We start from the raw sequence: 113,116 nt of genomic DNA, 5'->3' as shown, positions 1-113,116 counted from the left end.
GGCGAGGCATTGCCTCACTTGGGAAGCGCAAGGGGTCAGGGAGTTCCCTTTCCGAGTCAAAGAAAGGGGTGACGGCCGGCACCTGGAAAATCTGGTCACTCCCACCTGAATACTGCGCTTTTCCGACGGGCTTAAAAAACGGCGCACCACGAGATTGTGTCCCGCACCTGGCTCGGAGGGTCCTATACCCACGGAGTCTCGCTGATTGCTAGCACAGCAGTCTGAGATCAAACTGCAAGGCGGCAGCGAGGCTGGGGGAGGGGTGCCCACCATTGCCCAGGCTTGCTGAGTTAAACAAAGCAGCCTGGAAGCTCCAACTGGGTGGAGCCCACCACACCTCAAGGAGGCCTGCCTGCCTTTGTAGGCTCCACCTCTGGGGGCAGGGCACAGACAAACAAAAAGACAGCAGTAACCTCTGCAGACTTAAATGTCCCTGTCTGACAGCTTTGAAGAGAGCAGTGGTTCTCCCAGCATGCAGCTGGAGATCTGAGAACTGGCAGACTGCCTCCTCAAGTGGGTCCCTGACCCCTGACCCCTGACCCCTGACCCCCGAGCAGCCTAACTGGGAGGCACCCCCCAGCAGGGGCACACTGACACCTCACACGGCAGGGTATTCCAACAGACCTGCAGCTGAGGGTCCTGTGTGTTAGAAGGAAAACTAACAAACAGAAAGGACATCCACACCAAAAACCCATCTGTACATCACCATCATCAAACACCAAAAGTAGATAAAAGCACAAAGATGGGGAAAAAACAGAACAGAAAAACTGGAAACTCTAAAAATCAGAGTGCCTCTCCTCCTCCAAAGGAACGCAGTTCCTCACCAGCAACGGAACAAAGCTGGATGGAGAATGACTTTGACGAGCTGAGAGAAGAAGGCTTCAGACGATCAAATTACTCTGAGCTACGGGAGGACATTCAAACCAAAGGCAAAGAAGTTGAAAACTTTGAAAAAAATTTAGAAGAATGTATAACTAGAAGAACCAATACAGAGAAGTGCTTAAAGGAGCTGATGGAGCTGAAAACCAAGGCTCGAGAACTACATGAAGAATGCAGAAGCCTCAGGAGCCGATGCGATCAACTGGAAGAAAGGGTATCAGCGATGGAAGATGAAATGAATGAAATGAAGTGAGAAGGGAAGTTTAGAGAAAAAAGAATAAAAAGAAATGAGCAAAGCCTCCAAGAAATATGGGACTATGTGAAAAGACCAAATCTACGTCTGATTGGTGTACATGAAAGTGATGGGGAGAATGGAACCAAGTTGGAAAACACTCTGCAGGATATTATCCAGGAGAACTTCCCCAATCTAGCAAGGCAGGCCAACGTTCAGATTCAGGAAATACAGAGAATGCCGCAAAGATACTCCTCAAGAAGAGCAACTCCAAGACACATAATTGTCAGATTCACCAAAGTTGAAATGAAGGAAAAAATGTTAAGGGCAGCCAGAGAGAAAGGTCGGGTTACCCTCAAAGGGAAGCCCATCAGACTAACAGCGGATCTCTCAGCAGAAACCCTACAAGCCAGAAGAGAGTGGGGACCAATATTCAACATTCTTAAAGAAAAGAATTTTCAACCCAGAATTTCATATCCAGCCAAACTAAGCTTCATAAGCGAAGGAGAAATAAAATACGTTACAGACAAGCAAATGCTGAGAGATTTTGTCACCATCAGGCCTGCCCTAAAAGAGCTCCTGAAGGAAGCGCTAAACATGGAAAGGAACAACCGGTACCAGCCGCTGCAAAATCATGCCAAAATGTAAAGACCATCAAGACTAGGAAGAAACTGCATCAACTAATGAGCAAAATAACCAGCTAACATCATAATGACAGGATCAAATTCACACATAACAATATTAACTTTAAATGTAAATGGACTAAATGCTCCAATTAAAAGACACAGACTGGCAAATTGGATAAAGAGTCAAGACCCATCAGTGTGCTGTATTCAGGAAACCCATCTCACGTGCAGAGACACACATAGGCTCAAAATAAAAGGATGGAGGAAGATCTACCAAGCAAATGGAAAACAAAAAAAGGCAGGGTTTGCAATCCTAGTCTCTGATAAAACAGACTTTAAACCAACAAAGATCAAAAGAGACAAAGAAGGCCATTACATAATGGTAAAGGGATCAATTCAACAAGAAGAGCTAACTATCCTAAATATCTATGTACCCAATACAGGAGCACCAAGATTCATAAAGCAAGTCCTGAGTGACCTACAAAGAGACTTAGACTCCCACACATTAATAATGGGAGACTTTAACACCCCACTGTCAACATTAGACAGATCAACGAGACAGAAAGTCAACAAGGATACCCAGAAATTGAACTCAGCTCTGCACCAAGCTGACCTAATAGACATCTACAGAACTCTCCACCCCAAATCAACAGAATATACGTTTTTTTCAGCACCACACCACACCTATTCCAAAATTGACCACATACTTGGAAGTAAAGCTCTCCTCAGCAAATGTAAAAGAACAGAAATTATAACAAACTATCTCTCAGACCACAGTGCAATCAAACTAGAACTCAGGATTAAGAATCTCACTCAAAACTGCTCAACTACATGGAAACTGAACAACCTGCTCCTGAATGACTACTGGGTACATAACGAAATGAAGGCAGAAATAAAGATGTTCTTTGAAACCAACGAGAACAAAGACACAACATACCAGAATCTCTGGGACGCATTCAAAGCAGTGTGTAGAGGGAAATTTATAGCACTAAATGCCCTCAAGAGAAAGCAGGAAAGATCCAAAATTGACACCCTAACATCACAATTAAAAGAACTAGAAAAGCAAGAGCAAACACATTCAAAAGCTAGCAGAAGGCAAGAAATAACTAAAATCAGAGCAGAACTGAAGGAAATAGACACACAAAAAACCCTTCAAAAAATTAATGAATCCAGGAGCTGGTTTTTTGAAAGGATCAACAAAATTGATAGACCGCTAGCAAGACTAATAAAGAAAAAAAGAGAGAAGAATCTAATAGATGCAATAAAAAATGATAAAGGGGATATCACCACCGATCCCACAGAAATACAAACTACCATCAGAGAATACTACAAACACCTCTACGCAAATAAACTAGAAAATCTAGAAGAAATGGATAAATTCCTCGACACATACACTCTCCCAAGACTAAACCAGGAAGAAGTTGAATCTCTGAATAGACCAATAACAGGATCTGAAATTGTGGCAATAATCAATAGCTTACCAACCAAAAAGCATCCAGGACCAGATGGATTCACAGCCGAATTCTACCACAGGTACAAGGAGGAACTGGGACCATTCCTTCTGAAACTATTCCAGTCAATAGAAAAAGAGGGAATCCTCCCTAACTCATTTTATGAGGCCAGCATCATTCTGATACCAAAGCCAGGCAGAGACACAACAAAAAAAGAGAATTTTAGACCAATATCCTTGATGAACATTGATGCAAAAATCCTCAATAAAATACTGGCAAAACGAATCCAGCAGCACATCAAAAAGCTTATCCACTATGATCAAGTGGGCTTCATCCCTGGGATTCAAGGCTGGTTCAATATACACAAATCAATAAATGTAATCCAGCATATAAACAGAGCCAAAGACAAAAACCACATGATTATCTCAATAGATGCAGAAAAAGCCTTTGACAAAATTCAACAACCCTTCATGCTAAAAACTCTCAATAAATTAGGTATTGATGGGATGTATTTCAAAATAATAAGAGCTATCTATGACAAACCCACAGCCAATATCATACTGAATGGGCAAAAACTGGAAGCATTCCCTTTGAAAACTGGCACAAGACAGGGATGCCCTCTCTCACCACTCCTATTCAACATAGTGTTGGAAGTTCTGGCCAGGGCAATTAGGCAGGAGAAGGAAATAAAGGGTATTCAATTAGGAAAAGAGGAAGTCAAATTGTCCCTGTTTGCAGACGACATGATTGTATATCTAGAAAACCCCATTGTCTCAGCCCAAAATCTCCTTAAGCTGATAAGCAACTTCAGCAAAGTCTCAGGATACAAAATCAATGTACAAAAATCACAAGCATTCTTATACACCAACAACAGATAAACAGAGAGCCAAATCATGAGTGAACTCCCATTCACAATTGCTTCAAAGAGAATAAAATACCTAGGAATCCAACTTACAAGGGATGTGAAAGACCTCTTCAAGGAGAACTACAAACCACTGCTCAAGGAAATAAAAGAGGATACAAAGAAATGGAAGAACATTCCATGCTCATGGGTAGGAAGAATCAATATCGTGAAAATGGCCATACTGCCCAAGGTAATTTACAGATTCAATGCCATCCCCATCAAGCTACCAATGCCTTTCTTCACAGAATTGGAAAAAACTACTTTAAAGTTCATATGGAACTAAAAAAGAGCCCGCATCGCCAAGCCAATCCTAAGCCAAAAGAACAAAGCTGGAGGCATCACACTACCTTACTTCAAACTATACTACAAGGCTACAGTAACCAAAACAGCATGGTACTGGTACCAAAACAGAGATATAGATCAATGGAACAGAACAGAGCCCTCAGAAATAATGCTGCATATCTACAACTATCTGATCTTTGACAAACCTGAGAAAAACGAGCAATGGGGAAAGATTCCCTATTTAATAAATGGTGCTGGGAAAACTGGCTAGCCATATGTAGAAAGCTGAAACTGGATCCCTTCCTTACACCTTATACAAAAATCAATTCAAGATGGATTAAAGACTTAAACGTTAGACCTAAAACCATAAAAACCCTAGAAGAAAACCTAGGCAATACCATTCAGGACATAGGCATGGGCAAGGACTTCATGTCTAAAACACCAAAAGCAATGGCAACAAAAGCCAAAATTGACAAATGGGATCTAATTAAACTAAAGAGCTTCTGCACAGCAAAAGAAACTACCATCAGAGTGAACAGGCAACCTACAAAATGGGAGACAATTTTCGCAACCTACTCATCTGACAAAGGGCTAATATCCAGAATCTACAATGAACTCAAACAAATTTACAAGAAACAAACAAACAACCCCATCAAAAAGTGGGTGAAGGACATGAACAGACACTTCTGAAAAGAAGACATTTATGCAGCCAAAAAACACATGAAAAAATGCTCATCATCACTGGTCATCAGAGAAATGCAAATCAAAACCACAATGAGATACCATCTCACACCAGTTAGAATGGCAATCATTAAAAAGTCAGGAAACTACAGGTGCTGGAGAGGATGTGGAGAAATAGGAACACTTTTACATTGTTGGTGGGACTGTAAACTAGTTCAACCATTGTGGAAGTCAGTGTGGCGATTCCTCAGGGATCTAGAACTGGAAATACCATTTGACCCAGCCATCCCATTACTGGGTATATACCCAAATGACTATAAATCATGCTGCTATAAAGACACATGCACACGTATGTTTATTGTGGCATTATTCACAACAGCCAAGACTTGGAACCAACCCAAATGTCCAACAATGATAGACTGGATTAAGAAAATGTGGCACATATACACATGGAATACTATGCAGCCATAAAAAATGATGAGTTCATGTCCTTTGTAGGGACATGGATGAAATTGGAAAACATCATTCTCAGTAAACTATCGCAAGAACAAAAAACCAAACACTGCATGTTCTCACTCATAGGTGGGAATTGAACAATGAGATCACATGGACACAGGAAGGGGAATATCACACTCTGGGGCCTGTTGTTGGGTGGGGGGAGGGGGGAGGGACAGCATCGGGAGTTATACCTAATGCTAGATGACGAGTTAGTGGGTGCAGTGCACCAGCATGGCACATGTATACATATGTAACTAACCCGCACAATGTGCACATGTACCCTAAAACTTAAAGTATAATAAAAAAAAAAAAAAAAGATTTACCTTCATTATGCAAACATACATTCTGAAAATTTTCCTGAGCCAGGAGTTCCTCACAATAGAATTTTTTTTAAATCCTGTGCATTTAATGTATTAAAATTTAGTTTCTTTATTTTCTGGAAACTATGAGAATATTTTATTTACTTAAGCATCATGTTATCTTTATAAATCATTGACAACAGAGCTGGTTTAAGGGATGTTACAGTTAATTTAGTAATATTTTTCAGAAGTAGAAACGCATGTTACACTAATATTAAAAGGAAAGTCCTTCTCACGTACAAATACGCAGACCCATAGACATGCAGAAATTTATATTTGCACTAAATATATACATTTATACAACAGTTATACAACATTATCCAGAGGTGAAGAGTAAACATAGAAACATAATAACTGCTCCCTCCATATCTCAAGGGTTGTCCTCCTCTCCTGCCCCAGTGAACAAGAAACTGCTAATTGATTTGAGCTGATAAATAGACAAAAAACCCACAAAGACTCACAAAACAGGTTCTCTGTCATCTTTTACCTAACAGAATTGTTCTCAATCATTTGTCCTACAGAGAGGACTGATATTCAGATCATAAAACCAAACCCCAATTATTGCTCTTATCAATATGGAATAAGTTACCAAGAGCATGTAAGTCCAAAAGAAAAGCAAAGCAGAAAAGGACTGGGGAGGGGAAAAGAGGGTGGGCAGAGAGACAAAGTTCAAGTGCTATTACTTCTGGAGATGAAAATCTGCTTGTGCTAAACAGTCTATTAGGAGTATGTTGGGAAAAAATTCTCCATGGATATCCCAAAGTCCTTCAGCAAAGGCAACAGCTTTTTGTCTAGACTAATGCTTTAGAGTATTTGTATAGTCAATAGCTTTGGCACATACAGTGTCTCCCTCACTCACAGCCAGGAAACAGACTTATTTGTTGTGGAGGATAATGAAGATAATGCCTCTCTTTAGTGCAAAGTTTGAACAGCTTTGCTAGGAGCCTAGTTAAAAGATTAGAATTACCTAAAATCATAGCTCCTCATCTGTGACACACACTTGCTGTATGTGCAAAATTCACCCAGGCTTCTCTCTGCATTGTTCCATGGACTTGGAAGATGCAAGGACAACCCATGCAAACCTGACATTTACTCTGCCTGCTATGCTGCAATGAAGTCCTTTGCTCTGACCCAGAAATCTCCTATGTTCTGCTAGCATCAATGAAATGTGACCAGCTAACAAGTTAACTTGTACGGTAAAATCTCACACCCTTCACAGTTCCTGCCAGTACACTTCTTTAACCATATAATTTCCTTATGTCTTTTAGGTATGACTACTTGGGCATGTTCATGTATGATCTCCAAAACTGTTAAAGCATAAGTTTCAAAAATTTAAAAACATACCTCTGCTACCCGTATAAAATGAACATGCGTGAAATATTATATTTGATTCATGAATTAATGAGTTAATAGGTATATTAATGTGACTCCTTCAAAGAGCATTTGAGAAGCTACATTATTTATAAAGGAATAAGATTACTGGGCTGGATACAAAACTAGTTAATATTCAATAAGAATAGAAACCATAACACTTGGGCCTCTACCAGAACAAAATGGTCACGATGAACTCTGTCACTAAAAATTTGTAAAATAGGCCAGTACATAGAAAGTCTAGTAAAGCACTGCACTGAAAGACCATCCAGTGATCTTTTGTGTATTTTTACTTTCCGATAATGTTTTTCACTTACGTTTGGCAGGATTATATAAACTAATGTATTTAACACTCTTAGAACAGTTTCTGGCACATAATTAAATGCTAAAATAGTGTTTGCTTTTATAAAAATATTTATTTCTGTGATTTTTAGAAAACCAAGTATAAAATAATTTTCTCTTCTCCTAATCAGGAAAGAGAGCTGAATTTTAGCTTAACAATGACCTACTCATAGGTCATTAAGTTTGATACTTCTACTCCACCCAAATCAACATATACATCATGTCATCAAAATCTTAGGCCACTTATCTTTTTCTGTGTCCCCTTTCTTATTTTACCATTCTAACAAAGTTAGAATGGAGCACTGTCAGGATTCTGTAACAACCGTTTTAGTCATGCAATCTCCCTCAATCATGGTCCCCCTAATTTTCCATAGTATGTTATGAATTAACTTATCTTACTTGCATTTGGAAGATAATAAAATCATTCTCAGCAGTTTTCAATTTTCTTGAGGAAACTTGATTCAGAAAGGCTAGAGCTGGATCAGCAACATCAGTAACATTTGGGAGCTTGTCAGAAATGTAAATTCTCAGGATCTACCTCACACTTACTGAGTTAGGATTGGGATTTTATCGAGATCCAAAGATAATTCATATGGATATTAAGTTTGTGAAGTACTCTCTGTAGTATCCATCTTTAGGTAGAAACTAGACTGGAGGGTAAATCTTCTTTTGGGGGGAAATTTATGTAGCAGTCAGTTGTGAGGACTTTGAAGCCTGATGACTGGTTTAAAACCTAGTTCCAACATTGAATAGTATTCTATTAGTCTATTACTTGGAGAAGTAATAGACTTCTCCAAGTAAAATAACCATTTTGTACTTTAATTTCCCTATCAGTAAAGTGGGTATAAAGATACTGCCCAATTTATAGGGTTATAGAATGAAATTCTACGTGTGTAAATGTTTTATATCAGCCCCAGCACATAGTAAGCTCTCAATAAATGAGATCTATTGTTATTTATATCAGTGTCTTCAATATAACATTTAAAAGCTGCAGAATTACATTTATGGCCAAATAAAGTAAATTTTCATTTTATAACATAGTCTTCTGTGATATTCAATTGCTATATTACATTTGTTTGAATTAATAAATTATTCACATACGCTTTAATGTATCACTCAAAACCTTGTAATAAAGGAATGAATGAGATATTTAATAATTTTATCTATGAAGGTAGAAGAATTGGGGCTTCAAAAGAACTTAGCCTAAGTTGTTTGTTTTTTAATTTTTTATTTCTGTAGGTTTTGGGGGGAACAAGTGGTATTTGGTTACATGAGGAAGTTTTTTAATGGTGATTTGTGAGATTTTGGTGCACCCATCAACTGACCAGTATACACTGAACCCAATTTGTAGCCTTTTATCCCTCACCCTCTTCCCATCTTTTCTCTCAAGTCCCCAAAGTCCATTGTATCATTCATATGCTTTTGCATCCTCATAGCTTAGCTCCCACTTATGACTGAGAACATGCAATGTTTGGTTTTCCATTCCTGAGTTACTTCACTTGGAATAATAGTCTCCTGTTCCATCCAAGTTGCTGCAAATGTCATTAATTTGTTTTGCTTTTATGGGTGACTAGTATTCCATTACATATATATATACACATATACACATATACATATATATGTATATGTATGTATACATATATATACGTATATATGTATATGTGTATATGTGTGTGTGTGTGTGTGTATATATATATATATATATATGTATATACCTCAATTTCTTTATCCACTCATTGATTGATGAGCATTTGGGCTGGTTCCATATTTTTGCAATTGTGAATTGTGCTGCCATAGACATGCATGTGCAAGTATCTTTTTTGTATGATGACTTCTCTTCCTCTGGTTAGATACCTAGTAATGGGATTGTTAGATCAAATGTTAGTTCTACTTTCAGTTCTTTAAGGAATCTCACACTGTTTTCCATAGTGGTTGTACTAGTTTACGTTCCCACAGCAGTGTAGAAGTGTTCCCTTTTCACCACATCCATGCCAAAATCTATAATTTTTTAATTTTTTTATTATGGCCATTCTTGCAGGAGTAAGGTGGTATCACATTGTGGTTTTGATTTGCATTTCCATGGTCATTACTAATGTTGAGTCTTTTTTCATGTGTTTGTTTGCCACTTGTGTATCTTCTTTTGAGAATTGTCTATTCATGTCCTAGCCCACTTTTTGATGGGATTGTTTGTTCTTTTCTGGTTAATTTATTTGAGTTCCTGGGAAATTCATCACAAAAAGATCATTGCCTAGGCACATAGTCAACAGGTTATCAAAAGTCAAGATGAAGGAAAGAATCTTAAGAACTGTGAGGCAAAAGCACCAGGTAACCTATAAAGGAAAACGCATCAAATTAACAGCAGCTTTCTCAGCAGAAACCCTGCAAGCTAGAAGGGATTGGGGCACTGTCTTTAACCTCCTATTTTGTATCTAGGGAAGCTAAACTTAATGAATGAAGGAAAGATACAGTCTTTTTCAGAGAAACAAATGCTGAGAGAATTCACCACTACCAAGCAAGGACTACAGTAACTGCTAAAAGGAGCTCTAAATCTTAAAACAAATACTGAAAACACATCAAAACGGAACCTCTTTAAACCATGAATCTCACAGGACCTATAAAACAAAAATACAGCAACAACAACAACAGAAACAACAAAGTATTCAGGCAACAAATAGCATGAAGAATGGAATAGTACCTCATATCTCAATACTAACATTGAATGTAAATGGTCTAAATGCTCCATTTAAAAGATACAGAATTGCAGAAAGGATAAGAATTCACCAACCAACTATCTGCTGACTTCAAGATACTCACCTAACACAAAAGGACTCTCATGAACTTAAGGTAAAGGGGTGGAAAAAGACATTCCATGCAAATGGACACTAGCAGCGAGCAGGAGTAGCTACTCTCATATCAGAAAAAACAAACTTTAAAACAACAGCAGTTAAAAAAAGACCAAGAGGGACATTATATAATGATAAAAAGGTCTTGTCCAACAGGAAAATATCACAATACTACATATATATGCATCTAGCATTTGAACTCCCAAATATATAAAACAATTACTACCAGACCTAAGAAATGAGATAGACACAACACTAGTGGGGGACTTCAATCCTCTACTGACAGCACTGGACACGTCATCAAGACAGAAAGTCAACAAAGGAACAATGTACCTAAACTATATCCTAGAACAAGGGACTTAACAGGTATTTACAGACCATTCTACCCCACAACCACAGAATATACATTCTATTCCTCAGAGCATGGAACTTTTTCCAAGATAGACCATATGATAGGCCACAAACAAGTCTCAATACATTTAAGAAAACTGAAATCATATTAAGTACTCTCTCAGACCACAGTGGAAAAAAATTGGAAGTCAACTCCAAAAGCAACCCTCAAAACCATGCAAATAATGGAAATTAATAACTTGCTCATGAATGATCATTGGGTCAACAATGAAATCAAGATGGAGATTAGAAATTCTTTGAACTGAATGATAATAGTGACACAACCTATCAAAACCTCTGGGATACAGCAAAGGTGATGCCAGGAGGAAAGTTCACAGCCTTAAAGGCCTACATCAAAAAATCTGAAAGAGCACAATTAGACAATCTAAGGCTGCACCTCAAGGAATTAGAGAATCAAGGATAAACCGCACTCAAACCCAGCAGAAGAAAAGAAATAACCAAGATCAGAACAGAACTAAATGAAATTGAAATAAAAAAAGTACAAAAGATAAATGAAACAGTAAGCTGGTTTTTTGAAAACATAAAATGTTTTCAAGAACGTGATAGACCATTAGCAAGATTAACCAAGAAAAAAAGACAGAAGATCCAGATAAGATCAACTAGAAATGAAATGGGAGGTATTACAACCAACACCACAAAAATAGAAAAGATCATTCAAAGTTACTATGTGCATAAACTAGAAAACCTATAGGAGATGGGTAAAAATTCCTGGAAATACATAATTCTCCTAGCTCAATATTTGTTGAGTTAATAAGTAACAAGAAACCAGATCAAAATTACTCACAGATCAATCCCTATATACTCCATCCTCCAATTTTTGATAGCAAAAGCACTATTTTATTTTTCTTATGTTTACATTTTCAATTCATATAATCTATCTAAACTAAGTGCCTTACTTCTTGAATGAGAAAACTTCTGGTCTTCTAATGATTAAATCCTTCAATTTTTTTCTGTTACCTTCTCACTACTCATAGATATTTCCTCTACAATTTCATTCATATTCATACTCTTCATTTTGATGGCTTCCAAATTTATATCCTTATTTAAAACATGACCTATGAGATACACACTGCCATACTCAACTGCCTCATTGATTATTCCACTGGGCTATCTATAAGTAAATACAAGTGTTTTAGTGTAATATTTACAGATGAGGTTTCATAGGTTAGAGTATTTGTTAAGATGATCTTTTAGACTGGCTACTTTATTTAGAAATATGTCCCTCTATTTTCCTTTCTTTATTACTCTGGCAAACACATTAATTGAGGCTGTCATTATATTTTGCCTATACTAATGCAACAGCCTACTATTTTATATATTCTATACACTGCTATCAGTTTGTCACATCAACTTTGCCAATTACTCTATGGGCTTTTAGTCATGTATGCCTAAAATATTTTCCTAATTTAATCTACCAGCATTCTCATGTACAAACCATAAAGTCAAAAATACTTGAAACTACAAGGAATTCCCCAAGCAAAACACCATGTGCTATGTCTTAATGACACTATTACTTTCAGGAATTCTGTTAGACTCCATGACAACCCAAATTAAGAAAATTCCTTCATTATCTGACATGATGAAATCCATATATTTTAAAGTTCTAGAGATTTGATTTTTACATTTAAGTTGCAATTTACTTGAAGTGATTTTTTGTATAAACAATGAGGTAGAGTTCCACTCTTTCATTTATTAAAGGATAACAATTAAGCCTGAAACTGTGGAAAGTGTGACATATTATTCTACTTGTAAGTCTATTACCTTTGGAACTTGAACAAATGGAGGAGATGAGCCTTTAAACCTCTCCTGAGCAATGCATTGTCTCTAAATTCTAAGGCATGTGTCCCATTCAATAATAAAGTCTGAACTGTGCATAAATGTGAAAATAATCACAGAGCATTGTTTCCTAAAAGTAATTTTTCTCAATATCATTTAGTGAATAGATATCCTCTCCCCAATGAACTGCAAAGCAACTTGGTTGTGTAACATATTTTCATATAGTCATGGTTCCCAGTTCTCTTTAAATGCTTTATTTCTGTTTTATATTAATATCTTAATTTCATGTTATTCACATTAATACTGTAGCATGTTATAACATTTTTGACAAATCATGTTGTGTGCCAGGAAAATTGCTCTGCTTCTTTTCCTTTAGGATTCTCTGGATTATTTTTGACCATTTGGACTTCTAAAAGAAGCTTAGAATCAGTTGGTCAAGTATCATGAATAAACTTTTTGGAATTGTACTGAAATTGAATTAAACTTATGAATCAAATTTTGTAGAATTGATGCCTTATAATATCCAGTAATTATACATGTAAGCATCATGTATCTTTAAGCTTTTAATGTTTTATTTAATATAAAATATTCAAACCATAGATAAATTAATTCACGTTAGACTCTCTATCACAAATAGAGGGTATTAAAAAATAAGGCTAATCTAGACTAAGAAACTCCATATAGGAGTGAAAAAAAGAAAAAAAAACTACAGTCACATTCCTAAGCACAGGTTAATCTCAAAAAAATGATATTGAGAAATAAAAACAATTCCTGAGGGAATATATATATATATATATACAATTTTTAACGTAAGTATATTTTATGCTATATTTCAGACGAATTTGGTAAATCTGGCAGTCCTTTTTCCAGATTATGTGTTGACATGATATCTCCCTTAATAGATATATAACTGTATACATACAAGTCATTTATACAAAATGCAAAAATGAATAGAACCAGGCAATATAATATTAGAGATACACATACATGGAGTAAATCTATAATTTTTTTTAAAAAGAGAATGTGTAGTACCAAATTCAGTGCTAGATTTGACCACCACACTATAGTAAATATTGCAATAAAGCAAGTCACATGACTTTTTTGGTTTCCCAGTGCATATGAAGTTATATTTACTCTATATTGCAGTCTATTCATTGTGGAATAGCATTATGTCTAAAAACAAGTGCACATACTTTAATTAAAAATACTTTATTGCTAAAAATACTAATGATAATCTTAGCCTGCAGTATCATATTCTTTTTGCTGGTAGACAGTTGGATCTCCATGTTGACAGCTGATTACTGATCAGGGTGGTGGTTACTGAAGGGTGAGTTTGCTACGCCAATTTCTTATAAAAAGATAATGAAGTTGGCCCCATTTACAGACTCTGCCTTTCATGAAAGACTTCTATGTAGCATGCAATGCTGTTTAATAACATTTTAGCCACAGCAAAGCTTTAAAAATTGGAGTCAATTCTGTCAAACTCCACCACTTCTTTATTAGCTATGTTTATCTAATATTCTAAATCTTTTGCTGTTATTCCAAGAGTGTTCACAGTATCTTCACCAGAAGTATATTCCATCTCAATAAACTACTTTCTTTGCTCATCCAAGAAGCAGCTTCTCATCCCTTCAAGTTTTATCATGAGAGTGCAGTAATTTAGTCAAATCTTCAGGCTCTAGAACAAGAGAATTCTAGATCTCTTGCTATTTCTACCACATCTGCAGTTACTTCCTTCATTTAAATCTTAAGTCTTGAAAGCTCTAAAGTCATCCATGAGGATCAGGATTAACTTCTTCCAACTCCTGTTAATGTTGATAGGTTGACCTCCTCCCATGAATCATGAATGCTCTTAATGACATCTACAATAGTGAAACCTTCCAAAAGGTTTTCAATTTTCTTTGCCCAGATTTATCAGTGGAATCATTATTTATGGCAGCCACAGCCTTATGAAATGTACTTTTTAAATAATAAGACTTGAAAGTCAAAATTACTCCATAACCTTCGGGCTGCAGAATTGATGTTGTGTTAGCAGGCAGGGAAACATTAATCTCCTTGCACATCTCTATCAGTGCTTGTAGCTGACCAGGCGCATTGCCATTGGACAGCAATATTTTGAAAGGAATCTTTATCTAAGCATTAAGTCACAATATTGGGCTTAAAATACCCAGTAAACCATGCTGTAAACAGATGTGTTGTCATCCAGGTTTTGTTGTTCCATTGATAGAGCAGAGAGTAGATTCAGCATAATTCTTAAGGGTCCTGGGATTTTCAGAATGGTCTAATTTTGACCATTCTAATTTGACTAAGCTTCAGCTTAGTAACTAGCTGTGTTAGCTCCTAACAGAAGAGTCAGTCTGTCCTTTGAAGCTTTGAAGCCAGGCATTGACTTTTCTTTTCTAGCTATGAAAGTCTTAGATGGCATCTTTGTCCAAAAAAATGGCTGTTTTGTCTACATTCTCTTGTTTAGGATAGGCACCTATAACAATTATGTTGACTAGATTTTCTGCATAACTTGCTGCACTTCTATACCAGCACTTGGTACTTAAATTTGCACTTTTATGTTATGGAGATGGTTTCTTTCCTTAAACCTCATGAATCAAACTCTGCTAGCTTCAAACTTTTATTCTGCAACTTCTTCGCCTTTCTCAGCCTTCATAGAATTGAAGAGTGTTAGGTCCTTGCTCTGTATTAGGCTTTGGGTTAAGGGAATGTTGTGGTTGGTTTGATCTTCTATCCAGGCAACTAAAACTTTCTTCATGTCAGCAATGAGGCTGATTTGCTTCTTTATCATTTGTGTGTTCACTGGTGTAGCATTTTTAATTTCTTTCAAGAAGTTTTTATTTGCAGTCACAACTTGGCTAACTGTTTGGCACAAGAGGCCTAGCTGTTAGCCTGTCTAAGGTTTCAACATGCCTTCCTCAATTTAATCATTGTTACTTTTTTATTTAACGTGAGAGACATGCAACTCTTCCTTGCAATTGAACAATTAGTGGTGTGTGTTGAGTTATTAAATGGCTGAATGTTATTTTATTTTAATGGGAGGCCCAAGGAGAGGGAAAGAGATAAGGAATTAGCTTGCTGGTGGAGCAGGTAAAGCTTGCAAAACACTTATTGATTAACTTTGCCATTCATAGGGCTGAAAATAATTGCAATAGTAATATTAAAGATCACCAATCACAGATCACCATAACAGAAATAATAATAATTTAAAAAGTTGAAATACTTTGAGAATGAACAAAATGGGACACTGAGACATGAAGTGAGCACATACAGTTGGGAAAATGGCACCTATAGAATTATTCAAAGCAAGGTTGTCACAAACCTTCAATTTGTAAAAATTGCAGTATCTGTGAAGCATAATGAAGGCATCACCATAAAATGAAGGTATGCCTGTAATATTTTGAAACTATGACATGTTTGTTCTACAATTAAAAATTTAAAATTTTGGGAGGCCGAGGTGGGCAGATCACAAGGTCAGGAGATTGAGACCATCCTGGCTAACATGATGAAACCCCGTCTCTACTAAAAATACAAAAAATTAGCCGGGCAAGGTGGCGGGCGCCTGTAGTCCCAGCTACTCGGGAGGCTGAGGCAGGAGAATGGCGTGGACCCCCGGGGGCGGAGCCTGCAGTGAGCCGAGATCGCGCCACTGCACTCCAGCCTGGGCGACAGAGAGACTCCATCTCAAAAATGAAAACAAAAACAAAAACAAAAAAAATTAGCCAGGTGTGGTGGTGGTGGGCGCCTGTAGTCCCAGCTACTTGGGAGGCTGAGGCAGGAAAATGGCGTGAATACGGGAAGCGGAGCTTGCAGTGAGCCGAAATCGCGCCACTGCACTCCAGCCTGGGTGACAGAGTGAGACTCTGTCTCGAAAAAAAAAATTAAAATTTTGCCAACTGTATATATAGTTTTTAGATTTTGCTGTCCTTGAGATATAAACTAGCTCATCCTGGATAGAAGGAAATGTTCCAATTTAAGTAAAATTTTCTAAGCAATTACTATTGTAGGTCAGATAATTTGGAGGGGATTTTGACTTAACTGGCTTCTTTTGAGATTGCATTATACAATTAAAAAATGTCCTCTTTAGCTATAGAACCATATTCAGGTCAAATTAGTTCTAAGTAGGTGAAAAGACCCTTAAAGAAGTTTGAGAACAAAGGCATCAAACCCCTTTTGAGTTGATCATTAGCTCTTTATTGAGGAACTTTTTATTCATAAATTCTGTTCCTTATTCAACATAATAAATATTATGATAAATAAAAAAGTACAAGAAAATTAGTGGTATTGTATTATGATAAGCCTCCAATTAGAGTCAATCTCACCTATACAATAATTATATTCAAAGTCTAAAATGAAAACTCATCTGAATTTAGTATTTCAGGTATGATTGTGTTGGGGAAGTATAATTAAAACCTGAATCTTTTTCTAACCCAGAAAAGCCTCTCCACAATGGTAGTAGAGAAAAAAGAAGCTTTAGTTATTGAATAAGCATTAAAACAGAATGTGATGTGCATTTCAGCCATCCGTTAACAGATTGCAAAGACAGAAAGAAATCTCCCCCTTTCATGTAGGCAAGCAAAAATATTCCATTATATGCATTTTTTTCAAGATAAATGATAACTAGACCTAAAATAAGAGGACTTGATAATACCATTTATAGCACATAGTTCATCCTAGAGTCGCCTAGTAATTGAGGTGACCATCTGTATTAGTTAATTGGCTTTTTCTAGAAATAAAAAAAATTATTATATCTTTATACCAGAAGGTCGCTTTGCAACTTGGAGCAAAATGTGCACTAAAGTTAGACTCCTACCCTCCCACAGAAACTGAGAGATAAGTGTGCTGTTATTGTTCTTTTACTTCTGTAGTTTGGTGAGTTCTGAGTTCTTGTTCCACCACCGAGAAGAATGATGTATGTGGACACTGGAGAGTAAGGCAGAGTGGAATTTACTGAGTGACAGAAAACCTCTTGGCAGTAAGAGGGGACCCAAAAGTGGGTTGCTGGCCATGATGCTGAGACCAGAGGTTTTTATGGGCTTGGAATGGGGAAGTGCATGCTGATTGGTTTATGGGTAGGCTGGGAAAAAGCACCATTCAGAAAGAGGCATGATAGTGTAAAAGACCAACCCAGGGAGGGTAGGTATATGTCAAATAGGTGAAGGATAAGGACCAATTGGGAGGCAGCATGCCAAATGGGAATGGGAGTTCTCAATCCAGCCCGTGGATTTTATCCAGAATTTGTAGCTTGGTTTCCAGGCTTTAGACTGTCCTTGGCTTGAAGACTGAGTTTCACTGGGGACCTGACCCTGTCTGTCTAAAGAATCTGTCTGCCTCCTATTGCTATCACCGCTCTCTCTCCTGTTGTTTGTATTCCAGAGAGGTGACTCCCAAGTTTTTAGGAAGACATTTCTGGGCCATAAAAGTCACAAAAGGCCAGCTGGAAAAGACCTATCTCATCTTTAAAACTATTTATATATATTTTAAAAAGATTGGAAAGTACTTACAAGTTTTCTAAGATAAATACTCTAGAAAATGGAAGACAGAAACCTCCCTCTTTATTTTCCCAGTGAGAATGAAGCCTCTTATTTTACATTTGTAGTTTTTTGTTTTTGTTTTTTTTTTTACATTTATCACATAGAATACAGGATGCCTAACCCTTGTCATACTTGAGAGAAATTTGGGAAATCTAGCAGTCTTTTTTCAGATCAGGTTAATTATTAATATGGTATCTAGAAGAAAATTCCTAACAGAGCAGTGCTCCATGCTCACTCAGCTGTATCAGGCAGAAGATCCCATAGCCACATCCAGAAGGTTCTGGAGATTAGACGGCAAGCACCCAGGCTCTGCTTTGCCACATATGCTTCTTTTGTGAGAGCTCTGATCCACATGAATTCATAAGAGGAGAAGGCAATTAAAGGCAGCTAGACCTGGGTATGGCTGTAAGACACTCCACACAAGAACCTCATCAAATGATAAATAAATGTAAATAATCTTTGTTGGATAAACATGTTAGTAGTGTAGTAGTGGAACTTGAACTTTACCAAAAAAAAAGTCAGTTAAATTGAGCAGATTTAACAAAATAATTTAAAACGTCCGTAGCTATTTGGTACATCGCAGTCATTCTAATACAACTAGGATACTTAAAATGAGGATCATTATCTCTGTGAGGATGAAAAGACCAATGAATAACTAACTAACTGCCCATCACAAGCTGAACACAATTTATGCTTGTTCTTTGATATGCAACTGGAGCTGCTCTTCACAGACTCTGATCACTTAAACTCACAATTATCTTAAGACTTTGCTCAATAACACTTATTTCATTTGTAATTGTAAAGCCTTACCTCACTGATCTTAGCAATTGGCATTATTTCTCTCAAATCAAAATTTCCTATGTGTGCACTTGTCTTACGAATAAAAAGCATAGGGGCTTGTGAACAGTTCTGTCTTGTACAGTCTTCTCTGTAGTTTTGCTACCTAAGTTCTTATAATTCAGTTAGAAAATGGAACAGTGATGCTTTCAAGGTTTGCATGCCTTGTATTTAAAAAAGAAATTATTGTCAACATGAAACATTTTCTGTATTGGCAAATACAAACTATGGGTTTGCTTATTCTCTTCAATTGACCCAATGAAGGGGAAATTGCGGGACCATCACTATATTTCCCAAGGGACAATCTTAAGGAATCTCAGAAATGTAGTAGTTTAATTAAACTGCCATAAAAAGAAAAAAATAGTATGTGTCATCAAATCACATTTCTTAGTTAAACTCATTACATATGCAATACGCATATAATTTAATGAGCTTAACTAAGAAATATGGAATGTATATATATATATATATATATATATCCACATCTGGCCAGGGATGCTACAGCTGGTTGGAACATTTTGACTCATGCCTCAACAAAGGTTTATATAAAGTTGAGGCTGGGTGCAGTGGCTCACTCCTGTAATCCTAGCACTTTGGGCAGCCAAGGCGGGTGAATCACTTGAGCTCAGGAGTTCGAGAACAGCCTGGATGACATGGCGGAACCCCATCTCTACTAGGAATACAAAAATTAGCCAGGTATGGTGGCACGCACTTGTAGTCCAGATACTTGGGGGACTGAAACAGGAGGATTGCTTGAACTCTGGAGATCAAGGCTGCAGAGAGCAGAGATGGCACCATTCCACTCCAGCCTGTGTGACAAAGTGAGACCCTGTCTCAAAAAAAAAAAAACCAAAACACAACAACAACAAAAAGTTGATTGATAACCTAACCTATCCCTTGCTTCCTTTGATCTCCCATCACTGCTGGAGCATCTGATGACTGACATCATCAGCAGGGGCACATCACTAGATAGAGAGCAAGCCTGGAGAATTAGGAAAAGAAACAAAACTGTCTGTCAAAGATACGAGATCAAAAAGCAATATTTTACAGGCATATTATCACTGTCAGATAAATGAATATGTAAGTGAAATAAATGTGGTCTGAAATTAAAGAAGAAAAGAGATTTTTCAACTTAAATTTTGAAAGACTGAGTAATGCTGAAGGTAAAATTATTTATGAGTGCCACATTGTTTTACAGTCCAAAGCATAGAAACAATTTTCAGATAATTTATGTATTTGCTCTTCTGTCATAGTTATGCAGTTTGGAAGCTGAGTAGATGTTTTTAATGATTTAACAACTCTTGCTTTTTTTTTTTATCTGTAAAGCAACACACAAAAGCTATCATAAGATTAGAGCATTTTAGATCAGTATATGGCTATCAATCAACCATGTTTTCTTATCAGTTACACCAATTACTTCCCACTGTATATGAAGGAAAAGAAATTATACCACCTTGATATCTTTGAGCAGTATGAACTTAAAGGTTAGTTTAAAATTGAATTTATAGTTTAATGATCTGTCTTTTATTCATTATGGATCATGGCAACGATCCGAAATAGCATCCTACTATTTTGTTGTTGTTGTTGAGACAGGGTCTCATTTTGTTGCCCAGGTTAGAGTGCAAACATGGCTCACTGCAACCTCTGTCTCCTGGGCTCAAGTAAACCTCCTGCCTCAGCCTTCCGAGTAGCTTGGACAGGGTTTGTGCCACCATGCCCTGCTAAATTCTTAAAATTTATTTTTTGTAGACACATGATCTTGCCATGTTGCCTAGGCTGGTCCTGAATTCATGCACTCAAGCAATCCTTCCCCTCGGCCTCCCAAAGTGCTGGCATGACAGAGATGAACCACTGCCCCCGACCCTTACTGCTATTTTTAGTGGCAACCCTGGCAGAAAAAGCTTACGTATCTTTATCAAAGTTAAAAAGTAAGTAAGTCTCTTTTCTGTGAGACCTTGCCTTATCCTGCCATTTACCATTCCTACTATGTGGTCCTAAAGCACTCAAACACTTGTTCAGTCACAGACTTTGTGGAAGAGTTCTGTGCCCAAATAACTCAATTTTTTTAAAAAATAAAAACAGAACATTTTACTTTTTAAAGATTTTTAAAGAAAAAGTAGTTCCATATTTTCCACATCTATGTTAAGTTATGCATTCTTATCTGTGAGAGACATTGTTTATATTTTGCACTGGAGTGACAAGCACTATGACCTAAGAGGTCTTTTGCCCTTCCAATTTCTAAGATTGAACTGAAATGTAACGACAGGTTATTTGTGCAGAAACACTTATACTAATGAAAGTAGCTTGTATTGAACTTTGGGTTTTCAGAGTGCAATTCCTAAGGGAGTCATTGCCAACCTTTCATCCCCAGAGCCTCCCTCTGACGAACTCTTCTGGCTATTCAGCTTTTTTTGTGTCAAGTGCATGAGTCTCCCCTCTTCTCTCTGCCCTTCAGGAGTCCTCATCATCTTAATTGTGGTGAGTTATTTGACTTACCCTACACAGAAAACTCTCTTTCTCTTTTCCATTGTTTGCATGCTAAATTCTAACCTGGGTTCAGAACATTTTAAAGTAATCTGATTAAAAACCAGTGAAACTAAACACAAGGGAGAGAATGGAATACAAAAGAAGCCAGATAACCTAAAGGAAATCAATTGAAATCTGTTGGTAAGCTTATTAATAATGTGGGGCTTGCCTTCTTCCTATGTTAATGCACCTTCTGGGATTTGCAGGAATAGGCCAGCAGGAATGTTTCCTTCTGACATGTTTTGTCTTTGAGCACCTCAGCCTTCCATCTGGAAAACCTCAAACTTTCTGTAGCAAACATATTACTGCCTCCAATTTTCTTCAGTTTTTCTGGCCCTCCCTGAATACTTGTTCCTTACGCCCTCTGAAAGCCCAGTGTTACCCTAGAAAATATATATTTATTTACTTATTTATTTGCAATAAACATTTATTTATTTCCATATATATATATATATATATATATATATATATATATAAAACATTGGATATATACCCACACGTCATAGCTAGTCAAATACTACTAACATTAAGATCCTACAGAGTAAGTTTTGAAGAAGCAGGATCTGTAATGTGCTTATAGAACTCTGTTCTTGTTTATTTCTTTGAAAGTAGTTCATATATACTTACTAGAAAAACTGATTAGTATACTACTTTTCTCTTTCAGATATAAATAATTTTTAAAAGTAAAGTTACATATAGGATTCTCCATATGTAGCAGGAAAAGGTGCTAGACAGTGTTTATTTTAAATGTTTAACAAGTTTAAATGAAACTTTTAAGATTATGTTTATTAATTAAGGATTGTTAGTGTACATCTTATTATACTGTTAGCTTACTTAAAAATTATTTGCATTTTAAAGGATGATAATCTACTGTAGAATTAGTCACACAGAAGATGTCAAATATAAGAACTAATGTCAATGAAATAAATAAAAAAGCATTTAAAAAATCATTGCCCACGTGCTATTAATTATTTCCAATAGGGCTTTACTCTAGATGCCTCTGTTTCATTATTTGATGATTAAAATATTCTTTGGTTTCCAGGAATATCTGTTATACTTTCTTCTAGTTTGATTTACAATCACTTTCTGCTTATATAACTTGCCAAAAAAAAAAAAAATTCTGCTGCATGTCAGTGATGGTTTTTGAGGGCAGAGCCTGTAAAAATTGAGAACAATGATTTTAGAAAGAAAAACACCACCCCTCGGGTCCACTAGAAATGCTTCTCAATTTTGCTGCTACAATGAAAATTCCAACTCACATTCAATAAAAGTTCTCCTTGAAGTAGCCCTTCATTGTAACAGATGGCACTCAATTTGGTCATTTCTAAGGGAGATATCAATTTGTCTCCCAAAATGATGAGAATGCTGACAACACAGAAAAGATACAAGGCCAAGCATTTATGAATTTACACACTGTGAAGTGGAATAAAAGTGCTCAAAGGTGCTCATTATGGAACTGCTGTAACCAGACCCAGCAGAAACATGGTTTGAGATTTTTTTTAAACTCCGTTACCATGCAATTGACATTTAGATGTGCATATGGACGCAGAATGGGACATACTTATATAATTGAAACCCAAAGGCCAGAACATGTCTAAACTTTTTGGAGATGATTACAACTATGGAATCATCTTATAATTAGCCAAAGTCTGGATTAGACATTCACTGTGAACTCTCACCCCTAGTGTGACTGACTTCCCAAAGACAGAGAAACACAGGGTAAACACTTTAAAAAGAAAAATACTTCTTAATATTTTCTTAATATTCATTAGTTCGCTCTACTAGGAGGAAAAATGAGCTGTGCACACAAATCCTATTCTTCATTTCCATTTCCCATATACACAGCTTAATTCTATCCGTGAAAAACTGGGATGAACACCTTGACCTGGCACCCTTCACAATCACCGTGTCCGTATTTTCAGAATAGACTACCACTGGCTTAGCATTTTTAAGTCTTTGTTTACCTTTTGATTTAGCCTCATCTTTCCCCTTTAACTTAAAATTCTCCCTTTATTAAGTGTAAATTTGTATACAACAGAATATGCTAAAAATAATTTGAGGTACTACGAATTGTCAGTGTACAAACACATACTGACAATGATATACAATTATGTATATGCACGATACATATTAGTCCTCTATACACATACTTATGCATTTATAGATATATAATTGTAAGATGTTTTTGCTTTCTTTGAATATCTTAACAGTCAATCAAGAAGCATATCTAAAGTAAGCTACTTTGTGGCTATCTTTGTATGCACCATTGTATTACCTTGTTCAACAAGGAAGAGCCCGGGTGACATAACAAAATAAATAGACACGATGCTGCTGCTTAATTCAAGTACTTAAAGTTCATTTTCTTCTCCTTTTTGAACATACTCTGATTAGTTTAAAAACATTTCAGAGGATTTAAGTAATACAATCATATATCAACGGAGAATACAAATCATTAAATAAAGGATAACAAAAATAAATGAAAATCAACCTATGTACATGTCCTATTTTTCAAAGATACATAATTTGAAGGCAAATGGAGTGTAAGTATAACTAATCATCCTGCACATCTGGCCCTGCTAGTGAAAAGCAGTTTTGTTTCCCATTAGGTCAATATTATAATAAAAATATGTATACAAAAATCACCCTGAAAATTATTTAACTCTCACAAAAATATTGCTTTAAATTTCTAGGAATAATAGGTAGGTTATAATTTTACCTCTGGTGGATCACATTTTGTTTAAATCATGACATTCTATTATATGAATTTAGTCCTCTAATCTGTCAGAATCATTGCCTTAAAGTTGAATATATTTATATTGATACAATAGCCTTAGGCTTTGTGCAACATTTGGTTTTTCTGTATTGGTAGTAATTTATTGAGTTGAATAAATACTATATTTATCAAAGCAGGAAATGGCATATAAAATTAATAATATATTGTTACAACAGAGTACTTCATTCACAAGGCATTATATATTATTGTTAATTTTTATGAACACAGTTATGTAAGTATGTCACTGTAGAAAGAAGCATCTTGAGATTACTTATATTTTTATCTCCTCCTTATCATCATAAATTATTATTAATTAACTGTAGTATGACTTTGTTCATGAAATGGTCATTAAAAAAATTAGTTATTCTGATCACTTAAGACAATTGGATCTTTTACGTCATTCTTCTTGCTATTATAATTAAAAATTACTTACTATTACCTGCAGTGTAATTAGTTTCATTAGTGATTTTTAAAATTAAAGATTTTCTAATCCTTCATGAGACAATTAAGTCATTTATTTATACCTTCTAAAATTAGAGATATATAAACATGAGGATGTTTATATTTATTCTGTTTTTAAGCATGACAAATAACAATAATATATATTGTATGTTGGATATGTAATCTCTAAATAGCACCAATATGTTGCCACATTCCATATGAAACAGAAATTCACTTAAGGAAATATTCTACTCTTATTCCTTCATTGGATAATCAAAGATATAACACATAATGCAATAGTGCAATTGCCAAGAGCAGGATTAATCAAGTTAAAGTTTGGGAATATTGACTGTCAATTTGTTTTAACAGTTTTATTATAGAGAAGGACTTCAATTTGGTAACTCTTCTTTAAAATGAAAACAAACTGTAGCCTTGCTAGATGTGTAAAGTAAGCATGCTATTTTGGCCTTGACACATACAAAATAAGAACATTATTCAACAGCAGCAAACTTGTCTATGTATCAGTTGGAACTACTGGTGCTTAGTGTCCTCCGTAGACATTGAACGCAATTACCCGATGAGTGGACAAGGTGATTGTTTTACACTGACTTGAAAGGGCATATGCAATAATTTAAAAATTCTTTTTTAAAAAACTGACTTTGGCCTTTTGAACTTGGCTTGGGAGAATGATGACTGAGCAGTCTTTAATGGAATTGCATTTGGACACCCTCAGTTAGACTTTAGGAAGTGTTCGTTGGCTCCTGGGTATTTGATAAGCATTTGACAATTGAAGATTCTTTCCCATTACACATAGGTATTTTCATTCACATGTTTACATAGATTATGAATGCAAAAAAGTGGTAATAAATATCACATGCTACATTTTAATTTTTTAAATTAACTGAATTTTTTTACTTATGTAGAAATGCAAATGAGAAATCAGGCTGCTTGAGATTATCCTACCACCACCACCACCACCACCACCACCATTTGTATATTAGTGAACTCAATACAGTATTTTATTTGTAGGAAGACTGACAGTGACAATGTGCAATTAAATTTCTTTGACTTATAAGTCTCTTATTAAATAATGTCTAAATAGTATGTATGAAATCTCTCTCCTTCCGTGGGGAGTATAATGGTAAGAAACAATAAATAACTGTCAATCTTTCTGGTTATCATCACTAATAACTATTGAGGTATAGTTTAGAACAAGCACTGCAGGATGCATTTCATATTATGGAAAGAGTCATAATCTATGGTCATGCAATTAGAAAGTCAGAAAGTTCTCTACATCTCTAGAAACTTAAAAAAAAAAGGAATATTTCTAAACTTGTCATATGTAGCAAAAGTCTTGTGAATGCCTAATTGGCTGATGATATTGAAAGCTCCTAAGGCTTTAAAAGTACTATTGAGGACCTGTCCTAAAACAGCAGGAAGTTGCTCATTCATGTCAGATTAAAATGTAACAGAAAAAGTACTTTGATTTTCAGATGCGGAGAAATGGTGGACTTCAAAAGCTGAAATCAGAAAGGAAACAAAGCTTATTAGAAAGGTTTATTATTGCATACCAAAGTCATCTTAGTTCTTGTTTCATCAATAAGAAGTTTTCAGGATTGTCCAAATGATGCATATGTCTTAAAAATAAAATGTAGAAACTGTGTTCATCAGTAAATGAACAGGGAAGCAGAAAAAAACATCGACTCCATTCTTTGGCATGGGTGCTCACTGATACAAAGGTGTACTGGTCATACAATTGTGCAAATGCTAAGTATAATGTGAATACAGAGATTTCCTCATGCCTAGTTACTTAGATTGTCTCTCTGCATTTGCCTGTAGTGAATCCTTCTCTGTTCCCTCTCCACATGTCTACCTCCTAAACAGCTTATCATCCTTTCCAGTTAAATATTTGTTATCAAAACATTTCCAGATGCTCCCAAGAAGATTTAAATGCTGTTTTGAATATTATTGTATTAAATAATACAAGAAGTTTTCAGGAATATTCATATAATGCTCATATTTTAAAAGTAAAATGTAGGAACTGTGTTCATCAGTAAATAAACAGGGAGTCCAAAAAAATTATCGACTCCATTCTTTGGCGTGGGTGCTATGATGATTTATTTTCATTATTAAATTATCTAGTATTAGGCATGCATACACACATGCACACACACACATACTCAACTTTGTGTTAATAAACAATATAGAAAAAATATAGGTGGGTGAATATGGAGGTGAAAGGCAATAGAAACTTTCTGTAGAAACCTTCCTCTGGCTACTCCATAGCCATGTAAATCCTTCTATCTATGTTGAAACTTTCCTACAACAATTGTCTCAACAATACCGTGCTTAGACCTCAAACTATGCAATTTTCACACTTAAAAATGAAGATGTACACATTTTCCCAAAAAGAGGTACATGAGGTCATATCAGTTACTATATTCTTCTCCAAATGAAGTAATTTCTTTTTCTGTGATAATTGTAGTCCTGCTTTAATATGCTATAAAGATCAAATACCATATTTTAACATCATTACAAGATCTCCTCATTATATGGTCATCATTAAAATGTTAACTGGCTCAGTTCTGGCTCATTTTCCAATGTGGTAACTTAGGGGTGTTCTGCTTACCAGATGTACAGTTTTTCTGATTATATATGCAAAAAATACAATAATAGACTCTCCATTGAGAACACCATAGTTAATTACCTGTTAATAATTATCCCTGCAGATAAAAATATTGTAATTGTCAGTCTCATCCTATGTCCACTCAGTCACTGCATCTGCCACCTCAGGATTAGAATTAAACCCATTGAAATAAGAAAGCTGAAGGTCAATGACAGCCACTGCCATCATCCTCCCAGGCCTATGAAGAACAGACACCAAAGAACTTTGTAAGGATGTTGAAGCCCTCCTTATCAGCACATTTTATAGACATTTAAAAAGACATTTAAAGGTAGCATTCTTTAAATCTTCACATGGGACATATCATTCATAACTCAAAATACACCAAACAGCTATCTCTAAAGATCCGGATTTCTTCTTCTGCAGTATAGCAGGGGAATTTTGTCAATCAAATCCATTTAATGTAGGCCACTGTTGAGACCAGCTTTCAGCCATCAAACCCAGAAAAGTGTTAAAGCCAGGCTGCTTGAGTTAACATTTTGAATCAAAAACTGATTGAATCAGAAATTGTTCCATGCACCTGTAGAGAAAAATTTTGCTTGATCTAATATTATGTTCTATCCTTGTTGATCTCGCACTCTTAAAAAAAATCCATCCCCACAAATAATATCTAGATTTCTTTTCACAGAAACTAGCAAAGGTTTGTAAATCCTTTAGTGCATAAGTTCTTTTCTCTCCATTCATTCTTTGTGTTGGTTCTCCAGAGTATTTGTAGATTTGCTCTAGTTATGGTTCTGAAGAATAAGGGTAAGTAGGATGTGGAAATGGAGAATGAATAAACCTTATAAGGCAACTACTTAAAATAAGATTTTTATAGAAATTTTAAGCAATAAATAGCTAGTATGTTCTGAAGGGTAGAGGATCTTCTCTTGATAAACAAACAAAAAGTGGCTTGAAGTTTGAAAGGTTCTTAGACTCATTGAAATCTATCCAAGTGTCTTCAATTTGGCAATATGAGACACCACATTTGGTATTTCAAGTAGAAAGATAATTGGCCATAACAGTGTTATCTGCAGGTGGAAATAACTAAACCAAAGGTGGAAAAAAGAAAAGAGGCAGTTACATCAAACTCAGGAAGCTGCCATATTCAAGATCCCAGTTCTTACCAAATAGTATTTCACATAAGTCACTAAATGAGGCTCTGTATTCTATCTGTGTTGCAGGATTGCATTTTTGTCTTATTTAACTAATTTGTTCTCTGATCAGGCTTTAATCTGAAAGTGTAACAACCTGACCTCATGGTATTATTTTTTAGTGAACTGTCCGGTATAGGTCAGTAGTCAACACATTCCATAATCCTTATAGCCATTACTGCCATAACAGTCAAGTGAACTGTACCCTTTCTAATAATTTCATCCTAGGCAACAGGTAGTAGTTTAAATAGCCATCTGCCTTTGCATGCCATGGATTACCTGAGTCTCATTTTCCAAATGTGATGAGATCAACATTTATAATCAGGTCAAATAACCATTCTCAGATTAACAATTGAAAGGTCTGTTTCCTGGTGCCACTTCTATTAGCACACGTATCAGTTGATGTTTGCTCAGGTCAGTATGAGACACCACTTTGGATATTTCATGCAGGAAGATAATTGGCCATATTGGTGTTATCTGCAGGGACAAACCAAAGGTGGAATAGGGAAAGTAAGCAGTTATATCAAACTCAGGAAGCTGTGATATACCCCGAACATGCCACAAGTCCTGCTTAAGTTGCTGGAGATTATATAAGGCTGTCATGGCTGCAGTTGTTTCACACCACAGCTACTGAGCGGGAATCCAGGATCCTGTTTTCCTGCTGCTGCTGCTGCTGCTGCTGCTGCTGCTGCTGCTGCTGCTGCTCCAATTACTGCTAATATTGTTGGAGTCTGCAGCCACCTGCAATCAACTTTGGTTACCCTATTCAACTGTTGCTATTGTCAAGGACACCTCCAGAGGTGGAAAAATAACCTTACATTTTCCCAAACTCTCACTTGTGCCTCCCAATGGTGGCATATTTTCTGTACATATTTTGTTTACAATATATTTCAGACTTTTTAAACAAATAAGAGATTTAAATATCTATTTTTAAATAAGTGAAGTGAAGTTTAATAATGTAAATTAAATTTTGAAAAGCAATTACAAAGATCAATCTGAGGGCTTATAAGGAAGGGGAAAATCGTCATAAACTTTGTCATAAATTCAGAGGAGAAATCATGTTTTCCATAGATATGAGCATCAGGGCATTTTGACCTCCTATAATCAGTTACTTCCTTTTTCGCAAAGTACTGCTTCTTCAAGTGATACCAGAATAGTCACCCCCATATCATCATCAAAAATGATATTCTCTGAACATTTTCTGTATTTGAAAATGATGCCTCTGTAGAAATTCTATATGTGAAGACATTTTGCAAACTGTTAAGCAGAATAGAAATGCTATGTTGTACAACTGTATATAGCACAGTACTAGAAATGTCTGAATTCTTTGGAATATTAAAATTAATTACTATTTTGAAACATAAGAGATGAAATAGTTGAAACATTTCAATTTTCTTCATGTAGAGGAGAAACATTGCTTCTGGAGAAAACTTTAAAAAACACATACACTCACATTTCACTAGAGAGGAAAAATTATATAAAATCATGCAAAAGTAATTGTTTTTGAAGTAGAATAATAGAAGAAATTAATCAAAACATCATATTTTTTCTATTATGTAAGATATTTTATTCTATAAATGTCATTGCTGACAGTATTTAGAGGTCAAAACATTTTTAAGGTCAGTAGACAGCCCTGCTTTCATAAAAACATCTAAAATTTCGAAAAAAATAATCTACATAATTCTCTGAAAAACTGAGAAATGTATCGGCACCCAAAATTTATGAAATGTTTAATGTCAGAAAGCACTGCAAACAGGTAAACATAGATTTCTCAATAATTTCAAAGCATTATGATCCACAATTTTAATTTATTCTGAAATATACCAGTAAGTTTGGCCACTATGCTTGGGGACTAATATCTGTCCAATAATCTTTTATCTGTGTAGTTGATGTTTGCCTTATTTTAATTTTATATATATGTGTATATGTTTGGTTTTATTATTCTTTAGTCAATTTTTATTTTATACTTTCCAATCTTTTTATACTCTCATTAGATTATTTTAAATTTTTAAAATACTGCTTTTAACTTATCTTATTCTTAATTATATAGATAAGGCATTTGAGAAAAATATATTAGATGGTCAATATCCGTAAGCTATCCTGTTAGATATCAGGAAAAATTTAAAGATATTTGGATTCCCACCCCCTCACCCTTTTTCTGCATAAAGACATGCATCTATGGGAGAAATGATGAGACAAGTACAAAAACTACAGGAATACAGATTAGAATACTACAATTGCCATAAAGCTAAAGAGAAAAGATATTTTGGAGATTCTGACACACCTTTCTCTTAACCAATAAAAAATCCACTGTAATATGTCCTTAATAGATTCTGAGTCTGTGTTGATATTGCATAAGCATCCCAATTTCCTGACTTGAAAACTTTATTTATTAAAAAAAATATATCTCCAGTATGAAGCTGGAGTCTACCTCCCTGTCTTAGCTCACAATGGGTAGATGCAGGTAAAGCTTCTTAGGGAGAGAATGGTCATTCCCAACCACAATTTATTGTAGAGTTTTAAATTGTACAATATATTTTACTTGTATTTAAATATATATGATTCATAAGATATTACCACTTTCAGTGACTATAAAACTTGTCATTGTACATTTTATTGAGGGTGCAATAACAAATTCTTCTTGCTTTGACTTTGATGAATGATTTCTTCATAGTTAGGAAGAAACCGGGTTCTGTACTGTGTGAGGAAGAGTGCAAAATATAAGTAATATAAAGTAATCTACCATCTATGGTTAAAATTGATCAACATTTATGAGTATATTATACAGGCCTGGGGTCCATACTACAAAAGAATTTTTTTTTAATTTTAAAGAATTTTTAAAACGCTGGAAATGTAATAAAAAACTATAAGTTCTATATTTAAAAAAACCGAGGGGCATGAATTTGTTGTCATTTTATTTACCTATTTACTTTTGTGGTGCAAAGAAAAAAATCTCAGGAGAAGTTGAATAAATCTATATAAACAGATTACAGATCACTTTATTACTACTCATGCACTATCTCTAGTACTGAAAAATACGGAGAAAATAGGTTAAAGTGTACACAAAAGTATTTAGGTGAGAATAAAAAAGATAGAGTGTAATACTCTGAAAGCAATTGGCCCTAGGTAAGAACTGGAGCGTTTATGAAAAAATCAGAAAGAGAAATTATTGGCTACAAGTTGGTTTCTAATCAACAGTATTTTAAGCTGAGGAAGGTAGAAAAGTGTATCCAGATAGAAGTGTACCCAGATAAAATCAGAAATGCAAGTGGGGAGAAATGATGATTTTGCTCAGTGATTTTGGGTGAAAATAACAGAAAAAATAAAATATTCTGTAGTTCAGATGTCTATATTTCTGTGTATAGAAATTTTAACAGCTTCATAGAAAATAAAAATATTAATATTTTATGTCATAAAAAGTAATATGGCATCCTACACACTTTACACATTTCTATAATTTATTGATATAAACATATTCACTATATATGTGGGTATGTGTATATATTTATTTAATATGTGAATATGTATATATCATATATACTTATATATGATATATACTTATTTATATATATGTAATATATATATATTTACCCACATAGTAGCTTAGAGAGGATCAGTAACTTATTTAATGCTCATAATTAGTCAAGGGTTGGTGCCAAAGCTAATGGGTCAATTCACCCTGGTGTCTTGCAAATGGTTCTAGTATATGGAATTCATAACAGAAAGATACAGACACGTGAATGTTCTCTAAAGAATAATTCATCCAGTATTTGGGTAAGGGCATAAGCACACACAAACCTGCACAAAGAGTATTAATATGAAAATTCACAAGCATAAAGCATTCTGTAAGTTATTAAAAAGGACAAAAGGAAAAAGATGTGAGCTATAGAACATTATTGTGTACTGACTGCTTGGCTAGACAAAGTGCATGCTTTTCTGCCACAGTTAAAAAATATATATGTAATTATATGTTCTTTGAACAAAATGAGAGGTTTTAAATATCTACATGTTCTGTGGTAGTTTCAACAAGCTAAAAACAAGGTTTGCCAACACTACAAAATTGAATAAATGGTAGTTGGTAACTCAAAATTTAGAAGAAGCAAAAATGAACAATCATAAATTGGACTTAATCCTGAACAAAAAGACAAAAAAAATTAGTGGTAATAAAGTAAAATAAATGCAACAAGTAATAGTCATATTATCTTAGAAGTTACAATAGTAAAGTAAAAAAGAACAATGTCCAACAGACAAAATATCCCTTGTAATTGAGTTATAGAGTTTTCTAAAGGTTCAGATAAAAGAAGTTGTGTTTTAAGTTCTGAATTTTTTAAGTTTCAAAAGGAATACGGTGTGTTAAAGAAAACAAAAACAAAAACTAATCTCCGGCAATAAATTACAAATGTTCACAAATAAATGTGAAATATGGCATGGATGACATGCTTCAAATAACACACCCATATCACTATAAAGGCACCAACTTTTAAGACAAAATCTTCAAAGACTATTTGTAAGGCAAACGAGCAACATAAAACAAAAACAAAACAGACATATAAGGTCACCTAGAATAGTACTAGAAAAAAACCTTCTGAGGCTTTTATAACATGTTACTAAATGTCATCTAATTTAGGAATGCTTCTATTTAGAGATGAATGACAAGAATTTATGACCTCCCTGTGGATGGCAACAATAGTAAAAGTTCTTTCACAGTTCCTACAGTGGATAAATATTTTCAGATTGTGTGGGGGCAAAGACAAGCTTATTCTTTTTGGAGAGTAAAATTAATTAACATTAATGATACTGATCTAACTTTAAATTAATTTGGGGGCTGTTTAACAGTATTATACAGGAGATATTTGTACATTTTCATATGCAGATGGATTTTGTTTGGGGTAGCCTTCAACAGAGAAATGACTACTGAGAACTCCTCAAAAACATTTTTAAAAATCATCTTTTAAATACCATAATCAAACAAAAAATTTAGTACCTAATAAAAGGTTGAAGTTGCCAAAAGACACACAACTTTCAGGTTAAACAGTTCATTTATCAAGATAAGCTAGCATCTGATAACAATATCTCAAATACGTAAAGGTTCAACCTAAGAGCAGTCTGCCTCTTGTGTATTTAACAATAGTGAGCCAATAAACAGGTCCACGAGGCAAGTCTTTACAGAGTAATTCAGAGACTCTCACTGCTATAGCCTCTGGCATCTGCAACATGTGACTTTCAAGGGTTCCAGCATCTTCTATATCTCACAGAACTGATTGTTATGGGTCAGAGGACAAACTCACATAAGTAAGTGGGAGCTGAAGGCAGAAATCTCTGAATACTATGAGAAGAAGATAAAACGGGCTGGAACTTCAATCCTGGCAGGAAAACAGGATGAAACAGGCCCCACATATAGTGAGAGAATGGAGGCAAAAGCCCCCTAGGGGAAGTCTAGGACTGGTACTATCTCTGGCCACATGTGAAAGCAGGCAAGAGATTTTCTGAATATCTTCATTTTGGGGGACTATGATTCAGGATTTGCCTTTGGGAATGAAAGAGAAGAAAACTAATTTATTGTGCAGAAGCCTGGTGCATGTTCTGCACTGTTGAAGATTATTATGCAGTCCTCTTGTAGGTGTCCACAAGCAATACTGCCTCTGAGTCATGATCCTTAAGAAGGAGTTGAGGTGTGAGATAACTGTAAAAATGCCTGAGAGTTGAAATGAGTGTACAGAAAGGAAAGCATAAGAAAAAAATCATATGAATTGTAGGCCCTCAGAACAAAATGACAATATATGGAAAGAAATACAGGCTATGAGAAGAACTAATAAAACTAAACAAACTTACTTGTTATCAATTAATAATGTTGAACTGGAAATATCAGAGTACACCAAAGATGTTAACATAAGTGTATTTTTAATGCTCAGAGTGAATATGAAAAAAAAAAAGCATCTATAAAACAAAACTAAGGCTGGACGTGGTGGCTCATGCTTATATTCCCAGGACTTTGGGAGGCCAATGCCGGTGGATCACGAGGTCAGGAGATCGAGACCATCCTGGCTGACACAGTGAAACCCTGTCTCTACTAAAAATACAAAAAAATTAGCCGGACGTGGTAGGATGCACCTGTAGTCCCAGCTACTCGGGAGGCTGAGGCAGGAGAATGACTTGAACCCGAAAGGTGGAGGTTGCAGTGAGCTGAAATCGCGCCACTGCACTCCAAGGTGGGCGACAGAGTGAGTCTCTGTCAAAAAAAAAAAAAAATCAGAAAAGAAGATGGAGACAAAAATAAAAAAATTGTGGAAATGGAAAAATGTAGTTAGTAAAATGAAAACAAATGTCCGCTGAAAACAGAGAAAGAGATAATTAGTGAATCAAAAGTTATAATTGAGAAAGTACATATGAAATGAAAAATCTGAAAAGCAGATTGGGTAATTCTAAATTATATTTAATGGAAGTTCTTGAAGAAGATAATAAAATAATTGGGGAAGCATCAAAATTAAAATAGAAAATGATTCAAAATTTTTGGTAATTAACCAAAAAAATTCCATATATTAGAATGAAAGTATATTCCATTGCTGAATGGTACCAACCTACAAACAAACATAGCTATATATATATATATATATATATATATATATATATATATATATACACACACACACACATACAACTCAATAGCCATACATTATATATACACACACACACACAAAACTCAATGGCTATATTATATATATATATATACACACACACACATATATATATCTCCCAATTTCAAAATGTGTAAAGAATGTGAACAAGCATTTCTTTGAAGACATAAAAATGACCAACATGTGTATGAAAAAATGCTCATCATCATGACTCATTATGAAAATGTGAATCAAAACCGCTATGAAATATTACCTCACATCTAGTAGTATGGCTCTTATGAAAAAGACAGGAGATAACAATTGTTAAGGAGGGTGTGGAGAAAAGAAAACTTTCATATGCTGTTGGTGGAAATCCAAATTGATGCAACCATTATGGAAAACAGTATGGAGGTTCCTTAAAAAATTAAAAATAGAAGTTCCTATGATGCATCAATTCCTCTTCTAGGTACATACATACCCCAAAAAGATGAAATCTGCAGTTCCTCAAGGTATCTGGCCTCGCCATGTTCACTGCGGTATTAATCACAATAGTCAGATATGAATACAACCTAAGTGTCTATTGACAGAAATTTGAATAAAGAAATTGTGATATATATACACACTGAAATATTATTCAACCTTGAAAAATAAAAAAATCCTACCTTTTGTGACATTGATGAATCAGGAAGATTATGCTAAGTGATGTAAACCAAACATAGAAAGAAAAATACTACATAATCTCACTTATATTTGAACTCTTTTTTTTTAAAAAAGTGAAAGAAACTGAAAGTAGAACTGTGATTTGGCTGGGGGATGGGCCAGGGAGTATTAGGTAATGTAAATCAAAGAGTACAAAGTTGCAGCTATATAGGTTGAGTAAGTCTAGAGATCTAATGTATAGCATGAGGATTACAGTTAATAATATAGTATTGTATACTGGAAGTTGCTAAGAGAGTTAACTTTAGGTGCTCTTACCACACACAAAAGTAACTATGTGAGATGGTATATACATTAATTTACTTGACTGTAGTAACCTTTTCATTATGTACAGTCAGCCCTCCATATCCATAGCTTCCAGGTACACAGGTTCAACCAACTTCAGATGGAAAATATTTGAAAATAATTAAAAATAACTATACAATAAAAATAATATAAATAAAAAATGAGACAGTATAGCAACTATTTACATAAGATTTATTTGAATTGAGTGTTATAAGTAATCTCAAAATGATTTAAAGTCTAAGGGAGAATGTGTGTAGGATACATGCAAATACTAAATGATTTTAAATAAGGGACTTGAACATTTGCAAGTTTTGGTATACATGAGGTCCTAGAACAAATCGCCTGCAGAGACTGAGGGATGACTATATATATATATATATATATATATATATATATATATATATATATATATATATAAAATAGAAAAATTACATTGCATACTTTAAATATATACAATTTTTGAAAAATGCTTAGAAAAAATAAATTATTAAAAAATTAAGGAAAATGGAAAAATATTAAAAAGTACAAAAGTGAAAAGATTATAATCTGACATAAGACTTCCTATCAGGAGTAATAGGTGCTATAAGTCACTATAGTGACAGAAAATAAATGCATCTTTTCTTCTACATCTTGCTAAACTACCATTACTGAGTTTAAAAAAAAAAAGAAAGAAAAAACAAAGAAAATAAAAGAAAGAAAAGAGAAGAGAAAAAAAGAAAAGAAAACCGAAACAGTTTCACCAATAGTTTACGGCTCCAGATGTTTGCTACAAACATTGAATGACAAACTTGGACAACAAGATATGTAAACACAAAAAGTGAAGAGAAAAAAACAATAATGAGCAAAAACATAAGTAAAACATGTCAATAAATCATCACGTATGAAAAGATTATAAAATAAGCTATTTTTGTTTTAAAACAAGGTAGAAATTTTACAAAATCAAAACTTCGCAGATTGTTGGAGAATATTTAGACAAATTTCATAACGTGTTTACCTCAGTAACTTGGATGGGTTAGAAATATATAAAAGAATAAGCAAGCTTGTTAAAATTGTAGGAAAACTTACTTAAAGAATATACCTAGAGTACATAGCTTTCCAACACAGCAAAAATAAAAGGAGAAAAAAACAATGTTTAATCCAAGAGGAGGCAAAAGAAAAAAAGTCATTGGTAGTGTTTTGCTGTTTTGGAAACTGAATAAAAACTGAGTGACATTTTTATCAAGTCCTTAAGGATGTCACTTTATCAATTATGAGAGACATATTGGAGGAATTTCTAATAGCATGACAATCTGAAATCAAAAACATATTTATAAGCTAAAGTGAGCATATAAAATCAATAATTTATTAGACAAAAATGATAAAGTTTAAATTCCTAGCTTTAAGTTGTAAATACTTCTGTGATAAGCAATTTGCAATATAAGTTATGCTCAAAAATGATTTATAACATTTAGTTAGCACTTACAATCCCTCAAGAGCTAGACCAAGCACTTCATATATTATACATTAGCTCATTTAATCCTCACAGCGACCCAACAAGCTATACAACTATTAAATGAAGAAACCAAGAATCACACCTAGGCAGATTCATTCTAAACTCTGCAGTCTTGACCACAACACTCCACAGCTTTAAATATTATTCTCTTGTTAGTTGTCAGGCTCCAGTATCTTCATGTGTTCACTCTCAATCACTCTTCTGTCCTTTACTGTATGATGTCATTCTGCTTTATAAAGTGTGCTGATCAAAGAGGTTGTGGTGGATTGATTTGTCACTTTTTTTGGCCTCCCTGCCACAGTGGGTGACATCTATTTCCTTCCCCTTTCTTTTTTTTCAAATTTATTTATGTATTTATTTACTATAAATTAACATATAGAATTGCATGTATTTATCACAAACAACATAATGTTGTAAATTGGATATACCTGTGGATAAGTTAAATCTAGCTAATTAACAAATGCATCCCTTCACATCATTATCATTTTGTGGTGAGAACACTTAATAGGTATACTCAACATTTTTCAAAATTACAATATGTTGTCATTAACTATAGTCACCATGCTATCCAATAAATCTATTCCCTTTCCTTTTGAATCTTGGATGGCATTCTTTAACCAATAGAATATGCCCTTTTAGAATCCCAACACTCTTATTCTGCAAATAAGCACAGTTTAGCCTCCTTGAAGATGATAAATCACATGGAGAGAGACACTGCACAGACAAAGAATGTCCAGACACTCCAGCGAAGGTCCAGACATGTAATTGAGGTCATCTAGGATCATTCCGTCTCACATAGCTGCATAAGGTACTACAGGCAAGACCTGCAAAAGAAATACCCAATTGAGAGTCCAAACTGACAACCGTTAGAAATATGAACAAATAAATGGTGGTTGTTTGAAGGTAGAAAGTTTTGGAGTGGCTTGATGTGCAGAAAATTGTCCCTGAAACTGGGGTTAATAAGCTTTCTGTTTTTTTGCTAGTCAGACACATCTTGAATATTGAGTCTATTTCTGAACTCCCTAACTTCAAAATATCTTTGACAAATATATCTTAAGATAAATAACCATAATAATGATGGTAGAGGAAAATAAAATATCTGGACCCCAAACTCACTAAGCCAAAAGGAAAAGTCAAATTTGGGAAGTGAATCAGGCTAAACAGCCTCTCATTTTTGTTCCTACAAAGATAAAAGGCCACATACTACCCTAGGAATCCACTCTCACAACTTGCTCCTGAGGAAATGTCTTGTAGGCCCCAAGATCTTTACCATAAAACAGTTCTGTTGAATTCACACTTACAATGTGAATCAACAGCTTATCTTCACAGGTACAAGACAAGACAGGCCCAGGAGTCATCCCTCTACCCACCTGAGACAAATGTATATTAATGTAGATTAACTGAGCTAACCAGAAAAATACATAATAGACTATTCTTCTACCCCATCATTTCACATGTAAAACATGTGGATTCAGTAACCGCTGATCAAAGCTTCAGAAGAATGCAAACACTTGCCCCTTTTTATCTACGCTCCCTGGTTTTTTTTTTCCTCTTTCCTCTGTTACCTGCTCTTTTGCCCTTAAATATTGAAAATATTTAAGTCCCCAAACCCTCTTTGGAAAAAACATAGATTACAAATATTCCTGTGGTTTTGTGTTTCTTTTACCTGTGTGTACCCTCAATCTTGGCCAGATAAACCTCTACGTTCACTGAGACCCGTCACAGAGACTTTTTGGTTTACAATGACGTATTCAGATACTACACGCAAATAAAAAGACAATGGATGCTCAAAACTATTAAGCTAGACTCAGAAAGTCCTGTAAATATGATCCAAGACTACTTCAAAGATAAATGTGGAATGATGCCTCATTTATGTTCTACCAAGATGAGCAACTGCATGTCATTGTCAGAATTATTTATTATGAAATTCTGACTGGTAGATTCCAGCTGCAATAGAAAGCATGTGCCTTGACATATATTGCTTGATAGGCTGCTTGACAAGCAGAGTTTAAGACAGGAAACAAATGGCAGGGATACATTTAATGAATTAAAATGGACAAAACCATCGTCAACTTTGTCTTTTATAGTGACATGGACCTGTGCAGTGAAGCCAGCAAATTGTGCTTGAGATGGAACTTTACCTCCCAAAGCAACTGCAGGTCAGTGTACTGTATTGCCTATTGTGAGTCATTCAATGGAAGTAAAATAGGTTGAAGACATAACATTTCTTGTGAATGTTGGATCAATGATTGTGTAGCAGGCAGATTAATGGCAGAAGTGGAATTGACACAATGACCTCTACTCGATATAGCAAAAGATTTATGAGGTGAGAGACAAAATAGGGAGAAAGGAACTGATAAGTATTTGATCCCTAGGTGATTGCCAATCCATCTGCGGTCTGAGATGGTGAAAATATTGCCACATGTGATCAGGGATTTGTCTTTTTAATGCAAGTTATATAATATAAGTTTGACTGCAATTGAGTAGAAAACAAATAGCGAAAATCCCCCCTCCCCAAAACTACAGTGATTGCTGTTGACTGCATTGGAAAATTGAAACCATTAACTAGGGACTGAGTAATTAATTTGATTATTTGAAAAAAAAGGATTCATTTTTACCAACATCTGGTGATGGATATATTGCTTAATTGTGGTAATAATTTCATAATGCATACGTTTTTGAATATATACAATTTTTATGTCAATTATACTACAATAAAGCTGAAAAGGTTTTCATATTGATGTTTCAGTACTCTTTGGAAGAATTTGAAAGAAAATTAAGGTTAATCTACTAGTTTGATGCTTAGGTGTTAAAGAATAAAGAAATCCATTTGGAATGAGTACCTAGTTAAAATTAGCTGTGGTTTTGGCATTCAATTCATTCATGGCAAAAATGTAGCACATCTGCCCCCCTTTAAGGTGGTAAAATCCAGAGTCAGGGGGAAAATGAGAATTGTCCTCTTCCCTTTTTATGTTAAAATGGAACAAGCCCATTGAACAATTAAAGTGCTAAAGGGAGCAACCCCATTGGGTTGGTTATACAATAATCAAAATAGAGCTATCTCCAATGATGTGCTGCTTCTTCAAACAATGATGGAAACAATAATTCAAGGAAACTTCAATCTTTCATTTCAGGGGACAAAAGAACATTATAACTCAGTAGCAGAATAGCATCCTCAATTATTTTTGATGGAGTTTAAGTAAGCACAAAAAGTTAGAGCAATTTGAAAAACAACAAAGAAAAAGGGAAACTCTGAGCCTAAGGGCAATGTTGGGGAAAAAAAGATTAAGTCATTTGGGATTGTTCTGTTGTATATTAAATAGGGCGGGGAGTGATTAAAGTGAAAAAAATAGATGGGTGCCCACAAAGCATCTACTTTACAAATCATCTCCCTTAAAGGATTTTTGACACATTAAATCTATCTTTTCTGGATGAATTTAAAATAGATAAACTGAAAGAAGAACTAAATGGGAGAGCTGAAACATGTTGCAGAATTTCATCTAATCTATGAAGTATAATTTAGTCCAGGAATTCCCAACTGAAACTTCCAGCATGAACATCAAGTCTCTGTGAAACTTTTAGGTTAAATATAAAGGAATATGGAGCAATTCTTCTTTGGCTTATTGGATAAAGGTCCCCAGTACCATAGCATCTCTGCCAGTGACAGTGAAAAGAAACTGCAGGGATTTCAGTAGAATTGGGTGGTTAGAGAGATGCTTTCTTGAACGGCATTCAGTTAAAAATGAAGTTACAGATTGAAATGCTAGAAACTACAAGGTATTCACCTCAATCCATATTAGCAATGATTGTGACATAAGTGGTAAATATTGCTGTTATCTCCTTCAGGTCAAATTTCAGCCAAGTCTGTCCTCTGCCAGAATAAATTGAACATAAAAAGTGAAACTTCCTCAGCCTTATTTAGTGATATATATAGAATTCCCTAAGGGTAGCAGAAAATTTCTACTTTGACTTAAAATGGTAGAAGTAGGGGTAATAATATCAATGCACCTATTTTATAACAGTCTGAAATTGTTAAGCAAATTTTGGAGTCTGATGGGAGACTAATGGTGAATGAATGATATAGTAAACTTTATAAGGGCTGTAGTACCTGATAAGCTATCCAAAAGATGCAGCAGACAAAGAACAGTGAAAGGTGACTGGGCTGATGCCTTGTTTTTGTACCTACGGCAAAAGAAAGTAAAGCTCAGTTCGTCTTTAGGTGGGTACAAAGTCAACATAATTTTACTATAATTGTTAGAGTAGGCAGATAGCTAGACATGAGCAGGAGAGGGAGTCCCTGAGAAAAGGAGCTCTGGAAAATTTCACACCCCAGAGACCACCCAAAACATGCATTCTAGATATGAGCAGAGAGGAAGATAAATGCCTGTGTAAAAAGGAATGACCCAAAACACCCCTTAAGAAGCTCACTCCACAGTTACCTTGTCAGAATGCATCTAGCTACACGCTGATAAGAGAGAAAGGAGGGCCAAGGAGCAATTCCTAAGAGAAACACAGGCAGAGTAAGTAAAGATCTAACCACAATACATCCTTCCTGGGGTGGCAGTAATGAGCAGGGCTGCCAGTAGGTAGAATTTGTAGCCAACCCTGGGCCCATACTTGTGCAGCCACTGACAGTAAGGGAGAATCCCACAAACCTATGGGTGGGAACTAGCTGGGGAAAATGGTGAGGATTTAAGGCACAAGTGGGAAACTAGACAAAGACAAAGTCCTTGAGACAGAGGAGGGAGCTTAAAGCAAGAGTCCCACATAATAAAAAACACAATGGAGAACTCTTGGGACTGCTGACTCCTTTTCTTTCAAGCTGCCTGCTCTGCCTTGTCTTTCAGAGTGTTCTGTCTCTTTTGCTATGTAACCCTTGCTGCTACTACTGCTATTTACCAGCCAGACCAGCCTGTTCCTCTCATGGAGTGTATGTCCTTCAATCAAATCTCTGCTCTCTATTTTCCTTCAGTAAACTCCCTTCAATTGACTTTTCTTCAATAAATTCTCTGCTCTCTTTGCTAAATTCGTCTCTTGGCCTAATTCTTTTTCCCAAGTAAGACAAGAACCAAGGACTTCCGCACTTCCCGGTAACACAATGTCAAAGGTATTTAAATTGCACCATGGGCTGCTGTAATTTTATGAGGAGAGTTTGGGGCATGATATTGGTGAAAAGCAGGCTGAATCATTGTGTTGTTGGCATTAAACAGTAGAAGAATTGGAAAAGGAAGCAAAAGAAAACTTGACAAAAAAGCCACATGAGTCTTATAGAGAATTCTTGAAGGTAAACATTTCAAAAATTCAGGAGTTTGCCAAGAATCCTGTGAAATTTTGAGAATCATTTGCCTGGTACCTCAAAAAATCTTTCCAAAAATAGAGATGAACTACTGTTTCTAAAGAATCTGAATATGAAGAAGACAGTTCAACATCTAGTAGTTGTTTTTCACTCTAGATTATACAACTTCCTAATTTTTGCAATCTCATTGCCTACTTAAAATAGGTACAGTGAAAGGAGGACTAAGTGACTAGGAAGAAGACAATTCAAATGCAGAACTGAATAGAGTTTCACAACTTGGAATATAAAAAGTGCTGCACCACTGAGGCCATAAGACCCAAATGAGCACATGCTATTAGACATTCTATAAATTTGTCCACCATACTCATCTGGCTTTTTAATAGAAGTCAGATCTTGCCTCCACAATCCTCTGCTACAGGTTACTAAGGATATACATCTGGGAGCTACCAAATGCTGCTTCTCCTTTCAATAAAAACAATTGATTTGATGTTAGGCTCTAGTGGAAACAGCAATCATCACTAATAGAATACAGGATACAGTAGGGAGTTTGCTTTTTAAATTATGTTGCATGGGATTTGAAGATGGCAAAAGGTTAGAAAATTTCAGAAAAAGGACACTCTGAGCCTATGATGAAAATAATGGCTAGTCTAAGGAAGAGGCTTCCAACAGTTAATTTATCAAGTAAAAGTGTGTGTGTGTGTGTGTGTGTGTGTGTGTGTGTGTGTGTGTGTGTGTGTGTGTGCATGTCTACTGTATACACACAGACATACTGAAGCAGTGCCTCAGGAGGAAAATCACATGATTTGGCTACCATTTACCTCATCTTCAACCAACCCAAGGACCCCTTCAATCTCCCATATCCAATTGCAGAATAACCTGACCATATAACTCTCATCTTGATGAAACAATGCTGGAAGCATGGTATATGGCAGGGTGTGTAGAACTTCTCAGAAAATTTGGGATTTTAGCAATTCATCTAGTGAAGGAAAAAAGTCATGGAAAAAGCAGAAGAGTAGTACAAGCGGCTGAATTACTTGCAGTAGTACATTTTGTTTTATGGCAAAACTGTACTGAGTGGTGTGTGGGTTTTTACAGCTTCTTGGGCAGTAGTGACAGCCACCTGTATGATTGATTAACAAGGTGATAGACACTTGGAAAATTAAAAATGCCTGAATGTGGAGTTCTCTAATTTTGGGAGGACTTCTGAAGCCTCAGAGAATAAAGACAGGATAGGATGTGTTGGATGCTCCCTAAAAAATCTAGCAGGAATTTCTAAAGAGAGTGAAGTGTGACATTTCAAACAATACTTGAAGTTGCATAGTGAGTATAAGAAATGCATTGTCATAGGGACTACCGGACTATAAAACTGGGTTGGATGAAGATATATTTCCTTATTTCTATTGTACCAATAGTTGCCTATGACTCTTCAGAATAACACAGGACTTAAGAAAAAAAAATTATCATGGAATTAATTTCACAGGGATAGAGCCCAGTCCATGATTATCAGGTGGATCAATTAGACCATTACCTATAGCCTCGAGAGGATTTTTAAGGATTTGATAGACAATGGTACATTCTCCACTTTTCTGTTGTAATTCTCATTACTGAAGCAATGGTTGAGAAAGTTTTAGAAGAATAGGGATAATGTGGACTATTTCAATTTGGGGCACCCATATATATTTTATCACCTTAGCAGACCTACTTCCCAGTGACTGAGATATGGTTATGGGCTAAAAGCACCATATTGTTTGGCTATGTTTCATTCTCACTCTCAAAGTAGTGGTTTGAGAGGAACTTGGAAGGAGCAATACAAACATTTGCTAAAAAATGAAAAAAAGGAATAGAGAACTTGCCTGCAGGATTAGACAACTGGGTTTAAGACTTGAGAGATCTAAATTAGAATCTTTGGCAGTGCAGAAGTGAGAATTAATGTGTAGGGCATTATGTCATAATAAAACTCTTTGTCTTTATCATTTGACAAGTTATTTCTGTTTTATTGTAGGATCCCATAGTACCATCACCTTGCTTCAATTGGTTAGCTACTATCAGGAAAGACATTTTGGCACAAGTCATTGTCTCTAAGCCTTTAAACCTTGTAGTACTTATTCCAAAGGAATTCATGGGTTGAAAAGACTTTCTGTTGGCCTGCATTGCTTGGTCGGAAGAATGGCTGTTGCTCAGAAATCCAAGAGTGAGAATAAACGCAAGAGAATTCCTTCTGCTAGTTTTACGATTGAGCACCGTACTTGAACCCCTCAGTGCAATCTAGGTAGAAAGAGTCAGGAGATAAGTAAAAATAGAGAACATTGTAGTTTAAAGGAAAGGAACCTGGAAATGAGTGATAATACCAGGAAAGTTGCTAATTTTTTGTTCCCTCAAGATTGTATCAGTACAAGAGAACGATCGAAGTTTGTTTGTGTTCCCTGGGGAAGATCAGCGATCTTGTTTCTTTTTGAGAAATGTCAGTTAGACTGAAGATGATGTAGGAACCTTACCAAAAATTAATTCTGGTTATTCTGGATGAAAAAAACAAAAACAAAAACAAAAAAATCCATGTCATGTAGCACTGTCCAATGGCCTTACTGAATTTCGGTCACTGGAACCTTCTTTTGGTTAAATGTTTATAGATTATGTTCACTAATCCATTTTTCATGCTTAAATCTGAAGACATTATATTTGAATTGCACAGATTTATGATTATACAATAATTGATCTCATGTACACATGTGATCTGTGCACCAGCGTGACACATTGTTGAAGCAGTTGCCTATATATGAGGGATTTTGTATTGCTGCAGCTTGCCTGATATGCCAGAGCCTGCTTTGCTGTTTCAAATGTAATAAATGTGAATGTGCATGAACTTAATAACATGATTTGAAACATAATGAGGAAGATAATGGGTTGATCATAATGACAGGGACTAATATAGGGATAATACAGAGTACACCCTCACTGCTGTTCTCTTTTAGAACTCCAAAAAAACTCTAATTATGCAGTTCTTATGGCACACATAGACTGAGTAGATTTTAGGAGTGGAATGTGCAAATTAATGATTTATTAATAAATAAAAATGGGGGATGCAAATACAATTTTTCTAGACTATACTTATACTCAATAGTAGCAATGGCAAGTGTAGTGGCAAAGTCAACACCAGCCCCAGTGATCTTGTAGGGGTTCAGGAACCATTGATTTGTAGCTATCTGTTTTGAGCCAGGCAGAAAAAACGTTTTTAGAAGTATTACACAACGTTGAAAAGTACATAATATATTACAATATAGAAATTTTAGAGGGATGACTTTGGCAAGAAACTAGTCAAACCTGGCAATACTTGGAAAGATGATAAACAATAAGTGTTTAGAGAAAATCTATCCATAAAATAATAAGGCAATTTTGCTGAGTGACACTTAGCCATTTGTGTTGCTATAAATAAATATTTGAATTTGGCAATTTATAAAGAATAGAGGATTATGTGGCTGATAATTCTGCAGGATTTCCAAGAAGAATGGCACTACTCTCATTGGTTTCTAGTGAGAGTCTCAGGCTGCTTTCACTCATGGTGGAAAGCAAAGGAGAGCTGTTATGTGCAGAGATCACATGGTGAGTAAGGAAGCAAGAGACAGAGACAAGGAAGGTGCTAGACTCTTAAACAACCAGCTCTGGCAGGAAGTAATAACTATTAGAGCAAGAACTCACTCACACTCACCCTTATGAGGTCATTAATCTATTCACTAGGAAACTGCCTCATGACTCAAACACCTCCCATTAGGCCCCACCTTCAACATTGGGGTCAAACTTCAACATGAGATTTAGAGGGGACAAACATCCAAACTACAGCATTCCGCCAAACTATAGCATTCTCATAGTGCAAAATACAATCATTCCATCCCAATAGTTCTCAAAATTGTTAACTTATTCCACCATCAACTCAAAAGCCTAAAGTCAACAGTCTCATCTCAGACTCAAAGTAAGTTCCTTAGAGTTGTGAGCTTGTAAAATAAAAACTAAGTTATTTATTTCCAAGATGCAAAGGCTTACAGGCACTTAGGTAACCATTTATATTACCAAAGGGAAAAATCAGCCAAAGGAAAGGGGTAATAGGTCCCACACTAGTATAAAACCCAGCAATGTAGGCCTTAAATCTTAAAGCCCCCAAATAATATTTGACCTCATATCCCACATTCCAGGCACACTGGTGCCAGTCGTGGGCTCTTAAAGCCTTGGGTGCCCTGCCACCATTGTCTTGCTGGGCACAGACCTCACAGCTGCTCTCATGGGTTGGAGTCAAATGCTTAACAGCTTTTTGAGGCTGATGTCACAAGCTGCCAGTGGCTTTACAATTCTGGGATCTGGAGGTTGGCAATTCTGCTCTCACGGTTCCACTAGGCATTACCCTAGTAGAGGCTCTCAGGAGGCTCTGCCCCTGTGATAGGCTTCTGCCTAGGAGTTAAGGCTTTCTGATACATCAGCTGAAAGTAGATGAAAGCTGCCACGCTCCCATGGCTCTTGCATTCTGGGCACCTGCAGACTTAATACCATGTGGATGCCACCAAGGCCTATAAATTCTCCCCCAAGAGTGGTGGCTTAAGTCATACCTGGGGTCATTTAAGCCATAGGTGATCCAAACTGAAGGACCGGAATGCAGAGAGAAGCTTCCCCAGGTAGTATAGTGCAGTAGCACCTAGGCCTGTCCCCCGAAACTTTTCTGTCTTCCTAGGTCTCTGGAACTGTGATAGGAGAGGTGGCCTCAAAAATTGCTGAAATATCTTCAGGGTCTTTTTCCCATTGTTTTGACTATTAGCACCTGGCACTCTTTTATGCTTGCTATTTTCTCTAGCAACTGGTTGCTCCACAGCACCCTTGGAGTCATCTCTTAAAAACATTCTTCTTGTCAATATCACATGGTCAGGCTGTGAATTTTAGAAATGTTTATGCTCTGCTTTTCTTCTAATAATACATTCCACCTTTAGATTGTTCCTTTTCTCCCACATCTGAATTAGGTTGTTAGAAGCAGACATACCACATCTTAAATGCTTTGCTGCTTAGAAGTTTTTTCTGCCAGATACCCTAGGTCATCACTCTTAAGGTTGGCATTTAACAAAGCCTTAAGGTATGAACAAAATGCAGCCAAGTTCTTTGGTATGGCATAATAAGGGTAACCTTTACTCCATTTCTCAATAAGTCTTTCATTTTTATCTGAGACCTCATTAGCATGGGCCTTACTGTCTGTCAACATTTTGGTCACACCCACTTAACCAATCTCTGAGAAGTTCCAATCTTTCTTTCAATTTCCTGTCTTCCTCTGAGCCCCCAAAGTCTTCCAACCTCTGTCCACTACCCAGTTGCAAAACGATTTTAACATTTTCAGGTATCCTTATATGAACATCTCATTTCTCAGTATCAGTTTTCCATATTAGTCCACTATTTGTATTGCTATTTACTTACATTTTTTTTTAAGTTTATTTGGCTTATAGTCCTTTAGGCTGTACAAAAAAAAAAAAAAAACATAGCATGAACATCTGCCTCTGTTGAGGGCCTTGGACTACCTCCACTCATAGTGGAAGGCGATGGGGCCTGGCATGTGCAGATTTCACACGGTGAATAAAGAAGCAAAAGAGAGCAAGCCTGAATGTGCCAGGCTCCTTTTAACAACCAGCTCTTGTGGGAACTAATAGAGTTTCCACAAGAGAATTTACTCAGATAATTTACTCAGCCATCCTGCCCCTCCAGGGAGGGAATTAATCTATTCATGAGTCATCTACCCCTGTGACCCAAATGCCTCCCATTAAGCTCAACCTCCAACATGGGGGATTAAATTTTAGCATGAGATTTGGAGGAGACAACCATCCAAATTACAGTTTGGATGACCCAGGATGAGCTGTCATCTTATATGTTGACAACCATGGAATCAAATATGTTGTGAAGCCAGTAACTGGAATCCGTGCTAGAGGAGCTCACACCAGTTCAAGCTGTGAAGGACATCACCAGAGAAGAATTAATTAAGAAAGACTTCCTGTTAAGACAATTGGTGGGAACTGGGCAAAATATAATAAGCAACATCTCATCCCAGTGGGAAGTAGATGTACCATGGAACACAATGATGTTTATAATACAATATTTGTCAAAGCTGATTTGTTTTGTAGCTGGATATGGCTGAGCTGTAAACTTAACAGGCCCCCAATTAATGCACAGTGACTTGAAATAACTACTTGTCTTACTGAACATAATATAAATTAGACACCATTGGCATATTGTTAATATACATTTTGTATACAAATCATTATTTTAATAACACATCTACTGGTTAATTGGTGTAATAAAGGATTTGTGGTTGTTTGAAAAAAGTAAGGAGAAGAGGAAATATTCTAATGAGAAACCACAGAATGGAAAGTTAGTTGGAAAAACTGATTTGCAATTCCTAATTGTTGTAGCTGTCATGAAAACTGACTTAAGAGGAAATGAATTTAGTTTCAGAATAACTTGATATGCATCTTTCATCTTTATCTGTTGAAAAGTATAACGGCTAATAAATGAAGAGATAAAAAGTAAAATAAAATTGGTTAAAAATTACTTAAAACTTGTAAAAACTGTGGTTAAGACCAAAATATTTTGTCACTCATACTAATATTACTTGAATTTTACATACTTCATCAGCTATAGACATAAAAATCTTTTCTGTTTACAACATCAAAAATAGACATTTTTGAAAAGAGATATAAAATTGTATTAAAATGATATATGACTTGACTTATCCAGAATGCAAAGTTAGATTGGTGTTAAAGGGTTCACAGTGGGAATGAATTTTTACACCATATCCAGAAGCAGCAGAGAATATGACTCTGGATTTGCCATCTTGCAACTTTGTCCCCTGCAAACCTCTGGCATTCAGCTCAATGACATACCAGGCAAATTGTACTTGGTTATCAGAATTCTTTATTGTTAAACTCCATGAATGAGTTGTGGCTGCCCTGGAAAGGATATGACGTGACCCATATTGCTAGAGTAGCTTTAGGAAAAGCTAGGTGAAGAAGGAAAGTGGTTGCTTCCCTAAGTTCTAGTAGTCTGTGAGTTCAGCCTCTACTTTTGCAGTCAAACATTGCCTGTACAGAGGAGATCCTGGAGAGCCATGAATATTATGAAATCTATGGGTGAAAGTGATACTTTTTTATGGGTCATATGCGCTGCTTTGTTCCCTTGAGAGCTAACTAAACTTGTATTGGAAACATATTTTCTTGTGAGTCATTCAAATAAATCTGAGTTTACGAACAAATGATACTGAGTCAGTGACTGGGTTGTATAAAACACCATATTTTTAAAGAATTAAATCAGTTGAAGTTATCTTAGAAAGGAGAAAATTTAAATATGGTCTAAAAAGTTCAATAATTAAGAGCTTCTATGCATAAAATGAAAAAGACTAATAGATGTAACATAATGTAGTAGCAGATACAAGGGCTTTTAAATTAAACATTTCTGTTTGAAAACAAGCGTCAATACGTGCTAATTATTTGATCTTGGGTAATTTATTTAACTGCATTGACCCCATTTACACAATAATAAAATGAATTTGGTGTGCATTCTACAGAAGGTACATGTGCTTATTAGAAAAAATGATACATAAAACTCTACCAACAAAATGGGTGCTCAGAAAATATGAGTATATCATGTCTTTCTTTTAAATTTTGTCTGGTTGATAATATTTTGAGAAATGTATTCCAGTTTAGTTTTATTAAAAGATTATAAAATATATGAATTATATAATAATTACTTTGTCAAATATATTTTTTAGTTTTACTTGTGATCTGTTGTTGCATAGCAGATTACCCTCAAACTTAGTAGCTTAAACAACAAATATTTGGTATCTCATGGTTTCTGTGGATCATAGATCAGCACAGTTTAGCTTAGAGCTTCCCATTCAGGATCCCTTACCAAGCTGCATTCAGGAGGTTGATTAGTGCTGTGGTCATCTAGCCATCTCAATGCTCAAGTGAGAGAGTCTCAAGTAAAGTCATGTGAACTTTGGCAGGCCTTAGGTTGGATGGAAACCTGGCAGTGGAATGGAAATATTAGTTTCTTACCATGTGGGCCTCTCTGTTAGGCAGCTTAAAATATGGCATCTGGCTTTTCCCTAAGGGAGGGAACTCCAGCAAGTCAGAGGTAATAGTATCTTTATAACCTAATCACAGAAGTGACATTTAATCACTTTTGCCATATTCTATTTGTTACAGGTAAATCACTAGATATTGCCTGCAATTAAATATAGGAGATTATACAAGTGTATGAATACCAATATATGGAATTATTAGAGGCCATCTTATAAACTGTCTTCACAGTTGAATGTCTGGATCCCAATAATTCATGTTTTTTTTTTCACATATTAAATGTACTCCACCCCTTCATGGTCACCAAAAGTGACATACCATTATACCAGCAGCTCAAAGTCCAGAATCTTGCCATCTAAATCAGGTCCAATTCTGCACAAGACTCTTAAGATAATTCCCTAACTACAGCACTTTGAGTGTAATTTCTCTCATAGTGAGCAGGATTACCATGGTTATAGCTATCATTCCGCCTGGGAGGAATTCTTATTTTGAGGTTTAAGTCATAATTTCATAGATTGTAGCTCCATTTCATTGTCATCTAAACACATGTCTGTCTGTGGTTCCTCTTAATTTGTGAAACCAAGGAAACAAATTGTCTTATGCCCCATACATCTAACATAAAATAATGGGACAAACAGAGGACAACTTCTAAAAACATTCCTATTCAAAAAGAGTGAATAAGGAGGACACAAATGAGTCTCTGGTCCGTGGCAATTCTGAAATCTAGCCAGGGAAATAATGAAAGTTCTCTGATTAGATATCAAGGCCTGGGAATAAATCTTCATGCCTGTCAATTCTGCTTCCTGGGATCTTGGTTCTGCCTTCTGAGTCATCTCTCGATTCTCATAAAAAATAGCATTTGTTTGCAGGTGAATAGTTTTCTCTCTTCCTCTTGACAGCAGAATTTTGGAGGTACAACAAACTATTTTCATTCTGTACTTTCCGTTTTTTTTCTTTTTTCCCAGTCCAAGCTAGCAATGTTTCTACTATCAATTTTTCAAGAACTTTTTCAACCGCTGGTGAATCTCACTGGGTTAAACTCCATTAGACAAAGCCACATCCATAAATGCCTTTGAGATAGCCTTTCAGTACCCCGGGCTTCTGCTAGGAGAGCTGAAGACAAACACTTTAACTTTCTTAGAGGGTCTGCTGTTGATTGGGAGGAACTGTGAGGTACACTCTTAATCTTTTTAAGGGCCTTTTGTAGAAATAATGAGTACTTTGAGGCACCACCTTCGAACTTCTAAGAACTTAACTTAAGAAAAGATTTTTCAGATACATCCTTGAGTCCCTTTTCTTGTTCATATTTTCCTGGCAGGCTCCTGGATTTGAACTTTTTAAAAAAACATTTAACTTTGGCATCTTTTGCCATCAGAAGAGGATAAGGATGTTTTGTTTTGTTTCAAAATAACAAAGATAGGATTCATTTCTATGTAACAGTTTTTCCATCAGTTTATATCTTCTTTATATCATTTTACTATTAGCAGTAAGGAAAACCCAGATGGCAACCTCAGCACTTTGCTTGAGAACTTGCTTAGGTAGATCCTTAGTTCATGGTTTATTAGGCACATCTTTCCACATAACTACAAATGACAGTGTTGTCAACTTTTCTGCCACTATATAACAGGGATTCCCCTTTCTCCAGTTTTCAATAATTTTAATCATTTCCTTTTGAGTTCTCATCAACAATCTCCTCAAAGTCCAGATTTCTACTGAGAGTCTCATCAAAGAAACTTGGCTTTTCCAAAGAAACCTCAAAATCTTTCCAGTCTTAACCCACTTCCTGATTCAAAAACTACTCTCACGGTTTTAGATATTTATTACGGCAGCACAACACTTCTAGGTAGCAAAACTTGTACTGGTATCTAATATTATATAACCAACAACTCCAGCATTTAGCAGCTTAAAACGACAACCATTTGTCATTTTCTTGTTTCCATGGGTTTGGAATCTAGGGATGGCTTACCTAGGCACCTTTGATTCAGAGTATTTCAAACGCTACAATCAAGGCTCAACTGGGAATGAAATACTTTCAAGCTCATTCATGTGACTTTTTGCAGGCCTCAGATTTCTGTGACACATGTTATTTGTAGACAGCATTATTTAGCCTATGGTTTCTCAATAGGGTAGCTCTTAACATGGCAATTTACTCTCCCCAGAGCAAGTGAATGAGAGGGCAAGCAAGATAAAAGTCATCTTTTTGTAACCTAATTTTAGAAGTGGCATCCACAACTTTTGCCATATTCTATTCATTAGAAGTGAGTCACTCAGTCTAGCACATAATCAAAGGAAGGAAATTGCATAAGGGCATGCATACTGGGATGTGAAATTATCAGGGGCTGTTTTAGAGGCTACCTACCGCACTTGTGATAGAAAATATTCAAGTATTAAATTCACATTTTTCACATTTGTCTGAAAGTGAATTCATATGACTTCCAAGTTTATTGCGATTCTATGTTTCTATAAATATTATCATTTACAGTCAGAGTGTAGAATTATTTTTTAATACATTGTTAAAAATCGAATGGATTTTGCTGGGTGCCATGGCTCACGCCTGTAATCCTAGCACTTTGGGAGGCCAAGGCAGGTGGATCACTTGAGGTCAGAAGTTCAAGACCAGCCTGGCCAACATGGCGAAACCCTGTCTCTACTAAAAATACAAAAAATAGCCGGGCGTGGTGATGAGCGCCAGTAATCCCAGCTACTCGGGAGGCTGACGCAGGAAAATCGCTTGAACCCAGGAGGCGGAGGTTGCAGTGAGCCGAGTTCGCACCACTGCACTCCAGCCTGGGCAACAGAGGGAGTCTCTGTCTCAAGAAAAAATAACAAATAAGAAAAATTGAATGGATTTTGATATTTTTAGCTTATTTTCTCCCTCAATAATACTCAGTAGATGAGAATTAATTTTTTTGTCAAAATTCTGAATATTTTTGTGATTTTAAAGTATTTTAAGCTCCTATATCTTCTACAAACTTATTTTAAATTTGAAGTAAGGTTTTCTATTTAAAGAAGTTTTCAAATATTATCGTAAATTGTCAAAAAATGTACCAAAATCTTCTCTGTTTCATGGTTGTTGTTGTTTAAATGTGGTTTTCTCAGGGCAGGCAAACTTTTTTAAAAAACTAATTTCATAATGGTAGGATTAGTATAATTTTGTAATTACAAAGTGTTGTGCATTCACTTTTGGTGATCTGTCACTAACTGAATCTCTCAGTGCAGTTTACAAAGTCTGAATTAAGGCCTTGAATTTCCAGTCTACTTCTTAAATGAATGAGCCACATCAATTTGTATTCATTTAAAATAAACATTTTTTAATGATAATTTTCCTCCCCCTATAAAACTATGGTATTTTTATTGCTTAATTTAGGATAGTTTTTAAAGTAATGAAGCAAGCATTCCAAACTCCAAGCACCCATTTTGTTAATTTTTAAATGCAATATTTCTTCAAAGTGAAATATTAATTTATTTCTAGTATAATATACTATAGCAAAGGTTATGAAGAGTAAGATAAAACATAGACACCTTCCTATTTTAAATAATTAAGAAAACTGATTAAAATGTATATGCATTTATCAATACCTGTGGTTATTTCAGAACTCTATGAAGATTTAAGAAAAAAACAAAAACCTTTTTGTGACATTCTAAATTGACCTTTCAAAATCCATCAATTTGGTGGTTAAGTTATAGATATTTGAATAACTAGGCCAGAGCAAATATCCTGAATGATCCTATTACGTTAAAGTAAATAATATATTTTATTTCACCTTTATTATTGTAACCAGGATATGAGCAGGTGAGAGTCACAGTATTATAGTGTCCATACTATTATGCTCTCAATATTCATATATCCTGAGCTTTCAAAAAAAAACACAAACACACACACAAAACAAACAAACAAACAAACAAAAAAACCTCTCTGCTTTCTAAGCCTTTTCAGTACAAAGTATGCATCTGTGTGATTGGTTGCTGGGTTAAGAGGTTGCATAGATTACCAGATCGAACTACACTTTACATCCAAATTGATGTCACAACTGTAACAAATTGGGATGCTCAGCTATTGTCAAACAATGTAGAGCCTGCATTGGCAAATTAGTTAGTATTAGCATATAGACCTTTTGGCAGGAAAGGAAAGCTTTTTACTTAGAGCTGGGCATTCTCTAGGATTTGTCAACTCAAATCTGCCACTGGTCTCATTATCTCATTTGTCTTATTTAAGCTGAATTGGCAGTTATGTCTTCATGGCAAATGTTTGTTTTTACAAATGAGCAATGAAGCAGAATCCTGGAGACGCAACAGTAAAACAGTTTCATGGCAAGTTTTTAAGGTATTTCTCGAGAAGGATCATTGATTTAAAGCCATAGAAATTTTATTTTCCCCTCTTGATTTCTTCTCATATTGCAAACTTGTGGCTATTTAGGACACCTAACAGAGAAATTAGAGTTTCTTGTGTCAACTGGACAAAAATGTATTGAGCTTTGAGAACGTGAAAGACTTGTTAAATGACACGGACTAAGCTAAAAAGTAAGCAGTTCTTTACAATTCTTATTGTTTTAGTATTATAAGTTAAAATCTCTTTAGGTGATTCTAATTAGCACCATCATATATCTTATGCACCTATGTGAGTATCTATATGTATGTACAAAACCAAACACATATGTGTATACATACACTTACATACAGATGTGACATCACTCTCAACAAGGAATTTTAGAAAATTAGGCAATGGAGAGACTATTTGCTTTCCATGGGACACATAAACACAGCCTTGTATGAATGCAAACACATACAGCCTCAGAATAGTACTGTGTGTGTATGTGTGAAAGTAAAGTGTTAGCAATTGTATGTATATAAACTGTTTAAAACTTTTGTTAAGACTACATCAACTAGGTTATACTATGTGTTACAAAAATAATGCCATGATAAAATACCAGCAAAAAATATAATAACAAAGGTATTTTGGTTAATTATGTGGGAAACCAAATGTAGAAAAAAAAACAGTAAATGCTAAACAATGTGAGTTGTTCTCAGGATTATCTGGCTCTGTAATTTTACTTTAAGCCATGTTCTATAAGAAACACTTGAAGATCTACTAGATAAGCGCTACCATTCTGACCCCAAATTTTTATGGACTTCATATATTGTGAATGCTGAAAGGAGTATCTTTGCTCAAATTTACAGATAAATTGATTACGGATAAATACAAAATTTCTTATGAAAACAACAAGATAAACAACCTTTTACTAACATAAATAACTGAGAAAAATATGTTTCCCTTATGAGCAAACATAAGTAGTCATGAATTAAGTAATCCCTCCAATTTTTATTAAAAATGTGACGATTATGATGTAGGAAAATTTGCAACACACACCAGAGATTTGATGTCCAAGAGGGGCCATGTGTTTCTGTCACAGATAATAGTTTATATGGGTTCTTCTTCAGGTTATGGATATATTAACACCAAAATTTTACTTACTCCAGTGTCAGTGACATGACTAGAATATCATGTATGGATTACAATAGAGATTCCACAGTGGAAGCACTAGTAAATTAAATACTAGTCTTCAGTGGGTAAAAGTGAAAATATATTAAATCAGTATTTGTCTATATTATACAGAAAATGTATTTCCAAATCAGGGAAATAGAATATTTGTAAATATTATTATATTTAACTTTATAGTTATGTTTTGGTCAATTCATTTAAAAATATTTTTAATAGTTCACTTAAAATACAATTAGTGTATTTTTTGCTTTGTATATTTCTGTCTTCTTTATATTTATAGTTAGAAAAAAATAGATAGGATGCTCATTCTTCATGATTGGCCTCAGTGAAGTTGGATAAAAAATGTTAGTAAGCACTAGCATATGTAGAGGATTGTGCTTTACAGAATCTGTGACAGGGATTAGCACGTAGGCTTGAGAAAGGAATTTATAGCTCATTTTCTTTATCAACACCATGCAGAACATTATGCTATAAAGTATTGTGGTCCAAAATATGTAACCTAAAAGCTATGCTGAGTGATTGTCAACCCCAGAATACCAAAGAGATAACTATATTTTTGAAAACTTGTAGTATGCTACTTCAAAGGAGATAATTATTAAAAAACTATCAAATACATTTTGGCAACCTCTCAATAAGCAGTAATTACTGCCATATGACTGGATGTAGAAGTAAATTTCTAAAACTTATTTTTAAGTTTTATTTACATTAATTAGCTTGAAAGTAGGATAAAATTACCCTTTCCAAAATGGAATCCACTTTTTAATGAGCTAAACAAGTCAATATTCACAAAAACTGAGACGGACATGTTCACTTCAAAGTGGTTCCTAGAGATTATGAACCAGTGACTACAAAATATCAAAAATTATTAGACCAAATGTAAATCATATTCTTTAAAAGAGTAGATGTATACACCATAGAAAAACAGAATTTCTATGAGGTCAGAACAAACTGGAAAGACAAAACTTGGACAGTAAGCAGTTGCTGAAGCTGCCGTGTATCATGAATTCATGTACCTGTGAAGGGAGGGATATGCTGAGAATCTGTTGACTTGTACGTGTGCTGGCTGGGGAACTAGATAGGAATTCACCACACATGTAGTAAAGAATAAAGAAAGTTCTATAGCATAAAAAGAGGTAGTTAACTAGAAGACAATTTGAGGACAGTCTGACAGTAAGGAAATTTTGTCTCTCGTGTTTCGGCTCTTGGTAGAAGAAAAATAAAAATAGCATCTTATGGGATTTTATGGCAACTGACTAGTAGGAGAACTGAATTTTACACTATTTGTCTGGTTCAAAAATACAAAAGAAAATTTAATTTAGAGTAGACTGGGTTTGTATTTCCTCCAAATCTCAGGCAGACAAAACAAAACTAAACAAAACAAAGGCACTTATCCTCTCCAGGGAATTGACCCCAGAAAAAAGCCGCATAGGAATGCCATAAAGAGTTATAAAAAAAAGAAACCCAATTAAAAATCATAAAATAATACAAGAAATGAGTCTCCATGAGTGGTATGCAGCAGGAAAAAATTAAAAATGCTAGATAATAAAATATTATATATTAGAATTATTACATATTGTGGTAGGCTGAATATTAGACCTCAAATATGTTGACATCTGAATTTCTAGAACCTGTGAATATGTTACCTTATATGGTAAAAGAGGCTTCTCATATGTGATTAAGTTAAAGATTTTAAGATGGAGACATTTTCTGAGATTATCCTGTAATCCTGGATTATCTTTATAAGAGAGAAGCAGTAGAGTTAGAGTCAGAGAGAAAGAGATCTGTTGAAGGAAGCAGAGACTGGAGTGATGCAGCCATGAGCCAAAGAGCCAAGGAGCAAGGAATTCCAGATGCCTTAGAGGCTGGAGAAATAAAGGAACAGATTCCACTCTGGGGCTGCCTGAAGGAACCAGCCCTGCCAATATTTTCACTTGAGCTCCTGAAGACTCATTTCAGACTTCTGTTCTCCACAACTTTAAGAGAACACATTTGCCACGAAGTTGTGAGTTGTGGTCATTTGTTACTGCAATAATAGGAAACTAATACACTTTAAAGAGTGAAATAAAAACTTCTTAATATGCTTAAAGTATTGCAAAAGAAATTGAAAATTTTCTTGAAAAGAGAAAACTAGAAATAGATACAGATCTGTGAGGGAGACTAATTAACCAACTTATTGGTAGAGATGTTAACAAATGTAATAACTCAAATTGAAATGCTACATAAGAGTTAAATAGTAGAATCAGCACAGCAGAAGAAATGATTAGTTAGATTGATGATTCATCTGAAGAAAATACCCAGAATTCAATACAGAACATCAGAAAGATAAAATATAAAAGAGGTTTAAGAGATACGGGACAATTGGATAAGAAAACATAATACGTATCTGAATGTAAAGTGATTGGAGAAGGAAAATACTGGAAAAAACTTAATCCGGAAAATTTCTAGAATTGATGAAAGATACAATACTCTTGAAAAGCATTCAGTTACATCTTCAAAAAGAACTTCATACTTAAATATATCATGATCAAACTGAAGAACACTAAATACAAGTAGAAGACAGACAGATAATATTTACTGCACATATATGGTTGAAATGACAAAACATTATGCTATTTCAGGAATATGTATTACAGAGTGAGGGTCAGTGTTTTACACATACAAAAAAGAAGAGTCTTTTTGAATGTTATGCAAAATGGAGGAGGAAAGAGTACGAAGGTATATGTTCAAACACTAAACAAAAGCTTTACAAGGTAGAATGTGACAGTCACGTGATGGGACAAAGTACTGTTACTCTTGATTTTTTATATTTAAAATGTAAATGATAAATTGAAAAAAGGAAAACCAATAACAATATGACAAAAAGTTAATCACAATTTTATAATACACACACATACACACACACCTCACTTCTTCTCTCAAAACTATTTTCGTCATTTTTTCTTATCCACAACATAAAATCACTCATTATTCTCTTATTGTCACCTTATTTTTCTGCTTAATTTCAAGATATTCCATAAGCATGACATATATCACCATTGACCCAGTTACCCAAATTAAATGTCCTTCATTTAAAAAAAAATATTTTTTTCATACCACCAGAAGGTTTTAAGAACTTCATAAAACTTTTTACTGCTTTCCATTTCTTCTAATTCAACTCAACCTCTGCAATACATACAACACACTCATGTTTTCTACCCAAATCCAGTAATCTTTCTAATCTAGCTCAAAATGCCACTTTGTCCATGATTATTCCAGAACTAATGAATACAAACTTGTATAGTATACCCTTGGGGAAGAAAACAAAAGAAAACAAAAATAAACAAACAAAAAACCCTACACAATTTTGTTACATGAGTCTGAAACAGGAAGGCTGGCTTTCTGGTGTGATCTGGTCTGGAGGAGAACAAAAGCCCCTTACTCAAGATGTAGCTTACCTAACTTTCAGCCAATCAGCAACAACAGACCCTAGATGTTGTTAACCACAAGTGCATGGAGTTAGGGACTTCTCTGAAGCCCCACATACACAGACTTAACCTAAACCTACAATTACGCCATCTTCATTATAATACTATCAATAATACCTAGAAATGGAGATTTAAAATGCTAATGCTACATGCAATGTATAAAGAAACATGTTAAACCACTGCACAAGTGTTATAAAGGGCCCTCCCATACATGCCTTGACATCACTCTTTCTCATAGGAAAGCTGTATAAAATTAACTTCCACACTGCTTTTGGGCAGCAGCCCATTCTTTCTTTTTATGGTACTGGTTCCCTTGTGAACAAGCTAAATAAACCTTCTCCTTGCAGTTATACCTGGTAGTCTCTCTTGATTTCTATCCTGGGAGGTTGCAAGAACCCAGGGCATGAGTAACAAGTCCATGAACTGATGTTTATGAGAAACACGTGTAATTAAGAGGCTGCATCTACAGGCTCTTGGCTTAATCAAGCTATATCAACTCTATATATTTTCTCAAGATATAATCTTCCCTTATTCAATAAGTGATGAGTACAGGTGATGTCTTCATGTACCCCAGGAAAAGAATTCTTTCCTATTTATAAAATATGCTTGTTTCTTTGAATAAGAAATTAATGTCTCATATATCGTAAAAGAATAATATAATTGGATATAATTAAACACCCTTAAATTCTGCCCTGAATAAATTAAGAAGAGTGAAAATAAGCTACACTCCAAAATAAATTTGTTGATACATATATAACTAAATTTCAAGAACATATTCCGTTGTCAAAGTTCAGACCACTAGCAAAAGGGGAAATAACTTTTTCAATCATTGAAAAGTTGCAGCTTCAGGCAGTCGGAGGACTAGACGGAAGGCTAGACTAGTAAGGTCTGGGCTAGATACAGTGAGTGAAAACTTCCGGTCTTCAAATTCCAATTCATTACAATTAAAAGACTTAATGTGCAATCTTGCCCAAAGAATAAGGCATATATCCCTAATGTGAGCAGTTTTTATGTTACTACCTCCTTACTAAAAGTACTGTAACCTAATGATTCATATATACATACTGCATTGTACTGTGCTACAATTTCATTGGTGAGAATAGCACATCTTGTACTTAAAATACTTCCCACTTTTTTGAAATTTCAATATTCTAAACTTTAAAGAAATCCCCTCTTGAAGCCACAAAACTGTGTTCCACCAAGTTTCAACAAATAGAGGCAGCTGTTAAAAATGAAAAACTAGAGGCTTGTTAGTTTCTGTATTAATTGATGGGGATTGTATGCCTCATCTGAAAACCAGTTAATGGTATTGATTCATTCCACCTGATTCCAGAGTAATCAGCTTTCCATATTAGCAATTGCACAATCTATTTACAATACACACTAAAACTAAATATTTAATTATAATGAAGACAGTGAATCTAACTAGATATTATTTATTTTTTAATTGCTAGTATTCCTCCTTTCTTCTAAAAACAACTCTCTCTTCTTTGTTCTGCCTCTCCACCTGTAGCATAAGTCCTAATGTAAGCAGACATTGTCCATTCCTCTACATGGAGTGACTGTAGAATAAATGGGCCTCTGACGAAAACCATAAAAATCTTTTCATGATGATTAGGTCACAGCATAGACATGCAAATGGAGCAGCTATATGTGAGATTTCTCCGTTATTTTTATCTGAAGCTAGTAGAAGGAGCTTTTTACCTGAGGTTCAGCTGTGAGGTTTTGTGTCTCTGGTAGTTACTGGTGCCCATGTCTCTCACTACGAGGAGAAACCTAATCAACTTTAGAAAAAATAAAGCCCAAATTAGAAAGAGAGAGGCAAAGGGGAAAGTGCTAAAGTATACATTCTTTATTGTAAGCAAGAAGATACATTTTACTGTATTTTAATATTTAGAGAAACCCAATGAAGTATTGTTATTACCATTGTAGAGGAGAAAAATGGTCTCAGAAAAGCTAAAGGAATTGTGCAAATTCAATCTATGATTCTATTGCACCAAAGCCATGTTTTTAACCATTATACTATTGCTTTAGTTTCTGTTGCTATTAACAGAATACCTTAAAGTGGGTAATTTATTTAGAAATAAAAAAAATTTCTTACAGTTAATTGAAGTCCAAGGTTGATGGAATCTTCTGGTCATATCAGAGGGCCTTCTTGCCAATGGGAATGGGGACTCTCTCTGCAGAATTCCAGGCCAGTACAGGGCATCACATGGCTAGGGAGCTGAGTGTGCTAGCTCTGGCCTTTCTTTCTATTCTAATAAAGCCACCAGTCCTATTCCCAAAATAACTCACTACTCCATTAACCCAGCAGTCCTCAACCTTCTTGGCACCAGGGACGGGTTTCATGTAAGACAATTTTCCCTCAGACGGTGGGGAGGGGTAGTTTCAGATTGATTCCAGTGCATTACATTTATTGTGCACTTTATTTCTATTTTTTATTGTATTTATTTATTTATTTATGTATTTATTTATTTATTTATTTTTGAGACGGAGTTTCACTCTTGTCGCCCAGACTGGAGTGCAATGGCACAATCTTGGCTCATTGCAACCTCTGCCTCCCAGTTCAAGCTATTCTCCTGCCTCAGCCTCCCATGTAGCTGAGGTTACAAGCATGTGCCACCACGCCTGGCTAATTTTTTGTATTTTTAGTAGAGACGGGGTTTCTCTATGTTGGCCAGTCTGGTTTCACACTCCTGACCTCAAGTGATCCACCCACCTCGGCCTCCCAAGGTGCTGGGATTACAGACATGAGCCACCACCCTTATTACATTGAAACATATTTTGGAATAATTATACAACTCACCATAACATAGAATAAGTTGGAGTCCTGAGCTTGTTTTCCTGCAACTAGGCAGTCTCATCTGGGGGTGATGGGAGACAGTGAGAGATCATCAGGCATTCACCATCAGATTACTATAAGGAGAGCACAACCTAGATCCATTGCATGTGACAATCTAATGCCGCTGCCGATCTGACAGGAGGTGGAACTCAGGGGGTAATGCAAGCGATGGGGAATGGCTATAAATACAGATGAATCTTTGCTCACTAACTCTCTGCTCACCTGCTGTGCAGCCTAGTTCCTAACGAGACATGGACCAGGGGCCATGGTGCCGGTTCATGGCCCAGGGATCTGGGACTCCTGCATTAACCCACAAATTTATGCGGGCAGAGCCCTCATTACCAATCACCTCTTAAAGACCCCACCTCTCAGTATTGCCACACTGGGGATCAGGTTTCTACATAGTTTTGGAGAGGACAGACATTCAAAACATAGCAACTATATTCACTCACTATTCTCTGAGTGAAACTTTGAATAAAAAGAAAACTTTAATGAACCAGTGCTTCAGCTTTCCAAATATCTTTAACTAGATTATTGAAAATTTATGTAGCTGACATATTACCCTTGATGTTAGTAAATGAATCCTCTGGTGGGGGGGATTGGTGATTGCTTATGGAAATAAATGTGATGAAGAACTACATGTGTATTATTTTGCTTTTATTATTTGGAGACCATGCTTATATTCCTGTGCAGGTTTTCCTATTTGCCTTTACAGCAAATGAGAAATAAATAAAAATAGGATGTAAATAAAAAATCATAAGGTGGTGATACATGTCTTAATTAATTTATTTATTTAAAAGAGTGGGATCTATTATGTCCGTGTAATGTTGTTACAGGAATTTTAAAAACTTCAGATGCATGGAATAATAATATGATTTTTTTTGCTATTTTTCATTACTCTCTTATAGTTGAGCTTCATTTTTGCTAAAATTGGTATATAAAAATGGAGTTATCTCTGCTTGTATCTATCTCATCTGGCTTTCTCCATTATTACAATTGAATACATGCAAAATACGAACACTAATACTTCCTTAGTTCACATTTTATAGTATCAGCCAAAAAAGTCAAAAGATTTACATTGGACAAGCATACTAAAATGAAAGCAATTTTAACATACTGAGGCAAATATGAATTTTGCATGAGTAATAGGAAAGTAGAATATATGGACTAAATTTAGTCACACACACACACTGGATTAATTTAGTGTGTGGATATGTACATATACATATATATATATACACATATAGACAGACAGTATATCACATGAATCAATATGGTATAATCCAAAGCCGTGCTGTCCAATAAAACTCACTGAAATGATGCAAATGCTCTATTTTTGCTGTAATTAGGTAACCACTGGCCATGTGTGGCTTTGAGTTCACAAAGGGGAATGAGGAATGAGACTGTGAAACTGAATTTTTAATTTTACAGCAACCTGGGGCTAATGTCCAACTATGTTGGACTGTGCAGATACAGAGGAAATAACAAATATGGTGAGAAAAAGTTCATAAATATGAAGAGAAAATATTTTATAATAAAATTCTGCATTAATTAGTCTATCCAAATGAATGAATGTGCTAGTTAAAGAGCATTTCTTAGTCGACTGAAACAGAAAATGTTAAAAAGAAAAACACTTAGAAAATAATTGTATGCCACTGATTCCAATATAACTGTAATAGTGTTTAAGACTACAGATATGTTTGAGCCATTCAGTATGCAATAAATTTACATCTTATATTTTTTCAAATGGAGGGTGTTTGAATTATTGTGTATGTAAGTAGTATATAAGTAGGATAAGTAAATAAGCAAAAAAAGTGAACAATTATATATTGGAATTTATGTAATATATGTGATATATATTCAAAATATTTTGAAGTAAATGGGTCACCTTCCAGGATAAAGCAATTAACTTGTCCAGTTTAGCATGATCCTGTTTCATGCTCAGTGAAAGTGTAATCATATGCTTCTGCTCAGAAATTTATTAATAATTTCCCAAGAAGTAGAGCAATTTACTCAGAGAGAAATTCCACACACTCCTATGAAAGGCGTCTCTAAAAGAATCATCTAGAGTGTTCAAAACTGGAGGAGACAAATACAGATTTACAAAAAAAGTTTACGTTCTTAACTGCTAACAACTTTTGTTTTCTGATTTAAACATCCTTGCCCTGAGATCTCTAGTTGAATCAGAAAGAAATGGTCCCCATCTGCATTGCATGTCTCTTTTACAGATGAGAAAAATGTTCCTTTAATATGTGGCTGCAGCTAAAGACGGAATCACTAATTGAGTCATGTTTTGTATTTATGTGACGTCTATGTTTGGAAATTGAACTGGGACTATCAAGTTATTTAAAAAAAAAAAAAGCTATTGGATATTATAATGTTTAGTCACCAGTGGTTTGGTTGGAATTTAATGCATCTGTGAGCTAGAAGTTAACATCTTTGTATCCTATTACTGATCTCCTGAGAAAGCTAGACTTATTTATTTCCTCATTTTAGATTCAAAGAGGTCATTTGTTCCGGATTAAAGACAAACATTGATCCTTAAATTAAAAAAGAAAAAAGTTTTCTAATGTCTGGTACAAGGTTTTTCTACTGTGACTTTTAAGTGTGAAAATATAGTTTAGCCAAGCAGAAAACCTCTTTACAGAACCAATTATGTTCTAGGTATCAATCTCAATGTGTTGGTCTTTTTGAGAATGCACTTCCCTCTCCACAGCACTGAAATTGCTCTTAGTATCACAGAGATACTGAGATTTTCTTTTTTTCATTTCTTAATCTTCACAAAATTCGAAAGTTTTTGAATTCTTTTTCTTCTTACAGAGTTAAAATGCCTAATCACTAATGCTACTTCCTTTTCTGCATAAGTATGACTATTCTGCTGATGTCAGGAATCGCAGCATAGTTTAAAGAGTAATGCTGTGCTATGCCTTGTCAACAGTCCCTGCTATAAGAGCAGTCAGCCTCTGCAAGCCCCAGGTCTTATTAAAGAAAATATGTGGAAAAGTAGAGCCAACCTGCTGGGTGTACCCCTGCTCTGTTTTATCATAGGATTTACATCACTGCAGAACATGGCAGAAGAGTTATAAATAAACCAACAGAGAGTGACTCATGCTAAAGGACAATAAAGCGTCTACTCCAGACACAGTCACCCTTCTTCTATTAAGTTATTATTCCAATTTTCAATTCAGGTTTTCAGGGCTCTTAAATATATTTTCCCCCTCTCAATTATAGATATTCCATTTATCTGTATTTTCCTCTCTCAAAATAGCTATGAAAATTACAGAATAATAGAACTTATTTCATTATACCACATTTTAGAAGTAAATCTTTGTCCCTTACAGGCTTTTCATAACTGTCTTCTATCATTTGTTTTATACATCTGCTAATTGAGTCCACACATAAATTTTGATGGCCTGTGTTATGCCATATTCTGTGCTAAGCAACACAAGTATTATGCATGAGCAACATATTCTGAAAAAGGAATACTCACATAATCTACCTACAAAAAGAGATCATCTGTAGTGCAACTATTAGACACCCAATAAACTGGAATATATAACTATCTAAATGGTTGCTCTAAAGTCTCAGACAATTTTGGAATAATCCACAAAGCTTTGACAAGACTGGATTTTTCAAGCCTCATTTCAGATCCAGTGAGTCAGACTTTCTGGCAGTGTTGACTTTAGAGTAAAAAGAGTCACAGCTCTCAGGAATGAAGAGGGAAAAATGACAAGGCTTGGATAGGTCTTGAAGGAGATAGAGAGCTTTGACTAAGACCCTTACCCAATACTGGGATGTTCAATGACCTATATACTTCAGCAATCTGATGGGCTATGGAAGATAAAAGAGAGAGAGAGAGAACAAAGAGAAAACGTATCTTTGCTGTGTGTACGTGGCTGGGGATGGGAAGAGCAGTGAGTGAGAAGAGCAGAGCAGTCTCACTTCCATGATTATTTTATTTTTCAGGAATAAAATATAAATGTTAAATAACTTTAGCCTTTACTGACTCACATCTTCATACTAAATTTCAAAGGATAACCCCTAAAGGAATAGAAATATAATTTAATAATTCTCAAACCAGTAATCAAAAAATGAGGGATTAAAAAATCAATAAATCAATACAACAAATGAATTTAAAGAAATTGTTTGTATTTTATAAATAAACTGACTCTCCAAAACTACCTCTCTGAAAATAATATAGAGCATATCACAGGTTGAAGAATAAGTACACTAAAATGCCTACTATATTCATTTAAATAACTTGTCATGTATGTATGTATAATCATACAGATGTATGAAAAATAGGAATTGGGATAATGGCAATCTCTGGGGAAGAAAGAATATGAAAGTATATAAAATGCTTCCATTATAGCTGCAAATACTAAATTCTTAAGCTGGGTGGTGTCTCCATGTGTCTTGATAATATCATTTGTTATATGTTTTTATAACAAATATTTCATGCATAAACACAAGTATGAGAAACATCAAATATACTGAGGATTATACAGTTAGGAATGGAAAGTTCTAAATTAAATGCTCATGAGAAACAACTTCTAGTCCTCAGAATTATTACCTAAAATCTGTTCTGTGGTTAGCCATAATCAGCTACCTTTATTCTCTTTCTTTCCCTTTTTGCTTATGCAGCCTTCCTGATCCCAATCTCTTTCTTCAGGTTCTCCAAATTTTTCACTCCTTAATCATGAAGAAATGTTCAGCTCCAACTCTCTGCTTAACTTGATTATGTGTGCACTCAAACCTAGTATAGCCCTCATCAAGCAGATAATCTTCTTTTTTTTTTTTTTTTTTTTTTTTTTGAGACGGAGTCTCGCTCTGTCGCCCAGGCTGGAGTGCAGTGGCGCGATCTCGGCTCACTGCAAGCTCCGCCTCCCGGGTTCACGCCATTCTCCTGCCTCAGCCTCCCGAGTAGCTGGGACTACAGGCGCCCGCCACCACGCCCGGCTAATTTTTTGTATTTTTAGTAGAGACGGGGTTTCACCGTGTTAGCCAGGATGGTCTCGATCTCCTGACCTCGTGATCCGCCCGCCTCGGCCTCCCAAAGTGCTGGGATTACAGGCGTGAGCCACCGCGCCCGGCCCAAGCAGATAATCTTCTAATTAGGACGTCTGTTCTTACTCATACACACACAGTGTTTAAGAAAAAATATATATACACACATATATACACATGTACATATACATCTTGTTATCCTATACATTTAGACATGCCAAAAAAACAAATCTACAAAGCGGAAGGGTTGCTTTATTCTTGTTTCTCTAGTATCTAGCACATAGTTCTGTACATGGCAAGGGTTACTAGATAAGGGATCACTCAATATTGCTGGTATGACCTGATCCACCAGCAACTTGGCAAGCCCTGTCAACCCCTTCCATGTACATAACGACACTATTTGATTCATTTTCAAATATATGTAAAGAAAAAAAAAGTGTAGGAGAAGAGAAAACATCATAAATCCTGGTAAAAATATAGAAGAGGGAAGGAAAATCTGCACGGATAAAATTTGTCAATTTCCATAGAAAGCAGGCTTCCTTAAATTTTGTTCAAACCAGTACTAAAATGATTCATTATTGAAGCTTAAAATAAAAGAGATTTGCATAATATGCTAAAGCTATGAATAAGGGAGAGATGCAGTCCATACATAAAGCAGGCTGTTGTAATTATGTTTGCTTTGGGGGATATATGTTTCTACTGAGCAATAATACTAATAATCATATGGAGGTTTGTGCGTTTGGCTGTTTTCCTGATTGACAGAACCCCAAGCCTATCTTTGATGGCCACTAATCAGCTAAGACCACCAACTGCTCTTATTTTCTAGCAGTTTATGGCTTTGTGGTTCTAGGTAATTGTTTTCGGTGTTTTATTTGTTTTTGTTTTTCTTTCAAGCCCAGCCCACAGATGCCTGGCATAGGATTAGGTAAATTGTATTATAAATAGATTATGTTTCAATTGAGATGCATTTGCTAAACCTTCTGTTGACTTCCTTTGCCCAAAGGCTGCCTACTCAGGAGCACTACTCAGGAGCACCATCTCTTAGAAGTGAAATAAAGTCATCCTTTGGTATCCAAGGGGAAACGATTCTGGGACCCCCTGCAGATACCAAAATCCATGGATGTTCAAGTCCCTTATATAAAATGGCATGTTGTTTGCATATGACCTATGCATATCATCCTGTGTTCTTTAAATCATCTCTAGATTACTTGTGATACTAAATATTATGTAAATAATTATTACATTGTGTTGCTTAGGGAATAATGACAAAAAAAAGTCTGTACATGTTTAGTAAAGATGCAATCCATCCTTTTAAAAAATATTTTGGATCTACATGGGTTCTGCAGAATGCAAATTTACATTACTTACTTCAAAATGCAGATTTACATTACTTACTTCAAAATGCAGATTTACATTATTTGGATCTGTGGTTCATACCCATGGGTTCTACAAAATGCAGATTTACATTATTTGAATCTGCATTTTGCAGAACCCATGAGTATGAAAGGCTGAATATACCTGCATTTCTATTTTGCTGAAGTAGCAGAGCCTGTCCAGCTCTTTAAGCACATCAAAGTGTTGAGCATTATTAAGTCTCTTTAACTTGCACTAGAAACTGAATATAATTTAGAATTTGAATAGTTTCATGGATCTCTCTTTACACATTTCCACCATCCTCTAATCTTTGGCTTTGTTTTCTGTGGTGGTTGTTCCAAAAGTTTAATAATCAGATTTTTATGGACAAAATATACTTTTCTCTGGATATTTTTTTACAAGCATGAAAAAAAAGTATGAAATGCTAGCTGAATTTTAAGGTGCTTTGAAGAAAGAAACACTGAATATTTTTATCCAACAGGGATATGTTGCTAATATATGAAGGGAAAAAATGTCTGGCTATAGCACCTAGGAAGATATTTTTGGATGATATAAGAACATTGAGAAAAGTGAATAGCAAATACACACATCGACGATGCATTTATATTTTCTAAATATGACTCTTCCTGTTCTTTGGAAAATGCCATTTTATAAACTGAATTTGAACTCAGAAGTTTAGCTTATTAAAGGTTAGATAACTACCCAAAAGGGTTTAGGAAGATAGAAAACCTCTGTGTTGTATATATCATAACTCAGAATAAAAGGAAAAATAGTGCAATTTAAGGAAAGACTTCAATATCCCATGTCCTTTACCAACTGATGAGTTTACTAGATTTTGTTTTATTTGTTGCTGCTAACTTACTTAAAGTATATTCAGAATTAGATTTAAATCACATCAAATGTTTTTTAATCCAACAATTGATATACCACTGGGATATAGCCAAATAACATCATCATAACCTCATCTGTAAACACTGTTAACTGGGAACTCAAAATATATAATTTGACCTAAACAAAAAGAAAAAAGAATGTTGATGAGTAAATTTATGCTGTGATTGTATATCTATTGGTCTATTTACCTTCAAAGAAACTCATGGACCTATATTCCTGTGCCCTGCACCAAAATATACACAGATCGTAAACTGTGCTTGATATTTTCTTGTATTAAAATACTTAGTAAACTTTTTACAATACTGTGTCCTCACATTACATGACATTAGTGGGAAAGTTCTGCTCTGACATACACCAGTCATTCTGACATATACCAGTCACTCTGACATATACCATTCACTCTGGTAAGAGGTAATTTCCATTCAAGTAAAGATACAATTAATAGATAGACACTATGGAAAAATGTAAGAGAAATACATAAGGATTATAGAAATGAATAAGCTAAATATAAATTTGAAAGTATTTATGAAACCAAAGAATTGCTTCTTTGTCCTCAGAAGGTTACTTGACTTTTGTCTTCTTTACTTTGTGTCTTCTTTCCACATTTCTCCCAACATCCTGTTTTTCTTTTATCTATTGTTTTCTGTCTTCTTTTAACAAATTATGTAATTTTAGAGGGTAGCATGTCTTTTCTCTTTACTCTCCTTTGTGACCACAGATTTTAAATTTCCAGTTCTTCCAAGGGGCATCCTAGAATAAGTTAGTCAGGAATTGTAGTTACATTTTTATTATTATTAGCAAGATTTTAGCTTTTCAAGTTGTTGTAATTGCACTAATGCAGCTAATTCTGCATTCTTTGCATTATTTTGAATTTGTTATTAACATTCCTTTAATTTGAGCATCTCAATCTTAAACGTTTTGTGTGGCCAAGTGGGTAAAATGATGCATATACATGCTCATAAAACAGAAAGTGATGAGAAACCTAGAAAATTAGAACTTGATGCTTTTTCTTAAAATTATTCAAATTCAAATTTCTAAAAAACATTAAACTTGTCAAATCAAACATGAGGTACCATTACCAGTTGTATAACCCTTGTATAAATTAATTTGTAGTTGAACAAATAGACTCATATGCAATTAAAAGTAGATATCAAACGCAAATTTGCTTACCTCAGCTCATTAAAACTTCAGTTAAAAATTCTCATATGTTATGCTAAGGATTTTTTCATTGATGTTAAAATTCAGATTGTCCCATAAGGTTACATATAGTTCAAACTGAAAAAATATAACTATTAAGTTATAGATTCTGAATTCATTTGCATGATAGAAAATGGGGGAAAATTCTTTTAGAATAAATGAGAAAAAATTAAATGAAAAAAAGTATTTTTTTAAGTAAATGACCGAATACTAGCTTCAAACCTACAAAATAATTTTACTGAGGCTGAACAAAGTACTGTGAAAAAGGACAGAACCCTGACTAACCAAGTAGTTGCAATAAAAAATAGTGTATCTCGACCAGCCTGGCCAATATGGTGAAACCCTGTCTCTACAAAAATACAAAAAGTATCCAGGCATGAAGGCGGGTGCTAGTAATCCCAGCTGCTCAGGAGGCTGAGGCGGGAGAATTGCTTGATCCCGGGAGGCGGAGGTTGGAGTGAACTGAGATTGCGCCATTGCACTCCAGCCTGGGCGACTGAGCAAGACTCCATCTCTAAATAAATAAATAAATAAATAAATAAATAAATAAATAACAGTGTATCTCTTTTGCACAAAATTAAGTGCTACATATTAAAAGCCTAAAGCTGAGACTTTTGCATATGCATAACATCACCTGTGAGTCAGATTTGTCTTTTAGACAACATTTGCACAACTGAGAAGATACTATCAACTGTCGTATCTGCCAATAAGAAAGAAAAAAGAAAAAAAAAAGTAAGACAAACCAGTGGTTTCTTATCAAGATCATAATCTAAAGGAGGACTTCTCAGGGGGAGAAAGGAAAAGTGTCAGAAATACAAGAGGGGTTTCTCAAACTGTATAAACAGAGGCAACATTTAGCCAAAAGGCATGTGCAATAAAGGAAGAGCACAGATTCTGTTCACCAGTGATGTATTGAACATCATCCCTAAATATATAGAAAATTTTACCCTAATTTCATGAAGGTCTGGTTGCATATACTCACACACAGTCTCACATTTATGCTCACATGTGCTCTTATTCTTACACAGGAACCTTCCCACTCAGATTCTAACACTGTCCTTCACACTCACACCCATGTTCAATAACACACCCAATCCTATGCCAGTAGACACTAGTCTAAATTCTATAGAAATTAACAACAGTTGCTCAAAATTTTCCTGTTAAGAAAAAATATATATTTTTTCAATTGAGAGCAGGTGGATAATGGACTTAGTGTTCATATATATATACATATATATATGCATATATATATACACATATATATATATGCATATATATACACATATATATACATATATATACACATATATATACATATATATACACATATATATACATATATGTGTGTATATATATATACACATATATATACATATATGTGTGTGTATATATATATACACACATATATACATATATGTGTATATATATATACACATATATATACATATATGTGTGTGTATATATATATATATACATATATATATTTTTTTTTGAGACGGAGTCCCACTGTCTCCTAGGCTGGAGTGCATTGGTGCCATCTCGCTCACTGCAAGCTCCGCTTCCCGGGTTCACGCCATTCTCCTGCCTCAGCCTCCCAAGTAGCTGGGACTACAGGCGCCCGCCACCACGCCCAGCTAATTTTTTTGTATTTTTAGTAGAGACAGGGTTTCACATGTTAGCCAGGATGGTCTCGGTCTCGATCTGACGTCATGATCCGCCCGCCTCGGCCTCCCAAAGTGCTGGGATTACAGGCGTGAGCCACAACGCCTGGCCTTAATGTTCATATTTTGAGAGGTTTTCAATTCGATAAAATCTGGCACCTATTTTTAATCCACATTGAGCCATTTCCATCTATTTCGAATACAATTTTATTTTACAAATGTGGCCAAACTCAACAATTTTAGGAACACAATTATTCTTCTAAATGAGGTAGCTTTATGATTGGGCAAAATACAAGTTTGCATACTTACTTTCCCCTTTGAGACAGTATCAATTTTGACAATAAAAACTTTTTTGTTCATTCCCCCTTTCTTTGAAAATTACTCACTTGATACACTCTCTTTGCCCACGTGAAAAGTGTTAAGTCTCTGATTTTTATGAGAAATAGAAGCAACTGGAGTATGGGTATCCTAATCCTAGAATCAAATAGGGGAAAAGAGCATACTAACATTGATTGAGATCTAGCATTGAGATCTAGGTCCTACAACAGGTGTGATATATACAGATTCTCATATAGGAAGCCCTTGGTTCTATTCTTGCTTCTGGATACGAGCGGCAATGCAATCTTGGACAGTAGTTAATTGCTATCGTTCAAAGCTATTTCTTTTAAAACTAACGGCTCTAACTAAATTACTTATGTTGTAATTTCCAGATTTAAATTAATATCATTGTATAGATATAACAGTAACTTATTTACTCATATTATAACTTTATTGACAAGATAATATTATTGTAAGTGTTGTGGTCTACAACGGAGACTTCCATATTCTTTCTTCAGCACGTTTTAACATTGTCCAGCATCTATTTTTCCTATATTTCATTTTAAATTGAATTTTCTTTCTTTTTAATGGACAAATGAAGACAGCATGTTATTATTGGTAAGTGCCTGTCTTCACTCATCCCAATGTAAAATAGTAAATAAATACTTTACAGCCACTACTACTTATAAAGTGCTCTCACAAATATTTAATCCATTTATCTGTATATAATGGAGATCCACAATATTCAAAGAATTAATGAAGACCTTCTAAGTTTAGAATTCCTTGATTAAAAAAAGGACATGATAATTTTGATAAATGTAGGGAGCTCACTTTTTCTCCCCAAATTTCTAAACTAACATTCAGAAGCATCACACAGATGGAGATCAAAATATCAGTTATATATTTGATAAAATTCAAACTGGAAAATTTGTCTTAGATTATCTAGACACAACAGGGTTTCATAACACTTTATTGTTGTTTGGTATCCAGATTGTTTACCAAGCCACTGGCATAGCAAAGGTTGCAGACCTCTATGCATTATGGGCCATGAGCCCCATTATAGAAAGACTGCATTCATCCAAAGAAGAGGTCACTCCAAAGAGCAGGGACCCAGAAAACCTTAAGCTCTGTATCACCATTTCCTTCTCCTAGGTTCATCAATTAGCCAAGTTGCCACTCAAATGGATAGGTATGTGAAACAATGTACAGAGGTTAAAAGAGCTGGAGGATTTTTGAATACTCTTCTTATGGTGGAATGGAAGTTTCTTATCTTATGAAGAAATGTGACAAGTGAGTATTCACATTTCTTTTCAGAGGTCATGTCTGAAGAACCTCAACACACAATTGCCTGAGCTTCCATGAGGCCACAAAAGGAAGACAAGATTCAAAGACTTCAAGGCTGTGTAATTCAAATGTAATACTTTCCTCAACAATAAAAAGAGGAAAAAATGCCTACATTGTAGTGTGATTGTGAGAACTAAATAATCTACTTGGTATCAAACAATTAGTATGCAAATGTTACCTAGGAAGTAGTGATTAACTTTGAACAGGCAGTATAGCCTTGAAGGGAAAATTGTCTTTGGAAAAAAGTGATTTTTTAGTTTTGGATTTTCTCTTTATTAGCTGTTGGACTATGAGCAACTTAGGGAACTTTTAAATCTTTTTTTCATTTATAAAGATGATGAGTTTTTTAAATAACAAAAATCTATGTAAACAATGGAAATTGTTAAAGTTAGATCATGACCTATACTCATTAAATGCTAGCAATTATTTTCATGAGAAAATGTTCAGATTTGGAAGTCTGCTTGTACAGTCAATTATCATTTGTCATTTGTTTGCTCATTCAGAAAAAGAGTCTCTTATATTCTTAGATTAACTGTTGTGCACCAGGTCTGTTCTAGGCACCTGAGGTACATCAGTGAAATCGACATTAAAACATCCAAGTCGTAGAAGAACTCAGATGTCAATAGACAGATTTAATTGTTAGCTGTCAAAATTTAGATGGAATGTAAACAGGCAAAAGTTCTTACTCCATTTATCACATAAATTGCCAAGATCACTTTGTGATAATTTCATATTGAGGGTTGATTTTATTTTCCTAAAATATGTGTACTGGGAAGACAGCATGCACACACATATAAATATAATATCTGAACAGTAAGGTTATCATGAAACTAAAACTGTTCTTATTTGCTTTTGGTCAAAGGTAGATAGTTTTTGAAAAATTTGAGAGTTTAAGGGCCTAAGAATCAGATTAAAAAATCTGTGTTGTAATTTGACCCCATGAAGATAGTAGGAGTGAAAATTCTCCATCACCTAGAGAAGTAAAATTCACAAAAGTGAAATGAGATCAAGATAATAAATTGAAAAACAAAAGCATACCTATACAATGGAAATGTTCAGCATCAGAGATCCCTAAAAAATTTTCAGAACATGGAAAGAACATGGGATGGATATCACTATTTGGAGAAAAAGCAACATAGCAGCAAAGACGATATGAAGCATCAAACAAGAGATTTTAAGATAGCAGCAGTATATGCTCAATTCTGACTAGCTTTGTATAATCTACGGACATCTGTTTAATTTCATATCTTTTCCTGCTTTACTGAGTTTATAATAATAAGAGCAGTAGCTTCTAGATAGCTGAGTTTCTGGACCATAAGATCCTACTTTTTGATAATGGATAAAAATATATACCCCTCTTTACATATTTCTTGCACCTTTCTTGCTAAATTCTCTCTTTTTTGAGAATTATGTAAGATTTTTATAAAGACAAATTTGTGGCTTCATTTCATTTTGCTTTTAGTTGGCTATTGCTAATTTAGCTGGCAAAGAGTATTCAGGGATTTTTGTTTTATGTAAAGCAAACTATAGTACTATTATTCCCATTTATATTTAAACTAAAAAGATGGCATTGTCTTCTCACCTCTTAGTGGACTGCAAACATTATTTATATATTCAAGGAAAGAGAAACTATTTTTTTACTCATTAATGATTTGAAGCCATTGTTTTAATAAGCTATCCAGGTATATAGAAAACAAAGCAAAACATAGTAATAGTCTATTTTACCAGAAGAAAAAATAAAGAACAGATATTTCATGAGAAAAGCATGGAAATAAATATGAGAGAGGAACAGAGTACTGAGAAGAAGAAGTGAACTACATTAATATCAGTAGTTCTCAACTGGGAAACATAACTGTTAATACGAAATTAGCCTAAGAGGGGAGAGGGCCAGCTATCATGTGAATAAACCCAGAGGACTTTTCCCAGAAAAAAAAAATGGTTTATGTGATCATTCACCCTAGGAGCAGAGCATTCACAAATGCACCAGGCTTCACTTGACTGAGCATTTCCCATTACTTGTTCCCAGAACATTTGCCAGCTCCCCATATATGCCCAAAGAAGATGCCCTTGCAATCCTAACTTGCCTATTTCCTGTCCATCAAAAATGAAGCCCATCTATGCCAAACTTAAATTCTTCTCTGTCTCATTTTTATAACCCAATGTGGGCTCTCTCCTTCTAATATCTAGACAGCCAAAGGCTTCAGGAAGAGGTAGAATCCCATGTAATTAGTGGGATAGAACTGAACAAGAATCAAAGCTTGAATTTTGAGGTATGATGGAGAGAGCAGAGTAAAAAAATCCTATTATATTACCACTTAAAAGCAAAAAAAAGCAATTGTAAAGCATCCATCCATTGTGCCAATCTATTTTTAGTTATAAACAACATCCAGTTGAGCTCATTAGGTTTTCCAAACTTGGCTGTAAAATAATTCTACAGAGTGACAGTGGTAACATCACCTCCAGCATTACACATCCTCAGGTTTTTTTTTTTTTTAATGGATTTAGGTTCATAAGGACGATGGTACTACATAGATACCTTGCACAGTGGTACAGTCTGGGCTTTTAATGTACTCATCACCTAAATAGTGTACATTGTACCCAACTGGTAGTATTTCATCCCTTACTCTCATTCCACACTCATATCTGGGAAACTCCAATGCCTGTTACTCTACTCTGCATGTTTGTGTTTACTCATTGTTCAGCTCCCACATGTGAGTAAGAACATACAGTTTTTGACTCTCTGTTTCTGAGTCATTTCACTAAGGATAATGGCCTCCAGTTTCACCTATGTTGGTACAAAAGTCATGATTTCATTCTTTTTCATGGCTGAGTAGTATTCTGTGAGATACATATATATATATATATATACACATATATATATTAGATATATTAGATATTATGTTATATTATACATATATAAGATATATGTATCTTATATATCATATATATGAGATATATATCTTATATATCATATATATGAGATATATATCTTATATATCATATATATGAGATATATATCTCAGATAAGATATATATATCTCATGTGAGATACATATATATTTTGTATATATATAAGATACATATATATGTATATATCTCATATATAATACATATTATATACATATATAATATATAATATATACATATATAACATATATAATATATATAATATATACTATATACATATATAATATATATAATATATATTATATACGTATATTATGTATATACTATATATAATATATTATGTATATATTATGTATATATATTATATATTATATATAATATATAATATATACATATATAATATATATTATATATATTTAATATATATAATATATAATATATACATATATAATATATATTAAATATATTTAAAATATATAATATATAATATATACATATATAATATATATTATCTATATTATATATATTTAATATATTATATATTATATATTATATATTATATATAATATATAACATATTATATATAATATATATTATATATTATGTATATATTATATATTACATAATATATATCATATATAAGATATATATATCTTATATATATCATATATATAAGATATATATAAGATATGAGATATATATATAAGATATATATAAGATATGTCACATGAGATATATATATTATATATATATATCTCTCTCACATGAGATATATATGTATATATCTTTTTTATTTTAGGTTCAAGGGTACTGTTGAAGGTTTGTTATATAGGTAAACTTGTGCCATGGGGGTTTGTGGTGAAGATTATTTTGTTACCCAGCTATTAAGCCCATTACCCAGTAGTTATTTTTTCTGCTTTTCTCCTTCCTCCCACCCTCCACCCTCAATGAGACCCCAGTGTCCATTGTTTTCCTTGTGTTCATGAGTTCTCATCATTTAGCTTTCAGTACTAAGTGTGAATGTGTGGTATTTGGTTTCCTGTTCCTGCATTACTTTACTAAGCATAATAGTGTCCAGTTTTATCCATGTTCTCACAAAAGACATGATCTCATTCTTTTTTATAACTGCATAGTATTCTGTGTTGTATATGTATGACATTTTCTTTATCCAATCTGTCATTGATGGGCATTTAGATTGATTCTTTGTCTTTGCTACTGTGAAAAGTGCTGAAATGAACATTCATGTGCATGTGTCTTTATGGTAAAATGATTTACATTCCTCTGGATATATACCTGGTAATGGGATTGCTGAGTCGGATGGTAGTTCTCCTTTTAATATTTGAGGAATCGCCATCCTTCTTTCCACAACAGTTGAACTAATTTACACTCCCACCAACAGAATATAAATGTTCCTTTTTCTATGTAACTTTGCCAGTATCTGTTATTTTTTGACTTTTATAATAGCCATTCTGACTGGCGTGAGATGGTATCTCATTGCAGTTTTGATTTACATTTCTCTAATGATCAGTGATGTTGAGATTTTTTTTATCTGCTTGTTGGCTGTATGTACGTCTCCTTTTGAAAAGTGTCAATTTATTTCCTTTGCCCACCTTTTAGTGGGGTTGTTTTTCTCTTTAAACCACATTTTCTATCCAATTATGATAAATACATTCATTCCATGACTTTGCTATTATGAATAGTGCTGCAATAAACATATGAGTGAAAGTGTCTTTTGATGAAATGAATTATTTTCTTTTGCATAAATACCCAGTATTGAAATTGCTGAATCAAACTGTAGTTCAATTTTTAGTTATTTGAGAAACTTTCATACTGTTTAGGCTGTACTAATTTACATTCCCACCAGCAGTATATAAGCATTTCTTTTTCCACATCCTCATCAACATCTGTTTTTTTTTTCCTTTTAATAATAGCCATTTTTACTGGTGAAAGATGGTATCTCATTGTGGTTTTAATTTTCATTTATCTGATAATTAGTGGTGTGGAGCATTTTATCCATACGTTTTTGAAAACTTGTATGTCTCTTTTTGAAAAATGTCTGTTCGTATCCTTTGCCACTTTTTAAAAGTGTCATTACAAAAGATACAACAGAAATACAAAAGATCATCAGAAACTGACTATCTCTATGTGCAGAAACTGGAAAACTTAGAAGATATGGAAAAAATTTATGGAAACATACAAATTCTCAAGTTTAAACTAGGAAGAAATTGAAAACCTGAACAGACAAATAGCTATTAGTGAAATTGCATCAGTAATAAACAAAATCTTCCAACACAAAAAAGCCAAGGAATAGTTGTATTCATAGCTGAATTCTACCAGATGTACAAGAAAGAACTGACACCAATCCCACGTAAATTGTTCTCCAAAACCCAGGAGGAAGAATCCTCCCTAACTCATTCTACAAAGACAGCATCACCCTGGTATTAAAGCTAGGCAAGGACACAGCAAAATAAGAAAACTACAAATGAATATCCCTGATGAACATAGATGTAAAAATCTTCCACAAAAACTAGCAAAACAAGTTTAACAGCGCATCAAAGAGATAACATGCCACAATCCAGTGGATTTTATTCCAGGGAAGCAAGGTTGATTCAACATATGCAAATCAATAAATGTGATTCACCACCTACACAGAATTAAAAGCAAAAACCATAGGATTATATCAGTAGATAAAGAAAAAGCTTTCAATAAAATCCATCATCCCTTCATGATACATACTTTTACCAAACTAGCTATAGAAGGAACATACCTCAGAATAATAAAAGGCATATACGACAAACCCACAGCTGAGAGTGTACTAAATAGGGCAAAGTTGTCATCATTCCACCTTAGAACTGGAACAAGGCAAGAATGCCTACTTTTACCACTTCCACTTAACATAGTACAGGAAGTCCTAGTCAGACCAATCGGGCAAGAGAAAGAAATAAAAGGCATCCAAATTGGAAAAGAGAAAGTCAAATTTTCTGTTTACTGATATAATCTTATAAATGGAGAGCCCTAAAGAGTCTCCCAAAAGACTCCTAGATATGATAAATTACTTCAGTAAAGATTCAGGATACAAAATTAACATATAAAAATCAGTAGCATTTCTATATATCAATTACAATCAAGCTGAGAACAAAATCAATAATCCAATCCCATTTACAATAGCTACAGAAATACCTATAACTGTATTTAACCAAGGAGGTAAAAGATCACAAGGAGAACTACAAAACACTGATGAAAAAAATCATAGACTTCACAAACACATGGAAAAGCATCCTATGCTTATGGATTTGAAAAATCAATATCAATAAAATGAGCATACTGCCTGAAACAATCTATAGATTCAATGCAATTCCTATCGCATTACCAACATCATTCTTCACAGATTTAGAAACAACAATCTTAAAATTCATATGGAACCAAAAAGCACCCAAATATCCAAAGCAGTTCTAAGCAAAAAGAGTACAGTTGGAGATATCACATTACCTAACTTCAAACTATACTACAAGGCTATAGTACCCAAAACAACATGGTGTTGGTAATAGACACATGGATCAACGGAGCAGAATAGAGAACCCAGAAATAAAGCCACATACCTACAGTCAACTGATATTTGACAAAGGTACCAAGAACATACACTGAGGAAAAGACACCCTCTTTAGTAAATGGTGCTGGGAAAATTGGATATCCATATGCAGAAAACATAAAACTGGACCCCTATCTCTCACTATATTCAAAAATTAACTCAGATGGTGTAAAAACCTAAACGTAAGAACAGAAAATATAAACATTCTATAAGAAAACTTAGAAAAAAACTCTTCTGGACATTGGTCTAGACAAAAAATTTATGACTAAGTCCTCAAAAGGAAATACAACAAAAACAAAGTAGACAAATGTACTTAATTAAACTAAAAAGCTTCTGCACAGCAAAAGAAATAATCAGCTAAGTAAACAAACAATCTACAGAATGAGAGAAAATATTTGCAAACAATCTATCTAACAAAAGGCTAATATCCAGAATCTGCAAGGACATCAAATAACTCAACAAGAAAAAAAGCACATCTTTAGTTTTGAAGTTCAATGAAATCTGATGGGCCCGCTTTGGGTGAAGTGTCCATCGCTAGGCAGTCATTGTGGCCAAGGTAAAGTACAGGTAACATGCTCCATTCCTAGATCCTGGGGTGGAGTCAAATTTATCGGAAACATGGACACTGAGAAAGCAGTAGGGTGCAGAGTCCCATAGAGGAATATCCTTTATTTTTTTTTCATTTTTTATTTTTTATTTTTTTTTAGTTCTGAACAAATGGCAGATAAACCTTTCTCCAGAAAGGGAAGACTTATTACCATTAAAACGCCAAAAGAAAATAGAAAAATTTAGTGACAAATTACTCAGAATTTTATTTTTAAGCTTGATTAAATGTTTCTGAAGTTTATGTGCAAAATAAATGTAGACCAAAAAAAATCTTGAAAAAGTGGGCCAGGCACGGTGGCTCACGCCTGTAATCCCAACACTTTGGGAGGTTGAGGCAGCTAGATCACTTGAGGTCAGGAGTTTATGACCAGCCTGGCCAACATGGTGAAACCCCATCTCTACTAAAGGGAGGCTGAGGCAGGAGAATGGCGTGAACCCGGGAGGCGGAGCTTGCAGTGAGCCGAGATCGTGCCACTGCACTCCAGCCCGGGTGACAGAGCAAGACTCCGTCTCAAAAAAAAAAAAAAAATACAAAAATTAGCTAGGCATGGTGGCGCATTCCTGTAATCCCAGCTACTCGGGAGGCTGAGGCAAGAGAATCACTTAAGCCTGGGAAGCGGAAGCGGAGGTTGCAGTGAGCAGAGATCGTACCACTGCATTCCAGCCTGGGCGACAGAGCAAGACTCTGTCTTTAAAAAAAAAAAAAAAGAAAAGAAAAAGAAAAAGAAAAAGTGAAATAGCAAGTTCAAATTTTTTATACTCGAAATTAAGAGTTAGTATAAGTCAACAAAATAAAAATCCGCATAGTGTCTGTGGAGAGGTAGGCAAATAGATACGTGGAAGAGAGTCTAGAACTAGGTCCAATTAAGATATAAATCAAAAAGTTAGCAATACAGTTAAAGCAAGAACTTAAATACACAGGAAATTTAAATGGGTCCACAGATTATTCATCTGTAAGACAACAATTTATATCTGTTATATCCATACTTTGTAAAGTATTCCAAACAAGTTCAATATAGATTAGATATCTTAACAAGATAATAAAAATAAGAATATTGCCATTATAGCTAATTATTGAATGTTCATATTATAGCTGGCATTGTTGTAAGCATTATTACAAGTAAGTCAGTTATTCTTCCAACCAGTTTGCTTTTATCAATAAAGGAATTAGAGTACTGAGAAGCTCAATCATTTGCTGCTAGGTATGGATTTAGAATTTCGAACAAAGCAGATACTTTGCACTTTATAATTATTTTATTGTAAATCTATAAAAATTTTAAAAGAAAAATATTTTATTGTCTTTAGGATGAGAACAGGTATTATTATAAATATTCAGATTTAAGAAATGCTAATTTTCCTTATTTCTCTAAATCAAATAATTTGTTGGTAATCCTCCTCAAAGTGGTAGAAAATTTAAAGTCAGCAATTGGAGGAAAAGAACCTCTTCTTTCCTAGGGTCTTAAAAAGTGAGAATCTATACATTAGTTTATCTTACTATGTAAAAATTTAGCACAAATTTACAAATTTCTTATCTCAGTTTTCAGCATCAAGGGTTCAGGTATGGCTAAACTGGTCCTCTGAACAAGGTCTCACTAAGATAATGTTGGCTAAGCTGAATTTTCATCTGCAGTTTGGGTTTTTCTTCCAAGTACATTTGGGTTGTTGGCAGAATTCAGTTGATTGAGGCTAAATAACTGAGGTCCCTATTTTCTTGCTGACTGTCAACTGAAGTCACCATCAATTCCTAGAGGCTGCCCCCATGTCCTATTCATGTGGCACTCTCAAAACATTGCAGCTTACTTCTTCAACACTCAGAGGAAAATCTCCAATAGTCTAATAAGATGGTGTCTTATTGACATAATATTATCCTATGACATTTTCCTTTAGACTGGTCCACAGAAAAATCTAAATGGGTTTTATTTCTATGCAATTTCTTCTCTTGGTACTGTAATGCAAAACTCATTTGCAACATAAGAAGCAAGAAAATGTAAAGATTTAGCCACCATCTTGAGATGGAAAAGGGTTAATATCTCTTAGTCTATCTAGTTTGTGACAGAAATATAAACAATTTGATACAGTTTGGCTCTGTGTCCCCACCCAAATCTCATGTCAAATTGTAATCCTCAGGTGTCAGGATAGGAATCTGGTGGGAGGTGATTGGCTCATGGCGGGGGGGGGGCAGTTTCCCCCATGCTGTTCTCCTGATAGTGAGTGAGTTCTCAAAAGATCTGATGGTTTAAAAGTGTGTGGCAGTTCCCCCTTCACTCTTTCTCTCCTGCCACCTTGCGAAGAAGGTACTTGCTTCTCCTTTGCCTTCCTCCATGACTGTAAGTTTGCTGAGGCTTCCCCAGCCATGCAAAACTGTAAGTCAATTAAGCCTCTTTTATTTATAAATTACCCAGTCTCAGGTAGTTCTTTATAGCAGTGTGAAAATAGACTAATACATAGTAAAAATTAATGAACACTAGATTACCTTTCCTGGTAAGGAGGACATATAACCAAATATATATGAAGAAATAAAATAAAATAAACAATTAAATTAAAATATAAGTGTTCATGTGGTAAACAAACAAACAAAAAACACTGTACATAATTTCAAAATATAAATGATAGACCACAGGAAGAAAATATCATTAATGTATATGACAGAGCAATACAAAATACCTTTTTAACTTAACGCAAATAGCTCCTATAAATTCATAAGTAAAACAACTTAATAGAAAAATGGTAAATAATATGAATGAATAATTTACAGCATAGAAAATGCAAAAGGGCAATAAACATATTATAAGACATTTAACATTACTAGAAATCAGGAAGCAAATTAAACCTGCAATGAAATATAATTTGTCATCTTTGCACTGAAAGGTATACAGGAGTAGATATTCTTACACCCTTTTGGCAAGAATGTAAATTATAACATTTTAGAAAGTAATCTGGTAGTATTTATTAAAATTTAAAATATAGGTGCTTTCAGAACCAGGATTTTTCTTCTGTGAAATATTTTACTAATATAAACATACCAACAATTGAGAGATATAGGCATGACCTACAATTAATAGAAAAAAATCTGGTAACAATATTGATATTCAAGTTAAACAATGGTTGAATATACATTAAATTCTTTTTTATAAAACTAAAAACTATTAAAAGATGATAGATTAATGTATATCTAATATGTGTTGATTGAGAGTGTGTCTCTGGTGTATTTTAAGTGGAAAAACTTACATTAAAATCTTTAAATATAAACCCATATTTTTGAAAATAAAACAAATCTAAACCAAAAAAAGTTTGTATTGAATACAAGCACTATTTTGGGAACATACACTATATACACCAAAAGATTAATAATTTTTAGTTCTAATACTCTATATTCAATCAAATTAATAGGTATTAATGTTTTTCAGGATAATATTACTCCCATCTAAATGTTACGTATTAGTAGGCTGATATGACCTTAACCTAGGAACACGTTTCGCATTATTTCTCTCCTTACTTACTCTTGGGGCTCTAACTCACATAGTATTTAGTTCTGCCCACACAGCTGTTTGAGCACAATGATGTTGGCTCTAAGTCAATATCTAAGAATATTTCTATATTTACAGCTCCATAAGTTAATTTTGTTTGTTCATTTTTTTCTGTTAAATAGGTATGGACTATGTCATAGAATACTAATTTTTTAAAGATATAAACCACAAATATTTGAGAAGGGAGTTGAGACCATTATATGTCGAATAATTGTCTTGTGCCACACAACTTCCTAGTTGTTTTCAGTGTCCATAAACGTGAGTCTTATTTGTAAAAACTTATTTGTAGAGCAATGAGCAGAATTCTGATTAGAAGGACTCATACACACGCAAGAAAAAAGAATAATATAAATGAAGACAAAAAGAACAGAATAAATAAGTTTGACTCAAAACATAGTTAAGAGAGAAAGCCGGCAGCAGCATGAAGAGACCAAAATGTTTGTGTTTATTCTTCCATGTTTTAAACAGTTCATTTTCTCTCTAGCAGGCTATGTCTATACTGCTCTCTCAAGTAGACCTAAGTAAGATCTGATCATGAGGCCATTACAATTCTGAAGGCAGTGTCCAGACAGTCACTTAGAGAAAACACATAAATAAAGCTCTATATTTTAAGATTTCTGTTTTCAAAATCAGTTTAAAAGAAAAAAAGAATAGAAAAAAAATCTGGTTTCTTTTTACTGGACACATTTTGCTCCCATTCATACATTTCTTGCTGCTAAACTTCAGCTTTTTACATCATATTATCATCAGTGTAATTCTTTCAGTCCAATATATATTTTCTGTTTTTGTTCTCTTGACAGTGCCTTAGTCTTCTCAGATTGCCATAATGAAATACTATAGATTGAGTGATTTAAACAGCATAAATTTATTTTCTCATAGTTTTTTTTTTTGGAGGCTGAAAAGTCCAAGATCAAAGTTCTGACATGGTTTGGTTTCTGGTGAGGGCTCTCTTCCTGGCTTGCAGACAGCCTCCTTCTAGCTTTGTTCTTATATGGACTTTCTTTGGTGCCTGTACATGGGACGAGAGAGTGAGAAAACTCTCTCTTTCATCCTCTTCTTATGAGGCACCAATCCTTTCATATTAGGATCCCACCCTTTTGACTTCATTTAACCTTTATTACCTCCCAAAAGCCCTATCTATAAATGCTGTCACATGAGGATTAAGACATGAACATGTGAATTTGGGAAGAGGGCACAATTCAGTCAGTAACACATATCAACACTTATTATTTTGGTTATTTATTTCAATTGGGAAATTAGAGAATACACTGACACACAATTAAATATAATGCAGGCACTATAAGTAAGTCTGCATTCGTTAGTTTATTCTTCCAGTAAACATTTTCAGAGGCCTATTCTAGCCACTATAACAGAAAGCCTAGAATATTGAGTAAATAACTGTAATCCTTAAAATGTAGGGGAAATTTGGGCTGGGGGTCGTGGCTCACACCTGTAATCCCAGCACTTTGGGAGGCCAAGGTGGGTGGATCACGAGGTCAGGAGTTTGAGGCCAGCCTGGCCAACATGGTGAAACCCCATCTCTACTGAAAATAAAAAAATTAGCTGGGTGTGGTAGTGTGCACCTGTAGTCCCTGCTACTTGGGAGGCTGAGGCAGGAGAATCGTTTGGGCCTAGGAGGCGGAGGTTGCAGTGAGCCGAGATCATGCCATTGCACTCCAGCCTGGGCCACAGGGAGAGACTCCATCTCAAAAACAAAAAACAAACAAAAAAAATTAGGGGAAATTTGAGACAATTCTATTGTCATATCAGATAATCAATCACGTGATTTGATACTCTGTTCTCTACCCAGCATTCTAATCTTTGTTTTGGGGAATAAAAATAGCAGTACATAACATAGACCTTGACATTAAAGGCCTAATATGTTCATAAATATCTTAATTTTAAGGAATTGTTATGGTTAATTTTATGTTGGTGTAACTGTGTTAAATCATACCTAGATAGTTGGTAAAACGTTATTTCTGTCTGTGAGAGCGCTTCCAGAAGATTAGAATTTAAGTCAATAGACAGTAAGATTGCTCACCAATGCAGGCAGTCATCGTCCAATCTTCTGGGGGCCTGAACAGAATAAAAAGATGAAGGAAAGGTGAATTTGCTCTCTCTTCTGGAGCTGGAACATATGTCTCCTGCTCTTGGATATGGGAGCTCCACATTCTCAGACCTTCAGACCACGGAACTTACCCTTATGCCCCCCTGTACCCCCAGCCCTATTGTCAGACCTTCAGCCTCAGTTATATTATCAGCTCCCTTGCTTCTCAAAACTTTGGACTAAGATTGAATTACACCACTGGCTTTTCTACTTCTCCAGATTTCAGAAAACATACTGTGGGATTTCTCAGCCTCCAAAATCATGTGAGCTGATTCTCGTATTGAATCTCCCTTTATCTATCTATCTATCTATTTATCATCTATGTATCATCTATCATCTATCTATCATCTGTCTATGTATCATCTATGTATTATCTATTTATCTATCTATCATCTAACTTTCTATGTATCATCTACCTATGTATCATCTATGTATCATCTATCATCTATCTATCATCTATGTATCATCTATGTATTATCTATTTATCCATCTATCATCTAACTTTCTGTTTATGTATCATCTGTCTATCTATCTATCTATCTATCTTTATCCATCCATCCATTTACATATTCAGTTATTTATTTAAAAGAAATAGATAACTGTTTTGTTTCTCTGGAGAACCCTGACTCATACAAGAATCGTTACCTTCTCAATTATCTATAATCACAACAATGTTGCATATTTAACAATCACAAGACTTTCATGGGATGCAATGATAGACAGCTATTTTTATTCAAAAGTCTGTGTATTTGGTGGGTTATTCTGCTGGCTGAGCTTGGCTCACTGGAGCCCATCCATGCAGCTGTGGTCAGCTTCCCAACAGTTACTCAGCTTTGCTGATCTTCAGTGGCTCCTTCACATGTCTGGAGCCCCAGCTAGAAATAAATACTAGACTGACTTGGTTCTTCTTAATGTATCTCCTTGGGCATGACCTCCAGGCTTTGGTCTCAGAATGAAAGCAGAAGAGCAAGAGAGAGAGAATGGAATCATGCAACACCTTCTAATCAGGAGTCTCAGAACTGGTACATGATTTCCTAATTGTCTATTATGTAAAACAAGTTAAAAGCCCACACCGGATTCAAGTGGTAAGAAAGAGAATGCATCATTGATGTGAACAGCTATAAAGACTCATTGCAAAGGATATGGATACTGGAGCTTGTTAGTGGGTGAGTGAAGATGGAGGCCATTTCTGCAGTCTTCTACATTAGCACAGATAAAAAATGCAGAAATTGTAAACTTAAATTGATAATTACTTTAGCAGAAAACCAGAGAAATTACCAAATGAAACCATAAAGCTGCCTATGTTAGTGAATCACAGATGCTTAAAAAAAACAAAGTTGAGAGCTATTTACTTCTTTAATTGTCCTATTGTCAGGAACGGAGAGAATTAATTTCAGATTATACATTGCCCCCTCCACATACATACATACTTCCCTGTTTCTTAGTAACTCCATGCATCCCTTTATTGCCAGGTATCCTACTAAGATATATGATGACAAATGAAATATCTACAACTAGATGTAGCCTTTCTGGTTTTTTTTCTTTGATGTTTTCCTCTTTTCGATTGAAACCAAAACTCCATTTCCTACTGCCAACAGCCTTATCCAATCTATTGTCAGTTTCTCTCCTGAACTCAACACTTGCCCCTTAACTTTAAGCACAATTAATTTCACTGGAGGCAGAGTGATCAAAACCAAACACACCTATGTGTGCATATATATATATACATATAAAATTGGAATACTGTCTATTGCTTTTCAAATATACCATCTTTCAGATGGACTACAATGCACTTGATAAGCTGAGATTTATTCAGTTAACCTTCAAAGGGTTCTACTCACACTTTTCTCAAGACTTTCTGGTCCTTCATGGTAACACACATCTCCCACTCATTCTTGAGCTTTTAGATAAATGCACATTTTCGTAGTTGTTTTTTACATGTCAGAATAGAAGCACCACTGCATGTTTACACAGAGCCTCATTGCTATTAAATAAGATTTATCACAATTTGAAATTATATTTTTGTGGGATTCTTTGATTGTTTGCTTATATTCTCTCCCCCAAAAGCATACCCTATACTGTAAGCTTTCTTAGAACAAGTAAAATGTGCGTTTTGCTCAGCATTTTATGTGCCTTGCCAGTGTCTAAAACACAGTCAACACTCAATAGCACTCACTGACAAGATACATACATCAATGCATCTATACTTAAGCTTCCAGATTAGCAATCAAAAAAATTCTCTTTGAAACGTGGGCTTTCAAAATATGATTATATTCTAGAGATATTTAGAACTCACAAAATATCCATATACTCTGCACTCCTCCCAGCCCAGTTCCCTGAATCACTGAATGAAAAAATAGCCTGGATGTCCCACTGGACTTTTGCTTTGTTTTGTTTTGTGACGGAGTCTCGCTCTGTCACCTAGGCTACAGTGCAGTGGTGTGATCTCGGATCTCTGCAAGCTCCGCCTCCCGGGTTCATGCCATTCTCCTGCCTCAGCCTCCCGAGTAGCTGGGACTACAGGTGCTCGCCACAATGCCCGGCTAATTTTTTTGTACTTTTAGAGACGGGGTTTCACCATGTTAGCCAGGATGGTCTCGATCTCCTGACCTTGTGATCCTCCTGCCTCGGCCTCCCAAAGTGCTGGGATTACAAGAGTGACCCACCGCGCCCAGCCTACCCCATTGGACTTTTAATAAGTCAGTATAAACCCTGTTGTATGAAATCGCTGACAGATGGAGGTTTATTTGTTCCTGAATGATAATTTATCTTGACAAATATTGATGTTAAAATGTAGAAAATTATTAACAAGCTTATTAATAGTCAACTATGCATAAAATTACATTCGGACTTTCTTTCTTAAAGAAATACAATATGTAGGTGTATTTTAAGTCTGTTTCAGTATCACCCATCTTTCATTTATAGATTAAAGTCATAATCTTTAAATAAATGCTAACCACTGGAAGCACTCTAAATACATTTTCTCTAATTTGAGTCAACAAACAGCACTGTGATAAAGAAGCATTACTGTCATTCAGTCACTAAATCAACTTTGCTACATTTGTTATATTCAGAGCAACAGGCTCATTTAAAATCTATATCATCACTAAAATCTACAATTTTTTTCAACAGTTATTCATGTAGTAACTGTAGTCTGACACTTTAAGAAAATTTCGTATGAATCAGTGCAAGCTCCAAATTTAACTTTCTCAAGACTATGCTATGCTGTCTTTTAAGTTGTCTATCTACCAGGGCTTACTTTTTCACTCAGGTTATTTGTGCATTATCACATTCCTTATTAAGGAGTATACTGTTTTTATTATCTAATCCTATTTTTTCTAGTATTTGGCAAATTAACATTGTAATCACTGTGCTTTTAGGAAAACCACCGAAATGCCCCTTCTTCAATTTTTATGTGTAGTGCTCATATTTGGTGTATATATGGAAGGTTATTTCTTCTCATTAACGGTTTACCTTTTTCCCTCTATGGTTACTATGGTCTTATACAATTTAAAAGTTTGCCTTAACTGGATACTTATGAAACTCCAGAACTATATACATTTAGGTAACTCGAAATTTCATCGTCCAACCTGAATTCTGAGATATCGAATTTAATCTCTACCTCCATGACTTGTTGCTTTCAATTTAGCCGACACTAAACATGGTTTAGAGGAGGCAAATGTGGGGTGCAGCCAGGTACAGATAAAGTGTCATGTTGAGTTACTGGCCCTGTGAACATTCATTTTTGAGTATTGAAGCATGGTATTTTATTTAACTAGGAAGAGGAAGAATTTTAAATTGATTCTTTAAGGTTTTTATAATGTATTCAATATGTGAACAGAATCTTTTGCTATAGTTAAATTATATTTATAATACCTTCAAATTTTTATTAAGAAAAATGTTATAACTCCAAATAATGACTGTAGGAGTTTTTAAAATGTGATTTTATGATAGATTATAGATGACTGTATAAATTAACTGTGATTTTAATTCAGAGACACATTTAGACTAAACATTCTGATATTTACTTTTAATTAGTCCCTATAACAGTCAGTAATATTTAAATTAGCTAAGTGAATGGAAAAGATGAAAGGAAAAGAATTTGAATATAAAAATGTTTAAAAGTCTACCCCACAAAGAACAATCTATATTGACATGGGAAGAATAGCTTTTTAAAATGAGAATTTATTTGTATGTGTCTTGTACACTGATACCAAATCTCAATTTTTTCATACTTTAAGTTCTAGGGTATATGTGCACACCATGCAGGTTTGTTACATATGTATACATGTGCCATGTTGGTTTGCTGCACCCATCAACTCATCATTTACATTAGGTATTTCTCCTAATGTTATCCCTCCTCCAGGCCCCCACGCCCTGACAGGCCCCAGTGTGTGATCTTCCCTTCCCTGTGTCCAAGTGTTCTCATTGTTCAATTCCCATCTATGAGTGAGAACATGCAGTGTTTGGTTTTCTGGCCTTGTGATAGTTTGCTGAGAATGATGTTTCCAGCTTCATCCATGTACCTGCAAAGGACATGAACTCATCCCTTTTTATGGCTGTGTAGTATTCCATGGTGTATATGTGCCACATTTTCTTAATCCAGTCTATCATTGATGGATGTTTGGGTTGGTTCCAAGTCTTTGCTATTGTGAATAGTGCCACAACAAACATAAGTGGGCATGTGTCTTTATAGTAGCATGATTTATAATTCTTTGGGTATATACCCAGTAATGGGATGGCTGGGTCAAATGGTATTTCTAGTTCTAGATCCTTGAGGAATTGCCACACTGTTCCACAATGGTTGAACTAGTTTACACTCTCACCAGCAGTATAAAAGCAATCCTATTTCTCCACATCCTCTCCAGCATCTGTTGTTTCCTGACTTTTTAATGATTGCCATTTTAACTAGCATAAGATGATAGCTCATTGTGGTTTTGATTTGCATTTCTCTGATGACCAGTGATGATGAGCATTTTTTCCTGTGTCTGTTGGATGCATAAATGTCTTCTTTTGAGAAGTATCTGTTCATATCCTTTGCCCACTTTTTGATGGGGTTGCTTGTTTTTTTCTTGTAAAGTTGTTTAAGTTCTTTGTACATTATGGATATTAGCCCTTTGTCAGATGGGTAGATGACAAAACTTTTCTCCCATTCTGTAGGTTGCCTGTTCACTCTGATGGTAGTTTCTTTTGCTGTGCAGAAGCTTGTTAGTTTAATTAGATTCCATTTGTCTATTTTGGCTTTTGTTGCCATTGCTTTTGGTGTTTTAGACATAAAGTCCTTGTCCATGCCTATGTTCTGAATGGTATTGCCTAGGTTTTCTTCTAGGGTTTTTATAGTTTTAAGTCTAACATTTAAGTCTTTAATCCGTCTTGAATTAATTTTTGTATAAGGTGTAAGGAAGGGATCCAGTTTCAGCTTTCTACATATGGCCTGCCAGTTTTCCCAGCACCATTTATTACATAGGGAATCCTTTCTCCATTTCTTGTTTTTGTCAGGTTTGTCAAAGATCAGATGGTTGTAGATGTGTGGTGTTATTTTGGAGGCCTCTGTTCTGTTCCATTGGTCTGTATCTCTGTTTTAGTACCAGTACCATGCTGTTTTGGTTACTGTAGCCTTGTAGTATAGTTTGAAGTCAGGTAGCGTGATGCCTCCAGCTTTGTTCTTTTGGCTTAGGATTGTCTTGGCAATGAGGGCTCTTTTTTGGTTCCATATGAACTTTAAAGTAGTTTTTTCCAATTCTGTGAAGAAAGTCATTGGTAGCTTGATGGGGATGGCATTGAATCTATAAATTACCTTGGGCAGTATGGCCATTTTCATGATATTGATTTTTCCTATCCATCAGCATGAAATGTTCTTCCATTTGGTTTGTAGTTCTCCTTGAAGAGGTCCTTCACATCTCTTGTAAGTTGGATTCCTAGGTATTTTATTCTCTTTGTAGTGATTGTGAATGGGAGTTCACTCATGATTTTGCTCTCTGTCTGTTATTGGTATTTAGGAATGCTTGTGATTTTTCCATGTTGATTTTGTATCCTGAGACTTTGCTGAAGTTGCTTATCAGCTTAAGGAGATTTTGGGCTGAGACAATGGGGTTTTCTAAATATACAATCATGTCATCTGCAAACAGAGACAATTTGACTTCCTCTTTTCCTAATTGAATACCCTTTATTTCTTTCTCTTGCCTGATTGCCCTGGCCAGAACTTCCAACACTACGTTGAATAGGAGTGGTGAGAGAGGGCATCCCTGTCTTGTCCCAGTTTTCAAAGGGAATGTTTACAGTTATTGTTCATATGGCGGTGGGTTTGTCATAAATAGCTCTTATTATTTTGAGATACGTTCCATCAATACCTAGTTTATTGAGAGGTTTTAGCATGGAGTGCTGTTGAATTTTGTTGAAGGCCTTTTCTGCATCTATTCAAATAATCATGTGCTTTTTGTCATTGGTTCTATTTATGTGATGGATTACGTTTATTGATTTGCGTATGTTGAACCAGCCTTGGATCCCAAGAATGAAGCTGACTTGATCTTGGTGAATAAGATGTGCTGCTGGATTCAGTTTCCCAGTATTTTATTGAGGATTTTCACATTGATGTTCATCAGGGATATTGATCTAAAATTCTCTTTGTTGTGTCTGTGCCAGGCTTTGGTGTCAGAATGATGCTGGCATCATAAAATGAGCTAAGAAGGATTCCTTCTTTTTCTATTGATTGGAATAGTTTCAGAAGGAATGGTACCATCTCCTCTTTGTACCTCTGGTAGAATTCAGCTGTGAATCTGTCTGGTCCTAGACTTTTTTTGGTTGGTAGGCTATTAATTATTGCCACAATTTCAGAGCCTATTTTTGGTCTATTCAGAGATTCAACTTCTTCCTGCTTTAGTCTTGGGAGGGTATATGTGTCCAGGAATTTACCCATTTCTTCTAGATTTTCAAGTTTTTTCATGTAGAAATGTTTATAGTATTCTCTGATGGTAGTTTGTATTTCTGTGGGGTTGATAGTGATATCCCCTTTATTATTTTTTTATTGTGTCTATTTGATTCTTCTCTCTTTTCTTCTTTATTAGTCTTGCTAGCAGTCTATCAATTTTGTTGATTTTCTCAAAAACCAAGCTCCTGGATTCATTGATTTTTGAAGGGTTTTTTGTGTCCCCATCTCTTTCAGTTCTGCTCTGATCTTAGTTATTTCTTGCCTTCTGCTAGCTTTTGAATTTGTTTGCTCTTGCTTCTCTAGTTCTTTTAATTGTGATGTTAGGGTGTCGATTTTAGATCTTTCCTACTTTCTCTTGTGGGCATTTAGTGTTACAAATTTCCCTCTACACACTTCTTTAAATGTGTCCCAGAGATTCTGGTACGTTGTGTCTTTGTTCTCATTGGTTTCAAAGAACATCTTTATTTCTGTCTTAATTTCGTTATGTACCCAGTAGTCATTCAGGAGTAGATTGTTCAGTTTCCATGTAGTTGTGCGATTTTGAGTGAGTTTCTTAATCCTGAGTTCTAATTTGATTGCACTGTGGTCTAAGAGACAGTTTGTTGTGATTTTTGTTCTTTTACATTTGCTGAGGAGTGCTTTACTTCCAATTATGTGGTTAATTTTGGAATAAGTGCACTGTCGTCCTGAGAAGAATGTATATTCTGTTGATTTTGGGTAGGCAGTTCTGTAGTTGTCTATTAGGTCCATTTGGTGCAGAGCTGAGTTCAAGTCCTGGATATCCTTGTTAACCTTCTGTCTCATTGATCTGTCTAATATTGACAGTGGGGTGTTAAAGTCTCCCATTATTATTGTGTGGGAGTCTAGGTCTCATTGTAGGTCTCTAAGGAATTGCTTTATGAAACTGAGTGCTTCTGTATTGGGTGCATATATATTTAGGATAGTTAGTTCTTCTTGTTGAATTGATCCCTTTACCATTATGTAATGGCCTTCTTTGTCTCTTTTGGTCTTTGCTGGTTTAAAGTCTGTTTTATCAGAGACTAGGATTGCAACCCCTGCTATTTTTTTTTTTTTTTTTTGGCTTTACATTTGCTTGGTAGATCTTCCTCCATCCCTTTATTTTGAGCCTATGTGTGTCTCTGCACATGAGACAGATCTCCTGAATACAGCACACTGATGGGTCTTGACTCTTTATCCAATTTGCCAGTCTGTGTCTTTTAATTGGAGCATTCAGCCCATTTACATTTAAGGTTAATATTGTTATGTGTGAATTTGATCCTATCATTACAATGTTAGCTGGTTGTTTTTCCTGTTAGTTGATGTGGTTTCTTCCTAGCATCAGTGGTCTTTACAATTTGGCATGTTTTTGCAGTGGCTGGTACTGGTTTTTCCTTTCCATGTTTAGTGCTTCCTTCAGGAGCTCCTGTAGGGCAGGCCTGGTGGTGACAAAATCTCTCAGCATTTGCTTGTCTGTAAGGGATGTTATTTCTCCTTCACTTATGAAGCTTAGTTTGGGGGGATATGTAATTCTGGGTTGAAAATTCTTTTCTTTGAGAATGTTGAATATTGGCCCCCACTCTCTTCTGGCTTGTAGAGTTTCTGCCAAGAGATCTGCTGTTAGTCTGATGGGCTTCCCTTTGTGGGTAACCTGACCTTTCTCTCTGGCTGCCCTTAATATTTTTTCCTTCCTTTCAACCTTGGTGAATCTGACAATTATGTTTCTTGGGGTTGCTCTTCTCGAGGAGTATCTTTGTGGTGTTCTCTGTATTTTCTGAATCTGAATGTTGGCCTGCCTTGCTAGATTGGGGAAGTTCTCCTGGATAATATACTGAAGAGTGTTTTCCAGCTTGGTTCTATCCTCCCCATCACTTTCAGATACACCAATCCAACGTACATTTGGTCTTTTAGCATAGTTCCATATTTCTTGGAGGCTTTGTTCATTTCTTTTTACTGTTTCTTTTCTCTAAACTTCTCTTCTCACTTCATTTCATTCATTTGAACTTCAATCACTGATACCCTTTCTTCCACTTGATCAAATCAGCTACTGAAGCTTGTGCATGAGTCATGTAGTTCTCGTACCATGGTTTTCAGCTCCATCCGGTCATTTAAGGTCTTCTCTACACTGTTTATTCTAGTTAGCCATTCATCTAATCTTTTTTCAAGGTTTTTAGCTTTCTTGCGATGGGTTCGAACATCTTCCTTTAGCTTGGACGTTTGTTATACCAACTTTCTGAAGTCTACTTCTGTCAACTCATCAAAGTCATTCTCCATCCAGCTTTGTTCCTTTGCTGGTGAGGAGCTATGATCCTTTGAAGAAAGAGGCACTCTGGTGTTTAAAATTTTCAGCTTTTCTGCTCTGGTTTCTCCCCATCTTTGTGGTTTTATCTACCTTTGGTCTTTGATGTTGGTGACCTAGAGATGAGGTTTTGGTGTGGATGTCCCTTTTGTTGATGTTGATGGTATTCCTTTCTGTTTGTTAGTTTTCCTTCTAACAGTCAGGTCCCCCAGCTGCAGCTCTGTTGGAGTTTGCTGGAGACCCACTCCAGACCCTGTTTTCCTGGGTGTCACCAGCAGAGGCTGCAGAATAGCAAATATTGCAGAACAGCAAATATTACAGAACAGCAAATATTTCTACCTGATCCTTCCTCTGGAAGCTTCGTCCCAGAGGGGCATCCACCCATATGAGGTGTCTGCCTACCCCTACTGGGAAGTGTGTCCCAGTTAGGCTACACGGAGGTCAGGAACCCATTTGAGGAGGCAGTCTGTCCATTCTCAGAGTTCGAACACCGTGCTGGGAGAACAACTGCTCTCTTCAGAGCTGTCAGACAAGGACGTTAAAGTCTGCAGAAGTTTCTGCTGCCTTTCATTCAGCTATGCCCTGCCCACAGAGGTGGAGTCTATGGAAGCAGTATGCCTTGCTGAGCTGCGGTGGGCTCCACCCAGTTTGAGCTTCCTGGCCATGTTGTTTACCTACTCAAGTCTCAGTAATGGCAGACACTCCTCCCCCCACCAGGCTGCAGCCTTGCAGGTCAATCTCAGATTGCTGCACTATCAGTTAGCAAGGCTCCATGGGTGTGGGAACTGCAGAGCCAGGCATGGGAGAGAATCTCCTGTTCTGCTGCTTTCTAAGACTGTGGGAAAAGTGCAGTATTTGGGCAGAAGTGTCCCGATTTTCCAGGTACAGACTGTCATGGCTTCCCTTGGCTAGGAAAGGGAAATCCCCCAACCCCTTCTGCTTCCTGGGTGAGGCGACACCCTGCCCTGCTTCGGCTTACCCTCCGTGGACTGCACCCACTGTCCACCCAGTCCCAATGAAACGAACCAGGTACCTCAGTTGGAAAAGCAAAAATCACCCATCTTCTGCATAGATCACCCTGGGAGTTGCAGAACAGAGCTGTTCCTATTCGGCCATCTTGGAATGGAACTCCCCAAATCTCAATATTAAAAAAAGAAAAGATTTAAACAATTACTAAACTCTTTTAAAAAAGTGTTCTTTTTAACACTTTTATAGGGCTGTTAAAGTCAGGAAAAAAATCTTATACAAACATTTTATTTATGAAAAAGATATTTCATGTCTTATAAATGATTGTTATTATGATTTGAGTTCAAAGCAAAACTAAAGCTTCAAATATTTATCTATTGCATCATTTGGCCTATTTATATAAAACTAAGTCAGAAATAATATAGCATAACATAAAATCTAAGTATTTCCTGAGGGAATTTCTCCTCTTTTCTAAAGACGAAGTTGTCTTATTAGTGATTTCTGTTTCTTCATTTGTTCAGCCTTAGGAACTTTAATAAGAAGAAGATTGATGAAAATAGCAGTAAGACAATGAAAATAATATAAGTGAATCTTGTGAAGCGTATTTTTTGTCCCACTAAGTATCAGTAAATTATTGTGCTGTGTCTCATGACCTTTATACTGTTACTAAGCTGTTATAAACTTGCTTTGCTTCTAGTTTGCCTTCACCCACAAAATATCTGATATAAATACTAGAGAATAAAGAAATTTGAAATATTCTTTGCCACATTTTATAGGAATTACGTTTTTATAATATATTACCATAAAAAGTAGATTATGAAAAGTTTAATTTTCCAGTTTACAAATATGCCATTTGATCTAAAACATCTGCTTTTTAATAACAACCTACATATTTTGGCTTTCTTTTTCCAAAAATCTATTGCAAAGTAGTCTTTACGTTTCAGCACATTCTTTGGTAATTTTCTACAATTCAGGAAATAGTTATTTTATTACAGTTACCTCAGAAAACACTGAATACTTTCTGTCCACAAGACCTTTGTACCAGAAACTGTGTTTCTATAAATATTAATTTCTTCATCTTGTTGCAGTTTTTAGAGGAAAGGCTTTTAGCCATTTAGTATAATAGTAGCTATGAGCTTGTCATATGTGACCTTTATTATGTTGAAGTATATTCCTTTTATGCCCAATTTGTTGAGTTTTTATCATGAAAGGATGCTGAGATTTCTCAATTTTTTTTCTGCATCTATTGAGATATTCAAATTTATTCTGTTTGCATGTTGTATTACATTTATTGATTTGTATATGTTGAACCATCCTTGCATCCATAGGATAAACCTCAATTAATCATGATTTATTATCTTTTATATTTGTTGAATTTGGTTTGCTAATATTTTGTGGAGGAGTTTTGCATCTATGTTCATCATGTCTACTGGTCTGTAGTTTATTTTTTTGTTGTGTCCTTCTTTGTTGGAACATTACAACAATGTCCACTTTCATCACTCTTATTCAAGGTAATATTGGAAGTCCTAGGCAAAGCAATCAGGCAAGAGAATGAAACACAAGATATCTAAATTGACTAAGAGAAAGTCAGATTGTCCCTCTTTGCATATGCCATGATCTTATATACAGGAAAACATGAATAGTCCACTGAGAACTTTTAGAGGCTTGGCACAGTGGCTCAGGCCTGTAATCCCAGCACTTTGGGAGGCTGAGGCGCATGGTTCACTTGAGCCCTGGAGTTTGAGACCAGCCTGGGCAACATGGTGAAACCCTGTCTCTACTAAAAATATGAAAATTAGCTGCTGGGCATGGTGGAGGGTGCTTGTAGTCCCAGCTACTCAGGAGGCTGAGGTGAGAGGGTCATTTGAGTCCAGGAGGCGGAGGTTGCTGCAGACCAATATCACACCACTGCACTCCAGTCTAGGTGACAGAGTGAGACCCTGTCAAAAACAAACAAAAAGCCAAAAAATCTGATAGAACTGATAAACAAATTTAGTAAAGTTGCAAAATAAAAAAAGAGCATACAAAAATCAGTAATGAGCTAGCTGAAAGAGAAATCAAGACATTAATTCCACTTACAGTAGCTACAGAAAAATACCTAGAAATATATTTAACCAAGGAAGTAAAAGACCACTACAATGAAAACTATAAAACACTGGTGAAAGAAATGGAAGAGGATACAAATAAATGGAAAGATACCTTATACTCATGGACTGAAATAACTAAATATTGTTAAAATGGCAACACTACCAAAAGCAACCTACAGACTCAATGCAATTCTATAAAAATGTCAATGATGTTCTTCATAGAAAAAAAAAATCTCCAAATGCATATGGAATTGCCAGATTCCAAGTAGCCAAAGCAATTTTGAGCAAAAGGAACAAAGCTGGAGGCATTATACTACCTTACTTCAAGGTATACTACCAAGTTGTAGTTACAAAAACAACACAGATTTGGTATAAAACAGACACACAGACCAATGGAATGGAACAGAGAACCCAGTCGTAAGTCCACATATTTACAGTCAACTGAATTTCAATGAAAATGCCAAGAACATACCTAGAGGGAAAGGATACCCTCTTCAAAAAACGGTACCAGGAAAACTGGATATCTATATACATAAAAATAATAGTAGACTAGCTTTCACCATATACAAAGATCAATCCTAAATGAATTAAATACATAAATGGAAGACTTAAAGCTATAGAAGTACTAGAAGAAAACATAGGGGAAGTGCTTCAGAACATTAGTCTAAAGAAAGATTTTATGACTAAAATTTCAAAAGCATAGGCAACAAAAACAAAAATAGACAAATGAGATTACATTAAACTCAAAAACTTCTTCACAGAGGGAACAACTGACATAGTGAAGAGACAGCCTGTTAAGTTGAAAAAGACATTTGCAACTATCTATCTATAATAATAAGGGATTAACATCCAGAATATACAAGGAACTCAAACAACAAAAAATTAAATAATCCCATTAAAAAGTGAGCAAAGGATCTGAATACCTATTTCTCAAAAGATGTCATAGAAATGGCCAAAAGACTATAGGATATAAAAGCTCAACATTACTAATCAGGGAAATGCAAATCAAAATAACAGTAAGATAGCATTTTACTCTAGTTAGAATGGCTATTATCAAAAAGACAGAAAAAAAAAAACAAATGCTGGTGAGGATGCAGAGAAAAGGGAACTCTAATAAACTTTTGGTGGGAATGTAAATTAATACAGCCTTTATAGAGTTTTCTCAAAGAACTAAAAATAGAACTACCATACAATCTAACAGTACCATTACTGGGTATTTATCCAAAGGAAAGGAAACCAATATATCAAAGGGGTATGTGCACCACCATGTTTATTGCAGAATTATTTACAATAGCCAAGATATGGATCAATCTAAGTGTCCATCACCAGATGAACAGATAAAGAAATTGTGGTGTGTGTACGCAATGGAATACCATTCAGCTATAAAAAAGAATGAAAACTTGTAACTTGCAGCACATGGATGAAACTGGAGGTCATTATGTTAGTTGAAATAAGTCAGGCACATGGCACATGTATACATATGTAACAAACCTGCACGTTGTGCACATGTACCCTAAAACTTAAAGTATAATAATAAAGAAAAAATAAAATAAAATACATTAAATAAATTAAATAAAATTTAAAACCCCAGAAACAAACAAACAAACAAAAGAAATAAGTCGGGCACAGAAAAACAAATCACATATTCTCCCTCATATGTGGAAGCTAAAAAAAATTACTTTGTGCAGGTAGAGAGTAGAATGATAGTAACCATATGCTGGGAAGGGTGAGAGGGAGGATAAAGAGAGGCTGGATAATGGGTACAAACATACAGTTAGTTAGAAGAAATAAGTTCTAGTGTTTGATAGCTCAGTAGGGTGACTATAGTTAAGAATAATTTATTGTATATTTCAAAATAGCTAGAAGATTTGAAATGTTCTAAAACAAAGAAATAATAAATGTTTGTGGTGATAGATATCCTAAATGCCCTGATTTGATTGTTGCACATTGTATGCATGTATCAAAATACCATGTGTATCTCATGCCATGTATAATTATTATGTATCAATAAAGATACATACATACATACATTAATGAGCTCTCATTATCAAAGAGCTTACAATCTGAAAGGAGACTATTATTATACTGTTTTAAAAATAGGAATAGAGATATGTACATAAATAAAAACCTAAAATATAAATATGGGCATAGATATAGTATAGGTGCAAATCATGATAAGTATCTTGGATAGTTGCAAAAATAATTATCATCAGATAATCCAAAGAGAGAAAATGGTACTGACTTTATAAAATAAGTGAATTTGACCAACAGATAAATTCGTTTCCAAAGATATAGGTAGTGTTTAGACCAACTTTGTAAAATATTTTCAAACTTTATCAGTTTATTACAGTTTCCCAAGCAATAGCTGATGTTATAACTGCAGAAATCCTTCTGTTCCATTGATTGCTAAGAAGACAGGCTAAAATAAATATTATCTTCACTAAATAATGGTGATAATTATAATGATTGTGATGATGGTAGTGGTGATGATAACAATAGTAATGGCTAAAATTTATTGAGCCCTTACGCTATACTAGGGAGAAATTATTTTTAACACACACAATCTCAATTCACAAAGCGAAGTGATAGGGCTAATTTTATGAGTAATATTTTCAGCATATTTCAAATGTGGAAACTGAAGTATACAGGGTTTTTTGTTTGTTTGTTTTGTTTTGTTTTGTTTTTTGAGACGGAGTCTTGCTCTGTTACCCAGGCTGGAATGCAATGGCACAATCTCAGCTCACTGCAACCTCTGCCTCCCAGGTTCAAGCGATTCTCCCGCCTCAGCCTCCCAAGTAGCTGGGATTACCGGCACCCGCCATCATGCCCGGCTAATTTTTGTATTTTTGTGGAGATGGGGTTTCACCATGTTGGCTAGGCTGGTCATGAACTCCTGATCTTAGATGACCCACCCACCTCGGCCTCCCAAAGTGCTGGGATTACAGGCATGAGCCGCCTCACCTAGCCTTAGTATACAGGGGTTTAAAATCTTGTACAAGTTTAGATGATAAGTTATAAGATCAGATTTTAAACAATGGTCTATAGAAATATAGAGTCCAATCCTTTAATAGCAGTTGTGTTTGCATTATAGGAATACTAGTAAGTCATCAAGCTGTATGACAAAATTTCTAAAGAATACAATAGGAAATTTTTGCCTTAAAGTATGTGCAAACATTGTTTTCTTTTAGTTTTTTGTTTGATTGCCATTAATATACAAAGCCTAAATATGGTCTGATTACCATAAGTCATCTGCTTGGAGCGAGGGCAAGGAATCAATCTCATTTGCAGCCATCATCATGAATCTGCTATACACTCAGCACAGGTAATGAAATCACCATGCTATTACAGGTTTTCTACTTGCTTCTATTGGGAAATCATCTTCAATTGGACACCACTTTGAGTTATATAATTTAGAAGATGAAAAACAAATGTTCTCAAAGTTTGAGATGTTTTCCTAGGTGATAAAGTGGCATAGACTCCATTATAGCTCAAGCCACCTAATGTAGATTTCAATGTATATGTATAGCAAAATTATTGACACATTATCTAAAACCCAATAAATTGTAACTTCTAGTTGTAATTTATAAATATTTCCATTTCCATAAGTTTTCTCATGTAATGAAGCAGAAATGGTTGTAGTGCCTTTGTCACTTTTAACTGCCAGGACTTTAGTAGGTCAGACACCAGCTTAGTCATATGCAGGATTGAAATATTATCACTAGTTATCTTACCTCAAAGTGAGAATCCAATTAAAAAATGTACTCATTATTTACATAAAATTTGTAAACTCAAAGCACATACTTAATAATCTCAAGATGAAATAGCCTCTGTCTTGAAACTCTGAGATTTGTCTTAGGCTATTATTACAACCCCCCACCAAAAAAAAGATTTTTAAGTTCTTGCTATCATGATTACACAAATTCCCAGCTAAATCTCTGATGAAAGAGTCCTTTAGCTCTCAATTGTTCCTATTTCTGAAAGCTGCATACAGCTTCAAGTTAGAGCCCTCCCAAAACCAACCATTTATATACTTTTCTACTTCATGGGTCCTTTTAAGCCTAAGGGAAAAAATAAAACTTTCTTAAAGGGAAAACACTTAATGTTGATTGATCTTTCCCATCAACATAAATAACATGTTGTCTATAATTTAAAGACAGGGAAAGAGGAAATTAGTTAAATTTTAATGTAGCAGCTTTTTTCTAATTTCAGTCTTCAGTGTATCAAGATTTTGTTTAGTAGTTGAGAATTCCCAGCTTATTTCTAATATAATAACAACAAAAATAATAATTTTAAAAACTGACCTTTGTGAAATATTATATCCCAGGTAGTCAAATACTTTACATAAATTATCATATTTCTTTTACCCCAGTGCTATAAGGAAACATGTGCTATTATTATCATGCCGAGCTTACAGATGAGAATACTGATAGTTAATAATTCCCGTATATATCACAAAGCCACAATTTTATTTTATGAGAATAAGATTATATACATTTTTATACTGAAGTTCAGAGTTTTCCCTCACTCATAAGTCAGAACTTTTTTCTTTGCCAAATTTAATGATTAGACAACATTTTTATATTGTATTGTTTTTGCCTTCATTAAAAATTTTTATTGTAAAAAAAGTTTAATCTTTAAAATAAGCTTTGAGTTAAGCAACAGCAGGTTTTTTTTTTTTGTCAAATTGTAACTGTTCTTGGATCTTCAATTACTGTTTTAACAAACTTGTTGTTGTAACCTTAGATGTATGTCATAGGAAATGGATTGTGCAGTTGCAGACAGGTGCAATTTACTGAGATCCTCAGAGTTAGAGTATATCTGATGGGAGTTTTAAAAATTTCTCCTTATGAGAACTAAAAATACAACTACCATTTAACCCAGCAATCCCATCACTGGGTATTTAGGAAATAAATTGTTCTACCAAAAAAACACACACACCTGTATGTTCATTGCAGCACTATTCACAATAGCAAAGGCATGGAATCAACCTAGGTGTCCATCAGCAGTGGATTGGATAAAGAAAAGTAGACTACTATGCAGCCATAAAAAGTAATGAAGTCATATTTTTTGCAGCAACATGAATGCAGCTAGATGCCATTATCTGAAGTGAACTAATAGAGAAATAGAAAACCAAATACCACGTGTTCTTACCTGTAAGTGGGAGCTAAACACTGAGTACAAATGAACATTAAAATGGAAACAGACACTGGGGACTACAAGAAAGGGGAAGGGCAGGAGGGCAAGGGCTGAAAAACTACCTATTGGATACTGTGCTCACTAACTGGGTGATGAGTTCAGTAATAATCCAAGCCTCAGTATCATGTAATATACCTTTATAAGAAACCTTCACCTGTACTCCCTGAATCTGAAATAAAAGTTACAAACAATTCTTCTTATGAAAATTAGCTATTTTCTATATAATTCCAAATAGTTCAAAGAAAATTGTTCTAATTTTAGTACATTAAATTTAAGAATAGTTTTGAGCTGACCGTTCTATAGTCACATGTAATGAATGTCTTCGATAACTTCATTTTCAAACATATTTTTATTGATTCTAAATGATATTGTGATTCTTTGTCTTATTAAATGTGAGCTCTAGTGATCTCAAACTAGGTAAAGTTTTTCTGAAATCGTTCTGTGTCACAAATAATGAGACTAAATTAGGCTCAGAATTATTCTTTCAACATGAAAATATTTTCTCTTGACGATTTTGTTTTGTTTTGCTTTAAAAATTTTCCTTTCTGTCTTGTAAATGTTTTGTTTGAGCCAAGACTTGAGACATATATGCCAATGAATTTTAATGGGTTGGGAAAATATTATTTCTATCAATATCCTTTAACATAATGTCAAAATGAACACATTTTAAGTTTAATGACAACTGAGCAAATAGATTGCACAAGTGCACTAGAGGAAATACAAAATAAATATTGCAAGCTGAGAAATTAAATCAGATTAAACCATACAAAAACATGAGTCTGCATAGATGATGAGATGGAAGGACATTGAAATTGATAAATATGTATATTACTATGAAAACTACAAATTTATTTTTTCTTTATTTAGAAAGTGACTATATTAAAGAAAAAGTGTTACTCTGTATTTCAGAGTTTATAAGTAAAGTGGATTTGGCATATATATATGCCAAAAAAACTTGTGGTTTGTAAACAAAATTATCATGTTTCAAGTTCTGATATTTCTTATGAGGTAATGTAATGCACAAAATATTAACACTAAGCCAAGTATGATAGCTTAAGGCTGCATATTGTACACACTAAAGAAATGTGTGTGTCTATTTGATTGGTCAAATATAATGCACAATAAAAATAGAATCACAAAATACCAAAATACAATGCACAATAAAAATAGCTAAACAAAGAAGAATTGAAATAGAGTACTAAAAATATTTGAATTTTTAAAAAAATTTTAATTGGCACATAGTAACTGTACATATTTAAGGAGGCCAGTATGGTGTTTCTGTATATGTTTACAATGCATAATGATTAATTGGGATAATTAACATGATTTCTATCACCTCAAATGTTTTTCATTTATTTGTATTGAGAACATTCGTTTCTATTTCAGAATATAAAGGCACACTTGTTTTATTGTTATTTGCTTCATTGTGCTTCATAGATATTGCATTATTTACAAACCAAATGTTTGTGGTAGTCCTGAGTCCAGTAAGTCTGCAGGTACCATTTGTTCGACAGCATGTGCAAACTTCATGTGACCATGTCACACTTTGGTAATTTCTACAATAATTCAAACTTTTTCATTATAATATATCTGTTATTATAATCTGTGATCAGTGGTCTTTGATTACTGTTGCAATTGTTTTGGAGTGCCACAAACCATGTCTATATAAGATGACAAACATAACTGATAAATGTTGTATGCATTCTGACTGCTTCACTGATTGGATATTTCTCTCTCTCTCTTTCTCTCACTCTCTCCTTAGGCCTCCCTATTCTCTGAGACACAGCAATATGGAAATTAGGCAAATCAATGACTGTACAATGGCCTCTAAGTGTCCAAGTTAAAGGAAGAATTACATGTCTCTCCCTATAAATCAAAAACTAGAAATGATTAAGTTTAGTGAGGATGGCATGTCAAAAATCAAGACAGACTGGAAGCTACAACTCTTGTGCAAACATTTGCTGTATTGTGAATGCAAAATAAAATTCTTGAAGAAAATTAAAAGTGTTACTCCAGAAAACAACTAAGTGATAAGAATGTGAAACAACCTTTTTAATGATATAAAGAAAGTCTTAGTGGTCTAGCTAGAAGAGCAAAGCAGGCATGACATGTCTTTAAGCCAAAGCTTAGTGTAGAGCATGGCCCTAACGCTCATCCATTCTGTGAAGGTTAAGAGAGGTAAAGAAGCTGCACAAGAAAAGTTGGAAGCTAGAATAAGTTAATTTATGAGGTTTAAGGAAAGACGCTCTTTCCCTAACATAGATGTACAAGTAAAACCAGTAAGTGCTGATTTAGAAGCTGCAGCAAATTATCCAGAAGCTCCAGCTAATATAATTCATGAAGGTGCTTTCAGTAAACAACAGATTTTCAGTCTAGATGAAACAGTTTTCTATTGGAAAAAGATGTCGTTTAGGACTTTTATTGCTAAAGAGGAGAAGTCAATGCCCAGCTTCAAAGCTGCAAAGGACAGGCTGACTCTCCTGACAGTAACTAACGCAGCTCGTGATTTTAAGTTGAAGCCAATTCTCATTTACCACCTTAACATTCTAGGGTGCTTAAGCATTATGCTAAATCTATTCTGCCTGTGCTGTATCAATGGAAAAACAAAGCCTGGATGGCAGCACAACTGTTTAGATCATGGTTTACTAAATATTTTAAGCTCATTGTTGAGACCTACTGCTCAGGAAAAAACAAACAAAAAAAGATTCGTTTCTAAATGCCCATTGACAATGGCACTTGGTTACTCAAGAACCGTGCTGAAGATGTAAAGAGATTAATGTTGTTTCCATGCCTGCTAACATAACATCCACTCTGCAGCCTGTGGTTCAAAGAGTAATTTTGACTTTCAAGTCATATTATTTAAGAAATATATTTCATAAGCCTGTAGTTACCATAGATAGTGATTTCTCTGATAAATCTGGGGGAAAAAAACTTTGAAAATCTTCTCGAGAAGATTCACCCTTTCAGATGCCATTAAGAGCATGTGTATGTCATAGGAGATCAAAATACCAACATTCAGAGGAGTTTGGAAGAAGTTGATTCCAACCCGCATGATGACTTTGGGGGCTCTCAAGACTTAAGTGAAGAAAGTAGCAGCAGATGTGGTAGAAATAGCAAGAGAACTAGAATTAGAGATGGAGTGTGAAGATGTGACTGAATTGTTGCAATCTCATGGTAGAACTTGAACAAATGAGGAGTTGCTTCTCATAGATAAGCAAAGAAAATGATTATTTGAGATAGGATCTACTCCTAGTGAAGATGCTGTGAACATTGTTGAAATGACAACAAAGAATTTAGAATATTCCATAAAGTTAGTTGATAAAGGAGTGGCAGAGTTTGAAAGGACTGACTTCAATTTTGCAGAAAGTTCTGTGTCTAAGATGCTAGCAAACAGCATAGCATGCTACAAAGAAATCTCTCATGAAAGGAAGAATGAATTCTTGTGCAAACTTTATAGTTGTCTTATTTTAGTAAATTGTCTCAGCCACCCCAGCCTTTGGCAACCACTACCTTGATCAGTCAGCAGACATCAACATGGAGAAAAGACAGTTTACCCACAACTCTCTGGAAGCTAAGATGATTGTTAGTATTTTTTAGCAATAAAGTGCTTTTTAATGAAGATATGTAAGTTGTCTTTTTAGACATAATGGTATTGCACACTTAATTAACTATACTGTAATGTAAACAAAACTTTTACACACACTGGGAAAACAAAAAATTCATATGACTCACTTTCTTGTGATAATTGCTTTTTTGCAGTGGTCTGAAATAGCATCCATAATATATTAAACGTATGCCTGTGTCATGTGATTTTGACCACATACTCCTGAGCACAGAAATTGGTTCAAATATAATCATTTGACTCAAGTAGAGACGGTGGGTCAGAATGAATTTCGTTTTCTTAGACTTTGGTGCAAATAAACCCTTTCTACTTCAAAAGGATCATCTTACCTTGGAAATGCATAATTATTTAAGCCAATTATGGCTTCTTGAAGCCACCAGGGAAAGGCCTGTGTGAGAAATGATCTAGCACAAAGGAGGCCAAGTTGTGGAAAAAAAACACATATTTTCTTTTTTTTTCTTTTTTTTTGCTGTAGAGTTATATATATTTGTGTCTGTGTCTGTGTATACACACACAAAGACACACACAGACAGAGAGAGACCTAAGAATTGTACATATTTATGGGGTACGCTGTGATATTTTGTTACATGTACACAACGCATAATGATCAAATCAGGTAATTAGTATATCCACTGCCTCAAATCTTTGTTTCTTTGTGTTCTTAACATTCAAAACCCTCTCTTCAAGATACTTGAAAAAATACAATAAATTATTGTTTACTTAGTAACCTTATGGTATTAACACCATAGAACACTAGAAAGTATTCGTCTTATCTAGCTGTAATGTTGTATATTAATTAACCTCTCTCTGTTGCCCCTAGTCCCTTACCCTGTCCAGCCTCTAGTGACCATGTTTTACTCTATACTACTAAAAGATCAAGCATTTTAGTTTCCACATATGAGTGAGAACATGTAGTATTTATCTTTCTGTGCCTGGCTTATTTCATTTAACATAATGTCCTCAAGGGTCATCCATGTTGTCTCAAATAACAATATTTGATTCTTTTTTATGTCTGAACAGTACTCCATTGTGTGCCACATTTTCTTTGTCCATTCATTTGTTGATGGATACTTAGGTTGATTCCATATCTAGACTACTGTGACTACTATTGCAATAAACATAGGAATACATACATCAAAAAAATCATTACATCAAAGACATATCTAAAGCAACACTTTTAATATAATTTAATTCTTGGTCCAATTTGTGCGTGAAATCATGTCAATATCTTTAGTTTTGTGCACCATTAAATTCCCTTTTTTTAATCCAGTTTGTGTCAAATTATGTGGAAAAATATGTCGTCAGATTTATTTCGGATATTTAACATTGCTCTTCCAAAACACTGGGAAGGTGAACAAACTAAAACAAATTGCAAATGTTACTCTGATTTGACTGAGTTATCAATTGCCTCTGTGATATTTTGGTCAAAGAAAGGTAAGTGAGACATCAGTGTCTCTAAAATACTGGAGAAGGACAAGCATAATTTTGCTAAACCACACATTTTCCTCCTTTAACCAAAATTATTGAATGACTATGGTAAGTAGAATAATTATCTCCCAAAGATGTCCACATCTTAATCACTGGACCTTGTTAATATATTATAATATATTTAGAGCAAAATATATTATAATATATTTAGAGGAAAAATTACTTTGTAGGCAAAATCACTTTATAGAAATTGAGGTAAGATTATCCTGTATTACGCAGGTGGGCCCAATCCAATCACACAGGTCCCTAAATGTGATGATTATAGTCAAAGAGAAAGATGACTATGGAAGAACAGCCAGAAAGATTCAATATTGACTACTAAAAATAGAGGAAGGAGGTCAGAGGCCAAGGAATTGAGTGACCTCTAGGAGATGGAAAAGACAAACAGATCTTCCCTAAAGTGTCAAGATTGGGGCACAGCCCTGGCAGTACCTGATTTTAACCAGGTGAGACCCATGTCAGACTCTTGGCCTCCAATCTACAATATAATACATTTGTGTTGTTTTAAACAACTAACATTGAGATGATTTTTTGTAGTTTCAATTTAAAATTAATCCACTGACTCTCTAAAATTATGGGAGTGAAGTCTAGTACTTGGCTTAGCAACACTCTTCATGACCCAGAACCTACCTTTTTCCCCATGGGAATATCTGACCCACCTAAACTAATTATGCTGCTTCAAGAGTCTGTCCCCTTGCATATATCTGGAATGACATTTCCTCTCTATTTACCTTCATCTAAATATTCAAAACCAAGCTTAAGAATCATTTTTCTCATAAACATTCCCTGAAACCCTGGTATATTTTAGATATCTACCCATGCACTGCCATTTTCCCATGAGCTTATCTTAGCACTCTAATTATTTTTTAATATATGAATCTTCCACCAGACTTTAAAATTTTGTTATTTGTTTATTAATATTAAATGCAGCAGCTTCCCTGGGGCACATGCTTATACTATCTAATCTTCAGTTGAATGAATCAATAAATGAAAACAAAAATGAATTAGTGCTCTGTGTCAGGATCCCTAAGACTGTCTCCAAATTCAGTGATTCACAAGGAGGACTCACAGGACTCAGCATACAGTTGTAACCATGGCTATGATTTCTTACAACAAAAAGATAAAAAGCACCACCAGCAAATAGAAAAGGAGCAAGGTATAAATTCTGGAAAAAACCAGGCACACATTTCCAAGAGTCTTCTCCCCATGCAGTTACAACAGGATGCCCTTAAATTCCTCAGCGATGAGTTTTGACAACGCTTGTGAAATGTTGTCAACCTGGGAAGCTCATTAGAGACTCGGTGTTCAGAGATTCTTTCCTGGAACCTGATCATACTGGCACATCATGCCTGGCATATAACCCAATTCCAGATGCCTAGAAGTAAAGAAGTTGTTTAGCATAAACCACATTGTTTCCATAAACAGTGCAGGCATGATGAGGCACTCGTCAGTTAATGGTGGAAACTTCCTGAAATTCAAGTTCCTAGATGTAAGCCAAGTATTAATATAATACTTTAGGCCTGCCATATTGACTCTTTCTGTACAAGGTTAAAAGTATTATCTGAAGCAGAACTGCTGTCCAAAGTGGTCACCCTGGTTATAAATAGACTTGTTTGAGCTCAGAAAGTGCTTTCTCACCACAGACACTAACCAACGTAGAAACTCATCTAGAAATGTGATTAGATAAATAAGAATCATCACATCTTTGAGGAAAAAAAGAAAATACAAATGTAACATTAGAAGAACTAGCTCCTGAGGAAATGCAATGAACAGAAAAGAATATTAAAATCAAACGTTTTTACTATTTTAAAAGTAAATCTTTTAAATATTTAATGTATTTTGCATATTTTATTACTGAATACATGCTAGTAATGCCTAGAGAAATATTAGATTTTTATGAAAAATAAAAAATAGGAGAAAAGCGTCTGTCATTCAATAATATGATTAGGAACCAGGATAGCAGCCTTACTAGACAGACTATGGATGAACTACCAAATAGACGCAATACTGATGATTATTCTTTTCTAAGTCTGAATAGTATTCCATTCAATGCATAGTAAAATGAGCATTGTCTTTTTTCAATTTCCCAGTATTCTTCTTTAACACATCAACTACTGACCTTGGAGAGGAACTTCATAAATTAATCTCATATTGAATTTTATTTTATTCATTTAGTTTTAAAATTGTCTATCTTTAATTCTTGTGGGTACATAGTAGGTGTATATATTTATGGGGAACAAAAGATGTTTTGATAATCCCATATTTCACTCTAACCCATTAACAAGACTAATCTAAATCCAAGAACCCAAAAGAACATGATACAGAGGAGTAAAAGATAAAAAAATCATTGGTTACGCGCTAGGGATAGTGGAGAAAAGAAGAAGCAAACGTGACTAGATTTAAGGAGAATCCTCCTTATCCCCCTATGGGTTTCTAAAGGAAATACCAAGGGCAAATGGGCTACCATGCAATTCTCTGATTAGCTATTAGTCAGCTGTGCCTCCTGCCCACACATCCACCCTTACTTACCCTCAATAACCAGGACCATGAATTCACAGTTGGATGGTCAGGCAAGGAGGGATCCTAAATTTTAGCTTTGATGACTAGTTGTGTGTGTGTGTGTGTGTGTGTGTGTGTGTGTGTGTGATGTAGACAGCATTCAGAATTAGTTGAGAGGCTGACTGGAGAGTTTTCCAAATGTTTTCAAATAGTTGAGGTGGCTCGCCAAGGAAACATGTAGAATGCACTGATAGCCCACTGACATACCCCAAAACACTGAATTTAGAAAGCTATTTCGGGATGGGATTTTGGGCCTGATCAAACTAAAAGCAACCAAAAACAAGTATATGAGTGAAATCATTTTTTTCTCAGTAAATATATGAAAAATACATGAAACTAACTAGACGTTGTAAGCATTAAAATGTACATATTGATGGTAAGAAATGTTTATATAAATATTTCAGTAATAAAGAAAGAACACTCTTATGAAGCCTTCATGTAATTTATAACTTTTTTCTACTAATTAAGACAAAAAGAAATTTTGCATATGGAAAATAAATTCTATACACACAAAAAATACAATAGGTCTTTTCCTCTCACAACAAAGCATTATAA

The 113,116-nt window shown here is 34.9% G+C and overlaps 3 long non-coding RNA genes across 5 annotated transcripts; 1 reads left to right on the top strand and 2 right to left on the bottom strand.

The window, feature by feature from the left end:
- Positions 1-25,803: 25,803 nt before the first annotated feature.
- LOC105370250 (uncharacterized) lies at positions 25,804-36,212 on the bottom strand. The gene is made up of 4 exons (XR_942048.1): positions 35,678-36,212; positions 28,865-29,062; positions 27,477-27,633; positions 25,804-26,289 (listed from the first exon to the last, which is right to left on the bottom strand). It is a non-coding gene; the product is annotated as an uncharacterized LOC105370250 (long non-coding RNA).
- A 745-nt stretch (positions 36,213-36,957) lies between these two features.
- On the bottom strand, positions 36,958-89,751 carry LOC105370249 (uncharacterized). 2 transcript variants are annotated; one of them, XR_942046.3, is made up of 7 exons: positions 89,716-89,751; positions 87,354-87,388; positions 62,856-62,913; positions 61,754-61,833; positions 42,133-42,193; positions 41,802-41,875; positions 36,958-38,517 (listed from the first exon to the last, which is right to left on the bottom strand). It is a non-coding gene; the product is annotated as an uncharacterized LOC105370249 (long non-coding RNA). The 2 variants fall into 2 exon arrangements; XR_942047.2 differs by lacking the exon at positions 36,958-38,517 and adding an exon at positions 41,477-41,564.
- A 149-nt stretch (positions 89,752-89,900) lies between these two features.
- LOC105370248 (uncharacterized) lies at positions 89,901-108,511 on the top strand. Of its 2 annotated transcripts, XR_942044.3 has the most exons (4): positions 89,925-90,118; positions 102,885-103,018; positions 104,770-104,849; positions 106,655-108,511. It is a non-coding gene; the product is annotated as an uncharacterized LOC105370248 (long non-coding RNA). The 2 variants fall into 2 exon arrangements; XR_942045.3 differs by lacking the exon at positions 102,885-103,018 and having other exon boundaries at positions 89,901-89,942.
- The last annotated feature ends 4,605 nt before the right edge of the window (positions 108,512-113,116 follow it).

This window comes from Homo sapiens, chromosome 13 (assembly GCF_000001405.40).
Source record: "Homo sapiens chromosome 13, GRCh38.p14 Primary Assembly".
Classification (NCBI taxonomy): Eukaryota; Metazoa; Chordata; class Mammalia; order Primates; family Hominidae; genus Homo; species Homo sapiens.
This window is presented reverse-complemented; position numbering and strand designations above follow the sequence as displayed.